General features: G+C 45.7%; 2 protein-coding genes and 2 long non-coding RNA genes across 9 annotated transcripts; 2 read left to right on the forward strand and 2 right to left on the reverse strand.

Annotated features, from left to right (window-relative positions):
* Nucleotides 1–1456: 1456 nt before the first annotated feature.
* On the reverse strand, nucleotides 1457–84727 carry LOC135289180 (YLP motif-containing protein 1-like). 4 transcript variants are annotated; one of them, XR_010351972.1, is made up of 4 exons: nucleotides 84601–84727; nucleotides 78669–78787; nucleotides 9023–9164; nucleotides 1457–5965 (listed from the first exon to the last, which is right to left on the reverse strand). XR_010351972.1 is itself a non-coding variant. In XM_064402617.1 (3 exons), exon 3 carries the CDS (start codon nucleotides 8162–8164, stop codon nucleotides 7142–7144), a length of 1023 nt encoding a protein of 340 aa, XP_064258687.1. In that variant the 5' UTR covers nucleotides 8165–9164; nucleotides 78669–78787; nucleotides 84601–84727; the 3' UTR covers nucleotides 3464–7141. The 4 variants fall into 4 exon arrangements, 3 of the variants coding, with proteins under 3 accessions (XP_064258687.1, XP_064258688.1, XP_064258689.1); XM_064402617.1 differs by having other exon boundaries at nucleotides 3464–9164; XM_064402619.1 differs by lacking the exons at nucleotides 1457–5965; nucleotides 9023–9164 and adding an exon at nucleotides 9211–21163.
* Nucleotides 40799–47715, forward strand: LOC135289182 (uncharacterized). The gene is made up of 3 exons (XM_064402620.1): nucleotides 40799–42782; nucleotides 42938–43241; nucleotides 43352–47715. The coding sequence occupies exons 1-3, from the start codon at nucleotides 40799–40801 to the stop codon at nucleotides 46242–46244; spliced, it is 5181 nt and encodes a 1726-aa protein (XP_064258690.1). The 3' UTR covers nucleotides 46245–47715.
* A 25636-nt stretch (nucleotides 84728–110363) lies between the features above and the next one.
* On the forward strand, nucleotides 110364–117617 carry LOC135289118 (uncharacterized). The gene is made up of 3 exons (XR_010351914.1): nucleotides 110364–110695; nucleotides 112986–113425; nucleotides 117429–117617. It is a non-coding gene; the product is annotated as an uncharacterized LOC135289118 (long non-coding RNA).
* A 6075-nt stretch (nucleotides 117618–123692) lies between these two features.
* On the reverse strand, nucleotides 123693–133351 carry LOC135288999 (uncharacterized). Of its 3 annotated transcripts, none has more exons than XR_010351797.1 (3): nucleotides 127958–133351; nucleotides 127210–127632; nucleotides 123693–126309 (listed from the first exon to the last, which is right to left on the reverse strand). It is a non-coding gene; the product is annotated as an uncharacterized LOC135288999 (long non-coding RNA). The 3 variants fall into 3 exon arrangements; XR_010351795.1 differs by having other exon boundaries at nucleotides 123693–126319; XR_010351796.1 differs by having other exon boundaries at nucleotides 123694–126319; nucleotides 127386–127632; nucleotides 127958–133349.
* Nucleotides 133352–144179: the final 10828 nt, after the last annotated feature.

Consider the following 144179-nt stretch of genomic DNA (forward strand, 5'->3'; position numbering starts at 1 on the left):
GCATGGCCTCCCCCTCCCCCGCCCAGACGCAGCTGGGCAGGGGAGAGGTTCAGACTCCACTCACCCAATGCTGGATTCCAAAGAGGAAGCTCTCTGGGAATCCTCTGCTTTTAACCCCTGTGTGTTCTCAGAGGCGTATCCAAACCTCAGTGGCCAGCACCAGATGCCAATTTCAAATCTGGCCACTGATTGGTCTGACCTAGACTTTTCCAGAAACACACTTCCGGGCCAAACCACGACAATGACAAAACCAAATGAGGTTAGATGTTGGTTCCAAAAAAGGTGATATATTTTATCTAATAGTAAAAGAGGCAAACAGAAAAAAGAAAGAAAGAAAGAAAGAAAGAAAGAAAGAAAGAAAGAAAGAAAGAAAGAAAGAAAGAAAGAAAGAAAGAAAGAAAGAAAGAAAGAAAGAAAGAAAGAAAGAAAGAAAAAGAAAGAAAGAAAGAAAGAAAGAAATAGAAAAAGAGGTGTGCGGGGGGGGGGAGTGAGAGGGGGACACAGAGAGAGTGACTGGTAGAAGAAACATGCCACCCTTCTGAGGATGCATCCCACCTTGTGGCTTCCCTCCATCTGATCTTGGTGGTGAGGGTCCCCCATCGCCCCATCACCTAAAAGTATAGAATCCAATAGATTAATATATGTTTGGGCCAGGTGGGAACACTCAGGTGCCTCCCCTGGGGAGGGCAAGTTTGACACTGTCCCTTGCAACACTGGATCTGTTGTATCATGTTGCAGTGCTCTGGTGCAGGGTCTGGGGACCCCTTTGGGGGGGGCCTTTGATGGGCCATTGAAACAGAGTGGAAATTTTTTAGAGTAGAAATCGAGTTTGATTTAGGTGAAATGTATATCTTCGAGTTAAGCTTTGAGTAGTTTGCAAACATAGTTGTTTAGTTTGATTGTTTGTTTTCGTAAAAATTTATGTTCGGAGAAATTGTTTCAGCTGAAGGACCAGAGATAAGGGGGGGGGCAGACAAAGAGGTTGTTACTGACAGCAGGGCAACATGACTCAGGAATTCTTTCTGATAAAGAACAATTATCATCAAATGTTATTCAAAATTAGTAGAATGAATATGTATGAACCTATTGTGAAATTGTATGCATATGTATTTGAGAGGGAGATAAAAAAGGATCTGGAGTTACCAGAGTTACGCATGTCATTTCAGGGGAACAATTCCCACATTGGTCCAGTGCTGTAATAAACGTACCGGCTTTAGAACTTTCACAAAAGCTGTGGAGTTTGTTTGCTTCCACAAATCATTTTGGTAAGCCAGCCAGGAGACCCTCTCTGTCCTCGCAAGGGCGGAGGGGAAGATGGACCTCCTGAAGTATGCCCTGGAATTTTCCCACACGAGCTCCTCCCATCTCAGCTTGCCTCCTGCGGAGACAGGCAAGGACCTGCTGGTATGCGGATAAACGGTATTTATGGAGGGGCCCTGGAGGGAGAGAGAGATAGGACTGCTGAGTAAGTCTGAGTAAGTCACTCAGGGACATCTGAGTTCCTGAGTTCCTGTGCCTGCAGGCAGACTGGTCGATGGGGCGGCTGGACTAGAAACGGGGGTTCACTGTTCAGTAGGGTGACCGCTAGCAACTCTGAAGGCAGGTCAAGTGAACCTGTGCGTGTTTCTAGTGTCCAGACATTGTATGGTTAATGCATTGTGTGGTTAATGTTAGTGTGTTTGTAATCGTGCGAGTGTGTGGTGTACAAAAGAGAGCGAGCAAGTGAGTATACCTACTGTTAAGAATATAGTTAGTAATTAGTGGAAATAAACGTTGTATAAAAATATATGTGTATGAAATAAACTGTGGAGGGGGGGGAGAATCCCTTTTTCCTTCAGGTTGGGAAATCTAGGCAACCGAAAGCTATGATGGACATCACGGCATTTGCATCCGAAAGGGGACTCCAGCTGCACCCAGGATAAGCGTTCAACAGCACCTACACCCAAAGATGTGCTGATGGCCCAGACAAGATGCCTATCTTGAGGAGACCAGGACCATCAACACCGTGAATTTGAATGCCAGATTCCAGGAACCAGGGAAGTGGATGATCCTATTCCCGGACGGAGGCTTTGTGCAGCCCAAGCCAGAGAAAGAAACCAACTTGAATATGAAGAACTCAGAAGGAAACGAAGACTTCCTGCCGCGGGCCAAATAAACTGTATAAGAACTGCTACCTTGAAGCAGTTGGTGTGGATGGGGAGGTCTAGGTGCCAGTTGGTCCTTTCCTCACGTTCACCCGTATCACCGACTGGGGGTGATACGCTGTCCGTTTTGGTGGTGGCTGTCGAGACTGTTTTTACAGTCGCGAAATAAATTTTATTTTTCATATTTTTATTAAAATTGGCTAATTTGCATTTTTCATTTATAACACCTACAGTGCGGGGGGGTTTCTACCCGCGATTAAAGTGGCCGAATGAGGCCTGAGGCGCCGGCTGGGGCAGGCTGTGGGGGCAGGGAGTGCCCTGCAAAGAAGTGGAATAAGTGGAATAAGTGGAGAAACGTGGGTAAGGACATTTATTGTGTTTAAAGGTGGTGATTTGTGTAGATTGTGCACATTTTAACTGTGACTAGACGAACTCAGGAGGTTCCTCTGCCCTAGTAGTTTGGACTTGATCCCTGGAATTTTACTGTGTGCTGTTATTTTGATTGTGTCCAGAGTGTGTGAGGACCAGAGAAAGCTGATGTGGGTAAATGCTGAAGCATTGTATGCTGTGTTGTGTTGAGAAAAGTGGGCACTTTGACAGATACCCCCTTTCCTGCAGAGTTTGTGTAGTTCCTCCCCTGCATTGTGGTAATTTGATCCTCGGGATTGTATGGTTGTGTTCGTGGAGATTTTAAGATTTTGTTTGCAACAAGTGTAGCATTTTACGCAGAAGAACTACAGTATGGTGATTTATGTTTAACTGTACTAAAACTAATTAAAGGAATTCCACAAATTCCCCTCTGTTATGAATAAAGGGGTAATTTGTGCTGGAAATATAAGATTATTAATGTAATATAAAATAAAGCTTTAAGATCATGCCAGCAAAGGGGAGAGGGTGATTGCCATACAGGACAGCTTGCAGCCAAGGAGGACGTGCATCATTAACATACAAAGAGAACCTAGCCCGCACAGGAGATGGGCACTCCCCGATGGCATGAACAAGAAAATGCCCAGCGATGATGGCCCATGTAGGTGTCCACCTCAGATAGACAGGACCATCAAGGACATACATCTGAATGAAGGATTCCGGGAACTGGGGACTGATACACATCAATTCCCGGACGTGACTTTGTCCAGCACAGGACAGAGAATAGACACTGCATGAATATGAAGGACTCCAGGAGGGGACAAAGGGACTCCACCGAGGGCAAGAAAAAGAGTATAGAAATCGAACTCTGCCAGGCCTCGATGGTGAACAGGGGGATTCGGTGCGATAGAGGCTGGACCATAGTGAAATAAATGGGCAGGAGATCTTTCTCCTTTTTAATGCCTTTATTAAGAAGAAACAGCTCAGGTGGGGAGAAATCGACGGGTTGCGCCCTCGCCGCCGTTGCTCCCAGGCGTGGCACGAAGGAGGAGGATGATGCAGTTTTGTCCGCTGGTCTGCAGACAGAACTGGGGACTCTGTCCTCACGGGAGAGTCGTTGAGTCCTTGGTTTGTTGGTTTAGAAACCCGGGGGGTCTCTTTAATCAGTTTCTTTTCAGGTTAGGGTGAGAAATAAAAAGATTCAAGCAGGTACGGGACAATGCTCCCATCCTTAGACGTCACTTTAAGTCACTTATTGGCTCGTGATTTTAGGGGTTTTTCTTATAAAAACTGTAAAACTGTAAAAACCCAGGGTGCATTGCATTTCTTATTTGCATGTTGTCTCTGGTGTCACTGCCCATTTTCTTTACCCTGGAGGGTTTCCCTTGCTATCTTCTTGGCAAGTGGCCAGCATCAGGGAAACAATCAGTTAATCACCTGCCATCAACGAGTGATTAAGGGCTTTTCTTCGGCAGCGAAACTAAAGGAGTCTGACCCGGTCTGACTTGGTTTTTTTAACTCTGAAACTTAAAAAAAAATACAATTTTCTATTCATAACAGCTCCCCCCTATTTTTCTTTGATCAAGCTTAAGCTTGCATCAACTTATAATTTTTGGCTCATTAACATAGAATTTCCTATATTTTTTGTATTGATAATACATTTCTTCAGCACTCGGGTGATCATATTTACTAAACTTCATTACCCTTTTTGGTTTTTTCAGGTTAATTCCTTTAGAGATCCTTAGGTTATTCTGTACAGCAGATGTCACTATTTTTGTTAAACATGGAAATAAGAACAGACTAACAAGTGTACCCACAGTGAAGGTTATAGTTTTCCAACTTTTTTTGAAAATCCATAGATTATCCCACCAACTGGAATCAAGTGTAGGAGTCCTTTGATTTCCTAAATATGCTAGTTTTTTTTATTTCGTTTAAAGTGTTTCTAATGACTGCCACAATTAATTTGATTTGATAAACTACTGTTTTGGTTTGGTTGAGTTGGTCATTAATATGATTAAGAGCCAATGCGGTCTGATTAGATATTACTTCTAATTCTGATTGTAGTTTCAAAATTTTGTTTAACATATCTTGTTTCTTCAGTTTTGTTTTTCTCAAATCCTCATATATAGGAACTCTTAAACTTGATCCAGATTCTTTGTGTATTATAAAGACAGTTTGTTTTATAATTTTAATGATGCCACCACTAGACCAGTCTCTTGACAATTCAGTGGATGTTGTGGTACTATTGACCCAAAACAGGTGTTTAGGGGTTTCCTGAAAGATATTAATTTTTGTCGTGCCCTCCCAATATTTAGAAATACTTTTTCTTTTTACCAGATTTACCAGGTTTGCTTCAGTAGCATCACCTTCAAAGCACCACCAGGTTTCTCCTACAGGGTGCTCTCCCAGGAGTGGCTGCCTAAAGGTGGCGGTGTTCCGGGTCATCCAATATATTTTCTTATTCTCGTGATAAAAGATCAATTGGGAGAGGTTAACACAATTGTTGTGGACTCTCAGCAAGGAGCTTACTTCTTTCTCATAGAAAGGTTGGTAGTACTCATTGCATAGCTCTCCTGGGCTCCCCAGAGCACCACCAGCAATCAGAGCCAGCACTACTACCCTTCCCAAGAGTCCGGTATGGGTCATCTTGCACAGCCTGCCCACCCGGCCTTGCCTCTTGAGGATTTTACTGAGAAGAAGTCTCCAAGCTCTTTAGAGTCTCTTGCTCCTCTGGTTAAACCTCTCTTGATCTGTCTCTGCTAATTTGGTCCCTCCTAGGGGAGCACTCTGGAGAAGATTAACCTGGGGTCTTTGGTACCAAGTTGGGATGACTTAACCAGAATTACTTATTAACAATTTTTAACTTTTACAAATTTCTTAAAACACTTCAAGACATGTTATGATTCTAAACTTTTTTCTTATGCAGTTCATCAGTCTTTTTGAATGTCAATTTTAAGTCATTTGGTCCTTTTATAATAGTATACTCAGCTGAATTAACTCCTGATGCAGTTGAATCTTGTCCTGAGTTAGAGTGTGAGGGTGGTGTGGAATCTGGTCCAATACCAGAAGGAGACACTGACGAATCTTGTCCAATGCCCGGGGGTGAGAGTGGCATGGAATCTGGTCCAATACTAGACACTGAAGAATCTTGTCCAATGCTCGGGGGTGGGACTGGTCCTTTAATTCTCGTAATGTGAGTCCAACCTTTTTCTCTGGTTTGCACGGCCGAATTAGCGATGAGGAGTACCTGAAAGGGGCCTTCAAATTTAGGCATTAATGGTCTATAATTCCAGGATTTTATTAAAACCCAATCTCCTGGGTTGATGTCATGTGCTTTTGTATCAAGAGGGGAGGTTTGGGGGAGGTATCCTCTTTTTCTAAGTTCTTCTAGAGTTCTTCCAATTACTTCTAAATATTTCCTTGTAGCTTCTTCTCCTTCCAGGTAGTCTCCTGTGCTATAGGGTGTTAACAAGAATGGCAATCCAAACATCATTTCATAAGGTGAAATCCCTATATCAGACCGGGGTCTTGTTTTGATGCGCAAGAGCGCTAGGGGTAAACACTTTAGCCAATTCATTTTTGAGAATTTTGTTCATTTGTTTCACCCTCCCAGAACTCTGGGGGTGCCACAGAGTATGCAATCTCCACTTTATTCCTGAAGTTTCAATTATAATTTGCAATGTTTGGGCCACAAAATGTGGACCTCGGTCTGAGTCTAAGGTATTTACTATTTCATTCTGGTTCACTTTTTGGCAAGTTAAACACTCTTTTATAATTGTTTTTGCTAGGTCATATCCGCTTATGCACAGGTTATTTCTTAGGAAATAATCACATAGTCCTTGGACTCCCCAGTGGGTTAATTTCTGTAGTTCTGTTAGCACCATCCCAGCAAGTGCTTTGTTTAGCAACACCCTTCCGTCAGATATTAACCACTCCCCCATATCCCTTGATGTAACTTTAAATTTCACAAAATATGAGTTCTTTTTTTCTTTTTCCCTACTCGGGTGTGGTTTCTGCTTAAAAAAAACTTTTACCAGATCTTCTGGTCTTAAAGCTGCTTCCTTTGCTATCTTGATCAGCTAGCAAAGATTTTCACAACTTTAGGCTAAACAGTCTGGGGGGGGTCCAGTTGCTCCACAGTAATAGCAGCAGCTTTCACTCAAAGGGACTCGAGGCCTCTCCATGCCTCCTGTCCCTGACAGTACTGGCGTATCCTTGCCTGCTCCTGATGGTGGACCCCCCCACTCTTTTGTGGCCTCGTACTGTAGGAAAGAGTTGTTTGCTCCCACACTTTCTCTGGCTATAGCAAGCATGATCTTAGCTTTGGCCTTTGCTTTTTCTTCTTCTCTCCTTAAATACACTTTCAATGCTTCCCTCAATAATTCATTAATATCTTTTCCTTGCCAATCCTCAATCTTTTCCAATTTTCTTCGTATATCAGGCCAAGATTTAGTAACAAAATGGACTTTTAGTAGCATTTCACCTTCGCTGGTGTCCAGGTCTGTTTTGGAGTACAATTGAAAGTTCCGCCTCAGGCGATTAAGCCAAGTGGCAGGAGTTTCATCTTTCTCTTGTATACTCTCAAATGCCAGTTTTGTATTGGTTCCTTTAGGAATTGATTCTCTTATCCCTCAAATTATCAAGGACCTGTACTCCATCATGGCCTTCCTCCCTTCCTCCTGGTTAGGATTCCAATTGGGATCCACTAGTGGCAATTTTTCTTCTCCTGATGGCACTTGGGGCCCTGGACGGTTATCTTTTTCCCAAACTCTTATGCTTGCGGCCCTAATCATTCGGGACTCTTCTGGGGAAAATAATATATTTAGAATAGAATTCATCTCTCCCCAAGTGTAGAAATTTGGACCTAAAAACTGATCCACTTGGTTAGCAATGCCCACGGGGTCTTCAACTAGATTCCCTAACTCCTTCTTGAATCCTCTCACCTCAGAAGCAGTTAGAGGAGCATTTACAAAACCAACACCTCCTGCTACTCCTCCCATAGGAACTTCTCTAAGGGGAAAAAGTTTCTCTGCCTTGGAGGTCTTGGATCGGGTACTACAGTATGGCCCATCTTCAGACACAAGATTGTTCATTTGAGGGGTATTAGCATTAGCTTGGACTTGCTGTAGGTTAATGGCTATACCTGGTGATAAGGGGTTATTAGATAAGGAGGTATTTATGTCCCAGTTAGGAGGAGGTGGAGGGACTGCAGTAGGAGGGGGAAAAGAGCTTGGGTGCCTGTTAGGTGGAGCTGGAGAAGGGGTGGAGCATGCAGCAGGTGGAGTAGGTATTAGTGGTGGTGCAGAAGCAGCTGAAGGAGTCGAAGGGGGTGGTGAGGGAATGGCCCCCATGGCAGCTGGGCGAAGGGCTGGATCTGCTATTTGAGGTGCCTGAAGGAGAGGGTTATAAGGTGGAGGGGCATCAGGAGGCAAGTAGTCTAGTGGGTCCCACCTTTTACCAATTTCCTTAATTCTAGCATCTCCTCTTTCATTCCCTTCTTTCTTGCTCTGCACTTTACAAATTTGCACTCCTTCATTCTTCATAGCATTCAACCAACAAGCTACATACAATAATTCCTCAGCATCAGTATTTTCTCGAGCCATCAGATAATTACTCAGCTGTTGACACATCCACTTGTCCCACACCATGGCCATCCTCCTTGCACTTCTAATTCTGGCCACACTTCTGAACAGTAATGAATCATCTTAACTTTATCTAATCCTTCTGTGCCTTCTATAAAGTCCCATTTCTCTAATAGTTCACCTAGGGGACTGTGGGGAGGTATATTCTTCAATCTTTGGCCACTTTTCTTACTACCGCACCCTCCCATTATTTTCTGCCTCTAAACAAATCACAAGATGTCTTTTTCTCTAAAGGAAATATATCTTATTTAAGAAGTCTCGACCTCCTGCCAAAACTCCAATTTCACTGACCCTTTTCATCAGGATTTTGTTAAGACCTTGGCTTTCTTGCCAAGACTCAACAAACAACCAAAATACAAAAAAACATCCTCGAGGTCTTGACCTCTGAGGTTCGCCTGACCTCCTTCGTCAGGACTTAGAGAGACCTTGGCCTTCCCTTGCCAAGGCTCAAACAGTCAAACTTCGAAACCCTGGCTTCTGAGGTGCCCGACTTCCTTTGTCAGGGCCAAACTGCCTGATATCCTAACTTCTTTCGTTAGGACCTGTATCAGGGCCTTTGGGGTGCGTGCCACTCACACAGCTATTTCCTCCGCACGCCCGGAGGGGGGTCCTGTATCAGGGCCTTTGGGGTGCGTGCCACTCACAGAGCTATTTCCTCCGCACGCCCGGAGGGGGGTCCTCTTTACCCCTTTGGAGGCGCCTCAATCACCAGTTCCACTCGCTTCCCCCTGTTCCCGGCCGGCCCCCTCGCGGGGGTGCGGAACCGCGGTACTGAGGGGTCCTCACTCGCTTCGAGGGGCCGGGCTGCCGGCTCTCGTCTCACTCACACACACTCGCTCGCCTCCCTCTCCCGCCGCCGGATATTCTCACCTATCCGACGCTGCTCCGTGTCACTGTCCCAAGCCGATCTTCTCTGGTCCTGATAGCCAGCTGTCCTGCAGGTCCAGGGTGGGCGGCCGTCCCAGTCCTGGTGTCCTCTTCAGGCGTGGCTATCCCAGACGAGTCCCCCAAGCTGAAATAAATGGGCAGGAGATCTTTCTCCTTTTTAATGCCTTTATTAAGAAGAATCAGCTCAGGTGGGGAGAAATCGACGGGTTGCGCCCTCGCCGCCGTTGCTCCCAGGCGTGGCACGAAGGAGGAGGATGATGCAGTTTTGTCCGCTGGTCTGCAGACAGAACTGGGGACTCTGTCCTCACGGGAGAGTCGTTGAGTCCTTGGTTTGTTGGTTTAGAAACCCGGGGGGTCTCTTTAATCAGTTTCTTTTCAGGTTAGGGTGAGAAATAAAAAGATTCAAGCAGGTACGGGACAATGCTCCCATCCTTAGACGTCACTTTAAGTCACTTATTGGCTCGTGATTTTAGGGGTTTTTCTTATAAAAACTGTAAAACTGTAAAAACCCAGGGTGCATTGCATTTCTTATTTGCATGTTGTCTCTGGTGTCACTGCCCATTCTCTTTACCCTGGAGGGTTTCCCTTGGTATCTTCTTGGCAATTGGCCAGCATCAGGGAAACAATCAGTTAATCACCTGCCGTTAACGAGTGATTAAGGGCTTTTCTTCGGCAGCGAAACTAAAGGAGTCTGACCCGGTCTGACTTGGTTTTTTTAACTCTGAAACTTAAAAAAAATACAATTTTCTATTCATAACAATAGCTCACCTGCTCCAATCCTGGGGTCGATGCTCCTTTTTGATTGTTGGCAGTTGGGACTGAATATCGGTCACAAATAAATTTTATTTTTATTTTTTATCTAATTGGCTGGATCAATTTTTACCTATAACACCCTTGCACAGCAATTCGAGCCCTGACTCGTGAATTTCAGATGTGGGAGGGGGGTGTGTGCGTCTGTTTGTGGGCATATCAGAGTTTTTGCTGTAACAGGCACAACCTTTTGCAAGGCAGTAAAGTGAGTGTCAGTAGAAACAATGCTTTAATTAGATTGTGCAGGAAGAGAACTGGAAAAGACTGAGATTTTGTAAAACAGAGTTTAGATAGAGGAGATGAATGAGGTCATTTAGAGGTGCTTTATCGGACTCCGGCTGGTAACATAGTAAGTCTAGACTGAAAACAGCCCACCGTAGATGTTAAGTGATAAATGCCAAAGTGATACAAAGTGATAAACAGAATAGCCTGTAGGCAATTCCCGGGAGTTTTTGGTGCATTGAGAAGCTGGCGCCTTATGTGAAATGCAGTTTGTGAGAGGCGCTAGTATTGCTGTTCTATGCCCCAAGTGTAAATGGAAGGTTCCTGATCAAGCCGATTCAGAACCTGAGATCTTAAAGCTTATGCGTGGAGGATCACATCTGATACCTGCCACCTGGAAGTCTGTGTGTGAGAAAAACTGAGAAAAGACACAGTGAGGCTTGAGTGGAAACATGATAATATAAGGAGAAAGAGATAATGAGAACTAACCAAAGAGGCTCCTGAGCTAGCTCTTTTGGGAGGGGCTCACTGGGAGAAAGCCGCCAGTAGGGGAGGCTCAGAAAATAAAAAGATTTAGAATACCTTATTGCAGTTAATGCTGTTTTAAGACAGGAAAGCAAATAAGATGAGGTCTCGTATGCTGATATGTTTTTCACCTTAAAGAATCACCCAAAATGGCAGAGTAACTGTGGGTTCAGAGCTCCCTCTGACCCACTGGTGTTAGCTCTTGAAAAAGAAAACAAAGCAAAAAGATGGCAAATCAAACATGTTGTTCAGCATGCAGTGTAAGACAGCAATGTATGACATCAGACAAAGTTTATCATGCTGTTATAGATATGGGTAGTAATTTGTGGGAATAAAGGGTATATCAAAATATATATACACGTATAAAATGAACTATTGGTGTATAAAGGGGGGGAGATTCCTTCCACAGGATGGTGAAACCACGGCAGATTGACAGAGAGGCACCACCTCATTTGCATTTGAAGGAAACTCTGGCTGCACAGGAGATGGGCATTCACAAAGACCTGCACCCAGAGACACCCAAGCGATGATGGACCAGACAAGATACCTATCTGAGAGGACCAGGACCATCAACACCTTCCATCTGAATGCCAGATTCCGGGAATCGAGGAAATTCCCGGACGGAGGCTTTGTGCAGCCCGAGCCAGAGAAAGAAACCAACTTGAATATGAAGAACTGAAAAAGAGACAAAGACACTCTGTCACGGGCAAAATAAACCGTATAAGAACTGCTGCCTCGGAGAAGCCAGTGTGGACGGGGTAGAATTGGTACTAGCGAGTTCAATCTCACGTTCACCCGCATCACCGTCCGGGGGTGGTACGCTGTCCGATTTGCTTGTTGGCTGTTGAGACTGTATTATGGTTGCGAAATAATTTTTTTTTTTAATTGAAATTGGCTATTTTTCATTTTTCTTCTATAACAATTTGGTGACCAAGTCTGACGTGATCTGATAAGGATTCCAGGGTCCCCTCTCGAGGTCCGGGCAGCACCCCGCTGATTTCAGCGGCCGGACAAGATTGGGTAAACCCATCAGAACCAATCAGATAAAACCAAACTTTTCTGTAGCCAGAAAGTTAGCCACAACCAAACAGTGGAACGGGCCCAGAGCTCTCGAGGACGGAGGTAGCTCTCCGTGGAAGCCGTCTATTCTACTCGTAAATACAATGTGCACGAAGACTCCACGCAGGAAAACGAACCGTAAGTTTTGTGTGGTTGAGTGGGGAGTGATCGATTGTGTGTGTGAGACGTGATAAATATCACGAAGCGAGTGCAGACCCTAAGATCGCAGTTCCATTTTTCCGCGAGGAAAGTGGTCGGTCGCAGGGGAAGCGAGTGGAAAGTTCGCTTGGAACACGCACCACGAGTGGAACACACATCAACCCGAGAAAAGCCCCGGGGAAGTCAAGAAGGGGGTAGGAGAAGGGTTGCTTTGATGATCAGTGACTGGGTCAGGAGGAACTATGGGACCTCTCTGGATCCAGGGAAAAGGTAAGAGAGATCGTTTTTGTTGACTATATATCCGCAGTTCGGTTTGCTACGTGATTGGGGGGGATCAGCAAAATTTTTTTTCTTTTTTCGTGTGTACACTGGTAAAAGGAAAAATAATAAAAAGCAGTTCTGCAGGTAAATAGGCCTAAGGAGGGGAGTAGAATATGGGGTTGAAGAAGAGTAAAATCCAAGAAAAGAATCTTGATAAATCGGGGAGAAAGGTGGGGTCCGATCTCCCCGACATCCCGAGGTATAGTCCTCTGGGTTGGATGCTAGAACATTGGGAAGACTGCCCTATTAGAAGGGAAAAATCTAAGAAAAAGGCAGTCTACTACTGTATGGAGAAGTGGGCCGATGTAGAAATCAGGAAACATATGCTCTGGCCCATGTTTGGATCATTCAATAAAGATATGTAGGGCACTGAGGGAATTTGTGTTCTAGAGAAGATTTACTGAAGAGGAGATGGAATACGCTCTGATCTGGGAATACGCTAGTGTTGATCTGTACCCTGTGAGAGCATACAAACAGCCAAAGGGACTGGCGAAAACTTGGGAACCCTTGGAGAATCTGCCTCCCCCGTACCCGAACCATCAGGTGCGCGAGCCTCTCCCTGAACCCGAAAATCCTGGATACCGCCCGGTAAGACCACAGGCACCACCGCCTGACATCCCCCAGGAGTTGGCACCAGCCGACCCCTACCCACCAGAACGAACCCTGTCCCTCCGACCTCCTCTCACGCAACCCGAAGGGAGCGCGGCGCGGAAGGAATCTCCACCCACTAGCCGCACGAGACACAGGACCCGGAAGACACATGCTGAAGACAGTGAAGAGGAGGAGGGACAGCCGGGACTCTACCCACTCAGAGAGGTCCCAACCGCTCCGGGAGTTATTGGTTATGTGAATGTGCCAATAAATTCGGGGGATGTGCGGGCATTTAAAAAGGAGATGGGGAAAATAATGGACGATCCTTTGGGGGTGACCGAGCGACTGGACAAATTTTTGGGAAACAGCATTTATTCGTATGATGATATTTGTGCTATTCTGAGGTCACTGTTTAATGCTGAGGAGCGAGATATGATAAGGACAGCCACAATAAAGGATTGGGAACACAGGAACCCACAAGGGGGGAGTGGGGAGGTTAAGTGGCCCAACCAAAAGCCATCCTGGAATGCCCAGATAGAAGAAGATAGACAAAGGATGATTGAATTTAAGGAACATGGTCATCCAGGGTATCTGAGGGGCAGTACCTAAGGGGCAGAATTTGGGGAAAGCTTTAGGGGAATGCCAAGGGAGGGATGAGACCCCGACCAAATGGCTAGAGAGACTAAGGAGGAGTCTCCAAATGTATTCGGGCACTGACCCTGACTCCCCGGTAGGAGCCATATTATTAAAAACACAATTCATGGCTAAATCATGGGAGGATATATGGAGAAAGTTGGAGAAATTAGAGGACTGGCAGGAGAAATCATTGCAAGAATTGCTGCGGGAGGCGCAAAGGGTATATATGCGAAGGGAGGACGAAAAGCAGAAGGCACAGGCTAAGGTCCTAGTGGCAGCAGTCCGTGAAGCTCAGAAGCAAGAAAAAGAACTCGCTACAGGAGAAGCGGCACCTACCCGAAAAACCTTCAGGAAAACCTAAACATCCTCCGAAGAAACCTGCACCCCAACTGAAGGAGGGACCCAAGTGCTTCTACTGCAAACAGAGGGGACAATAGAATCGGGTCCTCTAAATACAGGGTGGTCGGCTCAGGCGTGTGAAATGTATGCAGTGCTAAGAGCCCTGCTGAAGCTAAAAGGTAAAGTGGGAACCATTTACACTGATTAAAAATATGCTTTTGGGGTGGTTCATACTTTTGGGAAAATTTGGGAAGAAAGGGGGCTGATCAGTACAAGGGGAAAAGGACTTGTGCATGAGGAGCTGATAAAACAGATATTGGTGGCTATACAAGAACCAAAAGCCATCGCTATAGTACATGTTAAAGGACATCAAAGGGGGACACAGTTTAAAGCAAGAGGTAACAGTCTAGCAGACCAGAAGGCTAAACATGCAGCACTCCTATCGGTAAGTACCCCTGAGGACTGTGAGGGGGAGGTACGATAATTTCCCCCACAGGTCTCCGAAAAAGAAATTGAGGAATGTAAAATATAGGGGGAAAACTAGAAGAAGGTAAGTGGAAATTACCCGATGGGAGGGAGCTAGTGACTAAAGAATATACCTGGAAGATATTGAGAAGGCTACATGCACAAACACATTGGGGAACTCAGGCATTGGCAGATCAATTCCTAAGATTTTTTGGGTGTAAAGGAATATATGAATTAGCTAAACAAGAGGTACAGGGGTGCATGGTGTGTCAGAAAATCAACCGGAACCGGGCAAAGCAAACAGCAATGGGAAGCCAACCAGTGGCATATCGACCCTTTGAAAGGGTCCAGATCGATTTCACTGATCTGCCAAAGGTGGGAAGATATCGATGCCTATTAGTCATAGTGGATAAGCTTACACACTGGGTGGAGGCATATCCCAGTTCCCGGGAAACCGCACAGGTGGTATCAAGAATATTATTAGAAGAAATTGTGCTTAGATATGGGCTGGTGAGATATATCAATTCAGATCAAGGTACCCACTTCACCTCTAGAATAATAAAGCAAATGGCAGAAGCCTTGGGAATCCGCTGGGAGTATCACACCCCTTGGCACCCACAGAGCTCAGGCCAAGTTGAACGGATGAACCAAACTCTTAAGGCACAATTAACAAAATTAATTTTAGAAACCAAAATGTCCTGGATTAAGTGCTTACCACTGGCTCTGCTAAATATCAGGACTCTGCCAAATTCAGAAACTGGAATATCACCTTTTTAAATGCTGTACGGGATGCCTTATGAACATGGGATGCCAATAGGACACCCCAAGATTGAGGATGGGCAAATAAGCCCATACCTGATAACTATTAACTGAAACCTGCAAGAGCTAAGAAAGCAGGGAATTGTAATGCAAGGGAGTCCTGTGGGCTTTTCCATTCATCCAGTCCAACACGGAGATTACGTCCTGATAAAAACCTGGAAGGATGTGCCATTATCTCCTCATTGGGAAGGACCCTTTCCTGTTCTTTTGACTACAGATACAGCAGTACGAACCACCGAATGCAAGCTTCCAGGGTTAAGAAGGTGGAATCCAAAAAGGGCATACCCGAGTGGGAGGTTGTCTCGCCTCCTGGAGACTTGAAGTTAACCCTGCGCAGACCACACTGATGACCGAGATCGACCGGATCGAGTGTCAAGAACCGAACTGTCCTTGCTATCTGTTTGTGTCATTTGGGTGCTATTATTGTAAGATAATGTGGGTGGCGCATTGTGACGGGGGGGTGAGACCTAGGGGTTTGTGCGAGGATTGTTTTAACCACGAAGTACAGGTGACTAACCTACTCTTGACGTTGCTCACAGAACTGGGAGTGATTGAAGCAGACTCTATACAGTGGTTTAGGCTTTTCCAAAATGGATTAAGAGGAAAACTCCGATATAGGCCTCACATCTTATCAATCGAGTGCTGAAGGAAGAACAAAGTACCCTGCAGTGCCCGGCCAGTAAAGCTCTGTCGGTGGGGAGTGTTTAAGCGGAGGTACGCAGCCCGGGCCAGCTATGATCTCTGAGAAATTGATTCCTGCTGCCAAGAAGATGGTACTCCTCGCCACTGGAGGCAACCCAGTGGGCGAGAGCGGGGGCAGAGGAACAATAATCGGGATAACTCTGATGAGCCTGAGTCTAGCCATGTGCCTCAGGACTAGTGCACTCGCTGAAACACAAACTGATTCAAATCAGTGGGACCCCAGCTGAATCTGCAAGGTTTGTACAGGGGACGGTCAGGGTGAAGCGGAGGCTTTTCCCAACCTCGCCCCGTCAGACTGCATTAAAGGCACGGCACATAGGTACTGTTGGTCAGACGGCACTCGATATGGGGGTTGTCTAAAAACAGGGGAGAGAGTCTGCATCTCGCCAGAGGTGACGTCCAGGGTAGGTAAGTCAACCCTTATCAGGAAAAAGCGTGATATTAGAACTGCTAAGATTCCCATATGCGATAAGTGTAACCGTACTGTGTGGACTGGGGGAAGAATGGATTTGATTTTTGTGGGATATTTTCAAATGAACCAGTTGTGTTATAACAGTGAACAGTTGGGAATGTGTACCATGGGAGGAAGAACATATTGGGTGGGGGAGAATCTGAAATACAGGAATAAGATGTCTTTGGGTAAAGAACCGGTCATCATAGGATTACTTGAAGATCATGATGACTGAGCCTGCCTCCAATATGACAAAACTTTCTGCTTTTCCCAAAACAAAGAAAGGGTGAATCCAGAAAGTAAAATTCAGCAGATCACCCAAGAATTAAAAAGACAGGAGTCCAAAATGAGGAAACGGAAAATTGAGCAGGAGAGGTTAAAAACTCTAAGCGAGCATTACAAACAATTAGAAAAACAATATAGTGAATTTGGCCTTGCAGCATCAGATAAAAACTTGTTCATAGACCTCATGCAAGATATTGCTATGGAATTAGGTCTTACAAATTGCTGGATATGTGGGGGTTTAAAATCGGCCGAAAAGTGGCCTTGGAAAGGAGAAGGGTTAACCCCAGAACAGCTGCTTAAGTGGAATCACACCAAAATTTCTAAATTAATTCAACGACCCGAGGGATGGAATTTAGATCAGCGAGTAATTGGAAGAATTTGCATAAGTAGAGAAGGAAGAGAATATATGGAAATTGTAGGTTTTACACCTTGTATTTCCACACTGATCATAAATTCAGATAACAAAAGCCAAAGGTGGCAACCAGAACTTCCCTACGGGTACTGGAGTCAGAAAAAAGATAACCAATGCGAATGGAATGAAAACATGGGACTTTGCTGGAACATGAAAGCTGGGGCTAACCCTTTCCAATCCTTAGTGGGATGAAGAGATTTTTGGGACAAACCCAGGGAGGTAAAGAATTGGAAAGCACCGAATGGAATATATTGGATTTGTGGAAAAAAGGCATACAGTGAGCTGCCTTTGAAATGGAAAGGGTCATGCATCCTGGGAGTGATCAGACCAGCCTTCTTCACCTTGCCCAGGTCAGAAAGCAGCTCACTAGGGGCTCCTCTTTAAGAGACCCTAGATCGACAAAAGAGAGATGTAAGAAAGAAATTTCCAGTCTTTGAAGGAAGTCAGAAATGGGGGGAGGAGGAGTGGCCCGCAGAGCTGATCACTGAATACAATGGGCCCGCTACCTGGGCTCAGGACGGTAGTTGGGGTTACGGGACCCCGATATATCTCCTGAACCGGTTAATCAGGCTCCAGGCAGTGGTGGAAATCGTGTCCAACCACACTGCAGACGCCTTGGAGTTACTGTCAAGGCAGCACTCCCAGACGAGGGCTTTTGTTTACCAAAATAGAATAGCATTGGACTACTTGTTGGCAGAGGAGGGGGGAGTATGTGGTAAGTTCAATGAATCTGAATGCTGCATCGAAATTGACAATTATGGGGAGACGATTAGAGGACTTGCAGCTGAAATAAAGAGGGTTGCCCAGTGCCCATCCAGAAGTGGAACTCGATCCTGAACGCATTCTGGTGGGACAATCTGTTTAATGGGGCATGGTGGAAGAAGTTATTCTTCTTTATTCTCTGTTCCATAGCAGGAGTCATCTTCCTACCCTGTCTGATCCCTTCCTTTATCCGGTTGATACACTCAGTTGTACAAGGGATGCAGATATCGGCCATGCCAATGGACCCAGAGATGGCGACAGGAAAGGCTAACCCAATCTCAAAAATTATGAACTTAGAGGAGGATACCCCACATAATGGGCAGCTAATGCCCTGGCTCAATTTGAGAAACAAATTGAGCACAACAGATCAGAACTCAGGGAATATCAGGGAATACCTCAGGATGATTGAGAAAGAGGTCACTTGTATGTATATAGAAATCAACTAAAAATAAAACACGTGGGTTTAATTTTTAGAATTACCCACGAATTAATGTGTTAATAAAAAGAGGTGAGGGATTTGTTATAGATATGGGTAGTAATTTGTGGGAATAAAGGGTATATCAAAATATATATACACGTATAAAATGAACTATTGGTGTATAAAGGGGGGGAGATTCCTTCCACAGGATGGTGAAACCACAGAGAGGCACCACCTCATTTGCATTCGAAGGAAACTCTGGCTGCACAGGAGATGGGCATTCACAAGGACCTGCACCCAGTGACGCCCAAGCGATGATGGCCCAGACAAGATACCTATCTGAGAAGACCAGGGCCATCAACACCTTCCATCTGAATGCCAGATTCCGGGAATGGAGGAAAGTATTACTCTATTCCCAGACGGAGGCTTTGTGCAGCTCGAGCCAGAGAAAGAAACCAACTTGAATATGAAGAACTGAAAAAGAGACAAAGACACTCTGTCACAGGCAAAATAAACCGTATAAGAACTGCTGCCTCGGAGAAGCCAGTGTGGACGGGGTAGAATTGGTACTAGCAAGTCCAATCTCACGTTCACCCGCATCACCGTCCGGGGGTGGTACGCTGTCCGATTTGGTTGTTGGCTGTCGAGAGTGTATTACAGTAGCGAAATAAATTTCATTTTTTATATTTTTATTAAAATTGGCTATTTTTCATTTTTCATCTATAACAATGATGAAACGCAAAATAAAGTACATATGATTTGTTAAAGGCTCCTCCTAAGGTAAGGGAGGATGAGGAGGACCTCCCCAAAGGGAAGAGGACTCAGGCTACAAAGGTATACCCACTTGCACCCATCCCCCTCCTTGGCAGTCCAATTTCATCCAGAACTAGAAGGTAACAGACCCCTCTGTGAGAGGCAGTGAGACCAGAAGAAAGGAAAAGGGTAGAATTTTAGTTGATACAGGGGCCATATATTCAGTTTTAAATAAAGCTTTAGTACCTGTGAAAAATGATTATGTTGTAGTACAAGGAACAACTAACCAGTCCGAGAAGGCATACTTTTGCAAACCTTTAAAGTAACAATGGGGTATTTACAAGTTTTTGTATCTGCCCAATTCGCTAAACATTGTAAAATGGGGAGGTTACTTTGGAGGTAAATGATCAAAATTATATAAAGGTGTTAGGCTTAACATTAACAGCCATTAAAATGAAGAAGGAAATTAGTAAAAAAATATTAGGAAAAGTATTTTTGGGGGTATGGGCCTCTGGTGTACCAGGGAGGGTGAAGAATGCCCCCCCATAGTAATCAAGCTTAAGGAAGGGACACAACCAATGAGAATTAAGCAGTACTCCTTAAAAAAGAAGATAGGGAAGAAATCAGCCCAATAATTAATAGTACAGGATTGAGGGCTGTCAATAAGATAACAAAGAATTTATATCCTGTGGTAGCAAATCCATATACTTTACTAACTTAACACCTGAGCTAACCTAGTTTACCATTTTAGACCGGAAAGATGCTGTCTTTTGCCTCCCTATCCAGGAAGCCAGACAGAAAATTTTTGCATATGAATGGGAAAGCCCTAAAGGCAGGCATAAAACCCAGCTCATATGGGCCGTGTTGCCTCAACGCTTCAAAAATTTCCCCACTCTGTTTAGAGAGCAACTTGCAAAAGATCTGGAGTCCTGGGAAGCTCCACAGGAAGAAGGAAGGCTATTGCAGTTCATGGATGATCTTCTAGTAGCCACTTGGACAAGGGAAGCATGTGTGGCCTGGATGGTAAGCCTTTTGAATTTCCTAGGGCTCCAAGGATACAGAGTATCAAAGAAAAAGGCACAGGCAGTGAAACAGAAAGTAATCTACTGTTGAGAGCTTTGTAACAAGCTGGCTCCGAGCTAAAGCTCACAGTGAGATTAATTTGACCAAGATAGAGAATGAGGGGAGTTGCCATTCCAATTAAACTGTGTGTCCTTGGCCCACGGAAGAAGAAATACACAGAGACAGGTGGTCGAGCGGGACAGCCTGGGAAAGTAGTAAGTAGTTATACCAAAACAGCACGTAGATAGCTGATAACTAATTAGCCAATGGTGAGCTGGGATTTTGCACTATGCATGAGCTAATTAAAAGGTGTATAATAATTGGCGATTCGGGAATAAAGATGAGACTTGTCGATCATCATATGGTGAGCGAGTCTTCCTTCTCCATCAAATGGCTGACCCCGACGTCGATCCGTAAGACGACTACGGACAGACACGGCTGCCACGGATCGGGAAGTAGGAGCGGGTCCCTCTGAAGCAAGGGGTGGGACGGCAAACGAACCACTGCGAGTTCGCAGCCCTGGGAGCTATATAGATAGTCCCAGCCTACGTGCTGCCGGAGCCTGTAAGCCTTGCAACAGGGCTGATTAGAAATGGAAAGGCAAGCAGCATATGATTTATTTACTTGCTTTTTAAAAAAGCAGCAGATTAAGGACATAGACTTGCAGAAAGAGCTCCCACAGTTGTTAGCTTACGGGTATGCACAAAGAGTTTCTCAAAATCCTTATATAGTACATGAATTAACAGAGTGGCGTAAGTTCGGGACCATGAGGGAAACGCGTATGGTGGCGGCGGCATGCTCCGTGCTGGCGGCGCATACGCGCACCGTGGGTCCAGTGACACGCACGGTGACAAAAACTCGCACGGCAGCTGTCCGTGGGGAAAGCGCACAGATTGCCGGGGCCGGGCCAGCCAAGGCGAGACGCGAGAGCCGAATACGCGGCAGCGACAAGCGCAGTGCCAATGGTAGCGGTGGCGGACGCTCACTAGTAACGCGAAACCCGAAAGCTGGAGCTGGGAGGGCTTTTTCACTTTTGCAAGCGCACAAGAGCACCAGCGGTGTGGGACATGCTCCCGCTGGCTGCGGGTGTTGGCGCAGAGCCAGGGGGAACCAGCCCGAGCGGAGATCCAGGTGGAGCGGAGCCCAAAGGAGATCGGGGCTGCGCGGGTCCGGGCGAGGGCGTTCCTTTCCACACCCCCGAGGTGGCACAGACTGAGGCTGTGACGGAGCAAGTGGAGACGGGGAGCCGGCTGACATTCCTCAAAGCACCGCCCTGTCACAGCTGCCTGGCAACCACAGCAGACAGCCCATCGCAGCAATTCAAACAAGTGTCTGAGAAAAAACAGGTCAGGAATTTTTTTTTCAAGATCAGGATGGAAAACTTCTGAAACTTCACACAGTGCTTTGCAGCAGATGTTATACGGGGCATTTCACCCAACTGTTCCACAGACTTTACAGTTTGTTTACCAGGTTTTTTTGTAAATGTGTTTGCTTTTCTAAAAGTGATTAAGTATTTGGGTTTGATGGCTTTAAGTTTGATGACGTCATTGCCTTTCCCTTACCTGAAGCAGGAACAATCTTTTAAATAAACAGAGTCTAAGTAAACTTCCTAGTTTCTGTTTGGACTACATGTAAGAAGATTTAAACTGTAATATTTCTGTATACTATAGTCTTTATAGTCTTTGCTCTCTTCTATTCATTATGAGATGGCATTAGATAAATGGATATAAATGTGCTAATTGTTTTTGTACTGTTTTTATTTTAAGTGAAACTATTTGTGTTTAAAATTATCTGTCATCTTTCTCAGTTTTGTTTTAAAATATCTATGCAAACTGTCCAGCTTTACCAGCCTGTTATCCTTCAGTTAATGATTGTTGTCAAGCAGTAAGAAATCTCAGTGTAACAAAATGCCAGCTTAATTCATTTAAAAAAAAAAAAAGAAAAAAAAAAAAGAAGGGGAACTACTTCTATTGTAAAAAATTATTTCCAGGGAAACAAAATGTCATGTAAAGATGAAAGTATTAGTAAAGATTCAATTACCCAAGGTGTCTTAGAAGACAAAGCATTTGAGAAAGGTGAATCAGACCCTGTTATGGGGTCATCAGTAGATTCCCCAATGATTCAAAGTTTTAAGAATTATTTATATTAAGTTTATAACCTTTGTTATTTTTAGTTTTTGTAAGTAATGCTGATAGATAGTGATTGTTGTTAATATTACATGAATGCTTAGAAAAGGGGTTGTCTTAACTTCCTTGAACACTTGCTGTTGATAAATTGATTACATTATGTGAATTTTCTGATTTTTATGATAAGAATTATTATTAAGGTATTGTTGTAGTATTTGCAGCTAGCTTTCATGTGTTTTCCTTTTATGTGTTTTCCTTTCATGTGTTTTTCTATTTTTTGTGTGATCACCTGCAAGACACGTGTCTCTTCAAGATCCTGTCTTTTTATTTCCTAACTATTTAGATGTTTCTGAGGGTTTTTAGCCAAATTGCCAGTTTTGTGGTTCTTTTAATTATTATTACAGGAATACTCCAGCAGAGAATTCAAGAAGTTTGCTGTGTTTGGAAAATCTCTGTCTTGACAGAAACTTCAGAAGGATTCAATTATTTGCTGGTTTGATTAGTTTGTAACCCTAAGGTTTCTTATTTATAACAGTTGTTTTTAAAAGCCCTGTTTAAAAAAAAAAAAAAATGTGTTAAGTGATACTCACCAATTAGAGGTCGGGCTCTGGCCAAGCTCTAGCTCTATTTGGATGGAGTGACTGACAATCAACCCAGATGTTTTCTGCATCAAATAGTATTCAAGTCCTTTTGACTTGGCAATTTGACCATCTATGACAGCTGAGCCATTTTCAGAAGTGATTTGGAGAAACATGAATCCGGACATGATTTCTCCAATTCTCTGTCATTTTAAAGTTTATCAGCTGTCGCAGACTCTGGGATAAGAGTTTAGTGTTATAGTGTTTAGTAATTTTTTGATCTTGTATGTGTTGTTGATTATGTGTATTATCTAAATTGATTCCTAATTACTCTTATCTTAACATTTCTTTATGTAACATTGCAAAATGAAACCAGGACCCATTTTTCACCTCCAGGATTTTGAGAGAATTCTTCAGTCCTGCAGGGACATGGGATTTGTTTGTGTTTTAACAGATGCAAAGTCCAGATGGATTTCAATGAAGAATGTGTAACTCTATCAAAAGCAAGAGAAACGTTGACCATTCAACAAGCAAAGAAGACAGACAGATATTGGACATGCTGTCTCAAGATGTACAAAGTGTAAATCATGCAATATTGCAGAATAGAGCAGCAATGTATGCTATAAGGATATTAGGTGTAATAGTATTGCTAATGCTTGTATTACCATGCTTGCTTAATTGCGTACAAAGAATGGTGAGTCAGATGATAGAAAGGGCTTAGAAAACAACACTTCTGGCCCAAAAAGAAAATGGGGGAAAAGTTGAGAGCTTTGTAACAAGCTGGCTCCGAGCTAAAGCTCACAGTGAGATTAATTTGACCGAGATAGAGAATGAGGGGAGTTGCCATTCCAATTAAACTGTGTGTCCTTGGCCCACGGATGAAGAAATACACAGAGACAGGTGGTTGAGCGGGACAGCCTGGGAAAGTAGTAAGTAGTTATACCAAAACTGTGGGAGCTCAGTACATCACTCCGGATGTCCAGAGCTACCGAGACAACCCTTGGGGGGCTCGGAGGCCCTGGAATGTTGCCAAAAGTACCTGGTGGCTTGACTTTGATCCTTTTAAAGAAATGACACCTGAAGGTGAGGAGATGAGAGAATTTCATGTCTAAATGGTGAGGGGATGTTATTCACTTGTTAGAACTTAAGTTAGAATGCACTGTACAGGGGGGTTTTATGTATTGTACAGGGGGGTCTAGAATTCTGTGCATGGATCAGGAGTCCCAAGATGGAGGAATTTGGGCGTGCCCCGTCCTTCTTCTTTCTTCTCCTTGGCATCCATGTTCAGGATGATGTTGGCATGTGTGGATTGGTTCATAGAAAGAGGACACTTGCCAACAAGGGCAGAAAGTATTGGGAAGTAAAGGTAAATATCGAATATGTAATTTTCATTATAAAAGAGACAACCGCCTCGTGGGCGGGAGAGAGTGCCTTTGGCTGTCTTGCTGAACAGACCTCGGCTGGACAGACAGAAAATCTTTGTAGATAAGAAATAATAAACTCGACTGAAGACCGAAAGCAAGAGTCCAGACTCCTTCTTCGAGAGCGCGGCCTACCCAGAACCACTTTTTCCCGTGCTGGGGCAGAGACAATCAACAGCCGACCCCGGCATCTGGCGTCCCTGGGTGGGCTCGAAGGGGGGCCCGAAGGTGGGCACGAGGAGCGACAGCTCGAGCGGAGAGCCGAAGAGTGAGCTGCAAAGAGAACACCCAGGTGGGCAGCACCCGAGCGGGCAGCTCCCAGGCGGGCAGTTCCCGGAGCTGGACTCATTCCCAGGAGAGCACTGATAACTCCTTGGGAAGGCAGCCAGAAGAGTCCGAAGAAGCAGCAGCCAAAGAGAGAACACCGCACTCCACTTCTCCCGAAGAAACCTCGTATCAGAACAGCCCGGAGCAGAATCAGAAGGGCCCCTGAATCCATCTCCTGTGACCTGCTGGACAGGAACCGGGAGCCTCCAGACTGCTCTGACGACACAAATTCGGTGAGAAGGTCAAAATTAAGAAACATGGGGAACACACTCACACAGGAACAAATAGAAACATTGTCAGCCTTACAAGGCGTGACAGAAGCGTACGCAGAGGGGGTTTCTAAAAAGGAGCTCAAAGAGTTATTATTGTGGGTCAGACATAATTATCCGTTTGCAGAAACACATGTGTTGTTTGAGGTGGGCTTTTGGCAAGAAGTTAACAGACATTTATATTTTTTAGCTGCCAGAAAGGAAGAGACGGCTTTCAAGCTGTTATCTCCAGCGAGAATTATGTTAGAGGCTATCTCTGCAAGGTGTCGGAGATCAGCCAGGGAATTAGGTTCCACAACTCCCACAAGGGCGGGGAAAACAGAGCATGGTTCGGTGCAGAGATTGGCTCTGGTTCCAATTGGCGCGGGGGGGACAGCTCCCGAGGGAGAGGAGCAAGGGGAAAAGGCACTGCTTTCAGCCCTGTCATCCCAAAGTCCCAAGAGACCTCCAAAACGCCCTGAAATCCCAGAAACTGAGGGGGGTTCAGGCTCCGATTCAGACGCGAATACAATCCCAACCCCAGAAGAGCTGAGATCTCCACCCAGCGAGATCGAGGGGTCGGGGACGATTGTCCCTGAATTTCGAATCTCGAGGGACGAAGGGGCGGGGGAGGCGGAAGAATCGGGAAGGGGGGTCCGCGGGGGATTGAAGGGGGATGGGGAAACGCTTTCTCGCGGCGGCGCGGCGGCGACGGCGGTCGCGACCGGCGGGGGGGGGCGCGGAAGCGGTGGGGAACACGAGTTTTGGCACGGGTTTTGGGGGACCCACACCGGGGGTGGCGGCCTTGGCGGGCGCCGTGCCAAAGACGCACGCGGGGGGCGAGACACGCGGGACATCCGGGAAGGGCTCCCAAATCACAACGTCCACGTCAGACGCGGGGAACAAGTTCGGAGCAGCCGCGGAACTCCGAGCAGCACCCGTAAGTAGACGTAGGGGACGCACGGCGGTGACGCAGGACCCGGAAACAGAACCGCGGCGGTCAGCTCGCATCGCGGAGCAAATACGGACACGGGCGAAGCAGGGATCGTACACACGGGGACGGGGTGTGGACACAGCATCAGAGAGGGAGGAGTCGGGGACAGACACTGGGGAGGAGACATCAGAAGGGGAGCGGGGCGGAGACAGTGACGTCAGTCCAGGGGAGACGGGAAGCATTCCCGAAAAAGCGCACACGCGAAAAATGCGGGCGGAGCGCAGTCGGGGGCGGGTCCGATCCTCGGTGACGTCTTGGGCGAGGAGGGGCCGATCTCGGGGCTCCGTATCCCGGGGCTCCACCCCTTCTCCGGTTCCAGTTTCCTCGATCCCAACCCCTGTGGTTCAGACCACTCCCATCTCAGGGCGGTGCTCAGGTGTTCAACCTCCATTGCTGGCTCAGCCAAAATCCGCGCAGGCTCGGGTTCCACAAACACAACTGCTGCAGCCAATCGATACGGCTGAGGAGCCGATCGAGCTCGTGACGTCATCGCACCTGTCCAGGCAACCCAGTGGGGGGATGACCCAAATGCAGGGCAGAGCCACAACGTTATCTCGTGGCAGGACTGCAACCATGCAGCAGTTTCTTCCAACAACATATAAAGGGAAGGCAACGTTAAAGAAAACAGTACCACAGTTAGAACTTAAAGATACATTATACGAGGATCAAGGGCAAGAAGAAGACGTGATACGAATCTCAGCATCAGAGGGAATTCCGGCATGGATGTTTTCAGCAGCAGAAGCAAGAAAAGGATATATGCCATCATTTGATGCGATGAAAAGGATGCAGACACAAGAGTTTCAAATTCCTTATTTAAGTCCAGGAGCGAGGCCAAAGACCTCGAGTCAAAGACTGTTTGAAAAACAATCACTGTTGACATCGAAGACTCCACTGTGCATGCAATTGCCAAAAGAATTTCTACAGGAAGAAGAGGAACAACCAATGAAAATGGTGGATTGGAAACAAGTCAAAAAGGAACTGACAGAAGAAGCTTTGCTGCAAGGATCAGGAGATTTGACAATGCCAGTGACATATGATGCGCAGGGGCAGAATCCAAGGTGGGAAAGATTGAATCACGATGTGATCAAAGACTTAGCGAGAGCTGTTCAACGCAATGGACTGGATTCACCATACTTTAAACAGCTCCTGAGGGGGACATTTAACATGTATGACCTGACGCCATTTGATATTCGAAGCCTTGTGTCAATGATTCTCACAGACACGCAGAATCTCATCTGGGAAAGAAGATGGCGAAGATATCTCACAGAGTTGAGGAACAATTATCAAGGCGGGCCAAACGCGAACCTCACTGAAGCACAGTTGGCAGGAGATCCTCCAGATGACAATCCAGCAGAACAAGCGGTACGTTTTCCAAGGCGAGTGTTGAATGACATCAAGGAAGCGGCGCGGAAAGCGATCCTGCAGATCGCTCCAGCAGGAGTTCCAGATGTCCCATTTTCAACCATCAGACAAGGTCCCACAGAACCATATTCATCATTCATAGATCGACTCACGCAAGCGGTGGATCGACAGGTGACCATCGAAGCTGCGAAGCGACCACTCTTGGAAAGTCTCGCATTCGGCAATGCCAACCCGGATTGTCAACGGGTCATCACTGCAATGCCAGGAAGACCATCCTTGGCAGAGATGGTGGAAGCATGCAGCAAGGTGGGAACACCTCAGCATGTTGCGTCGATCGTGAGAGATGAATTGAGAGGAGAGTGGGAAAACCAGCTGAGAGAACACTCGGGAAAACGATCAGAAGAAGAGATGCTGGACAAAATATTTCAACAGCAGAATGAAATTCTTGCAACCATCCAGAAGAAAAACAATCCACCTGGAGGACAGTGCTACAAGTGTGGAGCATTTGGACATTTTAAGAAGAATTGCCCACAGGCGCACGCACAAGCGCAGACGCAAAAACCGCAAAAACCACTTTGCGCACGATGCGGAAGAGGAAGACACTCTGTGAAAGAATGTTATTCTCAAATGGATGTGGAAGGAAACCCTTTACCACAGCCGGGAAACGGGAAAAAGAGCGTGCACACAAATCGCCAGCGCGCAACGACACAAGTGATGGCGATGACACAAGAGCAGGCAGGACAGTCATCGGAGACCATCAAGCAGACACCCTCAGCAAAGTCCTCAGCAGACTCTCCAGCGACCCAGACCTTCTTCCACCAGGAGCGCAGTGCACATTGGCAGCTTCCAAACTAGTGTGTTTCTTGGACGAAAGTCATGCGGAGATACCAACAGGTGTCCACGGACATTCGGACAAAAAACAAGATTTTTTAATAGTAGGGCAGGACAGAAGTAGTATCCTGGGACTCATTGTTTATCCATCAGTTATATCAGCAGACAGAAATACAGAATTAACAGTTCTAGCAAAAGCCCTCCGTCCACCGTTGATCGTGGCGGAAAACACTCAAGTTGCGAGAGCTTTCGCATTGCCACCACATGCCATTGGGCAGGTTTTGTCAATCTTTGATGAGGAAGGGCATCCTCTGAGGGAGAATGTTGAAATTCATGCCACGTGGATCAAACATATAGGTCGGGATCGACCCACACTCACATGTCAATTGACTTGTGGGGACAGAACAATAGTGGTCAGAGGAATGCTTGACACGGGAGCAGATGTCACAGTAATTTCGTACATCTTTTGGCCCCGTGATTGGAATTTGATTGTGCCTCTGGGATCTCTCTCAGGCATTGGGGGAGCTTCTCTATGTCTGCAGAGTGAAAGTTCTATTGTTGTCACAGGACCGGGAAACAAGACAGCGATCATTCGTCCGTTTGTTGTGCAAAAGCCAATCACAGTTTGGGGAAGAGATTTGTTGGCTCAGTGGGGGACGAAGATCGAGATGGATTTTTAATTGGGGTCACTGCGGCACTCGCCACACTGAAACTGACTTGGAAAACAAATGATCCGGTTTGGGTGGATCAGTGGCCCCTTGAACGAGAAAAGTTGAGTGCGCTGAAGAACCTGGTCCAACAACAATTGGAGAAGGGACACATCAAACCAACAAATAGCCCTTAGAATTCTCCAGTGTTCGTCATCAAGAAAAAACTATCAGGTAAATGGAGGCTGTTGCATGATCTCAGAAAGATCAATGAAGTCATTGAGGACATGGGACCTCTTCAGTTGGGACTTCCATCCGTTTCGATGATTCCCAGAGATTGGCAACTCGTGATCATCGATCTCAAGGATTGTTTTTTCAGCATTCCACTTCATCCAGATGATGCACCAAGACTTGCCTTTTCCGTTCCAAGTATCAACAAGGAAGCACCGTTGCAACGATACCATTGGGTGGTACTTCCACAAGGTCTGAAAAACTCGCCGACAATTTGTCAATGGTACGTGGCACGAGCTTTGTCACCAGCACGGAAGAAATTCCCGCAGGTGAAGATTATTCATTACATGGACGATTTGCTCATTGCAGCGTCAACACAACAGGAGCTGCAAAAGGCTCGTGACTGTGTGATCACAGAGGTGCAAAAGGCAGGTTTGGAAATCAGTGTTTCAAAAATTCAGGAGATTGCACCTTGGACATATTTAGGGTGGAAAATCTCAGAGAGAACGATTAAACCCCAAAAAATGGAGGTCAGCACAAAAGTCAACAATTTGCATGATGTGCAACAACTTTTGGGAGAAATCAACTGGATGAGACCAATTCTAGGGATCACGAACAACGACATTCCAGCGTTGCTCAATCTTTTGAGAGGGGACACAGACATTCGATCTCCCAGGACACTCACGCGAGAGGCAAAAAAGGAATTGGAAAAAATCACAGATGCTATTCAAAAGCGTCAAGCACATCGGTTCGTTGAATCATTGCCTTTTGAGTTGGCAGTGCTGGGAGAGAAAACACAGTTCCACGGTTTGATCTTTCAATGGGATTCATCCCAAAGAGATTCTTTGATAATTATAGAATGGATTTTTCTACCATACAGGACTTCAAAAACAATTCTTACAGATCTAGAAATGATGGCGCAAATCATCATCAAGGGGAGAACAAGATTGTTGACAATGGCAGGACGAGAATTTTCAATCATTCATTTACCATTGAAAAAAGATTATTTTAAATGGGCGATGCAGAAATCAAAAGATTTAATAATTGCATTGTTAGCTTTCCCAGGAACTTGCACAATTCATTTTCCACAACACAGAGTGCTGCAGTCACAAATATGTTACAGGGCAAAGCCAAGAATAAGTGAAGAACCTCTGGACGGGATCACAGTATTCACTGATGGCTCAGGGAAGACACACAAGTCAGTGATCACATGGGTGAACTCAGAAACAGAGAAATGGGACTCGGATGTGAGGATGATTCAGGGTTCTCCACAAATTGTGGAATTGGCAGCAGTCACTCGAGCATTTCAGTTGTTTGAACAACCTCTCAATTTGATTACGGATTCCGCATATGTCGCGGGGGTAGTCAGACGCTTGGAAGGTTCACTCTTGAAAGAAGCCGACAATGAAATATTGTATTCATATTTGGTGAGCATGAAAACTTTGTTGGAAAATAGGGAACATGAATATTTTATCACACACATCAGAGCTCACACAACACTTCCAGGGTTTTTAGCAGAGGGGAATGCTCGAGCAGACAGGTTGACAATGCCCATTTCACGGACACTCCCAGACATTTTTGAGCAGGCAAAATTGAGTCATAGTTTTTTTCATCAGAATGCACATGCATTGATGGAATCCTTTCGTCTCACAAAAACTCAGGCGAGAGAGATCATCAATGCTTGTCCAGATTGTCAACTTGTGCAGCCGCCAGCCTCAACAGGAGCGGTCAATCCGCGAGGACTGGAAAGTCTTCAACTATGGCAAACAGATGTCACAAAATATCCCTCATTTGGGAGGCTCAAAAATGTTCATGTTTCAGTTGATACATTTTCGGGAGCAGTCTTTGCTTCAGCACATGCAGGGGAAACAGCAGACCATGCTTGTCGACACTTTCTACAAGCATTTGCGTCATTGGGCGTGCCTCAGGAAATAAAAACAGATAATGGTCCAACTTATACAGGCAGGGTGCTTGACAAATTTTTGAAAAAATGGGGTGTCAGACATACCTTTGGTATTCCACACACACCCACAGGTCAAGCAATCATTGAAAGAACACACCATACCTTAAAATCCCTTCTAGATAGACAGAGGAGGGGGGAGCCAGAGGCGACGCCACACATGAAACTAAATAAAGCATTGTATGTGTTGAATTTCCTAAATAGTTCATCCTCAGAACCCAATCCTCCAATCTTGAGACATTTCTCAAATAGTTCACAGGCAAGATTAAGGGAGAATCCTTTAGTTTTGGTCAGAAACCCAGAATCAGGACAGATAGAAGGTCCTTTCAAACTAATCACTTGGGGCAAGGGTTTCGCTTGTGTTTCCACAGAGCAAGGTCCGAAGTGGGTGTCGGCACGACACGTGAAGCCGTTTCGAACGCAAGAAGAAAAGAACACAGATCCCGGAAACAGAGAGACTGTGGGAGCTCAGTACGTCACTCCGGATGTCCAGAGCTACCGAGACAACCCTTGGGGGGCTCGGAGGCCCTGGAATGTTGCCAAAAGTACCTGGTGGCTTGACTTTGATCCTTGTAAAGAAATGACACCTGAAGGTGAGGAGATGAGAGAATTTCATGTCTAAATGGTGAGGGGATGTTATTCACTTGTTAGAACTTAAGTTAGAATGCACTGTACAGGGGGGTTTTATGTATTGTACAGGGGGGTCTAGAATTCTGTGCATGGATCAGGAGTCCCAAGATGGAGGAATTTGGGGGTGCCCTGTCCTTCTTCTTTCTTCTCCTTGGCATCCATGTTCAGGATGATGTTGGCATGTGTGGATTGGTTCATAGAAAGAGGACACTTGCCAACAAGGGCAGAAAGTATTGGGAAGTAAAGGTAAATATCGAATACGTAATTTTCATTATAAAAGAGACAACCGCCTCGTGGGCGGGAGAGAGTGCCTTTGGCTGTCCTGCTGAACAGACCTCGGCTGGACAGACAGAAAATCTTTGTAGATAAGAAATAATAAACTCGACTGAAGACCGAAAGCAAGAGTCCAGACTCCTTCTTCGAGAGCGCGGCCTACCCAGAACCACTTTTTCCCGTGCTGGGGCAGAGACAATCAACAGCCGACCCCAGCATCTGGCGTCCCTGGGTGGGCTCGAAGGGGGGCCCGAAGGTGGGCACGAGGAGCGACAGCTCGAGCGGAGAGCCGAAGAGTGAGCTGCAAAGAGAACACCCAGGTGGGCAGCACCCGAGCGGGCAGCTCCCAGGCGGGCAGTTCCCGGAGCTGGACTCATTCCCAGGAGAGCACTGATAACTCCTTGGGAAGGCAGCCAGAAGAGTCCGAAGAAGCAGCAGCCAAAGAGAGAACACCGCACTCCACTTCTCCCGAAGAAACCTCGTATCAGAACAGCCCGGAGCGGAATCAGAAGGGCCCCTGAATCCATCTCCTGTGACCTGCTGGACGGGAACCGGGAGCCTCCAGACTACTCTGACGACACAAATTCGGTGAGAAGGTCAAAAATTAAGAAACATGGGGAACACACTCACACAGGAACAAATAGAAACATTGTCAGCCTTACAAGGCGTGACAGAAGCGTACGCAGAGGGGGTTTCTAAAAAGGAGCTCAAAGAGTTATTATTGTGGGTCAGACATAATTATCCGTTTGCAGAAACACATGTGTTGTTTGAGGTGGGCTTTTGGCAAGAAGTTAACAGACATTTATATTTTTTAGCTGCCAGAAAGGAAGAGACGGCTTTCAAGCTGTTATCTCCAGCGAGAATTATGTTAGAGGCTATCTCTGCAAGGTGTCGGAGATCAGCCAGGGAATTAGGTTCCATAACTCCCACAAGGGCGGGGAAAACAGAGCATGGTTCGGTGCAGAGATTGGCTCTGGTTCCAATTGGCGCGGGGGGGACAGCTCCCGAGGGAGAGGAGCAAGGGGAAAAGGCACTGCTTTCAGCCCTGTCATCCCAAAGTCCCAAGAGACCTCCAAAACGCCCTGAAATCCCAGAAACTGAGGGGGGTTCAGGCTCCGATTCAGACGCGAATACAATCCCAACCCCAGAAGAGCTGAGATCTCCACCCAGCGAGATCGAGGGGTCGGGGACGATTGTCCCTGAATTTCGAATCTCGAGGGACGAAGGGGCGGGGGAGGCGGAAGAATCGGGAAGGGGGGTCCGCGGGGGATTGAAGGGGGATGGGGAAACGCTTTCTCGCGGCGGCGCGGCGGCGACGGCGGTCGCGACCGGCGGGGGGGGGGCGCGGAAGCGGTGGGGAACACGAGTTTTGGCACGGGTTTTGGGGGACCCACACCGGGGGTGGCGGCCTTGGCGGGCGCCGTGCCAAAGACGCACGCGGGGGGCGAGACACGCGGGACATCCGGGAAGGGCTCCCAAATCACAACGTCCACGTCAGACGCGGGGAACAAGTTCGGAGCAGCCGCGGAACTCTGAGCAGCACCCGTAAGTAGACGTAGGGGACGCACGGCGGTGACGCAGGACCCGGAAGTCGAACCGCGGCGGTCAGCTCGCATCGCGGAGCAAACACGGGCGCGGGCGAAGCAGGGATCGTACACATGGGGACGGGGTGTGGACACAGCATCAGAGAGGGAGGAGTCGGGGACAGACACTGGGGAGGAGACATCAGAAGGGGAGCGGGGCGGAGACAGTGACGTCAGTCCAGGGGAGACGGGAAGCATTCCCGAAAAAGCGCACACGCGAAAAATGCGGGCGGAGCGCAGTCGGGGGCGGGTCCGATCCTCGGTGACGTCTTGGGCGAGGAGGGGCCGATCTCGGGGCTCCGTATCCCGGGGCTCCACCCCTTCTCCGGTTCCAGTTTCCTCGATCCCAACCCCTGTGGTTCAGACCACTCCCATCTCAGGGCGGTGCTCAGGTGTTCAACCTCCATTGCTGGCTCAGCCAAAATCCGCGCAGGCTCGGGTTCCACAAACACAACTGCTGCAGCCAATCGATACGGCTGAGGAGCCGATCGAGCTCGTGACGTCATCGCACCTGTCCAGGCAACCCAGTGGGGGGATGACCCAAATGCAGGGCAGAGCCACAACGTTATCTCGTGGCAGGACTGCAACCATGCAGCAGTTTCTTCCAACAACATATAAAGGGAAGGCAACGTTAAAGAAAACAGTACCACAGTTAGAACTTAAAGATACATTATACGAGGATCAAGGGCAAGAAGAAGACGTGATACGAATCTCAGCATCAGAGGGAATTCCGGCATGGATGTTTTCAGCAGCAGAAGCAAGAAAAGGATATATGCCATCATTTGATGCGATGAAAAGGATGCAGACACAAGAGTTTCAAATTCCTTATTTAAGTCCAGGAGCGAGGCCAAAGACCTCGAGTCAAAGACTGTTTGAAAAACAATCACTGTTGACATCGAAGACTCCACTGTGCATGCAATTGCCAAAAGAATTTCTACAGGAAGAAGAGGAACAACCAATGAAAATGGTGGATTGGAAACAAGTCAAAAAGGAACTGACAGAAGAAGCTTTGCTGCAAGGATCAGGAGATTTGACAATGCCAGTGACATATGATGCGCAGGGGCAGAATCCAAGGTGGGAAAGATTGAATCACGATGTGATCAAAGACTTAGCGAGAGCTGTTCAACGCAATGGACTGGATTCACCATACTTTAAACAGCTCCTGAGGGGGACATTTAACATGTATGACCTGACGCCATTTGATATTCGAAGCCTTGTGTCAATGATTCTCACAGACACGCAGAATCTCATCTGGGAAAGAAGATGGCGAAGATATCTCACAGAGTTGAGGAACAATTATCAAGGCGGGCCAAACGCGAACCTCACTGAAGCACAGTTGGCAGGAGATCCTCCAGATGACAATCCAGCAGAACAAGCGGTACGTTTTCCAAGGCGAGTGTTGAATGACATCAAGGAAGCGGCGCGGAAAGCGATCCTGCAGATCGCTCCAGCAGGAGTTCCAGATGTCCCATTTTCAACCATCAGACAAGGTCCCACAGAACCATATTCATCATTCATAGATCGACTCACGCAAGCGGTGGATCGACAGGTGACCATCGAAGCTGCGAAGCGACCACTCTTGGAAAGTCTCGCATTCGGCAATGCCAACCCGGATTGTCAACGGGTCATCACTGCAATGCCAGGAAGACCATCCTTGGCAGAGATGGTGGAAGCATGCAGCAAGGTGGGAACACCTCAGCATGTTGCGTCGATCGTGAGAGATGAATTGAGAGGAGAGTGGGAAAACCAGCTGAGAGAACACTCGGGAAAACGATCAGAAGAAGAGATGCTGGACAAAATATTTCAACAGCAGAATGAAATTCTTGCAACCATCCAGAAGAAAAACAATCCACCTGGAGGACAGTGCTACAAGTGTGGAGCATTTGGACATTTTAAGAAGAATTGCCCACAGGCGCACGCACAAGCGCAGACGCAAAAACCGCAAAAACCACTTTGCGCACGATGCGGAAGAGGAAGACACTCTGTGAAAGAATGTTATTCTCAAATGGATGTGGAAGGAAACCCTTTACCACAGCCGGGAAACGGGAAAAAGAGCGTGCACACAAATCGCCAGCGCGCAACGACACAAGTGATGGCGATGACACAAGAGCAGGCAGGACAGTCATCGGAGACCATCAAGCAGACACCCTCAGCAAAGTCCTCAGCAGACTCTCCAGCGACCCAGACCTTCTTCCACCAGGAGCGCAGTGCACATTGGCAGCTTCCAAACTAGTGTGTTTCTTGGACGAAAGTCATGCGGAGATACCAACAGGTGTCCACGGACATTCGGACAAAAAACAAGATTTTTTAATAGTAGGGCAGGACAGAAGTAGTATCCTGGGACTCATTGTTTATCCATCAGTTATATCAGCAGACAGAAATACAGAATTAACAGTTCTAGCAAAAGCCCTCCGTCCACCGTTGATCGTGGCGGAAAACACTCAAGTTGCGAGAGCTTTCGCATTGCCACCACATGCCATTGGGCAGGTTTTGTCAATCTTTGATGAGGAAGGGCATCCTCTGAGGGAGAATGTTGAAATTCATGCCACGTGGATCAAACATATAGGTCGGGATCGACCCACACTCACATGTCAATTGACTTGTGGGGACAGAACAATAGTGGTCAGAGGAATGCTTGACACGGGAGCAGATGTCACAGTAATTTCGTACATCTTTTGGCCCCGTGATTGGAATTTGATTGTGCCTCTGGGATCTCTCTCAGGCATTGGGGGAGCTTCTCTATGTCTGCAGAGTGAAAGTTCTATTGTTGTCACAGGACCGGGAAACAAGACAGCGATCATTCGTCCGTTTGTTGTGCAAAAGCCAATCACAGTTTGGGGAAGAGATTTGTTGGCTCAGTGGGGGACGAAGATCGAGATGGATTTTTAATTGGGGTCACTGCGGCACTCGCCACACTGAAACTGACTTGGAAAACAAATGATCCGGTTTGGGTGGATCAGTGGCCCCTTGAACGAGAAAAGTTGAGTGCGCTGAAGAACCTGGTCCAACAACAATTGGAGAAGGGACACATCAAACCAACAAATAGCCCTTGGAATTCTCCAGTGTTCGTCATCAAGAAAAAACTATCAGGTAAATGGAGGCTGTTGCATGATCTCAGAAAGATCAATGAAGTCATTGAGGACATGGGACCTCTTCAGTTGGGACTTCCATCCGTTTCGATGATTCCCAGAGATTGGCAACTCGTGATCATCGATCTCAAGGATTGTTTTTTCAGCATTCCACTTCATCCAGATGATGCACCAAGACTTGCCTTTTCCGTTCCAAGTATCAACAAGGAAGCACCGTTGCAACGATACCATTGGGTGGTACTTCCACAAGGTCTGAAAAACTCGCCGACAATTTGTCAATGGTACGTGGCACGAGCTTTGTCACCAGCACGGAAGAAATTCCCGCAGGTGAAGATTATTCATTACATGGACGATTTGCTCATTGCAGCGTCAACACAACAGGAGCTGCAAAAGGCTCGTGACTGTGTGATCACAGAGGTGCAAAAGGCAGGTTTGGAAATCAGTGTTTCAAAAATTCAGGAGATTGCACCTTGGACATATTTAGGGTGGAAAATCTCAGAGAGAACGATTAAACCCCAAAAAATGGAGGTCAGCACAAAAGTCAACAATTTGCATGATGTGCAACAACTTTTGGGAGAAATCAACTGGATGAGACCAATTCTAGGGATCACGAACAACGACATTCCAGCGTTGCTCAATCTTTTGAGAGGGGACACAGACATTCGATCTCCCAGGACACTCACGCGAGAGGCAAAAAAGGAATTGGAAAAAATCACAGATGCTATTCAAAAGCGTCAAGCACATCGGTTCGTTGAATCATTGCCTTTTGAGTTGGCAGTGCTGGGAGAGAAAACACAGTTCCACGGTTTGATCTTTCAATGGGATTCATCCCAAAGAGATTCTTTGATAATTATAGAATGGATTTTTCTACCATACAGGACTTCAAAAACAATTCTTACAGATCTAGAAATGATGGCGCAAATCATCATCAAGGGGAGAACAAGATTGTTGACAATGGCAGGACGAGAATTTTCAATCATTCATTTACCATTGAAAAAAGATTATTTTAAATGGGCGATGCAGAAATCAAAAGATTTAATAATTGCATTGTTAGCTTTCCCAGGAACTTGCACAATTCATTTTCCACAACACAGAGTGCTGCAGTCACAAATATGTTACAGGGCAAAGCCAAGAATAAGTGAAGAACCTCTGGACGGGATCACAGTATTCACTGATGGCTCAGGGAAGACACACAAGTCAGTGATCACATGGGTGAACTCAGAAACAGAGAAATGGGACTCGGATGTGAGGATGATTCAGGGTTCTCCACAAATTGTGGAATTGGCAGCAGTCACTCGAGCATTTCAGTTGTTTGAACAACCTCTCAATTTGATTACGGATTCCGCATATGTCGCGGGGGTAGTCAGACGCTTGGAAGGTTCACTCTTGAAAGAAGCCGACAATGAAATATTGTATTCATATTTGGTGAGCATGAAAACTTTGTTGGAAAATAGGGAACATGAATATTTTATCACACACATCAGAGCTCACACAACACTTCCAGGGTTTTTAGCAGAGGGGAATGCTCGAGCAGACAGGTTGACAATGCCCATTTCACGGACACTCCCAGACATTTTTGAGCAGGCAAAATTGAGTCATAGTTTTTTTCATCAGAATGCACATGCATTGATGGAATCCTTTCGTCTCACAAAAACTCAGGCGAGAGAGATCATCAATGCTTGTCCAGATTGTCAACTTGTGCAGCCGCCAGCCTCAACAGGAGCGGTCAATCCGCGAGGACTGGAAAGTCTTCAACTATGGCAAACAGATGTCACAAAATATCCCTCATTTGGGAGGCTCAAAAATGTTCATGTTTCAGTTGATACATTTTCGGGAGCAGTCTTTGCTTCAGCACATGCAGGGGAAACAGCAGACCATGCTTGTCGACACTTTCTACAAGCATTTGCGTCATTGGGCGTGCCTCAGGAAATAAAAACAGATAATGGTCCAACTTATACAGGCAGGGTGCTTGACAAATTTTTGAAAAAATGGGGTGTCAGACATACCTTTGGTATTCCACACACACCCACAGGTCAAGCAATCATTGAAAGAACACACCATACCTTAAAATCCCTTCTAGATAGACAGAGGAGGGGGGAGCCAGAGGCGACGCCACACATGAAACTAAATAAAGCATTGTATGTGTTGAATTTCCTAAATAGTTCATCCTCAGAACCCAATCCTCCAATCTTGAGACATTTCTCAAATAGTTCACAGGCAAGATTAAGGGAGAATCCTTTAGTTTTGGTCAGAAACCCAGAATCAGGACAGATAGAAGGTCCTTTCAAACTAATCACTTGGGGCAAGGGTTTCGCTTGTGTTTCCACAGAGCAAGGTCCGAAGTGGGTGTCGGCACGACACGTGAAGCCGTTTCGAACGCAAGAAGAAAAGAACACAGATCCCGGAAACAGAGAGACTGTGGGAGCTCAGTACGTCACTCCGGATGTCCAGAGCTACCGAGACAACCCTTGGGGGGCTCGGAGGCCCTGGAATGTTGCCAAAAGTACCTGGTGGCTTGACTTTGATCCTTGTAAAGAAATGACACCTGAAGGTGAGGAGATGAGAGAATTTCATGTCTAAATGGTGAGGGGATGTTATTCACTTGTTAGAACTTAAGTTAGAATGCACTGTACAGGGGGGTTTTATGTATTGTACAGGGGGGTCTAGAATTCTGTGCATGGATCAGGAGTCCCAAGATGGAGGAATTTGGGGGTGCCCTGTCCTTCTTCTTTCTTCTCCTTGGCATCCATGTTCAGGATGATGTTGGCATGTGTGGATTGGTTCATAGAAAGAGGACACTTGCCAACAAGGGCAGAAAGTATTGGGAAGTAAAGGTAAATATCGAATACGTAATTTTCATTATAAAAGAGACAACCGCCTCGTGGGCGGGAGAGAGTGCCTTTGGCTGTCCTGCTGAACAGACCTCGGCTGGACAGACAGAAAATCTTTGTAGATAAGAAATAATAAACTCGACTGAAGACCGAAAGCAAGAGTCCAGACTCCTTCTTCGAGAGCGCGGCCTACCCAGAACCACTTTTTCCCGTGCTGGGGCAGAGACAATCAACAGCCGACCCCAGCATCTGGCGTCCCTGGGTGGGCTCGAAGGGGGGCCCGAAGGTGGGCACGAGGAGCGACAGCTCGAGCGGAGAGCCGAAGAGTGAGCTGCAAAGAGAACACCCAGGTGGGCAGCACCCGAGCGGGCAGCTCCCAGGCGGGCAGTTCCCGGAGCTGGACTCATTCCCAGGAGAGCACTGATAACTCCTTGGGAAGGCAGCCAGAAGAGTCCGAAGAAGCAGCAGCCAAAGAGAGAACACCGCACTCCACTTCTCCCGAAGAAACCTCGTATCAGAACAGCCCGGAGCGGAATCAGAAGGGCCCCTGAATCCATCTCCTGTGACCTGCTGGACGGGAACCGGGAGCCTCCAGACTACTCTGACGACACAAATTCGGTGAGAAGGTCAAAAATTAAGAAACATGGGGAACACACTCACACAGGAACAAATAGAAACATTGTCAGCCTTACAAGGCGTGACAGAAGCGTACGCAGAGGGGGTTTCTAAAAAGGAGCTCAAAGAGTTATTATTGTGGGTCAGACATAATTATCCGTTTGCAGAAACACATGTGTTGTTTGAGGTGGGCTTTTGGCAAGAAGTTAACAGACATTTATATTTTTTAGCTGCCAGAAAGGAAGAGACGGCTTTCAAGCTGTTATCTCCAGCGAGAATTATGTTAGAGGCTATCTCTGCAAGGTGTCGGAGATCAGCCAGGGAATTAGGTTCCATAACTCCCACAAGGGCGGGGAAAACAGAGCATGGTTCGGTGCAGAGATTGGCTCTGGTTCCAATTGGCGCGGGGGGGGACAGCTCCCGAGGGAGAGGAGCAAGGGGAAAAGGCACTGCTTTCAGCCCTGTCATCCCAAAGTCCCAAGAGACCTCCAAAACGCCCTGAAATCCCAGAAACTGAGGGGGGTTCAGGCTCCGATTCAGACGCGAATACAATCCCAACCCCAGAAGAGCTGAGATCTCCACCCAGCGAGATCGAGGGGTCGGGGACGATTGTCCCTGAATTTCGAATCTCGAGGGACGAAGGGGCGGGGGAGGCGGAAGAATCGGGAAGGGGGGTCCGCGGGGGATTGAAGGGGGATGGGGAAACGCTTTCTCGCGGCGGCGCGGCGGCGACGGCGGTCGCGACCGGCGGGGGGGGGCGCGGAAGCGGTGGGGAACACGAGTTTTGGCACGGGTTTTGGGGGACCCACACCGGGGGTGGCGGCCTTGGCGGGCGCCGTGCCAAAGACGCACGCGGGGGGCGAGACACGCGGGACATCCGGGAAGGGCTCCCAAATCACAACGTCCACGTCAGACGCGGGGAACAAGTTCGGAGCAGCCGCGGAACTCTGAGCAGCACCCGTAAGTAGACGTAGGGGACGCACGGCGGTGACGCAGGACCCGGAAGTCGAACCGCGGCGGTCAGCTCGCATCGCGGAGCAAACACGGGCGCGGGCGAAGCAGGGATCGTACACATGGGGACGGGGTGTGGACACAGCATCAGAGAGGGAGGAGTCGGGGACAGACACTGGGGAGGAGACATCAGAAGGGGAGCGGGGCGGAGACAGTGACGTCAGTCCAGGGGAGACGGGAAGCATTCCCGAAAAAGCGCACACGCGAAAAATGCGGGCGGAGCGCAGTCGGGGGCGGGTCCGATCCTCGGTGACGTCTTGGGCGAGGAGGGGCCGATCTCGGGGCTCCGTATCCCGGGGCTCCACCCCTTCTCCGGTTCCAGTTTCCTCGATCCCAACCCCTGTGGTTCAGACCACTCCCATCTCAGGGCGGTGCTCAGGTGTTCAACCTCCATTGCTGGCTCAGCCAAAATCCGCGCAGGCTCGGGTTCCACAAACACAACTGCTGCAGCCAATCGATACGGCTGAGGAGCCGATCGAGCTCGTGACGTCATCGCACCTGTCCAGGCAACCCAGTGGGGGGATGACCCAAATGCAGGGCAGAGCCACAACGTTATCTCGTGGCAGGACTGCAACCATGCAGCAGTTTCTTCCAACAACATATAAAGGGAAGGCAACGTTAAAGAAAACAGTACCACAGTTAGAACTTAAAGATACATTATACGAGGATCAAGGGCAAGAAGAAGACGTGATACGAATCTCAGCATCAGAGGGAATTCCGGCATGGATGTTTTCAGCAGCAGAAGCAAGAAAAGGATATATGCCATCATTTGATGCGATGAAAAGGATGCAGACACAAGAGTTTCAAATTCCTTATTTAAGTCCAGGAGCGAGGCCAAAGACCTCGAGTCAAAGACTGTTTGAAAAACAATCACTGTTGACATCGAAGACTCCACTGTGCATGCAATTGCCAAAAGAATTTCTACAGGAAGAAGAGGAACAACCAATGAAAATGGTGGATTGGAAACAAGTCAAAAAGGAACTGACAGAAGAAGCTTTGCTGCAAGGATCAGGAGATTTGACAATGCCAGTGACATATGATGCGCAGGGGCAGAATCCAAGGTGGGAAAGATTGAATCACGATGTGATCAAAGACTTAGCGAGAGCTGTTCAACGCAATGGACTGGATTCACCATACTTTAAACAGCTCCTGAGGGGGACATTTAACATGTATGACCTGACGCCATTTGATATTCGAAGCCTTGTGTCAATGATTCTCACAGACACGCAGAATCTCATCTGGGAAAGAAGATGGCGAAGATATCTCACAGAGTTGAGGAACAATTATCAAGGCGGGCCAAACGCGAACCTCACTGAAGCACAGTTGGCAGGAGATCCTCCAGATGACAATCCAGCAGAACAAGCGGTACGTTTTCCAAGGCGAGTGTTGAATGACATCAAGGAAGCGGCGCGGAAAGCGATCCTGCAGATCGCTCCAGCAGGAGTTCCAGATGTCCCATTTTCAACCATCAGACAAGGTCCCACAGAACCATATTCATCATTCATAGATCGACTCACGCAAGCGGTGGATCGACAGGTGACCATCGAAGCTGCGAAGCGACCACTCTTGGAAAGTCTCGCATTCGGCAATGCCAACCCGGATTGTCAACGGGTCATCACTGCAATGCCAGGAAGACCATCCTTGGCAGAGATGGTGGAAGCATGCAGCAAGGTGGGAACACCTCAGCATGTTGCGTCGATCGTGAGAGATGAATTGAGAGGAGAGTGGGAAAACCAGCTGAGAGAACACTCGGGAAAACGATCAGAAGAAGAGATGCTGGACAAAATATTTCAACAGCAGAATGAAATTCTTGCAACCATCCAGAAGAAAAACAATCCACCTGGAGGACAGTGCTACAAGTGTGGAGCATTTGGACATTTTAAGAAGAATTGCCCACAGGCGCACGCACAAGCGCAGACGCAAAAACCGCAAAAACCACTTTGCGCACGATGCGGAAGAGGAAGACACTCTGTGAAAGAATGTTATTCTCAAATGGATGTGGAAGGAAACCCTTTACCACAGCCGGGAAACGGGAAAAAGAGCGTGCACACAAATCGCCAGCGCGCAACGACACAAGTGATGGCGATGACACAAGAGCAGGCAGGACAGTCATCGGAGACCATCAAGCAGACACCCTCAGCAAAGTCCTCAGCAGACTCTCCAGCGACCCAGACCTTCTTCCACCAGGAGCGCAGTGCACATTGGCAGCTTCCAAACTAGTGTGTTTCTTGGACGAAAGTCATGCGGAGATACCAACAGGTGTCCACGGACATTCGGACAAAAAACAAGATTTTTTAATAGTAGGGCAGGACAGAAGTAGTATCCTGGGACTCATTGTTTATCCATCAGTTATATCAGCAGACAGAAATACAGAATTAACAGTTCTAGCAAAAGCCCTCCGTCCACCGTTGATCGTGGCGGAAAACACTCAAGTTGCGAGAGCTTTCGCATTGCCACCACATGCCATTGGGCAGGTTTTGTCAATCTTTGATGAGGAAGGGCATCCTCTGAGGGAGAATGTTGAAATTCATGCCACGTGGATCAAACATATAGGTCGGGATCGACCCACACTCACATGTCAATTGACTTGTGGGGACAGAACAATAGTGGTCAGAGGAATGCTTGACACGGGAGCAGATGTCACAGTAATTTCGTACATCTTTTGGCCCCGTGATTGGAATTTGATTGTGCCTCTGGGATCTCTCTCAGGCATTGGGGGAGCTTCTCTATGTCTGCAGAGTGAAAGTTCTATTGTTGTCACAGGACCGGGAAACAAGACAGCGATCATTCGTCCGTTTGTTGTGCAAAAGCCAATCACAGTTTGGGGAAGAGATTTGTTGGCTCAGTGGGGGACGAAGATCGAGATGGATTTTTAATTGGGGTCACTGCGGCACTCGCCACACTGAAACTGACTTGGAAAACAAATGATCCGGTTTGGGTGGATCAGTGGCCCCTTGAACGAGAAAAGTTGAGTGCGCTGAAGAACCTGGTCCAACAACAATTGGAGAAGGGACACATCAAACCAACAAATAGCCCTTGGAATTCTCCAGTGTTCGTCATCAAGAAAAAACTATCAGGTAAATGGAGGCTGTTGCATGATCTCAGAAAGATCAATGAAGTCATTGAGGACATGGGACCTCTTCAGTTGGGACTTCCATCCGTTTCGATGATTCCCAGAGATTGGCAACTCGTGATCATCGATCTCAAGGATTGTTTTTTCAGCATTCCACTTCATCCAGATGATGCACCAAGACTTGCCTTTTCCGTTCCAAGTATCAACAAGGAAGCACCGTTGCAACGATACCATTGGGTGGTACTTCCACAAGGTCTGAAAAACTCGCCGACAATTTGTCAATGGTACGTGGCACGAGCTTTGTCACCAGCACGGAAGAAATTCCCGCAGGTGAAGATTATTCATTACATGGACGATTTGCTCATTGCAGCGTCAACACAACAGGAGCTGCAAAAGGCTCGTGACTGTGTGATCACAGAGGTGCAAAAGGCAGGTTTGGAAATCAGTGTTTCAAAAATTCAGGAGATTGCACCTTGGACATATTTAGGGTGGAAAATCTCAGAGAGAACGATTAAACCCCAAAAAATGGAGGTCAGCACAAAAGTCAACAATTTGCATGATGTGCAACAACTTTTGGGAGAAATCAACTGGATGAGACCAATTCTAGGGATCACGAACAACGACATTCCAGCGTTGCTCAATCTTTTGAGAGGGGACACAGACATTCGATCTCCCAGGACACTCACGCGAGAGGCAAAAAAGGAATTGGAAAAAATCACAGATGCTATTCAAAAGCGTCAAGCACATCGGTTCGTTGAATCATTGCCTTTTGAGTTGGCAGTGCTGGGAGAGAAAACACAGTTCCACGGTTTGATCTTTCAATGGGATTCATCCCAAAGAGATTCTTTGATAATTATAGAATGGATTTTTCTACCATACAGGACTTCAAAAACAATTCTTACAGATCTAGAAATGATGGCGCAAATCATCATCAAGGGGAGAACAAGATTGTTGACAATGGCAGGACGAGAATTTTCAATCATTCATTTACCATTGAAAAAAGATTATTTTAAATGGGCGATGCAGAAATCAAAAGATTTAATAATTGCATTGTTAGCTTTCCCAGGAACTTGCACAATTCATTTTCCACAACACAGAGTGCTGCAGTCACAAATATGTTACAGGGCAAAGCCAAGAATAAGTGAAGAACCTCTGGACGGGATCACAGTATTCACTGATGGCTCAGGGAAGACACACAAGTCAGTGATCACATGGGTGAACTCAGAAACAGAGAAATGGGACTCGGATGTGAGGATGATTCAGGGTTCTCCACAAATTGTGGAATTGGCAGCAGTCACTCGAGCATTTCAGTTGTTTGAACAACCTCTCAATTTGATTACGGATTCCGCATATGTCGCGGGGGTAGTCAGACGCTTGGAAGGTTCACTCTTGAAAGAAGCCGACAATGAAATATTGTATTCATATTTGGTGAGCATGAAAACTTTGTTGGAAAATAGGGAACATGAATATTTTATCACACACATCAGAGCTCACACAACACTTCCAGGGTTTTTAGCAGAGGGGAATGCTCGAGCAGACAGGTTGACAATGCCCATTTCACGGACACTCCCAGACATTTTTGAGCAGGCAAAATTGAGTCATAGTTTTTTTCATCAGAATGCACATGCATTGATGGAATCCTTTCGTCTCACAAAAACTCAGGCGAGAGAGATCATCAATGCTTGTCCAGATTGTCAACTTGTGCAGCCGCCAGCCTCAACAGGAGCGGTCAATCCGCGAGGACTGGAAAGTCTTCAACTATGGCAAACAGATGTCACAAAATATCCCTCATTTGGGAGGCTCAAAAATGTTCATGTTTCAGTTGATACATTTTCGGGAGCAGTCTTTGCTTCAGCACATGCAGGGGAAACAGCAGACCATGCTTGTCGACACTTTCTACAAGCATTTGCGTCATTGGGCGTGCCTCAGGAAATAAAAACAGATAATGGTCCAACTTATACAGGCAGGGTGCTTGACAAATTTTTGAAAAAATGGGGTGTCAGACATACCTTTGGTATTCCACACACACCCACAGGTCAAGCAATCATTGAAAGAACACACCATACCTTAAAATCCCTTCTAGATAGACAGAGGAGGGGGGAGCCAGAGGCGACGCCACACATGAAACTAAATAAAGCATTGTATGTGTTGAATTTCCTAAATAGTTCATCCTCAGAACCCAATCCTCCAATCTTGAGACATTTCTCAAATAGTTCACAGGCAAGATTAAGGGAGAATCCTTTAGTTTTGGTCAGAAACCCAGAATCAGGACAGATAGAAGGTCCTTTCAAACTAATCACTTGGGGCAAGGGTTTCGCTTGTGTTTCCACAGAGCAAGGTCCGAAGTGGGTGTCGGCACGACACGTGAAGCCGTTTCGAACGCAAGAAGAAAAGAACACAGATCCCGGAAACAGAGAGACTGTGGGAGCTCAGTACGTCACTCCGGATGTCCAGAGCTACCGAGACAACCCTTGGGGGGCTCGGAGGCCCTGGAATGTTGCCAAAAGTACCTGGTGGCTTGACTTTGATCCTTGTAAAGAAATGACACCTGAAGGTGAGGAGATGAGAGAATTTCATGTCTAAATGGTGAGGGGATGTTATTCACTTGTTAGAACTTAAGTTAGAATGCACTGTACAGGGGGGTTTTATGTATTGTACAGGGGGGTCTAGAATTCTGTGCATGGATCAGGAGTCCCAAGATGGAGGAATTTGGGGGTGCCCTGTCCTTCTTCTTTCTTCTCCTTGGCATCCATGTTCAGGATGATGTTGGCATGTGTGGATTGGTTCATAGAAAGAGGACACTTGCCAACAAGGGCAGAAAGTATTGGGAAGTAAAGGTAAATATCGAATACGTAATTTTCATTATAAAAGAGACAACCGCCTCGTGGGCGGGAGAGAGTGCCTTTGGCTGTCCTGCTGAACAGACCTCGGCTGGACAGACAGAAAATCTTTGTAGATAAGAAATAATAAACTCGACTGAAGACCGAAAGCAAGAGTCCAGACTCCTTCTTCGAGAGCGCGGCCTACCCAGAACCACTTTTTCCCGTGCTGGGGCAGAGACAATCAACAGCCGACCCCAGCATCTGGCGTCCCTGGGTGGGCTCGAAGGGGGGCCCGAAGGTGGGCACGAGGAGCGACAGCTCGAGCGGAGAGCCGAAGAGTGAGCTGCAAAGAGAACACCCAGGTGGGCAGCACCCGAGCGGGCAGCTCCCAGGCGGGCAGTTCCCGGAGCTGGACTCATTCCCAGGAGAGCACTGATAACTCCTTGGGAAGGCAGCCAGAAGAGTCCGAAGAAGCAGCAGCCAAAGAGAGAACACCGCACTCCACTTCTCCCGAAGAAACCTCGTATCAGAACAGCCCGGAGCGGAATCAGAAGGGCCCCTGAATCCATCTCCTGTGACCTGCTGGACGGGAACCGGGAGCCTCCAGACTACTCTGACGACACAAATTCGGTGAGAAGGTCAAAAATTAAGAAACATGGGGAACACACTCACACAGGAACAAATAGAAACATTGTCAGCCTTACAAGGCGTGACAGAAGCGTACGCAGAGGGGGTTTCTAAAAAGGAGCTCAAAGAGTTATTATTGTGGGTCAGACATAATTATCCGTTTGCAGAAACACATGTGTTGTTTGAGGTGGGCTTTTGGCAAGAAGTTAACAGACATTTATATTTTTTAGCTGCCAGAAAGGAAGAGACGGCTTTCAAGCTGTTATCTCCAGCGAGAATTATGTTAGAGGCTATCTCTGCAAGGTGTCGGAGATCAGCCAGGGAATTAGGTTCCACAACTCCCACAAGGGCGGGGAAAACAGAGCATGGTTCGGTGCAGAGATTGGCTCTGGTTCCAATTGGCGCGGGGGGGACAGCTCCCGAGGGAGAGGAGCAAGGGGAAAAGGCACTGCTTTCAGCCCTGTCATCCCAAAGTCCCAAGAGACCTCCAAAACGCCCTGAAATCCCAGAAACTGAGGGGGGTTCAGGCTCCGATTCAGACGCGAATACAATCCCAACCCCAGAAGAGCTGAGATCTCCACCCAGCGAGATCGAGGGGTCGGGGACGATTGTCCCTGAATTTCGAATCTCGAGGGACGAAGGGGCGGGGGAGGCGGAAGAATCGGGAAGGGGGGTCCGCGGGGGATTGAAGGGGGATGGGGAAACGCTTTCTCGCGGCGGTGCGGCGGCGACGGCGGCGGTCGTGACCGGCGGGGGGGGCGCGGAAGCGGTGGGGAACACGAGTTTTGGCACGGGTTTTGGGGGACCCACACCGGGGGTGGCGGCCTTGGCGGGCGCCGTGCCAAAGACGCACGCGGGGGGCGAGACACGCGGGACATCCGGGAAGGGCTCCCAAATCACAGCGTCCACGTCAGACGCGGGGAACAAGCTCAGAGCAGCCGCGGAACTCCGAGCAGCACCCGTAAGTAGACGTAGGGGACGCACGGCGGTGACGCAGGACCCGGAAGTCGAACCGCGGCGGTCAGCTCGCATCGCGGAGCAAACACGGGCGCGGGCGAAGCAGGGATCGTACACATGGGGACGGGGTGTGGACACAGCATCAGAGAGGGAGGAGTCGGGGACAGACACTGGGGAGGAGACGTCAGAAGGGGAGCGGGGTGGAGACAGTGACGTCAGTCCAGGAGAGACGGGAAGCATTCCCGAAAAAGCGCACACGCGAAAAGTGCGGACGGAGCGCGGTCGGGGGCGGGTCCGATCCTCGGTGACGTCTCGGGCGAGGAGGGGCCGATCTCGGGGCTCCGTATCCCGGGGCTCCACCCCTTCTCCGGTTCCAGGTCCCTCGATCCCAGCCCCTGTGGTTCAGACCACTCCCATCTCAGGGCGGTGCTCAGGTGTTCAACCTCCATTGCTGCTCAGTCAAAATACGTGCAGGCTCAGGTTCCACAAACACAACTGCTGCAGCCAATCGATGTGGCTGAGGAGCCGATCGAGCTCGTGACGTCATCGCACCTGTCCAGGCAACCCAGTAGGGGGATGACCCAAATGCAGGGCAGAGCCACAACGTTATCTCGTGGCAGGACTGCAACCATGCAGCAGTTTTTTCCAACAACATATAAAGGGAAGGCAACGTTAAAGAAAACAGTACCACAGTTAGAACTTAAAGATACATTATACGAGGATCAAGGGCAAGAAGAAGACGTGATACGAATCGCAGCATCAGAGGGAATTCCGGCATGGATGTTTTCAGCAGCAGAAGCAAGGAAAGGATATATGCCATCATTCGATGCGATGAAAAGGATGCAGACACAAGAGTTTCAATTTCCTTATTTAAGTCCAGGAGCGAGGCCAAAGACCTCGAGTCAAAGACTGTTTGAAAAACAATCACTGCTGACATCAAAGACTCCACTGTGCATGCAATTGCCAAAAGAATTTCTACAGGAAGAAGAGGAACAACCAATGAAAATGGTGGATTGGAAACAAGTCAAAAAGGAACTGACAGAAGAAGCTTTGCTGCAAGGATCAGGAGATTTGACAATGCCAGTGACATATGATGCGCAGGGGCAGAATCCAAGGTGGGAAAGATTGAATCACGATGTGATCAAAGACTTAGCGAGAGCTGTTCAACGCAATGGACTGGATTCACCGTACTTTAAACAGCTCCTGAGGGGGACATTTAACATGTATGACCTGACGCCATTTGATATCCGAAGCCTTGTGTCAATGATTCTCACAGACACGCAGAATCTCATCTGGGAAAGAAGATGGCGAAGATATCTCACAGAGTTGAGGAACAATTATCAAGGCGGGCCAAACGCAAACCTCACTGAAGCACAGTTGGCAGGAGATCCTCCAGATGACAATCCAGCAGAACAAGCGGTACGTCTTCCAAGGCGAGTGTTGAATGACATCAAGGAAGCGGCGCGGAAAGCGATCCTGCAGATCGCTCCAGCAGGAGTTCCAGATGTCCCATTTTCAACCATCAGGCAAGGTCCCACAGAACCATATTCATCATTCATAGATCGACTCACGCAAGCGGTGGATCGACAGGTGACCATCGAAGCTGCGAAGCGACCACTCTTGGAAAGTCTCGCATTCGGCAATGCCAACCCGGATTGCCAACGAGTCATCACTGCAATGCCAGGAAGACCATCCTTGGCAGAGATGGTGGAAGCATGCAGCAAGGTGGGAACACCTCAGCATGTTGCGTCGATCGTGAGAGATGAATTGAGAGGAGAGTGGGAAAGCCAGCTGAGAGAACACTCGGGAAAACGATCAGAAGGAGAGATGTTGGACAAAATATTTCAACAGCAGAATGAAATTCTTGCAACCATCCAGAAGAAAAACAATCCACCTGGAGGACAGTGCTATAAGTGTGGAGCATTTGGACATTTTAAGAAGAATTGCCCACAAGCGCACGCACAAGCGCAGACGCAAAAACGGCAAAAACCACTTTGCGCACGATGCGGAAGAGGAAGACACTCTGTGAAAGAATGTTATTCTCAGACGGATGTGGAAGGAAACCCTTTACCACAGCCGGGAAACGGGAAAAAGAGCGCGCACACAAATCGCCAGCGCACAACGACACAAGTGATGGCGATGACACAAGAGCAGGCAGGACAGTCATCGGAGAACATCAAGCAGACACCCTCAGCAAAGTCCTCAGCAGACTCTCCAGCGACCCAGACCTTCTTCCACCAGGAGCGCAGTGCACATTGGCAGCTTCCAAACTAGTGTGTTTCTTGGACGAAAGTCATGCGGAGATACCAACAGGTGTCCATGGACATTCGGACAAAAAACAAGATTTTTTAATAATAGGGCAGGACAGAAGTAGTATCCTGGGACTCATTGTTTATCCATCAGTTATATCAGCAGACAGAAATACAGAATTGACAGTTCTAGCTAAAGCCCTCCGTCCACCGTTGATCGTGGCGGAAAACACTCAAGTTGCGAGAGCTTTCGCATTGCCACCACATGCCATTGGGCAGGTTTTGTCAATCTTTGATGAGGAAGGGCATCCTCTGAGGGAGAATGTTGAAATTCATGCCACGTGGATCAAACATATAGGTCGGGATCGACCCACACTCACATGTCAGTTGACTTGTGGGGACAGAACAATAGTGGTCAGAGGAATGCTTGACACGGGAGCAGATGTCACAGTAATTTCGTACATCTTTTGGCCCCGTGATTGGAATTTGATTGTGCCTCTGGGATCTCTCTCAGGCATAGGGGGAGCTTCTCTATGTCTGCAGAGTGAGAATTCTATTGTTGTCACAGGACCGGGAAACAAGACAGCGATCATTCGTCCGTTTGTTGTGCAAAAGCCAATCACAGTTTGGGGAAGAGATTTGTTAGCTCAGTGGGGGACGAAGATCGAGATGGATTTTTAATTGGGGTCACTGCGGCACTCGCCACGCTGAAACTGACTTGGAAAACAAATGATCCGGTTTGGGTGGATCAGTGGCCCCTTGAACGAGAAAAGTTGAGTGCGCTGAAGAACCTGGTCCAACAACAATTGGAGAAGGGACACATCAAACCAACAAATAGCCCTTGGAATTCTCCAGTGTTCGTCATCAAGAAGAAACTATCAGGTAAATGGAGGCTGTTGCATGATCTCAGAAAGATCAATGAAGTCATTGAGGACATGGGACCTCTTCAGTTGGGACTTCCATCCGTTTCGATGATTCCCAGAGATTGGCAACTCGTGATCATCGATCTCAAGGATTGTTTTTTCAGCATTCCACTTCATCCAGATGATGCACCAAGACTTGCCTTTTCCGTTCCAAGTATCAACAAGGAAGCACCGTTGCAACGATACCATTGGGTGGTACTTCCACAAGGTCTGAAAAACTCGCCGACAATTTGTCAATGGTACGTGGCACGAGCTTTGTCACCAGCACGGAAGAAATTCCCGCAGGTGAAGATTATTCATTATATGGACGATTTGCTCATTGCAGCGTCAACACAACAGGAGCTGCAAAAAGCTCGTGACTGTGTGATCACAGAGGTGCAAAAGGCAGGTTTGGAAATCAGTGTTTCAAAAATTCAGGAGATTGCACCTTGGACATATTTAGGGTGGAAAATCTCAGAGAGAACGATAAAACCCCAAAAAATGGAGGTCAGCACAAAAGTCAACAATTTGCATGATGTGCAACAACTTTTGGGAGAAATCAACTGGATGAGACCAATTCTAGGGATCACGAACAACGACATTCCAGCGTTGCTCAATCTTTTGAGAGGGGACACAGACATTCGATCTCCCAGGACACTCACGCGAGAGGCAAAAAAGGAATTGGAAAAAATCACAGATGCTATTCAAAAGCGTCAAGCACATCGATTCGTTGAATCATTGCCTTTTGAGTTGGCAGTGCTGGGAGAGAAAACACAGTTCCACGGTTTGATCTTTCAATGGGATTCATCCCAAAGAGATTCTTTGATAATTATAGAATGGATTTTTCTACCATACAGGCCTTCAAAAACAGATCTAGAAATGATGGCACAAATCATCATCAAGGGGAGAACAAGATTGTTGACAATGGCAGGACGAGAATTTTCAATCATTCATTTACCATTGAAAAAAGATTATTTTAAATGGGCGATGCAGAAATCAAAAGATTTAATAATTGCATTGTTAGCTTTCCCAGGAACTTGCACAATTCATTTTCCACAACACAGAGTGCTGCAGTCACAAATATGTTACAGGGCAAAGCCAAGAATAAGTGAAGAACCTCTAGACGGGATCACAGTATTCACTGATGGCTCAGGGAAGACACACAAGTCAGTGATCACATGGGTGAACTCAGAAACAGGGAAATGGGACTCAGATGTGAGGATGATTCAGGGTTCTCCACAAATTGTGGAATTGGCAGCAGTCACTCGAGCATTTCAGTTGTTTGAACAACCTCTCAATTTGATTACGGATTCCGCATATGTCGCGGGGGTAGTCAGACGCTTGGAAGGTTCACTCTTGAAAGAGGCCAACAATGAAATATTGTATTCATATTTGGTGAGCATGAAAACTTTGTTAGAAAATAGAGAACATGAATATTTTATCACACACATCAGAGCTCACACAACACTTCCAGGGTTTTTAGCAGAGGGGAATGCTCGAGCAGACAGGTTGACAATGCCCATTTCACAGACACTCCCAGACATTTTTGAGCAGGCAAAATTGAGTCATAGTTTTTTTCATCAGAATGCACATGCATTGATGGAATCCTTTCGTCTCACAAAAACTCAGGCGAGAGAGATCATCAATACTTGTCCAGATTGTCAACTTGTACAGCCGCCAGCCTCAACAGGAGCGGTCAATCCGCGAGGACTGGAAAGTCTTCAACTATGGCAAACCGATGTCACAAAATATCCCTCATTTGGGAGGCTCAAAAATGTTCATGTTTCAGTTGATACATTTTCGGGAGCAGTCTTTGCTTCAGCACATGCAGGAGAAACAGCAGACCATGCTTGTCGACACTTTCTACAAGCATTTGCGTCATTGGGCGTGCCTCAGGAAATAAAAACAGATAATGGTCCAACTTATACAGGCAGGGTGCTTGACAAATTTTTGAAAAAATGGGGTGTCAGACATACCTTTGGTATTCCACACACACCCACAGGTCAAGCAATCATTGAAAGAACACACCATACCTTAAAATCCCTTCTAGATAGACAGAGGAGGGGGGAGCCAGAGGCGACGCCACACATGAAACTAAATAAAGCATTGTATGTATTGAATTTCCTAAATAGTTCATCCTCAGAACCCAATCCTCCAATCTTGAGACATTTCTCAAATAGTTCACAGGCAAGATTAAGGGAGAATCCTTTAGTTTTGGTCAGAAACCCAGAATCAGGACAGATAGAAGGTCCTTTCAAACTAATCACTTGGGGCAAGGGTTTCGCTTGTGTTTCCACAGAGCAAGGTCCGAAGTGGGTGTCGGCACGACACGTGAAGCCGTTTCGAACTCAAGAACAAAAGAACACAGATCCCGGAAACAGAGAGACATGTACTCAGACAGAGGAGGAGACTCAAACTACAAGCAATAATCTAGAAGAAACAGAAGAATAAAGACTTTGGGGGGTTTTTTGAAAAACTTTGGGTGGAAAATGGTGATATTTAGTCAGAAAGGTGGGGTGATAAACTTTGCAATGTTCATGTGTTTTGTCTCATTGCCAATGGTTTTGAACAACAAAGCAACTTTACCAGTCAATCAACCAGAGAAAAATGTTTGGGAAGCTTTAGCCCAAGCAGCAGATTTAGATAGCATTTGCCTGACACACTCCAGACCAGGGAGGCCATTTTCAGCATGCATGATTGGATTGCCAGTGAATGAATGGCCAATTCCAGGACACACTGCAATCGAGATCTCACAGGTCGTTAAAGATCCTGTGAATGAATGGTATACTTGGACACATTCTCTTCCTGTGGCTTCTTCTGAACCTCAGGAATTGGAGATTTTCGGGTCCATGACAATGAATGTATGCATGAAATTTGAAATTTCAGGTACAGCAAAGCCAAACAAAACTATTGATGTTACTCCCAGTCATGAATTCTACAGAAATGCGTCAGCCTGGTGCAACAACACCATGGTGACAGACAAAGGGTCACTCCAAGTCCCAGTGCAACTGCCAAGGGGATTCTTTTTGATTTGTGGAGACAGGATTTGGCATGGTATTCCTGCGAATGCCAAGGGAGGTCCATGCAGCATTGGAAGAATTTCAATGCTGACGCCAGATTTAAAGATGCAGAGAGAACAAAAACATAAAGAAAAAAGATCTTTACAATATTTCGATGAGAATTGTGATGACAGGGTTTACACTTGGAGCAAGGCAAGGAGAATTGCGATAGCAATTTTCTCACCTCAGGCAGCATCAGGAATTGCTTTGACTCAATTGGATCGTATGGGTTGTTGGCTGAGCAAGCATGCTCAATCAGTCTCTCTTGCACTGAGTGACATGTTACAAGACATGAACAGTGTAAGACAGGCAACTCTGCAAAACAGAGCAGCAATCGATTATCTTTTGCTTGCTCACGGCCATGGGTGCAAAGAATTTGAAGGAATGTGCTGTATGAATCTCTCCGACCATTCCAGGTCAATTCATGAAAATATCGAAAAAATAGAGGAGAGTGTGAAGAAACTAGGCGAGATCACAGGATCTTGGATTGAGGACATAGCAAAGTTTTTTGATCTTTCACCTTTGGGAAAAGAATTTTTAAAGATAGGGTTTCAAATTTTGGTGATTCTCATAGTTCTCTTGATTGTAATCCCATGCATTCTTTTGTGTGTGCGGGGTGTCATGAGTCGAGTTGTAAAGAGGGTGCTTTTGGTGCAAACAGAAGGGGGAGATGTGGGAGCTCAGTACGTCACTCCGGATGTCCAGAGCTACCGAGACAACCCTTGGGGGGCTCGGAGGCCCTGGAATGTTGCCAAAAGTGCCTTTGGCTGTCCTGCTGAACAGACCTCGGCTGGACAGACAGAAAATCTTTGTAGATAAGAAATAATAAACTCGACTGAAGACCGAAAGCAAGAGTCCAGACTCCTTCTTCGAGAGCGCGGCCTACCCAGAACCACTTTTTCCCGTGCTGGGGCAGAGACAAGCAACAGCTGACCCCGGCACAAAACAGCACGTAGATAGCTGATAACTAATTAGCCAATGGTGAGCTGGGATTTTGCACTATGCATGAGCTAATTAAAAGGTGTATAATAATTGGTGATTCGGGAATAAAGATGAGACTTGTCGATCATCATATGGTGAGCGAGTCTTCCTTCTCCATCAATCTACCTGGGATACAAGGTCAGTGCTGGGCAATGGACTTTAGGGCAGGCTTGCAGGAAGCCATATGCCAAACCTTGAAACCCCAGACAATAAAAGAACTCCAAACCTTCTTAGGCATGGCAGGGTGGTGCCGGCTGTGGGTTTATAAATATGGACTGCTTGTCAGACCCCTCTATGCGCTTATTGCCAATGGAAACAAAGATCTCCAGTGGACAAAAGAAGCCACACGGGCCTTTCACCAGCTAAAGAGTGCCCTCACGTCAGCTCCAGCTTTGGGACTTCCAGATATAAGTAAACCATTCTTTCTATTTTCCCATGAAAGACAGGGAATTGCCCTGGGAATAATGGTTTGGGACTTAGGTCCATACTGGTGGGCAGCTGCTTACTTCTCCAAGCAACTAGATGCAACAGCCAAAGGATGGCCAGGTTGCCTCAGAGCTGTAGCAGCAGTCCTGCTGAATATTCAAGAGGCATGCAAGTTTACTCTGAGACAGAAAATAACTGTGCTAGTGTCCCACACAGTGTCCACAGTACTGGAAGTAAAAGACGGCCACTGGCTTTCACCATAGAGGTTCCTGAAATACCAAGCCATCATGGTAGAGCAAGATGATGTAGAGATAGTGGTAACTAATATTGTCAACCCAGCTTCTTTTCTCAGTAGAAATCCAGGAGAAGCAGTACACCACTATTGCCTAGAGACCATTAAAGCTACTTACTCCAGCTGCCCAGACTTAAAGGACACTCCTTTGGATGATGCAGAGACCTGGTTCACTGACGGGAGTAGCTACGTTGCCAATGGAAAGCGACATGCTGGGTATGCAGTGACTACCTGCAGAGAGGTAATAGAATCTGGACCCTTACCAACAGGCACCTCTGCGCAGAAGGCCAAGATAATTGCACTGACCCGTGCCTTGGAAATGGCAAAAGGAAAGAGAATAAACATCTCTACAGACTCGAGGTATGCATTCGGAGTCGTGCATGTACATGGAGCCATCTGGAAAGAGAGGGGACTGCTGACCTCACAAGGAAAGAACATCAAACATGCACAAGAGATAATCTGGCTGCTGGAAGCAGTTCAGCTGCCTGAAGAAGTAGAAATTATGCATTTAAGGCACACCAGAAAGTAAGCTCAGAATTAGAAGAAGGAAATGAGCTAGCGGATGAAGAGGCAAAGAAAGCAGAAAAAGGTGAAGTAATTATAGACAGATTTCGCTTGAAAGTAAGCCAGAATATAATAATCAAAAGGGACATACAACCAAGAGGGGTGGGCTACCATTGAAGAGGAGCTGGTAATCCCTTCCCATTTGTGTAGTCACTAGTAAGGGAGGAGCACCAGAAACCACCCTGGAGCCTAACTACTTAAAAGCTTTTATAAAGTGTAACTCCTTTCCCAGAATGACCAAAGCTGCCAGTATTACAGAGTGCATTGAAATAAAGTGTTGACTTTTAAGCAGTAGTTTCCACAGGCTTTCTAAAACACATATCTGATTGAAAGAATCATTGCCAGGAATTTATATGCCACTATTACTCAGGTAAACCGACAGTGTGATCCTTGCCTCCAAACTAACCCCAAAAATACCCCAGGCCAAAACTTGGTCAAATTAGGAGAAGCCATGAGCCTGGACAGCAGTGGCAAATTGGCTTTTCAGAACTCCCAAGGAAAGGGGGGTATCGGTATTTATTAGTACTGACAGTTACATTTTCAGGGTGGCCAGAAGCCTGCCCCACCAGAACTGTCAAAGCTCGAGAGGTGACCAGGGTATTATTACAAGAAATAATACCACGCTTCAGAGTTCCAGCCACAATATCCTTGGATAGAGGATCACATTTCATTTCCAAAATAGTTCAACAGATTAGTAGCCACCTGGGCATAGACTGGAAACTTCACACTCCATACCGCCTCCAATAAAGCGTCCAAGTAAAGAAAATGAATAATTTGATTAAGCAGCAGATTATAAGACTAGGGCAGGAAATTAATCTGCCCTGGCCCCAAGTTCTTCCACTGGCACTATTGCGAATTCAAACTAAACCTCGATCTAAAGAAAAGCTAAGTCCCTTTAAAATGCTTTATGGAAGACCATATAAAATACAAAAGGGAACGTCCACCTACATTAGGGAGATAACACTGGCCACCTACATGGTGGCTTTAAGCAAACACCTCAGAAAAACTGAAAAACACATGGCTGGAACTCGGAGCATGGAACTAGATAGACCAGTACATAACATACAGCCTAGAGATTATATATATGTCAAGTCTCTTACAGAAAAGACTTTGGAACCACAGTGGGAAGGACCATTCCAGGTGCTTCTCACCACCTTCACTGCAGTCAAGATGAAGGAGCAGAATGCCTGGATCCACAACTCTCAAGTGGAGAAGGCCCCAGAAGCCCCTTGGAGAGTGACACCAGGAGACAATGAACTGAGACTAAAACTTACTCAGGCAAAATGAGTATATTGCAGCCAGGGGTAGTTTGTACTTTCATTTACAAAATTGTTTTGTATATAATTATAATTAGAGTCTTAGAATTAGAGAGTACCTCTATTCAAAGCGATGCTAAATAGCCTTAATCCCAAGCTTTTAATCAGTATACTAGATCCTTCTGAGATAAAATATTTAAACCTATCCACTGTAGTAATCCACAGAGATCAAGTATATGAGGAGCAGTAGTGGCAGAAACGAAAACTATGGACACTTCAAGAGATCAGAAGAAAAGAAATCAAGGTAAGGTGCCAAGTAGTCAGTTGCATACAAGCACAGTTTTAGATGCAAGCAACAACAGCTTTGGTCATACGGGAAGGGGTTGAAGGTAATTTTCCAACTAAAATTCAGAAGGTTGTCTGAGATAATATGATTGATTTAGAAAGGAAGTTTCAGTCCTGGTAGACTATGGTAAATTTCACCTATGATCTTGCTACTAATGTGGCCACTGCCTTTGTGCTTTCCATACGTAATGCCACTGTTTGCGTTATCCACCCCATCATTATACTTGGATTAAATCATGAAAAAAAGTGCTCTACCCTTCAGAACATAGGGTGTGGGCACAAAAGATAAATACAAAGTGGCAAACAGAAAACTTAGAATCTTGTGTTACTAGGTGTCCTAGGGGGATGTTATGATGCTTGTATCCCCCAGTCGTGTGTTCTGTTTATGCTGGATATTATGTTTTGTGCTTTCAAGACTGGCTCTGAAGAGTGAATGTTTTGTTTTGGTTTTTGTTATCAGCCTGCTCCCCCACGGCTGGCGGGACACAGAGACGGGGCAGTACATAGTGCGGATTTTGTCTTTTGATTTTCTTTTTGCTCTGCTCTTGCTTCTGCTATGCTCCTGCTTTGCTCTTGCTTTTTGCTTCTGCTTGTTAGTTAGTTTAGCTAAGCAGTCCAAATTTTTCCATGGACTGTTTTTCCTTTCCCTTTTCTTGGAACCACTCGAGCCTGCTCCGGACTGGGACCTGGGAAACACCAAGAGTTTGCATCTTGTGACTGCAGCAGCTATCCCCAGCGCCAGAGGGACTGACAACAGAGCGACCACTCCCAGGAAAGACTTCCTGAATTTGTCATCCTTTTCAGATCGGTGAAAGAGTGTTGTCATCCAGTATTGTTCATTTTGTGTGCTGGGAGTGTTTTGCCTGTTAAATAAACAGGTTCTTTCCACTTCTCTCTGAGGAGTCCTTCCAGAACCAGTTGCGGGGAGGGACCGTGTGGGTTTGCTTTCTGGGGGGACTCCCTTTTGGAGGTTTTCTCCCAAATTTGCCCTAATCCAGGACACTAGGGAACAACTCGGATTCATTTGTGAAAGCAATACTATTAATGCTCGAAATGTGTGTCTAAACACTGAACAAAGTATTTGCCACTCGAGATTCATCCAGTCACTGATCAGAAAATTGTGCTCATATGTACTGGTAAAGGTTGTGTGTGCTTGAGAACTGCTTGTGCTATTGTAAAAATTGATAACAACTATGTTATTTTGTCTAGTAGAAATCATTCTAATTTTCGTATTTGTAATTTTATTAAGATTATCATGTGTGATTTTTCGTGCTTAGCCCCAGTGACATCCCACCAGCTGATTAAAACCAACTACCCAATGTATCACAGACTATCACCTACTTCTATTGGAATGGACCTCACATTGGTAAAACAATTAATTAAACACCATGACCTGCTGTAGATCTTGAAGAAAATCCAAGAAAGCAGACAGAAAACCCTAATTACTGTTATGAATATGATGGTCATTCGTGCTGATAGAATATGATTGTTCAAATAATATAATATAAAACTTTAAAATCACACCAGCAAGGGAAAAGGGGTTTGCTTCACAGGGTGGCGAAACTGCAGCTGACAGCCGAGGAGGTGTGTCATTAACATATGAAGAAAACCTAGCCTGCACAGATGGGTGTTCTCACTGGTGTGAAGGAGAAAATGCCCAGAGATGATGGCCCATGAAGATGTTCATCTCAGACAGGACCATCAAGGACATACATCTGAATGCGGGATTCTGGGAACCGAGGAGCAGATACACATCAGTTCCAGGACAAGGTTTTGTCCAGCACAGGATGGAGAATAGACACAACATGAATATGAAGAACTCTAAGGAAGGACAAAGGGACTCTGCCGCAGGCAAGAAAAAGAGTATAAAACTCAAGACTCTGCCAAGTGGCATTTGTGAACAGAGGGGGATTTGGTGCAATAGAGGCCGGATCTGAGTTCACCCAGCTTCAATCCCGGGGTCGGTGCTGTCCTTGATTGTTGGCTGTCAGGACTGTATATTGGTCGCAAATAAATTTTATTTTTATTTTTATTAAAATTGGCCGGATCAATTTTTACTTATAACATTACTGTCCAACATGATACAAAAGAAATAACCAGAATTCTTCAAAGAATAAAACAAAATGCAGATCATCACTGGTGAGATGTGATCTTTAGTCACCAACTGCAAATGAAATCTTTAATAAATTGTGTCATCCCATTGTAGTTTTAATAATATTACTTGAAATAAGTTTAAAGTTATCCTTTATATTGCTAATTTGGAATTAGAGAATACTACAGCAAGTAGCTGTGTTAACCTCCTTATCAAATGGTCATGGCAAAGCATTAAGAGACACTTATTGTAGATATTTGCACTAAGTAAAAGAATTTACTTGTTTTCTAGGAAAGGGGGTGTTATAGGTAAAAAGAAAAATTGACCCAGTCATAATAAAAATAAAAACAAAGACAATTTATTTGTGACCGTATTACAGCCTTGACAGCCACCAAAAAAAATTACAGCACAGACCCCGGGATGCAGGCTGGGTGGACGCAGATTCAGCCTCTATCGCACCAAATCCCCCTCCGTCCACACTTGTTGCTTTGCAGGGATGGCTCTTATACTCTTTTTCTTGCCCATGGCTGAGTCCCTTTGTCTCTTTTCAAAGTTTATCATATTCATGTTGATTCTTTTCTTTACTTAAGCTGCACAAAACCTCGTCCGGGAAGGGATTGATGTTCCTTCTCCGATTCCCGGAATCCTGTATTCATATGGCAGGTGCTGATGGGCCTGGTTATCTGAGATATGTATCTTCATGGGCCATCATTACTGGGTGTCCTCGGGTACATCTCCTGTGCAGATGAGTTTCCTTCGTATGTTAATGCTGCGTTCCTCCCTTGTCAGCCAGCTGTGGTCATCCTAGGATTACACCTTGGTCCCCCCCTTTAATACCATATTTAATACATATATCTATGTTTCATAGGCACAAATTTCTATCATATCCCTAACAGGGGGGAAATGACACAGAGTGGAAATTTTCCAGAGTAGAAATCCATTTTGATTTAGGTGAAAAGTACATCTTGGAGTTAAGCTTTGAGTAGCTTGCAAAACATAGCTGTTTAGTCTGACTGCCTGTTCTCACAAAAACCTATGCTCAGAGAAACTGCTTTAGCTGAAGGACAAGAGATAAGGGGGGAGGGAGGGGGCAGACAGAGAGGCTGCTAGGGAGAGCAGGGAGACATGACCCAGGAATTCTTTCTGATGAAGAAGAATTAGCGGCAAATGTCACGCGAAATTATTAGAATGAATATGTGTGAACCTATTGTAAAATTGCATGCATATGTATTTGAGAGTGAGATAAAAAAGGATCTGGAGTTCCCAGAGGCACCAATGTAATTTTAAGAGAACAATTCCCACATGGGTCCAGCGCTGTAATAAACATACCAGCTTTACAACTTTCACAAAAGTTGTGGAGTTTGTTTGCTTCCCCAAATCACTGTGACACTACCTCTGCTGTCCTTCACGTGGATGTGACTTTTCTGTGGGTGAAGGGGCCCCTGCAGCTGGGCTGGTCTGCACAGCGGAGGATGGGTGTTCACTGCCTCAGAGGAGAGGCTTTTTCACTACACACTCAAAACGTCTCCTCTACCCACCATTTGCTGTGAGGGTCTGTGCAAGTCTGGCAGCTCATAGCCCCGGGGCTGTGGTCTTCACCCTGAAGATGCTAAGCCTGATGCCTCTGAATGTATTCTTCTCCCCCAGCCCAGACCTGAGTTAATTTATCTCCATCAACATGTAGTCCAGGGGCCCCATTCAGGGTTTTCTCTGCAGCTTTTATACAGTTCTGCTATAATAGGAAAAAGTCCTTCATGAAGATGTTTAAGCCATAAATTATAATATTTCAGTCTCCAACAGGGAGAACTACCTTATTTGTGGTACTAAAGCAAAAATATATTTTTCTGAAGCCTCCTTTGCAGTTTTATCTGCTAGCCTGTTTCCAGTACTTACAGATGAAAGCCCAGTCTGGTGCACTTTGCAGTGCATCACTGCCACTTCTTGCAACTTCTGGATGCTTTCCAGGAGTTGTAAAATTTGTTCAGTATGTTTTATGGGAACTCTTTGGGCAGAAAGAGGCCGTCTTTCCTTCCAAATGGCTCTGTGTGCATGTATTACCCCAAAGGGTATCAGTCCATATATTACTCTCTTACCTTCTGCCAGTTCTAAGGCTCTTGTCAATGCTTTAAGTTCTGCTTTCTGGGCTGAGGTATTTGCTGGCAATGATCAGTTACCTGAGAAGAGGTCACTACAACATATCCAGCCATCCATTTTCCTTCTCATACAGCAAGGCTCGCTCACCTTTCAATAGCCCTACATGACTTGTGCATAAGTCTAATGGAGAATGGAGACTGACAGTAGATTATCCCTTCTCTAGCTTTCTTGTAGGCCCTCTAAAGGGTGTACTAGAAGGCTGATATAAGGTATCCCTGGGGCCTTCTCTTCTCCAGGCTGAACAGCCCCAACTCTCTCAGCCTGTCTTCATAGGAGAGGTACTCAGGACTCATTACAATAGGTCCACAACCTTCTTATGTTGAGGGCCCCAGAGGTGGATGCAGTACTCCAGGTGGGGTCTCACCAGACGAGTAGAGGGGGATAACCATCTCCCTCGACCTGCTGGTCACAATTCTTTTGATACAGCCCAGGATGCAGTTGGCTTCCTGGACCTTAAACACACATTGCCAGGTCATGTTGAGCTTCTTGTCCAAAGACACACAAGTCCTTCTCCTTGGGGCTGCTCTCAACCCATTCTCTGCCTAGCTTGTACTTGAGCTTGGGATTGCCCAGACCCAGGTGCAGGACCTTGCACTTGGCCTTATTGAACTTCATGAATTTTGCACAGACCCACCTCTCAAGCCTGTCTAGGTCCCTCTGGATGGCATCCCATCCTCCAGTGTGTCAACTGCACTACATGGTATCATGGGAAAACTTGCTAAAAGCACCCTCAATCCCACTGTCCATGTTGCTGACAAAGATGTCAACACCAGTCCCAATACTGACCCCTGAGGAATGCCACTCGTCACTACTCTCCAGTGGTGGAATATAAGGGTTTGGGGGTTTTTTATTTGCTTCCTTTAGGACTTTCTGGTTCATCTCTTCAAATCCCTTTTCAGTAATTTTCTAGAAGTGTTTTTTAAATTTTGCTACCAATTAATTTTCTTGTGCTGACGGCTGTCTTCCTTATTGTGAAAGGGTTTCTGAAAATGATTACTATCTATCCTAAGTATGTGGGATGAACCAAGTTTTGTCCAATGGTTAAAAGCCATCCTGTGCTGTGGTCTGCCTAACATGAAGTACCTAACAGAAGTTAAATTGTATCTAGAGATTAAAACCTAAGTATCATCTCTCTATGAGAGTTTTATCTTCTCATGAAAGTTTTATTAGTCATTTCACATTGTCTAGCTAATCTTGATCAACCAGGTGGGTTATCTTATCATAGAAGGAAATCAGGTTTGATAAGCAGGACTTTCCCTTCATGAAGCTGTGCTGGCTGTGACTCATGACTGCTTTGTCTTTCAGGTGTTTTTCAATACCTCCCAGAATAATCTTTTCCATGATTTTACCAGCCACTGAAGTGAGATTGAGAGGCCTGTTGTTTTCAGGGTCCTCCTTCTTGAAAATCAGGACAATGTTCACCAGCTTCCAGTCAGCTGGGACCTCTCTAGATTCCCAAGTGTGTGAATCAACACATACAGGTAACCCAGGGCAACAACCAAACCACAGCTGAAATGCAAAGAGTAGATTTCATTACCATGCTAACAACGCTGGGTGGCAGAGACACATGGGGGCACAGGCTCCGTTAATCTCAGTTCATCCTAGCAGATGGGGTCCTACTGGAAGCCCCAACATATCAAAGGACTTCACGCACGCATAGTTTATCACAAGGCTGTGCTTTTATGATCTCTCTCTCTCTCCCAGCAGGAGGCTCAAGCATGTCTGTGAGAGTGTGTTATCTCTTCATAGGAATTCTACTTCTCAAAACAGGCAGATGATGAACAACACTATGACGCTGTTAAGTCAGGGACGGAAAGAAAGACTCCAGTCTTCAGGTGGATCAGAAGGCTAACTATAATGAAAGTAGCGGGTCTTTTATAATGTGACTCGCTAAGGTGATCCTTGATTTGTCTCAAAGTAGAAACATCTCACACTATTGGCAACTATGAATAGCACACTGTGAAGAACCATAACTATGAACAATGGTTACAGAAAGAGAGATAATAATTGTTTGAATTCTTTCGTCTAAGATTCCCAGGCTCAGCCTGGGAGAAATTGTCTCTGTTCTCTCTTGGACTGAACTGAGAATATCCACAACACTAGGCATAATAAATGTAGTTTTCCCATACTGACATTCTTAGCATTCCCAGCTGCAAGGTCACTTTAAACACTATTCTCTTCTCACCAAATCTTCTGGTTTTAACCCTTTCCTCCCAACACCAAGACCACTCAAAAATCATTGAGAGACATTTTGTGATGACATCAGCAGCTCTTTGAGGATTCTGGGATGAATCTCATCAAGCCCCATAGATTTGTAGGGGTCCAGCTGAAGCAGCAGATCCTGCACAGGTTCAGGGTGAACTGGGTGTTTATCTTTCTCGCAGCCATGGTCCTCCAACTCAGGGCACTGGGACTCCCTTGGTCTGTCACCACTGATTTGAATACAACTAAAATAAATTTCTTCAAATAGAGGTTTTAAATAGGATTTTGACTAAAAATCCCATTTTAATAAACCTCTGTTTTGAGGATAGCAAATGGGAGTAATGAGCCTTAAGCATTCTTTCCTCAAAATTCTGAGTAGCTTTAAGCAGCTAATTTTCTATATTAAATAGATGGTTTTGGTAGTTTTGTTTTTGGGTTTTTTTAGCTGTTTTAGTTAAAATAGTATCTTTTTTAGATTTGTGACTTAAAAATTTTTGGTTTTTAATAAACTTTTAAATTTTTTTTTGGAAGACAAATTTAACCAAACAGCTTATATATGCACACGTAAATAAACTAGCACAAAATTTAAACAAATGGATATTAAATGCCATTTCAGTATCTTGCTAGGAATATTATTTGTACTTTTAAGAAAAGTCTAGAATACCATTTTTCTTTGTAGAAATGACACATATCCAAATTCTGCAATGAGATGTTTAGAGAGCAAACCCTGTAAACTAGCTTTTCTCTGCTGTCTTCAGTAGTTTATTCAGCTTATGTAATTTACATTTCCATTCCCCTTCCAAGATACTCAGACACTGCACAAGGTAGCGAAAATTCAAAAACAAAGTATAACTGATGTATTTTAGGAAGAAATGAACTGATTTTTTTTACTTTAGTAGTATTTTATATTTTGATGAATTTTATATTTTGATGACAGCTTAAAAACTGGTGGATATGACTGTGATGTTAATTTGGGAGATTTGGCTGGAATGGATGCCTCTCTCAAAGCTTTTCATTTGATCCAGCCTTGTGTATGATAGGCATTAAATTTATTTTTTTTTTCTTTTAACCTAAGACAGTGCCTGTTTTAGGCTCCAAATAGAATGCACAAACCCCTTGTAGGATAGTTTGTTTGAAAGACTTTTATATGCCATTATAGTTTTTGTGGTAAATGGAATAAGACCCCAAGAACTTGTCTGCTTATGTCTTCTCAGGTTTTTTCCAGGGATTTGCACATATTTTCCTTTTGGAAAGCTGCAGGTAAATTTGCAGATGCATTTGTTAATAGCACATCAGCCAATCTATTATAAAACTGTCAGAGACAGAATACATTTTCCATATTTACTTTGCTTATATAAAATTAATGAGGAAGAGAAGAAAGTTAAAACAGTTGACCCCTTTGTGGAGACCCTCTATAGTTCCTGCCAGTATTTTGCAGGAGGGAATATAGTTTTCATTAAATCTTCTGTTTCTGGAAGTATTGGTCCTTTGCATTGCACTGCCAATCAACAATCTACATTGTGTACATTTAAAAAGTATAGGTTTATTAAGGAAAAAAATCCCTATATGTTTATGATCTGGATGAGGGGATTGAGTGCCCCCTCAGAAAGTTTGCAGACACCACCGAGTGTTGATGTGCTGGAGGACAGGAAGGCTCTGCAGAGGGATCTGGACAGGCTGGAGCAATGGGACAAGGCCAATTGTAGAAGGTTCAACAAGGTCAAGTACCAGGTCCCGCATTTGAGTCACACAACCCCCTGCAACACTACAGGGCTTGGGAAATAGTAGCTGGAAAGCTACCCAGCAGAACCTCAGGAACTTCTAGAAGTTTACAATAGAAAGAAAATCTATATTATTTGTACATAAACAAGAATTAAAGCAGATGTTACTATTTAGTGGTTTTATATGTGTATCACTAGCTAAAATATATAATCATCTGACAAGAACAGCTTTAGGAAAAAAAGTATCTAGCCTTGTTATTTGGCAATATATTTTACAAGCAATAAATAAATCAACTTTATAATCAATTTGAGCAGTAAATTTTATAATTTTTTCTAGGCTCTCATAATATAAAAAAACCTGACCTGAATTTAAATTGTCTCTATAAATAGAATCCTTGTTACTGGTTGCAATAGATATATAATACTAAGCTCCTTTTTTTTTATTCTTTCTCTAAAGCTGCAGTTATTGAGGCACATTAAATATAGAAAACATTTTATTGAAGGTAGTTTATCTACTTGGAAACCTTACATCACCTTGAAAGGGGTAAAATGTATCAGCAAAGGATGGAAGAATTCGGCTAACTTCCCCAACCACTGTTGTAACAAAATGTGGTCCCCTATGTAATGGCATTCCCAAAGGAACCCCAAACCTTGGAATTATATGTTTGAGCAAAACTTTCACTACCCCCTTTGCTGTGTTAGTGTGACAGGGGTAAGCTTCAGGCCATCAACTGAAAGTGTCAACAAATACCAATACATACCTGTATCCTTCTCTGCATGGTAACTCAGAAAAATCTATTTGCCAATAATCTCTGTGGAGATCTCCTGCCTTTGTTATTCCTAACACAAATCTTTTGCTCCTTTCAGGATTGTTTCTACAACAAATTTCACACTTGCTTGTTATAGATTGTACATCAGTCATTCCTCTCCCTAGCACTACCTTCCACAGATGTTTCAAAAGATTATCTGTTCCCAATGGGTGCTTTCATGCTCTTGCTGTGCTATTTCTCAAAGGAGCAGGGGTGGAACTACAACTTGGAACACTAGGGTGACAGCTCATCTGCTTTCTTTAATTTCAGCCTTAAGAAACTTAATTAGCTTGTGGTCTCCCTGATCTTATTTTGGGGCAAACTCTGACAGATCTATTTCTTTTTGTGGTACCACTGCAAGAATGCCTGTTCCTGCAACCCCTTTTGCTGTTTCATCACCAAAGCAATTTCCCAGTGTCTTGGGGATGGTTTATTATCCCATACAATTTTGCAGGATTTTGATCAGTTTTGTTTTTATTTGTGCCTGGCGTGGCTGCTGTCCCTGCCCCACCTCCTAACCTCCCTGGCTCCAGGACAATCGCAGTGTTTGGGAGCCAAATTGGGGTTTCCGGAGGGAGTTGGGGGCGGGACGAGAGATTGCCCTTCCTCTTCTGGCAGGCAGCTCGACTGGACACGTGGCCTGTATCTCTGACCAGGGATCCTGCTGTTCCTGTGGGTTTTGCCTGCTTCTTTTTGTTTTTTTGGGGGGTTTTTTTGTTGTTGTTTGTTTGTTTGTTCGTTTTGCTTCGTCACTGTGACTGAGCTTGGCGGCTTGGCTTCTTTTGCTGCTTTGCTGTGGGGAAGGCCAGAGCCAGTGCATGCCCCGCCAAGACCCGGGAACACCCTTGTTTTTCACGCCGGGGGGCTGCCCCCCCAGTCTCAACACAGCCCGGACCTAGGGACCAACCAGCGCTGGTAAGAAATCCCAACGAGCCTTTTCCCTGCTGTGTTCAGGAGACGGGCTGCTGGTGCCCAACCCCCACCGTACCTCTGCCATTGCTGCGGGTTTGTGCTACACTGTAGCTTTTCACCCTCTGCCTACTGGGAGGTCCTGCTGTTCCAGCTTGCTTCTCCTGAGGTTCCTGCTACAGCTCCTTTTGCTGTCCAGAGGGGCACCGGGATCGGCTGATCTGGGGGGTTCGTAAAGGAAGCCCCTATTCCATCCCATTCCGCTGGATTTAATGTTCTCTGACCTGAAGTGCCTTTCACAATAGTATTGTCTCCTCTCACAAAATTATTTCATATGCTTCCTTCTGTTGTAAATCTTAGAAATCTAGGCACTACTTCTTTTAAGGGCTATGAGAATTGTTGTCGAAGGTTAAGAAGGAAGTGAGTTTTTTGGGAGGTTGTGGTCAAACCAATCAGTGCTTGGATTTGAATATTGGCACCTGGTTTGGCCACTGAAGATATGGACCGCCTCTGAGAACACAGGGGGTTAAAAGCAAGAACTCCCAGGAGAACTCTCTCTTGGTCCCAGTCCATGAAGGTCAGAGCTCCCCTGCCCAGCTAGGGTGAGGTAGGCCGGAGCCTTGGGCAGAGGAGGGGGGTGAAGGCCTTGCAAGATGGAAGGGTGGAGGAGCCCTGAGAAGCATCGGGCCCCCCTCCTACCTCCCCCGGGAGATAGAGACAGTGCCTGTGCTGCCTTGAAATTCGATATCATGGACTGGCAGCACAGCCGGCCAGAAGGAGAAGTGGGGGATGCAGCGCGAACAAAGTGCCCGGCCACTGTGGGAGTTCTGGGCAGACAGAGGTGAAGATTTTAACCCCTTTCTAGAATAATGGGAACCTTACAAATACTGATCCTCCTGAATCTGAATGAGGAGAGAGAGATGAAGCAGTGGGCAAGTGTGATGAAAGTGAGTACAAGTGAGAGATGTTAGAAGAGGTGACAAGAATCCTAGGTGGGAGGAGATGATGGAGCGGCCTTGAGCTGGACTCTTTCTTGTATGGCCATGGACAGACCTATGTTTTTTCCTGTGACACAGACTGCATTTAGGGGGAGGCAATGCCTTGAAGCCAAAGAGAGTGCAGTGAAGCAGCGGCGAGAACAGAGATGGCTGAGGAGGGTGTGAGATGCCCTCTGTCTTCAGAGAAGAGGAAGATCTCTGTTCACGAGGCCCCTCGGCCCCAGGGGGTGAAATTTGGGGGGGACTGGTGTCCCGAAGTTGAGAGACTGCTGCTTTTGTTGGAACTGGGCGGGGCATCCTTAAAAGGGGAACCCTAAAGGCAGTTCTGGTCCATGTGAAGTGGTGAGAGCACTGGACATGGAGGGAAGAAGTCACAAGGGCAAATGTTCTCCGGGCGGTGCCACGAGTGACATGGAAACACAAGAGGTTTCAATTGTGTTTCCAGGGAGAAGCCTATGGTGCAAGGGGGGACTCCTCTCTCCCTGATGGACTTGAGAGTTGATTATTTGACGGGTGATGGACTCAAAAGTTGATTAACTGAGAGATGGTGACGGTGTGGAAATCTGTGGTGTCATTTCATGCTGTGGAGGAAAAGGGGGGTAGGAGGAGGAATGTATTTGGAGGGTTTTCATTCTTAGTTTTGTGTCTGTTCCTTTTTAGGTGTTGTAGTTAATAAAGTTTGTCTCATTTATTCCTAAGTTGGAGCCTGTTTTGCTCTGTTCCTGATCACATCTCACAGAAGCCACTAGGGAAAGTGTATTTTCATGGGGGGCACTGGCATTGTGCCAGCCTCAAACCATGACTAAGATTCCTTTTGCAAAAATTCTTAGCACTTGGACAAACTTCCTTTGAGGGGTTGTGGAGATTGTGCCTTCTTCTTCAGGCTTAGAAATTTGAACACATCTTTCTCTGAGGGAATTGTGGTAAACTGATTTGGGGGTTTAGTTCCCTTGTCTGTGGGGTTTTGTGCGGAGCCAAAAGCTCCTTTTTGGTGGGGACCCATACCCCTGTGCTTTTTGTGTTTTGTTGTGAAAAGCCAGAATTGGCAGGTTCCAGTAGTGAAGCCAATTCTGTAGCTCCTATCTTGTGGGGAACTCCCCCTCCACCAGTCTGTAGTTTGTTGTGGAGAACTAGAATTAGCAGGTTCTAATCCTGAGGCCAATTCTGCAACTACTGCCTTGTGAGGATGGCGTTGTCCCCATGCACGCTTAGGTATTTGTCATGCACCTTCCTCTGTGGGGGCTGTAGGAAAGGTTTAGGGGAAAATATTTTGTTGTCCTTCTTTGTTTAATTTTTTTAGTCACCCCTCTACCCCCAGGGTGGACTTGGTGCAAGAAAATTGGGATAGGGAGCAATTGGTTAATAAAAAGATGATTGGTTAATTTAATTCAATCATATGCAAAAGGAAAATCACTGTGTGAGAAACGACTGCTCACTTAAAAAAATTTAAAATGTTTATTAAACCTTAACAAAAATACAACAAAAGGACTAAATAAGGAAAAACAGGCCTGGGAGCCTCCCTCATGGCTGCCTACTATGTGGCTCATCTTCAAGATGGATGCGTTGCCTTTTATACGCTGGGGGGGGCTGCTTGTGTTATTCCAAACCTCAGATTATATCCAAGTAGGAGTGCTTGGTTCCTCCCCCTGGGTGGAGCATCTCACAATAGGATGATGTAATTTTGAGTCATGAAGTGAGACTCGATGGCCCATGAACAGAAGATAGCCTCTGGAGGGAGTTATCAGAGATGAGTCATGGAAGAGATAAAGAACACTGCCCTGTAGCAGGCACAAGGCCTGCACGGCCCCCTTGGCGATCAGAGGCCTGAGCTAGGAAATGCCAAAGTCAGCATGACTAAGGTTTTAGAAGCCCCTCTCTTCCGTCTTTCGGACCCTGCTATCTCCCTGCAAGCCCATAGGTCACTTTCCCCTGACCCTTACTATTGGACAGTTTTCAAAACCCCTGTAGGGTATAAAAACCCCTAACTCTGCCCGGTTCGGCAGAGGAGAGCTGTCACTGGACCCTTCGCGGAGACCCGAATAAAAGAACCCTGCGGAACCCATACAGCGCTCCTCCCTCTCTCTCTGCGTCTGCTGCTGCGGCGGTACCTAGGGCACCTGGCAAGCTGAAAGAGCTGAAATCACTAAAGAGCTGAAAGAGCTGCAAATCACTATAGCTTGCCTGGGTTGCCTGAGCCCCCCCGCTGAGCTATCCTGGCCAGCCGGCATTCCCCGCTGGGCTTCTGCCCTGAGGGTAATAGCCCGCCATAGCTGGCGCACTGAACATAGCGGATGCCCGAACAGCTGGGGCCTCTGGACCGACATCTGTACCGCCGCAATATCCTGGCCGCGGAACTGAATGCCGGACCTGGCATCTCAGAGGAGCAGCATTTCTTCGTGAAATTGTCACTGCCTCCGCGCCAGAAATCCTGGAAGAAGAAGCTCTTCGTTTTAGAAGGACTCTTGTGGACAGGAGGTCAGCCGACCCGCAACAACGACACCTGGGCACATGAGTGTCTGCGGAGGCTGACGAGCAGACGACCCCCAGCAGAACTTTGACCCACAACAGGCTGAAAAGTGTAAGTTTAACACAGCCTTTCTTGCGCGCAAAATATTTTTTTCCTTGGGTCCTTTTTTTTTGTTTTTTTTCTTTTTTTTCTCTTTTTTCTGCTGGCGGGAACCGAAACATGGGATCAAAGCTTAGTACATTTAAGCGATCCCAGAACGAGAGAGATTTATATTCACTAATCCTAGAAATCCTATCTTCTAACATCTTTTCTTTTTCTAAAGGTAACCTTTCAAAAACTAACCTGAAAAAATTTATAAAGTGGATTCTCTGCCACTTCCCAGACACTAATACACAGACTATTACCTTAGACTCCTTTTGGGATACAATTGGGACCACGATATATAAGTTTCAAACTAACCAAGACTTTTCTGTAACCCGGTTTTTACCTATATTTCACGCTATCACTAAAGCTGTAGAAAAAACTAACAAAAAGATAGTAACTTCAGGGCTAACTTCTGTTGGACACGGGAAGTTCTTATCTGACTTAACAGAAGCGCCTCTTTCAAATGCTAATCGAGGAGATAACACCCCCTCCACCCTGGAAATCAGTAGTCCGCTGGGTCCTAGCGTCCTGCGGTCTGTGCCGCACCCCCCCGACCCCAGGGCGCCCACGGCCCCTGCCCAACCCCTCCTCCCCCCCGCCTTCCCCTTGGGAGCCACACCCTGCGCGCCTCCTTGCTCTGTGTTATCTCCGAGAGCATCTGCGCCAGTTCCCGCCGGGACCGACCCAAACCCCACCCCTCCCCCTGCTCCCCCCGACCCTGCTGGGGCCCCCCCCACCCCCTTTGCCGTCCCTCCTGTCCCTGCCGTGCCCGCCCCCACTCCCTCCCCCACCCTCGCCCCCCCCGCTACCATCGCGTCTTTCCCTGCCGCCGGAATCATGCCCGCTCGCGTATCCGCCCCAGACCCAAGCCTCCCTGTATCCCCGGCACCCTCCTCCAGTCCCGCCGCCTCCTCCATCCAGCACACCCCCTGCCCCCATACCCACACTCCGCAGCCCCCGGTCGGGACCCCCCAGACTTCCTTCAGTTCTGCTCCCCCTCCCCACACCCCCCAGTCCTGTGCATGCTGTATCACGCATTGTATGGCCACCCCAGCCCTGCTGCCTCCCTGTAGCCACGTTCTGCCATGTGCTGCCTTATACCCTGTCCAGCCACATGCCCCTCTGCCAAATGCTGCTCCAGCCTGCCATAAGAAACATAAGGCAAGGCCTGATAGCTCTCACTTCTCGTCATCTGATGACAGCAGTGACAGCGATTCTGATTTGGACATAGAGTATGTTGATCCATGGGCTATAATAAAAATGGAAGCCACACAGGCAGGGGACTGGCAATTAGCTCAGAGAATTACTGCCTTTCCAGTAGATTATAAGAAGGGAAAAAGAGGAGGTGCTACTACTAGAAAGACATGGGAACCTATTACAAATAAAGAACTTGTGCAGTTAAGAAATACAGCCAAAGAACATGGTAGAAGTTCACATATTTTTAGAAATTTCCTAGAAGCTACGTTCTCAGCACATGTTTTGGTACCCCACGATATTAAAAATATTGCCCAGTGCCTCCTTTCTCCCGCTGAGTACATGCTTTGGGAAAGGCATTGGAAAAAGCAATTAAAAACATTATCAGATAACTATGCTGCAGACGCTGATAAGTCAAACTTTACACTCGAACAGCTGGCTGGTGAAGGGGATTTGCAGAAACCCTCTGACCAAGCTGATAATTTACCTAAGGCAACATTACAAGACGTGGCTATAGCAGCAAAAACCTCCTTACTCCTTACCCCTGATGACTCTACTCCTACCCAATACTTTTCTACTATTAAACAAGGAATAGATGAAAGCTTTATCAAATTTGTGGATAGAATTAAGGATGCTCTGGAAAAACAGATAGAGAGCACAGAGGCAAGAAAAGAACTGTTGTGTAAGCTTGCCATGAGTAATTCAAATGAAAAATGTAAAGCAATTCTGAGAGCCTTACCCTTAGACACAGAACCTACCATAGAGCAAATGCTGGAAAGCTGCACACGCCACTTGTCCACTGAAGATACAGTGGCACAAGCAGTTACTAAGGGTATTGCAGAAGGAGTTTCTAGTGCATATGCAGTAATAGCTTCTAAAGATCAGGTCCGCTGCTACCACTGCGGAGATTTTGGACATTTTATAAAGGACTGTCCAGAGAGGTCACCTCCCAGGTACCCTCGCAATTTCCACCAAAGGCCCCAGAATCAGCAGTACTATCAGCAGCGTCCGGGAAACTTCCAGCAGAGCGTGGTGGGGCCCCACGCAAGGACACCAAATCAAAGGCCATCCAGACCCAGTCATGCACCATCCCAGGAGATTCCAGACCACATGAGGAGGACCCAACACACAGAGCAATACCAAAGGGAACGCGCCGCCAGCTGGTAACTGCACTGTCCATTGATTTTAAAAATGACAATGTTTATCGTGTTCCCACAGGCAAATGTGGGCCAAAAGGTGGTCCTTCTAACATCCTAATTATAGGTGATTCTCTCCATAGCCCAAAGGAAATATTTGTTGTTCCAGAAGTACAAACAGTGCACCCGGGACAAGAAATCTTTGTCCAGGTGTACTGCACAGACTTACCATATTTTCTTCCAAAGGGTACCCCATTCGCACAGGCCTTTCTACTCCCTAAGAATCACAGGGAACAGCTTCCTCTCAACCCCACAGCAATGTGGATACAAGTTGTGGGACCGAGTAAGCCTGTCATCGAGTGCGGTCTTACCTGCAGAGAGAAGGTCCACCTACCAGGGATGCTGGACACCGGTGCAGACGTGATCATTTCTCCAGTTGAAAGACTTTGCAAGGCTCTCTATGTCATCAACTTCCTGAACTGTACAACCTCAGAGGCTGATCCACCAATACTTCGCCACTTTGCAAATACCACCCAAGCAAAGCTCACGGAGAAACCACCTGTGCTGGTGAAGGACCCAGAAACACATAAAGTCTCTGGACCTTTCGAACTGATTACCTGGGGAAGAGGGTATGCGTGTGTTCTGCTACCATCTGGTCCAAGATGGTACCCAGGAAAAAACATAAAACCATACCTAGGCACTGCAAATACCACTTCCACAAGCAGTGACAAGAATCCTCCTGAGTCAAACACAAGACCTCCTCAAAACCAGACCAGCTCGGCCTGGAGACGAAGACGTCGCCAAACGTCCACAAGTGGAGGAGACGACTGTCCCATCACACAGCAGCAGACAAAACAGGAAGCTGAACAACATTCTTCGGCATCAAGCCCTAGGCCAGGCACAGCCTGAAAACAAAACTGTTCTCTGAATTAGATGTTATTACCCTTTTTACCCTAAAAAACCCTATTATCCCTTTTATCTACCCTTACCAAAAGCCTCTAACCTTTTACCCACTCCCCCGCCCTTAGCATATAGAAAAAACAAAAAAAAAAGTAAAAAACTAAAAATAAAAGGGGGGGTGGAAGGAACAGAGGAAAGGGACAAGAAAGGAACCCTAACCCTCCCCTCCTACCATAAAAATAACAAGTTTTGCTTATATTCCCTATCAGAAGCCCCATTCCTGCCCAAAGATGAAAAATATCTCCGTTGGTGGTGTCCTCACTGCTGCCTGGATGTTCCTCACCGTGCCGTGTGCCATCGGTTGGATCGGCCCACAGCCGAGCCATAATGTCTGGGTAACCTTAGCAAGAACATTAAAACAGGATAACATGTGCTTATCCATGGGAAGCGTTGATAACCCACTTTCCACATGTCTAGTAGGAATTCCTTTCATAGCCGATGACTGGCCCGCCTATAATTCAGAGCTTCTCCGCACCACAGGTAAGCGACCCCACCAGGTAGAAACTTGGGACGAGTGGACAAAAATACTGCCCAATGCTCTTGAGGAACCTCAAGAATTGGATCTGTTGGGGTCCTCTAAGGCCACATTCTGTGTCAAATTTTACTTTAGACGTCCAAAGAATAATTTGCCTGAAATTGACCTGAACAAAAACACATACCGAAAAGACATGTCGCCAATTAACAAAGCCTACAACCCTCACAATTGGTGTAATTACACTGCTCATATGATCTCTGTGTCCTCTCTCCATCCCAAAGTTCTACCCAAGGGAATGTTTCTCATCTGTGGTGACAGAGTATGGGCTGGGATCCCCTCACGACTCCAGGAAGGTCCCTGTACCCTAGGAAAACTTTCCACCCTTACTCCAAATATCACCTTGCTGCACAATTGGAAAAAAGAGAGCGAGTTAAAAAGCCACAAAAGGTCCTACACAGCATTTGATGAAAATTGCGATCCCAAATTATACGATTGGAACAAACCTAAAAAGATAGCGGTCTCTATATTCCTACCATGGGTAGCTGCAGCTAAGGCCCTGGGTGAAATAAATCACCTTGGGTGCTGGCTCAGTAAGCAAGCTAACGCTACTTCTGCTGCCCTGAGCGATCTCTTAAAGGAAGAAGAAACCACAAGACATGCCTCACTCCAAAATCGAGCAGCAATTGACTTCCTGCTGCTTGCCCACGGACATGGCTGCGAGGACTTCGAAGGGATGTGCTGCTTCAATCTCTCTTCACGCTCGGAATCCATCCACGCCAACATCCAGAAACTGAAGGGACTTGTGAAGGACTTAAAAGTAGAAAAGACCCCAGACTGGGTCAATGACCTCTTCGGTCAATGGGGATTAACGGGATGGGTTGCATCTTTGGTTAAGGGAATCTTGTGGATTTTTCTTGTAATTGTCATCGTGCTAGTCATGTTCTCATGCCTTGTCCATTGTTTCAAAAGAACCATAGGGAACACCTTTTTTCTAAATACAGAAAGTGGAGTTGTAGCAGGCACAAGGCCTGCACGGCCCCCTTGGCGATCAGAGGCCTGAGCTAGGAAATGCCAAAGTCAGCATGACTAAGGTTTTAGAAGCCCCTCTCTTCCGTCTTTCAGACCCTGCTATCTCCCTGCAAGCCCATAGGTCACTTTCCCCTGACCCTTACTATTGGACAGTTTTCAAAACCCCTGTAGGGTATAAAAACCCCTAACTCTGCCCGGTTCGGCAGAGGAGAGCTGTCACTGGACCCTTCGCGGAGACCCGAATAAAAGAACCCTGCGGAACCCATACAGCGCTTCTCCCTCTCTCTCTGCGTCTGCTGCGGCGGCGGTACCTAGGGCACCTGGCAAGCTGAAAGAGCTGAAATCACTAAAGAGCTGAAAGAGCTGCAAATCACTATAGCTTGCCTGGGTTGCCTGAGCCCCCCCGCTGAGCTATCCTGGCCGGCCGGCATTCCCTGCTGGGCTTCTGCCCTGAGGGTAATAGCCCGCCATACTGCCCCACCTGTTTTTAACAGCTTATGAAAATGGTGATAGAATACATACTTTCGGTTACATCTGATATTGTAACCTAAGACAGCAAGCAAGGTACCTGTGAAAAATTCCCCCTCAGAGTTGAGTGAAATACTCACTTCGGATACTTTTGCATCTCCCGACGGGCAAAGGATCAGGCCTCAAGGAGTGGAGATATCGGCCGAGGATATGTTGTGTTTCAGCGATCCTTCAAGTATAGCAAACTTGAGAGTTTGCTAGCTCTGAGAGGCGGCTTACTCAGAGAGACGTTGCTGGTTGCAGGCCCTCCGAGGTCCAGGAGAGCTCAAAGGGTCCCATTTTGGACTGTTATTTATAGGGTTGCAAGAGAGTGGGCTTTAGTGACAACAATGTTTCATCCTGGCCACAGTTTGGGTTGTCACTTTCTTTGAAAGTGTGAGAGTAGGCATGTTATGCCATTCAAGCAAGAGGAATATTTTCCAAGGCTGGTCATAAGGAAAGGCTAACCACATCCTCAGCTGCATCAAAAGAGGTGTGGCCAGCAGGTAGATAGAGGTGATTTTCCCCCTCTACTCTGCCCTTGGAAGACTAGCTGGAGTACTGGGTCCAGCTCCAGAGTCCTCAGCACAAGACATGGACCTGCTAGAATGGGTCCAGAAGAGGGCCATGAAGGTCATCAGAAGGATGGACAAACTAAGAGAGTTTGGTTTTTTTGGCCTGGAGAAGAGAAGGCTCTGGGAACAGCTCATTGTGGCCTTGCAGTATTTAAAAGGAGTGACTTTTTACATGGGCAGATAGTGAGAGGATAAGTGGGAATGGTTTTAAAGAAGAGAGGCATTGGAACAGGTTGCCCAGAGAAGTTCTGAATGTCCCATCCCTGGAAGTGTTCAAGGACAAGTTAGATGGGGCTTGGTACAACTTGGTGTAGAGGAAGGTGTCCCTGCCAATGGCAGGGGGTTGAACAAGATGATCTTTGAGGTCCCAAACCATTCTATGATTATATTAATTTAATGTTCATACTCTTTAAAATGTATATTAGGGAATATTGACTGACATCCTGTGTTAGTTTTGCATGGCCTGCTTTTTGGTAGTGGGGGTGATGCCTAAAGATCTAGAAGCAACACACTTTTGAGACAATATTAGTATAGGAGGTAATATAAAAGCTGGTCTTGATTTGGAGGGCTCCAGGGGCAAATATGGAAAAAAGCCCACCCTAGAGAGGGCAAATACAGTTTTACCAGTTTAGCAAATTAGCATAACTGACAAGAATTCCCAATTAGAAGCACAGGTGATGATGTAATTGCCCCTCTTGGTTCAACCTCTTCTGGAGTTCCTCCCCTTGGTTCTAGCTGTACTTTGTTTGTGAGAACATCTCTGGGGAGGGTAGCTCATCCTTGGTTCCCAGGAAAAAGCAAGATAGGGTTGGGGCCTTTGGAATGCGTTTTGTCTTTGTCTATCAGGGTAGGAAAAGTACTGGAGTTAGCTAGGAACTATATAACGATACAGCAATAGTCTACAGAGCTACGAATATATATGAAAGAAATATAAAAGCAAAAATCATTTCAGCATCAGGGGGCCACAGAGGTGGCTTCTGTGAGAAGCTGCAAGAAGCTTACACCACATCCAGCAGAGCCAATCCCTGATGGCTCTGAGGATGTATTGGAGTGTACCAATATTACCGATGGGACCGCCCTGGTCTGTCTGGCCTAGGCTGCTGACCAAATAGCGGCACCTGTGGTCCTTCCTCCCCAGAGACACTATTCAGTTACCTGAGGTCGCAGCTGAGGCACGTGGAGACAAGTCCGGGCATGCCCCGAGCTCCAGTGCTTGCGGGCTGGAGCTTGCTGTTGAGGGGGTCACTCCTCAGGCCTTCCTGAGCTGGAGAAACCTTTAAGGTGAGGTGAAGAAATGGAGAGTTTTTAATCCAGAGTTTTTATTTTGGTGGCACAGCCTCTGAATCTTGCAACAACTCCAATGAACTCTCCAACAGAACTCCGACTGCATGGTCTGCTTGTCCTTTTACCTGGGGAGAGGGGCAGGGGAGGGGAGCCAGGGAGCACCAACCAGGTATGAGGAGAGGGGGTCTCAGGTGAGAAGGACACCTGAGTGGGCCAATGGCCCCCCAGGGGGTGGAGAGCATCCTTTGAACCTGCCAATCACTCGATGCTCCCCTTGGAATTTCTGGGTTGATAGACAATGCCCAGCAGGGGTCAAGGGTGGAGAAAGGAAAGGTGATTGACACCCCACCTGGGAAAGGAAATTTCAGGGAGAAACCAAGGGAACTGAGGCAAGCCATGACATCACACCACAGCAAGGATGGATATACCACTGGCCAAGGCTGGGCCAGTTAGAGAGTTAGTAATGCCTCTGTGATGACATATTTAAGAAGAAATCAAAACAAAGTTTGTGGCACAGTTTTAATTGTGACTAGAGAAAAATGGGGTGAAACTATGTGAGGAGAAACAACTATGCAGACACCAAAGTCACTGGAGAAGGAGAGGGGAGAGGTGCTCCAGGCACTGAAGTCAGGATTCCTCTGCAGGCCATGGTAAAGGCCATGATGATGCAGGCTGTCCCCCTGCAGCCCATGGAGGTACATGGGGATGAAGAGATCGGCCTGCAGCACATGGAGGGGCTACATGCTGGAGCAGCTGGATGCTTAGAGGAGGCTGTGATCTTGTGCAAGACCCACTGGAGAGAGGGGCCCTGCTCCCATTCTGGAGCAGCCTCTCCTTAAAGGACTGCACCTAGTGGAAGAGCGACCCACCCTGCAGCAGTTTGAGGGATACTATTACCTGCGGAATAGACTCACACTGCAGCAGTTCACAGAAAGGTGTTGCTTGTGAGATGAACTGACCATAACCCCCATTCCTTGTCTCCTTGCACCACTGGGGTAAGAGAGCTGGGAAGGAGGGACAGGTGGGGGGAAGGTGTTTTTAAGGGCTTATTTTACTTCTCACTATTCTTTGATTTTGTCAGTGTAGTAAATTCACTGTGTGTGGCAGGAGCTCTCTGGTCACAGAGAGCAACAGATAACTTTCCCAGGCATTGTGGTGGAAAAGTCTGTGAGAAGATCAGAGAAAAGAATGAGAAACAATTCTTATCTTAACTTGCTGCACCTGGTATTGTGAACATGTGTAATGTGTTACAGAGATTTGTTTACCAAAGGGTGGTGTCTTAATTAGCTAATGGTGATGGTGTTTGGACTGGAGGACCAATTAGGTCCACCTGTATCGTAACTGTCTAAAAAAAAAAAAAAAAAAGCAATGGGTTTCTTAATAAAGATTATTATTGATCAACCTTCTATAATACATGGAGTCTATGCTAATTATTACCAGTTTGGGGATGCCTTGCTACGATATCCGGTGAACCCCAAAGTGTTTACAGCCAAGACTGACGAACCAGGGATCGGGTGGACCCCAATGCTCGGTGCAGCCTGGGCTGAAGAAACAGGACTCTTATTGATACCAGACGTGTTTGTAGCCGAGGCTGAAGATGAGGGGGTCTGCTGACCCCTCACGGAAATCGGATCCGGCAACCCTTTGTGGAGTCACAGGACGGGCGGAGACGCCTCGGGACACCGCCGGGAACCCATTGAACCCCCGCTAGGACCCCGCGGCGCCCCGCGCAGCCCACTCGTGACCGGACACCTTCTGTTCCCCTGGAGAGGTAACAGTGACCTTTCCCCACAGCTTCCTGGAGATTTGTCCCTTCCAGACCGCGTTTTTGCCCTCATAGCCTAGAAGCTGGGGCAGGGAACAGATTTCCCGACTTAGCGCTGCCTGCACCTGGGGTAGGCTTGCAATAGTTGGGAAATATTGCCTTCAAAATAGGCAACCGAATTTCTATGCTAGAACACGTAACCCTTACAGTGTGGGGACATATGATCTGTCATAAAGGGCTTCCTGTGTCAGAAGACGCTTGCCTCGCCTTTCCTACCACCCCCTTGCCTTGTCTTAACAATTCCTCTGCATCCTTCCTGAAAGGAGCTATACAATCATTCTAACCAAAGAATTTTGTAGTTTTGCTTAAACTTGTAACTTTGCAGCTATTGTCTAACATTCCTGCTTAATTATTGTTTAACCATTAGTCTGCAGCAGGGAATTGCTTGAGGACAGACAGAACAAGGGACTGGGGAAATAAATGAAACAATTTAGCAGCTGTGGTCTGGTTAAAATGGCTTATACTCCCCAGAACACTAAGTCACTGAAGGACTGTTTAGATAGAGGATGTTTAACTTAAGATGAATGTCAGGGACTCACAACAATAAGAGAAGAGGCCATTAGGTCAGCACATGTGAACTGTGTAGGCATTAAACACTGCCAAGGTGGAGGGTTCAAACAAAGGACAGAGTGATGAAGAGTGTGATAAGACCCCCAAAGAAGTAAATAAACACCAGAAGGTGCTGTGGTTCTGAACAATGGACAGTAGATTGCACTCTCGCTCCATGAGAAACATAGAGGACAAAAATCCGAGAAAAACCTGATGACGTGTGGGAGTGCGAGTTTGGGGGAAGTTTGTAAGGGGCTTAAGATGTTACAGTGTATATAGATACTTGCAAAAATTGCCAGGATGGACCATCTTTTGCATTTCCTTGCTGTGCATGCTCCAACCTTGCATTGCCTTACTGACCCGTGTCTTACCCTTGCCCTTCCTACTACTCCATTGCCTTGTTTTACCTTGGTCACCTATTCCCCACCTTGACATTTCTACCCCTTTTTTCCTGGCCTGCCCTTGCCTTGTAAGCCTCTACTTTGAGTTGCATTCCCTTGCCTCATCCAGCACCTTAACCCTCCTAACCCTTTCTTCCCTGTCCTTGCTTTACCTTTGCTGTCCCACCTTTGATGTGCCTTGCCTTGCCCTTTGTCTCGGTCTACTGTATGCAGGGTGTGAAAAGTGCATATTATATGGCTCTATGCAGATATTTATTGTATGTATTATGTTGTATTGATTAGCAGTGCTATATTAACATTTTAATAGTATGGTAAATGTAGTTTTGTAGTTAAAATGTAGCTTTTGTAATTAAAATAGAAACTATGTATGTGGTATATTTTTTTAAAGAAAGGAATGAGGTACTCGCACCAAAATCTTAGGACACCTAAATCTTTCAGAGAAAGAGAATTTATTGCTCCATTATCAGAAGAAACTAACTTCTTCCCACCTCGCTCAGACATGAAGACGCCATTAGGATTAAGAGGAAGAAGTTGACGATGACCAGACAGAATCCTTTGTTTGAATGGAATTTATGCACCATGTATGAGATGCATGAATATGCAACAGGCTATTGCTTTTAAGGGTTAATCCTCTGTTAACATGTGTCCTTTTTTGGGCTTATTTTGCCCAGAAAGAGGTACCTGGACTGTCCATAACTCCTTGTTTTTATTGTCTCGTATTGTCCTAATCCAACGTGTCCAAATTTTATTACTCTAATTATATTACTATTTTAAAAACCATTTTATTACTATTAAACTGTTAAAATGTTAAAAAAAAGTGATTGGCGTTTTTCACAATTATGGTAGCAGAGGACAGTTCCTAACACCTCACTGCCGGTGCTTTAGGAGAGTCAGGGTGAGGAAGGCGCAACCTGCCCTATTAGACAGCCTTACTCTGTTTCCCCTAGTGTGACCTTATGATTGATGGACAAAAGGAGCCAATAAAACAAATAAAAGGGAAAAGATTCCCTAAAAGTGTGGTAATTGGCCCCTAAGACTAAAGTGTAGGAAGAACAAAGATCCAAGGACAAAGGAGAGGTATTTGTTTGGATGGGGCAGATAAAGGGGGGAATAAATGTGTGTGAATGAGAGGCAGCTGGTTATCCCAGACCTGCCAAGTGAGCAATGAGTCTCCCATGCTGCATTTCCATCTTTTCCCCGTGGCCAGTAAAGAGTGATAAAAAAAAGAGTGAGAGATTTCCCCCCAGTAAAGAGTGATAAAAAAAAGAGTGAGAGATTTTCCCCCCCAGGGAAACTGGGACTGGGTCTCAGGGAAGGGGTGGGACCACTTGGAGAGAGGAAGCTGAGGGTTTTTCTGGCATAATCCATTGGGGAAAAAAAATTTAAAAAAGAAAAAAGTGTGGAAGGAGCCCCTAAAAATTCTGCTGGATTGAGGGATAAGAGTGCCCGAGAGCATCCAGAATTAAAACCTGATGGGTTGAGGGATTAACATTCCAAGAGAATCCAGGGTTGAGAAAAATTCTGCCGGATTGAAGATATGCCCAAGAGCGTCCAGGGTTTGACAACACAGCTGGATTGAGGGATAAAAATGCCCAAGAGCATCTGGGGTTGGACAACACAGATGGATTGAGGGGATATCCAAGAGCACTGGGACTGGCCAGTAACACCTAAAATGGTAATAGGTGATTTGAAAGTAAAAGGAACCTTATTGTTGTCTTGTTGTGTGAGAGTGAGTCAAACACAAAACCAGCCTCAAATCCCAGGTGGGTGGGAAAGGGGGGCTGTGGAAAAAGGTGTATGTGACCTGCAAACAGGACATTATTCTCCCGGGCATGTGGGGGGGGCTGTAACTAAAGAGTGAGTGACATGCACACCAGCTTCACAGGTGAACTGGCTCCAGAGGCGACCAGAGTCAGGGCCCTTCCAGGAGGCCTGGTGATACTGAAACCTGGAGGCCAACCCCAAGGCAAGGGGGGCCACAGGGGCCCGCGATTCTCTGGCGACAGGGATCCACTTTGTGTCCTGAGGGTGTGAAAGAATGTGTGGAAGTGAATGAGAAACAAAAATGAGTGAAAGTAGATGAATGAAAGTATATGTAGGTTGTTTATTTTAAGCTTCACTTTATCTCCTTGGAGGGAAGTGTATTGTATTAAAAAGTAGTGTGAGAAAAAGGTTTTTATTTTTGTGTGTGTGTAGTCAAAAGAAAGTGGTATTTAGGTTGTTAGAGAAAAGTGAAAAACAGAGGCAGGGGGCGAATACATAAGACCTTGAAAAATGGGCCAGAAATCCAGTAAGGTGAATACAGGAAAGAAAAAAAAGAGAAAAAAAATTATCCACAAAAATACCCCAACTCTGGGAGTTATGTTAGCCAACTGGGAAAAAAACCCTTGTACAAGAAAAAAGGACAAGGTAAAGATGATACAATCCTGTATGCTCGAATGGCCCACAAAGGAAATAAGATCTGACCACGTTTATTGGCGTAGATACGGGTCTTTTTAAAAATGGATTTGTCAGGCTCTAAATGTATTTGTAAATTCAAAGGAACCGTTTAATCTAGAAGAAAGAGAATCTGCCATATGTTGGACAGGAGATTTTAGGAAAGTAAAAATCTTTAAAGTATCAGAAACCCCCGAGAAAAAACAAGAAAAGATAAAGGGGAAAGAAAAGGGAGGGGAGCAAGACGAAAAAAACAGAAAAAGACTGAGATCCTGAGATCCTTTGCAGGTCTTGCCCCCTCCGTTCGCGGCCGAGCTGCCTGTCCCGGCTCCCGGCTCGCTGCCCGAGGCAGCTCCGCCGGTCCCCGCCCACACCTCAGCCCCGGCCCCGCCGGTGTGTTTGTCTGCCCCGGTCCCGGCCGCCTGATCCACGGCCACCCGGTCCACGGCCGCAGTAACCGCCGTGCCGGGGATCCCTCCTGCCGCATGGTCTGTGACCACCGCCCCGACCACGCCAGGCGTCCCGTCGGTCCCAGCCGTCCCATCCCCGACCGCTTCCCCCACTGCCCAATCCCCGGCTGCCCTGCCCGTACCGCCTGCGCTGGGAGCCGCCGCTGCTGCTTTCCCTCTGCTGGGAGCCGCTGACTCAGCCGCCATTAGCCATGTGCAGACTGTCGGCGCTCCCGTCTGGTATCCCCCGGAAATACTCCCTCCTCTGGCGGTTGCTGCAGCAGACCCTGCCCACGCTCCGCCCTTGGAGAACCGAGCCTCGGCGGGATATCCTCCCCTCACTCCCCGTCCTGCCCTGAGTTATGTGCCCTTGGTAGCCACAGCTCCGGCTGTTCAGGGAAACTCTCTAGAGGAAGCACCTTATCGAAACACTAGGAGCTCAGTTAAAAGGCAGTCGTCTCCTTTTTTTTTTTTTTTTTCCCTCAAAACACGGGAGAAAGGCTATAGAATATAAAAAAAGGAAAATAGTTAAATGAAGGGATTGGTCTGTTTCCGCTACGAGAGGTTCCAATGGGAGGGGATGGAACGCGGTTTGAAAATGCCCCTTTGACTTCTTCTGAGGTCAGAAATTTTAAAAAAGAAATCAAAGGGATTTTGGAGGATCCCATAGGCACAGCTGAACAATTAGATCAATTTTTAGGTCCAAACATTTATACTTGGGAAGAGATGCAGTCTATAATGAAAATAACATTTTCTCAGGAAGAAAGGCAATTAATCAGAGCAGCTGGAATAAAAGCTTGGAAAAAAGGATAATCCGCAGTCCGTCCCCCCCCCCCCCCCCCCCCCCGAGAAGACAAAATGCCAACTGCACCTCCTGAGTAGGGTCAAAATAATGAGGACGGGGGGGAAACACATGAATGAATATTGTAATTTAATAATGAAGGGAATAAGAGAGGCAGCACCCCTAGGGCAAAATGCTAAAAAGGCTTTCAAGGGACAGCAGGGGGAAGAAGAAACTCCAACTGAATGGTTAGACAGACTTAGGAGAAATATGAAACAATATTCCAGGATAGACCCTGAAACTGATGTGGGAAAAGCTTTGTTAAGGATTAACTTTGTTTCTAATGCTTGGCCAGATATTAGGAAAAAATTAGAAAAAATTGAGGATTGGCATAATAGATCATTAGATGATTTATTAAAGGAAGCTCAGAAAGTTTATGTCCGGAGAGATGAAGAAAAAGCTAAACTGAAAGCAAAACTTATGGCAGCCACCATGAGAGAAAACAATTTGCAGAAAAATCAAAACCACACAGGCACTACTCGTAGATATGAAGGTCCTAGAGACAGGGGAAAGGAAAAGAATAGAACCCCAATACAAACCAAGTCTCAGGAGCATTCCAGGAATGTCTGTTTTTACTGTGGGGGTGAAGGACATTATAGGAGAAATTGTCCTAAGCAGGTAAAAGATCTGAAAATCTTCAAAGAGATGGGCACAGAGGAGGAATAGGGAAGTCATAGGCTCTATTTTTTAGGGGACAAATACTATCTGGAGCCTGTGATAACTTTAAAACAGAGGGGCAGAAAGAACCTGCCTGTTAAATATTCCAAAAGGTTATAGTGTGAGCAAAGATACTGTAAAAGTAACAGGGGTAAAAGGAGAAACTTTTACAGTTCCAGTCATTAAGGATGTGGTAATTGAGGGGGAAACTAAAATTTGGATGGGGGATGTCTTATTGGTCCCAGGGGCAGGTAGCAACTTATTGGGAAGAGACTTACAGGTGAAACTAGGAATAGGAGTTATAGCAGAAGAGGGTAAAATGACAGCTAGAGTTTTAAAATTAGGCCAAGAGGATGAAGAAAAAAATAACAAGGAAGTTTGGGCTGGGGAAGGAAGTAGGGGAGGATTAAATATTGGCCCTATAAGGGTTACAATTGAGAGAGAAGATTGTCCCATACGTGTACATCAGTACCCCATGTCTTTAGAAGGACAGGAAGGTTTGAAGCCAGTAATAGAAGGACTAATAAAGGATGGAACATTAGAACCTTGTATGTCTCCTCATAATACCCCTATTCTCCCACTAAAGAAGCCTGATGGGAGTTATAGACTAGTACAAGATTTACGGGAGGTTAACAAAAGAACTCGGACTTGCTACCCAGTGGTACCAAATCCTTACACTCTTCTAAGTAAAGTTCCACCCTAGCATCAGTGGTTTAGTGTAGTGGATCTTAAAGATGCTTTTTGGGCTTGCCCACTAGCCAAGGAGAACCGAGATATCTTTGCCTTCGAATGGGAGGATCCAAAAACTGGGAGAAAGCAGCAGTTAAGATGGACTAAATTACTACAGGGGTTCACGGAGTCTCCAAACCTATTAGGGCAAGCTTTTGAAACAATACTACAAGCTTTCCCCACTCCTCCTGGAATACAAATTATCCAATATGTGGATGATCTTTTACTATCTGGGGAAGCTGAAGTTGGAGAGGCTACTATAAAACTTTGGAATTTTCTCGAGGAAAAAGGATTAAGGGTATCAAAAGGGAAGCTGCAATTTGTAGAACCAGAGATAAAATATCTTGGACACTTGATTAGTAAGGGTAGTCAGAAGCTCAACCCAGAGAGAATTGCAGGAATTTTATCCCTTCCCTCTCCCTCTTCAAAGAGGGAAATCAGAAAACTACTTGTAATATTGGGATATTGTAGATTATAGATTGAGGGGTAGACACAGGCAGTAAAATTTTTGTATGAAAAATTGACGGAGGAAGATGATATAAAATGGACCAAGGCAGATGATGATAAATTAGGAGAACTGAAGTTAAAACTGGCCTCAATACCAGCTTTAAGATTACCCTCACTAGAAAAACCCTTTCATCTGTACATGAATGTAGAAAAGGGGGTAGCTCATGGAGTCTGGTTCAGGAGTGGGGAGGAGCAAAGACACCAGTAGCTTATTTATCAAAGATGTTGGACCCAGTGAGCCACGGCTGGCCAGTATGTATTCAAGCTATAGCAACTACTGCAATCCTGGTAGAAGAAAGTTGTAAGTTTACTTTTGGAAGTGAACTAATTGTGTGTACACCTCATGCAGTTTGAAATGTGTTAAACAAGAAGGCTGAAAAATGGTTGACTGTCCTGGCTTGTAAAGTAGGCATGTATTCTATTTTGCCATCTGTTGGGGGTTGGGCAGTTTTTCTTATCTCTTTCAAGAACAATGACACTGCCAGGAAGATAATCTCCTGCTAATGGGCTATTGAATTACTCACTGTGGCTGGTAAGATTAGTTACATCATCCCATTGAGAGATGCTCCACCCAGAGGGAGGAGCCAAGCATCCCTGCCACCATAAAACAAGCATTTCTGAGACCACAGACAGCCTTCTTCGCTGGATTTCCGAGAGGAATCAGGAACCAAGGCCCAGCTGCTCCTTCGCCGCATTTTCGGAAGGGATCTACACCCTTCTGCAGATCGCCGCTCCAGGAGGAGCAGCCACCTTTTGGCTGGACTGCTATCAGCACCCTGACTTCTCAGGGTGTCAGGTTTTTTCTCACTTTGCCAGTGGTTGTTTTGCTTGTACTAAATTACATTGTTATTTAGTTTTTTTTCTTCCTAGTAAAGAACTGTTATTCCCGTTCCCATATCTTTGCCTGAGAGCCCTTTTTAATTCTGAAGTTGTGATAATTCGGAGGGAGGGGGTTTACCTTCTCCATTTCACAGGAGGCTTTTGCCTTCCTTCACAGGCTCCTGTCTTTTCAAACCAAGACATTGACAGACTCTAGAATGTTAAAATATGAAGCAATCTTGATAGACAGTGATGACCTGACACTAGAAGTAAACAGAAGTCTAAATCCAGCTCAATTCCTATATGGAGAACCAGCAGATAACCTAATACATAATTGTGTAGAAATTATACAATACCAAACAAAAGTTCAGGAAGATCTTGAAGAGCAAGCCCTTTCAGAAGGGGAAACAATCTATGTGGATGGTTCCTCCAGATGTCTACAAGGAAAAAGACTGTCAGGATATGCAGTAGTTGATGGAAAAAACATGCAAACTTTTGAAAAAGGAAAATTACCTTCAAACTGATCAGCTCAAACCTGTGAATTATATGCTTTAAAAAGAGCACTGGAATATTTAGCACACAAGAAAGGAACTATATATACTGATTCAAGGTATGCCTTTGGAGTAGTACATACCTGTGAGTGTCTGTCCAAAATTTCCCTCATTTTTGCCTCTCGATCGTCATGAAATCCAAGACCACCGGGGAAAGGAAAAGATCCTGTTCTGAAAATCCAGGTCTGTCTGGTCCACCAAGCCAGATTATTACCTACGGGTGTGTTTGCTCAACTCATGGAACACTGCACCCAAAAAGGGGCAGTGTGCTCTCCTTCGCCTGCATCACTTAGCAACGCTAGTGCTGGAATTTCTCCACCCTTCTGACCTGGCTGGACTTTCTCTCTGGAATGACCTTCCCGGAGGTCACCACAAAAAGACCCTCCATTCACCATACATCCACCACCGTGACAGATGGACTGAGATGGGAGAGGGTTCTCCCCAAAAGGACTGAGACATGCGACCCCTACATGGAAAAGCTCCCCACTTCTTCCCAAAAGGACTGAGACTGAAATCCCTACCGTAGGGTGAGGGAAGGCATGCGTGGGGACCAAAGCAAGTTTTGCAAGCGACCACTGGACCGAGAAGACAATGGTTCTTGCCTACGACGTCCGCTGCTGACGATGCCTGCTGCGGATGGACTATTGATGGACTCTTTGTACCCTTTCTCAATAGACTATTTTGAAATATGTCCCCTTCCCCCGTTTCAAAAGGACTATAAAAAAGGTTAGAGCTGACTGATACCCTTGAGATCTCCCCTGACGTGAGGACGACAGGCTCTTCGTCGACCGGACTTCGAGGGACCTTGTCATCCGCACGTCTGGTAGCTATACACCTCTTTACCCTTCCTCTCTTCTCTTCTTTTCCTTATTCTTTCCCTTTTCTCCATTCCCCTTCTCTCTAACACATCTTTGCTGTGGCTATTCAATAAAAGTATATCTGTTTTGATTTCACTGCAAAATCCCCTTGTCGTGTCAGTGTTTGCACCTTGAGATCAGTGAAAAAGAACCTTCACGAATCACGTCCTTAGGACAGATCGTGTCATAAATTGGCGTCATGGATCTTGGGTTCTGGGGACAGAGGAGTCTGCAGGTTACGTGTAGTTTGTAACAGGGGAAGGATGTTTCACGGCAGCCGCACCTAAACCGTCAATTTTCCCGAAAGGGGTTGAACGGATTTAGAAAGCAAGGGCTGTGATTCGAATTTCCCGCATACTGCACGAACCTAGGTGGAAAAAGCATTCTCCAAACTCTTTTTGAGGGTTCTGTCTCCAGAATATCACAAAAGATCTCTTGGTGCAAAAGGGTGAAAAACTGTTTCTGTTGTAAGAGTGTTTAACTGTCTGGGAATGAAGAGACACCTTGAAGAAACTAAGCAGGGCCTCCCAGACTGATTCTGTCTCTTCAATTGTGTGTGTGTGTTTCACTGTTCAGGAAGGAAGGAACACTTGAAGAAACTAAGCAAAAAAACTCCTGGACAGATTAGTTCCTTCAAACTGTCTGGGAAGGAAGAGACACCTTGAAGAAACTAAGCAGGGCCTCCCAGGCAGATTCTGTCTCTTCAGCCACCCAGGGAAAAAAGTTGAGTGAAGGGAAAACACAGTGTGTGATTGCGTAACCGAAACACCTCCCTGTTGTGGTCCCTAGTCCCTTCACAAGATGAATGAAGATTTTAGTGCCAAGGCAAAAACTGATTTTTACACACTACTTGCTAAACACAATGCAAAGCCTTCACCAGGCGTAGAGGCCTGGGCAAAGAGCAATTGGTTCAATTTAGAAAAAGTTATTGATAGAATATGTTCTCTGCAACATGAAACAAAATTTAAACTTGGTAAAGATAAAACCATCCTCTGCTCAGTTTTGGGAGCCTACCTCACAGCGGCCATAGAAACTCGCTTTAAGCGAAGAAGTGAGGAAAATGCTATAATAGACTCCCTTCAAAACTTAGTTGAAGTTTTGCAAAAACAATTAGATGAAGAAAGAAATGAAAATAATTTATTACGGGCTGCCTTGAAAGAGGTACATGTTAAAAATTCACAGAACTTTGATTCCTCAAAAGAAACAGAGGAGAAGGAAACTTCTCACCTTAATCAAAATTACCCCCAAAAAGAATTAGTTCTGATGAAAAATTTTGGGGAACACTGTTGTTGCAATAGCATGAAACCTCAAATTAAAACAGAATGCAACTATATTAATGATGAGGACTTTGACCCACACATAATCACTAAAGAAATCCCGTATACTGTTACTGAATTAACAAAACTTGCAAAGCAGTACGAGCTTCTCCCCCACAAAACCAAAACAAAACACATATGTCAAGTATCTCTCACTGGGAGAGATCAAACACATTTTTCTGAACAAGAAGCTGGTGGGTACATGGGACATGGGGTGTTCTTAACAACGGGAGACAGACGTATCCCATGGTCCCTAACTCAGCGTACAGCTTATTGGGAAGAGGGGCTTAACCCCTTGGAAAGGGGAGACCTTTTAACCATAGCTGGTACCCCTGACCAACTCCTGGAAAACATTCTCAAAGCTGTCTGCTCGCAAATAATGCATGAAAGAAAACCAACTACAAGCTATGAGTCACCAATGCAATCACCTGTAAAGTCTAAAATTATAACCTCTTTAATTCAAAGGTTTCCAGAAACACTTAAACTTATAGCAATTTTCTCTCAAAAAAACATAGCAGCTATGCCTCCTATAGAAACACCAGATAAACTTCTTAGTAACCAGAATGACCCATTTGTTCCCTCTTATGACTTGCTGAGAAAAGGGATAAAATGGGATTGGAGTCTTTCTCAGGAGAAAGCATTGCAATTGCTGATTTTTGAAGCACCAGCTCACCAAGCACTGGACCCTATCCATCCTACAGATCCCTTTCAGGTAGAGTGGGGATTTGCCTCCTCAGGGCTATCAGTACACATTGGGCAGCGGGGTCCCGAGGGTCTGACAAGGCCTGTTGGTTTTTATTCCTATGGTTTCAAAGATGCTGAGAGAAGACACTCTACCTGGGAAGGGAGTTTGTCTGTGGTTGGCTTAACTCTCACAGGAGTAGATAAAAACTTAGCAATACAAGAAACTGAGAGCTTGGGTAGCAGCCAAAACAAGCTTGCCTCTGTGATTAAAGCAACCCCTCCTTTCTTCCCCGCTTCTGCTAACAGAGAGGGAGTAGGCAGTGCTCAGGTAGAGGAACTGTTAACCATTTGTAGTATTTTCCAGTGTAAGGGACAGAATTATTTTCTTGTCTGTATTAACATCAAGTCCTATGCCGCACTTGTATTTGTGTTGTTTCAGGCCGATGCTTTTAAAAGAGCTACAGGAAATAATACTGTTAAAGCAATACAGGGATGGTTTGGAATTTTCCTAACCCCACAGGAAATTCAATCTGATAATGTTTCTCACTTTACTGTCAAAAGTGCGCAGGATTGGGCAAAAGGCGAAGGGATTGAATGGACTTCTCACACCCCTTACGATAGATGGGGGGCAAATGGGTGTCCTAAAATCACTGCTTTTTGCCTGACAGCTCCAAGCATAATTCCTTCAGTACACGGACCAGATGATTTCAAGAACCCAGCACATTACCCTGGACAACCTGTTTTTGGTGGACCACCCCCTATTGTAGGGGAAGTACCACTGGTGTTAAAAACCTCTCTGACAATCCCATTGTTCTAACTCTTTCTGCCTCTTTGTGGCAGATTCTGTTGTGCTTATTTTTACAGAAGAACTCCGTGGGACATGAAGACCTGAGAAACCATGATAACACTAGCATTGTACAAGAAATATAATGTTTCCCCTTCCCTTTATGGTAACACAAAGTGATAATATTACACTTAACATGTAAATTAAGTAAATTTGAACAAATTGGCCGCTATGAGTGAAAATCTGACCAAATTACAGCAACCACTGCAATCATCCTTAACACATCAGTGGCTGCTATCAAACATACTACCAAATTGGGAAAAAGTAACCTCAATTATAAGAGAAGGTGAAGAAGGCACTTTTCCCACTGAAATTTGAAAAATAATCTGGGACAGTGCCACTGACTTCAAAAGAGAATTCCAATTCTGGTGGAACTTGGTGAATTTCACTTATGACCCCATTTCAAACACAGCCACAGCTTTTGTGTTAACCATATGCAGTGCTTCAGTACATTTTGTTTTCCCTGTCATTGCATTAGGGATAAATCATGATGGAGCTGTTCTCTATCCTTCGGAACATAGGGAATGGGCCCGTCAGATTAACAACAAATGGCAAACTGTCAATTTGGAATCTTGTATTGTCTGTGAACAACAAGGGTTCATCTGTGAAAGCAATGCAATCATAGCTCAGGACATTTGTCTGGACACAGAGCAGAATATCTGTCACTTTGAAATACATCCTAACGAGACTTCTGAAACAGTCCTTATATATATAGGCAATGGATGTGCATGCTTTAGAACTACTTGTGATCTTGTATTCGTAGAAAATGTAGTAGTGGATACTACGAATCATACAAATTTCTCTGCTTGTAATTTTACTAGAATTGTAGGATGTGATTTTTCTTATGAAGCTCCAGTTACCTCTCACCAGCTTTTACAATCCAATTACACCCTGATTCACAAATTGATGCCTACTCCAATTGGGATGAACCTCACTTTGGTAAGGCAGTTGCTGCTTCACCAGGACTTGGCTGAGATTCTGGGAAAGATCAAGAAAAATGGACAGAAGACCCTGGTAATTGTTCATCACAATGTAAAACAAATACACCGTGTCATGGAAAAGAGTGAAGAGAGATGCCGAGCACAAGTGGTGGGATATTCTTTTTGGGTGGTCACCAACTGCCACAAGTGTCCTGGACAACATGTGTCATCCTATTGTTGTCCTTTTGATCCTGCTTTTGATTGGTTTTGTTTTGTCAGCAATCTTGTTTGTTATGAATTGGAGAATGATGAAACGGTTAACAAGACTGATATCCATAATTAATGCACACAATTAGGCTGATGTCCTTTTTACTATGGACGTCCCCAAGACAATTGACACAAGGCGATTATGAATCAGTAGATGTGTTTTGAAATAACCTTTTATCTTCCATTTTGTGATTTTGTTAAATTTATATTCATTTTATAACTTGATTATTGCTTTTTACTTTTGACCATTTGTGATTTTATTTTGATTATTTGATTTGATTATTACCATTTGTGATTTTTCAATTATTTAGGCTATGATGTCATTTTAATAATTTGTGATTTCATTCCAATTATTCAAGCTATAATATTATTTTGATAATTTTCAATTATTATTTAATTATTTGCTAATATTAATTGCTTCCCTTTTTCGCCCTTCTTTTATTTCTTCTTATCTTTCCTTCTCTTTTCCTCTCTCTCTGTCATACTGTCCCTGTTTTCTGAGGTATGCTACCAGCGTGAAGAAGACTTGAAACCTACTGATGAAGATCCTTTCAAGACAATCGTGAGGCACGGGGTCGTGTGAGTGTCTGTCCGAAACCTCCCTCATTTTTGCCTCTCGATCGTCATGAAATCCAAGACCACCGGGGAAAGGAAAAGATCCTGTTCTGAAAATCCAGGTCTGTCTGGTCCACCAAGCCAGATTATTACCTACGGGTGTGTTTGCTCAACTCATGGAACACTGCACCCAAAAAGGGGCAGTGTGCTCTCCTTCGCCTGCATCACTTAGCAACGCTAGTGCTGGAATTTCTCCACCCTTCTGACCTGGCTGGACTTTCTCTCTGGAATGACCTTCCCGGAGGTCACCACAAAAAGACCCTCCATTCACCATACATCCACCACCGTGACAGATGGACTGAGATGGGAGAGGGTTCTCCCCAAAAGGACTGAGACATGCGACCCCTACATGGAAAAGCTCCCCACTTCTTCCCAAAAGGACTGAGACTGAAATCCCTACCGTAGGGTGAGGGAAGGCATGCGTGGGGACCAAAGCAAGTTTTGCAAGCGACCACTGGACCGAGAAGACAATGGTTCTTGCCTACGACGTCTGCTGCTGACAATGCCTGCTGCGGATGGACTATTGATGGACTCTTTGTACCCTTTCTCAATAGACTATTTTGAAATATGTCCCCTTCCCCCATTTCAAAAGGACTATAAAATGGTTAGAGCTGACTGATACCCTTGAGATCTCCCCTGACGTGAGGACGACAGGCTCTTCGTCGACCGGACTTCGAGGGACCTTGTCATCCGCACGTCTGGTAGCTATACACCTCTTTACCCTTCCTCTCTTCTCTTCTTTTCCTTATTCTTTCCCTTTTCTCCATTCCCCTTCTCTCTAACGCATCTTTGCTGTGGCTATTCAATAAAAGTATATCTGTTTTGATTTTACTGCAAATCCCCTTGTCGTGTCAGTGTTTGCACCTTGAGATCAGTGAAAAAGAACCTTCACGAATCACGTCCTTAGGACGGATCGTGTCAATACCTTTGGAAAAATTTGGGAAGAAAGAGGATTACTTAATTCAAGAGGAAAAGGACTAGTACATGAGGGGCTCATTTGAGAGGTTTTAGAGGCATTGAAATTACCTGAAGAGATAGCTATAGTACACATTAAGGGACACCAAAAGGGAGTTACCCCAGAAAAAAGAGGAAATAATTTGGCAGATCAGGGATCTAAGGATGCAGCAGAAAATGGAGCTGAAAGAGTTATGTTAATATTAACTCCAAATGAGGAAAAATTGGAAATTCCAAAGTTTAGTGAAGCAGAGAAAAAAGAATTATACAAGATAGGTGGTGAACAAGATGAATCAGGGAAATGGAAACTTCCTGATGGAAGACAATTACTTAAGAAAATGCTTACTAGGAAAATATTAGAAGACATGCATCAAAGCACCCACTGGGGTAGCCAGGCTTTGTGTGATCATTTTTTAAGGAGCTATGGGTGTATTGGGATTTTTGGAGTAGCAAAGCAAGTAACTGAAATATGTATAACTTGCCAAAGGATAAATAAAAAGTAATGAGAAAAACAACATTAGGAGGTTGTGAGTTAGCTCTTCGAACATTTCAAAGTAAGCAAGTAGATTTTACTGAACTTCCTCAAGTACAAAGATGGAAGTATTTATTAGTAATGAAAGACCATCTAACTCATTGGGTGGAAGCAGTTCCCACTGCCAAGGCCGCAGCCAACGTGGTAAGTAAAACCCTTTTGGAACAGATTATTCCCAGATATGGAATGATTAGTAGGATAGACTCGGACAGGGGAACGCATTTTACATCAAAAGTGTTACAACAAATAATTCAAGCCTAGGGGATAAAATGAGAGTTACACACCCCATGGCATCCACAGAGTTCTGGTCATGTAGAGAGGATGAACCAGACTTTAAAGAGAACTTTGACTAAATTAATAGTTGAAACCCTAATGTCATTGGTACAATGCCTACCTTTAGTCTTATTGAGGATCCGAACACAATCCAAGTCAGGCCTTGTTGTGGTGCACCAGTTTAGTTGTTCTCTTGCACTGGGTGATTGGGAATTTGCACAGAATAGTTTTGTATTGCACTGTATAGCTTATGTTCTATCATGTGGTTTGTTACACCTTTTCCCCTATCACACAGTCTTTCCCTCCCCTATCCTGGTACCACCTGGTGGTCTCTTCTCTGGGTTACCCCTCCCCTTGCCACTCCTCACTGGTATCCCATTGGCTGTGGACCTCTCCCTCTGTCCCCATCCCGGGGGGTATAAAAGCTCCCTGCTGCCAGGGAACTCCCTTTTTTCTCCCATGGGTTTGTCCACCTGATGTGTGCCTTGGAATAAAGGACAACGTTTCCCACGTGGAGGAGAGCGCTTCTCAATCTTTTACCTATGTCTATGAAGTATCGTGTGGGCAAGGCTCTGTAGCTAGCCGGAGTGGACCCCAACAGCCCGGGAAACACGATTCTTCAGGTGGCGCCCCATGTGTCTGCCTCCCACGTCTGAGACAGCACGGAGAAGCTGGTAATTCACTCGCGTGGATTATATTAGCTTTTGGGACTCTCATCTACCTCTGCGCCCTTTGTCGCATTCCAGTCAGCAAGGAAGCAGTAGGGTAGGATCGACAACCAGCCTTGCCCTTGGCGGATCGGTCCTGGACAAGGACTTCTTTACAAAGTTGCAGCCAACCAAAGTCCCTTGGACGGGGTGAGTATTCCCTACCAGTGCTAGTGGTACCCCAGGGTGGCCCCCAGAGGGTTTGGGTGTGCTTCCAGTGCTAGAAAGGTTCGGTCCTGATTGTGCGGATTTGTCTGTTCTGTGTTTTTTTTGCGGGTGCGTACGGCTCCTGTTCACTTGGTCCGAGTGTGGCGGAGCGGCCCCGGGTGCGTGCAGCAGCGGCGCGCAGAGGTCGCGGCTCGGCACGGAGTGGCGCGCAGGGGTTTCGCCCTGGTGCGGCAGTTTGCGGCATCGCGGGCGAGTTTCGGAGCGGCGGGACCGCAGGCGGCGGCAGGAGCCGCGGCTCGGGGGTGTTTTTATTTGCCGCGAGAGGACGCACTCAGGCGGTCCCAACCCCGCGCAGCGCCCATGTGGCTCAGAGCAGCTTGGCAGCAGCTGCCTGCCATTTTAAAAACCACGCGGGTAGCACGCAAATAGTTTCGCCTTCCCCTCAGAGGGAGGGGAGGCTGCCTGGATTCTTTATCGAATTGGCTGTGAACACAGAGCTTTCAGTTTTTGTTTGTGCTGCGGGTAAGGAAGGTAGATTGAAGTTGTTGTAAAAAAAAAATAACATCAGAATGGGGGCAAAGTTTTCTACAACACAGAGAAGCATTTCTATCATAGTTTTAGATACCCTAAGTAGTGGAAATGTTAAAAGATTCCAAATCAGTGTTGAAACAGTTTGTTCGATGGATATCCTTTCATTTCCCTCACTTTACCCAGCAGAATGTTAACTCTCTTTGCCTGGGACAAAATTGGAGCATTGTTAACAGCAAAAGCAGAGCAGGGAGATGGGACAGTGTTAGAAATATGGTTAGTAATTTGTGGAAATAAAAGATGTATAAAATATGTATTTGTAAAACAAACTGCTGGTTCACAGGGAAAGAAAAAGGGGGGGGAGAAATTTTTCCCCAGGATGGCGAAACCGCGGCAGATGGGCAGAGAGGCACCACCTCATTTACATGCGAAGGAAACCTTGGCTGCACAGGAGATGGGCATTCATGAAAGCATGTGCCCAGTGCCGCCCAAGAGATGATGGCCCGGACAAGATACCTATCTGAGATGACCAGAGCCATCAACACCTTCCATCTGAATGCCAGATTCCGGGAATCAGGGAAGTGTATTATTCAATTCCCGGACGAAGGCTTTGTGCAGCCCGAACCAAAGAAAGAAACCAACTTGAATATTAAGAACTCAGAAAGAAACAAAGGGACTCTGCCGCGGGCAAAATAAATAGTATAAGAACTGCTGCCTCGGAGCAGCCGGTGTGGACGAGGAAGATTTGGTGCTAGTGAGGCCAAACCCACGTCCACCCAGCTCACCTCCCGAGGGTGGTACACTGTCCGATTGATTGGTGGCTGTCGGGACTGTATTACGGTTGCGAAATAAATTTAATTTTAATTTTTTTATTAAAATTGGCTATTTTTCATTTATAACAGACAGTGTCTCCATTTTTCCCCTTGTTCCTTGTGATTTGGAAAGAAATACTTAAGAGGGATTTGAAAGGACAGCCAGTGCAAATGTCGCCTCCTGCGGCTCCCCCTACCCCTCCTCCCAAACCCTCTGCCCCCGAACTGAGAGAGATGAGCGAGGCTCCCCTGCATTTGCAGGGTACCTGGCACTGCTACTGTTTCTCTGGCGTCCCACCTCCCTCTCAGCACCTGAGTTCTGGCAGCTGTGCGCAGGCTGACAGAAGGCCTTTCCTGCACCCCTCTGACCCAGTTGCTGTTTCCCCATATTCGCGTGCTAACCCCCCTTATCCCCAAATTGGCTGCGATCACATGCTTAGCATTCAACATACTGCTGACATCGTGGTCAAACCCAAAATGGCGGCGGCCACATGGCTGAGTCCGCAACTTATTCTTCTTCCCACAATCCCTTTCTCCCACCTGTCCCCTCCCTCAACCCCTTCCAGTCTCACAACCCCTTCCTTCCCTTAGACACTCCTCCCCCTCCCTTCAGGTACTCGCCGCCCCATGATGTCATCCTGCAACCCTGCCCCCAGTTCCCATAGTTGCCCCGCCCCCTGAAAAACCCCACCCCCCTGCCTTTTCTTGTTTCCCTCGCCCAGGTCTCAAGAGGGTGGGGCTGACGGTGGCGGGGGGTTGGCCCCTGCCTGGTTCCCACGGGGGTGAGGCGGGGGGAGGGGGTGTTCCCCCTCTCAGTTACCAAAGTGAAGGTGCAGGGGGAAGGGGTGTCCTGCCCACTCCCCAAGGAGGTGGGGGGGGGGGATGTGAAGCCCCTCCCATTCCCCAACGGGGTGGGGTAGGGGGTCCACTTCCCAGTTCCCAAGTGGGTGGGGCTGGGGGAGGGGGGGGTTCCCTTCCCAGTTCCCGTAAAGGTGGGGGTGGGCAAGCAAGTGGTGCTCCTGCTGGCTCCCAAGGGGGGAGTGACCCCTCTGCCAGGTCCCACGGGGGTGGGGCTGAAAGGGAGAACCCTGGGGTTCAAAACCAGGGGGAAGAACTTATTCCCTTGGTAGCCCCTGTCCAATACACTGGTGGTAGATGTGGCCTTAGAAACTACCAAACCTTTTCCTATCAGACAAAGTGCGAGTTATGTAAAAGTCAGTTAGAATTCGGAAGAAGTAGCAAAATTTTCAGAAGTATGATGAGAGCTACCTTAACATCGCTTGAATTTGTTCCTACTGACCTCATAGATCTTTTCCGGTGCTTGCTTACTCAGTCAGAGTTTGATTTATGGGAGAGCAACTGGAAGAAATCTCTGAGGGAACTCTTAGAGGATCTTAAGCAAAGTCCACAGGGGGCCAAGGATTTAGAAAATAATATTACTTATGAACATCTATGCAGCGAGGGGGAGTGGTCTATGCCAGAAGACCAGGCTCGAGTCTTATCAAAATTCATTCTAGATAAGATCTCGAAAGCTGCAAATAAAGCTTTTATTCAGCTACCAACCGTTGAAGCTACAGGTAGTTTCCTTAACATTAAACAGTTTCCTTCAGAGTTTCTTGCATTTTGTTGACCGGCTCCGTGCACAGGTTGAGAGACAAGTACTGGACCCCAAGTCACAAGTGAGGATAGTCAAAGAGATGGCACAGAGAAATGCCAATGACGTCTGCAGCAAGGTGCTCCCGGGACTGCCTCTCAACCCTCCACCTACCCTGGCAGAGATGATCGAAGCATGTGCTAGGAAGGCAGAACTGTTTGCTGCACGGGAAGTGTGGGCAGTACCGGCAGACTCAGAGACTGTGGCAGCTGTATCTCCAGGAGTGAGGAAGCAACAGATGTCACAAGAGCAGCTTCAAAATATCATCTGCTTCATATGCAAAAAGCCAGGACACTTTGCCCAAGACTGCCCCCAAAGCCAGCAACCAAAGAAGACCCCCTTCACACTAAAAAACTGGGACACGAGCGCGCAGCCGCCCTGCACTACAACATAAATGCAGCGGGCTTCCCTAAAGGGAAAACCTCCCTTGAAACAGAAAAGGGGGAGGAAGGGAAGCAGGGTGCGGGAAAACAAAATAAGGGTGTACAAAATAAAATCTGGCGGCCTCACAGGCGTTTCAAGCTTGTGACCACCAAAGCTTTCGTTTTCAGGACTACCCAGTGGATGGACATTGGAGTGGACCTGCCAGAAGATTCACAGGACTTGACAAAAGATCGCACAAGATCCAACAGTGAGTACTTTGTTATTGGGGACACTGCACACACACCCATAGAGATTGAGGTGGCTCCCATGACTATCAAGGGGGACATACCTAAACTTATTCTCCTGGCACGCTGTCCACAGCCACCCTTCTGTTTGGCCAAGGGGCAAATAATTGCCCAAGCCATCCCAGTTCCAGCAGAAATCTCAGTAGATAACAAGGCACCAGGTGTGTACTGGGCAGAAGTGGTTGGCGAGGACAAACTCATTATGGGATGCAACCTAAAGCGTGGAGCAGACCATCTCCATGTGGAAGGGTTGCTTGACACGGGGACAGATGTGACAATCATACCGGAAAGGTTGTGGCTGTCACATTGGGAACTGCAACCCGTGGCTGGTAAAATCCAAGGTGTAGGAGGAGTCACACTGGCAAAGATATCAAAAGGCATTGTGCAAATTGAGGGGCTGGACGGAAAATTAGCCAGTGTCCGTCCGTTTTTCACTGATTACAAAGCTCCCTTGTGGGAGAGAGACACCATGTCCCAGTGGGGTGTCAAATTAGTCATCCCTAAAACACCCCAGGATTTTTAGAAGTGGCCACTGTGGAGTGCCCTGCCCACAAGTTAACATGGCTGGATAATAATCTGGTCTGGGTAAATCAGTGGCCACTCAGTAAGGAAAAGTTGAAGGCGCTTGAAGAGCTTGTTGAGGAACAATTGGCTAAAGGACATATTGAAGAGACAACTAGCCCTTGGAATTCCCCTGTCTTTGTGATAAAAAAGCCAGGGAAGGATAAGTGGCGGCTCCTCCATGATTTAAGAGAAATAAATAAGGCAATTGAGGACATGGGGTCTCTCCAACCAGGGATGCCCTCCCCAACCATGCTTCCCCAGAATTGGCAATTGGCTGTCCTGGACATCAAGGATTGTTTCTTTCATATTCCCCTACACCCAGAGGATGCCCCACGGTTTGCCTTCTCGGTTCCTACCATCAATCGAGAAGCTCCTATGAAGCGTTACCACTGGAGAGTATTACCTCAGGGGATGAAATGCTCTCCATCTATCTGCCAGTGGTATGTGGCTTCATTGCTGTCCCCAGTGTGTGCCCAGAAAAGGGAGGCAATCATCCTACACTACATGGATGATGTGCTTGTGTGTGCCCCCGAGGACATAATACTCCAAGACACACTTGACCTAGTGGTTAAAGTTTTAACCTCTGCTGGATTCCAACTGCAGAAAGACAAGGTTCAAAGGATGCCACCTTGGAAGTACCTGGGCTTGGAGATCACTGCGTGGACTGTTGTTCCACAGAAATTGGAAATCAAGAGTGATCCCAAAACCCTAGCAGATCTCCATTCCCTGTGTGGGTCTTTAAAATGTCCTGGCTTGTAAAATAAGCATGTATTCTATTTTTGCCATCTGTTGGGGGTTAGGCAGTTTTTCTTATCTCTTTCAAGAACAATGACACTGCCAGGAAGATAATCTCCTGCTAATGGGCTATATAATGTCCTGGCTTGTAAAATAAGCATGTATTCTATTTTTGCCATCTGTTGGGGGTTAGGCAGTTTTTCTTATCTCTTTCAAGAACAATGACACTGCCAGGAAGACAATGTCCTGCTAATGGGCTATTGAATTACTCACTGTGTCTGGTAAGATTAGTTACATCATCCCATTGGGAGATGCTCCACCCAGAGGGAGGAGCCAAGCATCCCTGCCACCATAAAACAAGCATTTCTGAGACCACAGACAGCCTTCTTCGCTGGATTTCCCAGAGGAATCAGGAACCAAGGCCCAGCTGCTCCTTCGCCACATTTTCAGAAGGGATCTACACCCTTCTGCAGATCGCTGCTCCAGGAGGAGCAGCCACCATCTGGCTGGACTACTATCAACACCCTGACTTCTCAGGGTGTCTGGTTTTTCTCACTCTGCCAGTGGTTTTTTGCTTGTGCTAAATTACATTGTTATTTAGTATTTTTTTTTCTTCCTAGTAAAAAACTGTTATTCCCATTCCCATATCTTTGCCTGAGAGCCCTTTTAATTCTGAAATTGTGATAATTCGGAAGGAGGGGGTTTACCTTTTCCATTTCACAGAAGGCTTTTTGCCTTCCTTCACAGACTCCTGTCTTTTCAAACCAAGACAGATTTTGGCGCCCAACGTGCGGCTCGAACCCACGACCCTGAGATTAAGAGTCTCAACCAAGACAAACTGGGTCAGGCCTTGTCTAGGCCTCACCAATGAGGACCTAGCTCCCCTCCTCAATTTATTGAAAGGGGAGACAGAGCTGGCTTCTCCCAGACAACTGACCCCAGAGGCAAAAACCGCCCTCCAAAAAGTGCAGAAGGCTTTGTCTGAGAGGCAGGCTTATCGTTATAAGCCTGAGCTGCCTTTCCAATTCGTTGCTTTAGGAAAGTTACCACACATACATGGGTTGATATTCCAGTGGTTTGAAGAGCAGAAAGATTCACTTTTAATCATAGGATGGGTTTTTCTCTCCCATCAGCGATCCAAAACCATCATGCAGCCACAGGAGCTGATATCTCAGCTGATCCGGAAGGCCAGGGTAAGACTGCGTGAGCTGGCTGGTTGTGACTTTCAGTGTATTCACCTCCAGGTTAAACTCTCTAAGGAGGGAAGGAACTCTCCCGAGAGGTTGACCAAGGAGATGCTCGAGCACCTGCTCCAGAGCAATGCCAGTCTCCAGCTATCTCTGGACATCTACAGTGGACAGGTGTCAGTCCACGCCCCGTCACACAAACTGTTTAATGAGGAATTCCACCTCATTGCTCCTGAGATCAGGAGTCGTAGGCCACTCAAGGTGCTTACAGTGTTCACTGATGCATCTGGGGCATCCCACAGGTTGGTGATGACTTGGAGAAATCCCCAGACTCAGCACTGGGAAGCTGATGTTGAGTTTGTGGAGGGGTCGCCCCAGGTCGCTGAACTGGCTGCAGTTGTGAGGGCCTTTGAAAAGTTCTCGGAGCCAATTAACTTGGTTACTGATTCAGCTTACGTGGCAGGAGTAGTGTCCAGGGCAGAGCAGGCAGTTCTCAAAGACATCGAGGACGAGCATCTCTTCAGGTTGCTTTCAAAACTAATTTACTTAGTTTCACAGCGGGAGCATCCATTCTATGTGATGCATGTGAAGTCACACACTGATTTGCCAGGTGAGATCTCAGAAGGTAATAGCAAAGCAGATTCCCTTGCCACTCCAGAAGAAATGGCACGCCTTCCGGACATCTTCCAGCAGGCAAAGCTGAGTCACCAACAATACCATAAAAATGTACCAGGTCTAATTAGTCAGTTCCAGTTAGCACGGAGTCAGGCTCGGGTCGTTGTGGCCACCTGTCCCAACTGCCAGCTCCAGGCCGTGCCATCACTGGGTGTTGGGGTTAACCCCCGTGGCCTTGGGAGTTGCGAAGTATGGCAGACAGACATCACACACATTCCCAGTTTTGGTCGCCTAAAATATGTACGTGTCAGCATAGACACATATTCAGGTACGGTTTATGCCTCTGCCCATGCAGGGGAAAGGGCTGTGCATAGCAAACAGCACCTGGTGCAAGCCTTTTCAGTGTTGGGGATCCCTAGGGAGATTAAGACAGACAATGGCCCAGAGTATGCCTCCAAGGAGTTCCTAGAGTTCATCCAGCAGTGGGGAGTGGAGCATAAGACAGGCATTCCCCACTCCCTCACAGGTCAAGCTGTGATCGAGCATGCCCACCAGACGCTCAAACAAGTCCTGGCTAGGCAAGGCAGTTCTGCAGTGTGGATGACACCACAACAAAAGCTCTGCAAAACCCTGTTTACGATCAATTTTTTGAATTGTTCATTTGAAAACATGAATCCTCCAGTAGTGCGGCATTTCCAGAATAACAATTGGTTTAAGTTATCACAAGGTCCACCAGTTCTCATTAAGGACCCAGAAACTTGAGAAACCAAGGGTCCTTATGAGCTTGTCACCTGGGGGCGTGGCTACGCATGTGTGTCCACCCCCACAGGCCCTCAATGGATACCCCAAAAGTGGGTAAAGCCTTTCATCCCCAAGAATCCAGCTTCAGCAGATGGAGAGAAGAAACAAGCAACTGTCTCCTCAAAGAGAAGACACCGTCGGAAAGAGGAAGAAGAATCTTTCTAAAAGCATTAGCTGCATTCCGGCAGACCCCTGAAATTGAAACAGAGATAGTCCAATGCTCTTCCTTTAATTTTTTTAACAGAAAAGGGGGAGGTGTTGTGGTGCACCAGTTTAGTTGTTATCTTGCACTGGGTGATTGGAAATTTGCACAGAATAGTTTTGTATTGCACTGTATAGCTTATATCATGTGGTTTGTTACCCCTTTTCCCCTATCACACGGTCTTTCCCTCACCTATCCCGGTACCACCTGGTGGTCTCTTCTCTGGGTTACCCCTCCCCTTGCCACTCCTCACTGGTATCCCATTGGCTATGGACCTCTCCCTCTGTCCCCATCCCGGGGGGTATAAAAGCTCCCTGCTGCCAGGGAACTCTCTCCTTTTCTCCCATGGGTTTGTCCACCTGATGTGTGCCTTGGAATAAAGGACAACATTTCCCACATGGAGGAGAGCACTTCTCAATCTTTTACCTTTGTCTATGAAGTATCGTGTGGGCAAGGGTCTATAGCTAGCCGGAGTGGACCCCAACAGCCCTGGAAACACGATTCTTCAAGACCTGGGAGTGTCACCTTATGAGATGATGTTTGGATTACCTTTTCTAACCACTCAATATGAAAATGCTACCTATGAGGTAGGGGAAATGAGTGTTAAAGGATATGTTAACACCATTACAAAAACTCTTGAAAACTTACGTTAAAAGGGATAATCCCTCAAACCACACCTTTAGACTTTAAAATCCATAATATTCATCCAGGGGAATGGGTGCTAGTAAAAACCTGGAAAGAACAATCTTTAACTCCACAATGGGAAGGTCCTTTTCAGGTATTGCTGATGACCAAGGCTGCGATCCAGACCAGAGAACGAGGGTGGATCCATGCCAGCAGAATCAAAGGACCCGTGGAAAAACCTAAGGAGTGGATGATAACATCTGAACCGGGTGATACAAAACTGACTCTTAAACAGGGAATGGGTGCTAATGAACTGGGAAGATACAAATGATCCAAGAAACATACACAGGATCACACCTAACTGGGAAATAAGGCTGAGCTTTTACCAGTGGTTTCAAGAACCACCTGGACAAGCTTTGAGATGCCTCCGATACCTTCCCTGGGGAGGAATACTTCCACTCCAAACAGGAGGATCAGGACTGTTTCAGACAGAGAACTCTTGCATTCAGGCCTTAGCCTGTGATTTATACAAAGAGGAGGAGTTGCAACTTCCATCAGTGCCATATCAAATACTCTGTTTGATTCACCCAAACACCGGACATGCTAGCTAGGTTAAATGTAAATGTTTAAATTGTGGGAAGAATTGTTATTGTAGCTCACACAATCAACGCTCTTGTTGCAGGAAGTGTCAAGTGCCAAACTGATCTCCTATCCAAGTAGAACTCAAAGCAACTGAAATAATAACTTTGTTTTGTCAATGGGAATTATTAGTGCCTGTTGAATGGGAGATACCTGGGGAATGGTGGGAAACCACAGTTAAGGAGTGTCAACAACGATTTGCCTGGAAATTAGCTAAGAGAAAGTGACAAGGAAATAGAGGGCAAGACCGGATTGGCCTCTGTATTCCCCACCAAGAAGATCAAATACACCTGCTGTGGGTTGCAACCCCATAGGCATGGGAGGTGGGAGTATAAGCCATACTGGACCTCTGTTATTCCTTTTTCTGTCACTCATTTTTTGTTTTTTCCCTTTTGGGATATCGACAAGGCCATGCCACAGGTGTTATCAAAAGCTGTATATGGAAAGACACCAAAGTTCCTTTTATGTCTCACACTCATGTCAACAGTCACTGTTATAACCTGTTATAAATGAGCACAACAGGCTATCTGAGCCAATTCAAAGCCAATTTATTATTACAGAAAAGAAAAAGCAAACTGCAGCGCTGGGCGACAGAGGAGTCCCCGCTCCACCAACTGCCGCGCTGAGGGTTGTTCCTTTCCCCTTTTATGCCCCCATCCTTCCTCCTTCCGGTGTCTCTCTCCGCGCATGTCTGCTTTGTTGCCAGGGGGTCTTCTTCTGCTTTCTGGTGGTCGCTGATGAAGGTCCTTGATGGTCTTCCTCCGTGCTCTCTCCCTGAACCTAAGACTTGGAACAACTTGTGGTTGATTAGCTCGGCAGTGTTTGTCTTTTGCGGTTTCTCAATTTCGCAAGCTAGTTATCACATTCCAACTGACAGTTACTTATTTACATTATGTTCCCTCCTGTTTCTAGTGAACAAGAAGGTCATGTTCCCCACAAGCTAGTTATCACATTCCAACTGACAGTTACTTATTTACATTATGTCCCCTCCTGTTTCTAGTGAACAAAAAGGTCATGTTCCCATCACATAACCCATCCTGTCTCTGTCTCTCTGGGTGCCTCTCAGGAGCCCTGGCCAGCCCCGGTTCGGCAGACAATGGGGGGGGGGGGGCAGCCCTGAAGCGGCCGACAGTGGGGGGACACTCTCTGGTGCCCCAAGGGTACTGATGGCAGCTAGGCTAGTCACCTTTGCATCAGAAGAGACACTGGAGACATTGGTAGAAGATAAAAGGCCGACTGTCAGTAGGGGGCCAGTCCAAAGTTTATTCGGAGCTCCTCAGGAGCCCCACACCTCAGTGGTGCCCCTTGCCCAGAGTAAAACAAAAGGAATCTCAAGGTTACATTTAAAGGGGGGGAGGAAACTGAAGGTAGATACATTTGCTGACCAATAAAGACCCTCCAGGGATGCAACCTTAGGGATGGACATTTGGGATAGCGTATAAAATAATACTTAGGGGGCTGACCCCTGGCCTCAAACTAATCACTCGACAACTTGGACCCAAAGTTCTAGATAGAGGGTATGGGATGCTGAGTGACTGACAGAGAGCAAGGGCGAGGATTTGGGGATGATCTCAACCCAGGAGAATGATTGCACAGGTAGAGGGAGGGGGTACAAAAAGGGGTACACCATTTGGGGAAAATGAGGGGATACAAAATCAAAACTATTACAAAGTATTACAAAGTATAAAAGCACACTACAACACCATCCAAATTAGGCAATTGCATACACAATGGGAAAAAGTACTGGATTGCAGAGAACTTAGGAACAAGTGGTAGCAGAATGGGAAGTCAGTGCCCAAAATGGGAGAGAGGGATTTGTTTCACCTATGTTATTGGGAACAAAGCACAAGATTTGGTAAAAGAGCAATTGATTTAAAAAAAGGCTAAGCCAGTACAACCACCTAAACCTGTACCAATCTCACTTGACGATTTGTGTATGAAACTTGAACAGCAATTAGAAAAAGAAATAGATATCTCAAGAATGGGTAAAAATCAGTTTGTGGAATTGGGGGAAAGAATAAGTAAGGAACTTAACCAGTTGTTGGGTCTGTGGAGGGGCTTTGATATCAGAAGAATTGCCATGGAAAGGCAACAGCTTAGGCCTAATTGAGCTCTTTAAGTGGAACCAAACAAGTGTAAGTGGAGAAAACTGACCGGAGGGGTGGATTTTGAGTCCAATAGTCATAGAGGAAGAATGTCTCTGGCGCACTAGGAAAAAGTTCCTTCGTGAAGTAGGAAAAACTCCCTATAAAAGATATAAGGTTAGTAATGGAACTTCTGTATGGTGGGTCCCAGAAGAACCAACCGTGTACTGGACCCAGGAAAAAGTAAAAAAAGGAAATTGTAAGTATGATAATAAAATCAGACTTTTCAATGTAATGATAAAGACAAAAATCCTTACTTTGGCATCCTAGAAATTTCCAAATTTTAGAAGAATATAGATCAGCAAAAATTTGACTATTGGAAAGCTCCAGATGGCTTATTTTGGATATGTGGGAAAAGAGCATACCCAAAACTCCCCTCTCAGTGGAAAGAGAGCTGTACTCTGGGAATCATACAGCCAGGATTTTTTCTTTTACCAGGACCTGATGGGGATCAATTAAGGATAGCAGTTTATAAGGATCTAAAGAAAAACAAAAGAGATTTGATTGAAGGATTCCAAAAATGGGGAGATGAGGAATGGCCCCCTGAACGCATATTGGAAACGTATGGTCCAGCCACCTGGGCACAAGACGGGAGTTGGGGATATCGAACTCCAATTTATATGCTAAATCGTATTATCAGACTCCAAGCCACTGTAGAGATAATAACAAACAAAACTGGTTGGACAGTGGAATTAATATCAAGGCAACAAACCCAAACAAGAGTGGCCATATATCAGAATAGGTTTGCTTTAGACTATTAGCTGAAGAAGGGGGTGTTTGTGGAAAATTCAATACATCAGATTGTTGTTTAAAAACAGATGACAATGGGGATGCTGTCCTGGATATAGTCAATGATATCAGAAAAATTGCCCATGTACTAGTTCAAAAGTGGGAATCAATGCTAAATACTAGCTGGTGGGATAACGTGTTGGGAATAGAATGGTGGAAAAAGTTAGGCTTCTTCCTTTTATGCCCTACAGCTGGTCTAATATTTCTTCCTTGTTTGATCCCGATTACATTCGGCTCATCACCAGTGTAGTCCAAGGCATGCAATTAGTGACCATGGATCAAAAATTGGCTAGGACAAAAACTATGCAAAGGACTATGGTGTTAAAGAAACTAATATAGAAGACCCCTTCAAAGAAGCTAGATTGATTTGTGAAGAAAATGAGCAAATAATGAAGGCTAGAAAACAATATTGCTCGAGCCAGATTAATTACAAAAAGAAAGAGGGAGGATTGCGAAAAGTGCATATTCTATAGCTCTACGCAGATATTTACTCTATGTATTATGTTGTATTGATTAGAAGTGCTGTATTAACATTTTAATAGTATGGTAAATGTAGTTTTGTAGTTAAAATAGAAACTATGTATGTGGTATATTTTTTTAAAGAAAGGAATGAGGTACTCGCACCAAAATAGCAGCCACAGGACACCTAAATCTTTCAGAGAAAGAGAATTTATTGCTCCATTATCAGAAGAAACTACTTCTTCCCACCTCGCTCAGACATGAAGACGCCATTAGGATTAAGAGGAAGAAGTTGACACTGACCAGACAGAATTCTTTGTTTGAATGGAATTTATGCATCATTTATGAGATGTATGAATATGCAACGGGCTATTGCTTTTAAGTGTTAATCCTCTGTTAATGTGTGTCCTTTTTTGGGCTTATTTTGCCCAGAAAGAGGTACCTGGACTGTCCATAACTCTTTGTTTTTATTGTCTCGTATTGTCCTAATCCAAATTCTCCAATTTTTTATTACTCTAATTACATTACTATTTTTATAACTATTTTATTACTATTAAACTTTTAAAATGTTAAAACCAAGTGATTGGCATTTTTTACATTAAGAACTATATAATGGAGAAATATGGCCTAAATTCGGGAGTTTAGACTGCAAATTAATATCAAGTTTAATATCCCGCATATGCAGGGACAGATATTTTGAATAGTTGGAGTATGCCTGGCTTTTTATGGTGTTAGCATGTGAGCAAAGCCTGGATGAGAAGAAAAAAGATATATTGGTCTTAAAAGGTAAAAAGAAAGAGCTGACCTTCAGCAGCAAATATAAAAACCCAGAAGAGGCAGAGATAGACCTGATTGCACCCGTCATGAAGGCGGGGTGGGTCCCGGCCACGCCTGTGGCGGGCGCGGGCTCGAGCCGGGGCGCGGCCTCTCCCCCGCCACAGCTGCTGTCACCGCTGCGAAGGGGGCGGGGGGAGGGCAGGGTCCCAGTCAGTGAAGGAGGAGAAAGGCGGGTCTTAACAGCAATGGCAGCCGCCCCCGCCCCCGCCTCCTTCACCCCACCCCCCCACCCCCCCCCCCGACAGGAGGGGCAGGGGGCAGGGCCTTTTACAAAGAGGGCGGAGAGGGAACCTCCCATAGTGGGAGTAGTGCCTCCTCTGTTCTCAGGCCTGTGAGTTACCATAGCGACCCAGAAGATCAGAGAGCTGCCTCAGGAGATGACATCATCAAAGATCGAGACACACAGCCCGGCAGCTGCATCGGAGTAGGTCCTGTGTGAGGCTTTTTAGGAGTGGGACTAGCCGAGCTAGACTACTGGCTACAACAGTCAGACAGCTCTTGCTCAAACGGCTCTGAGGAGGAAGGAAAGGATGATGAAATGTGTTATAAATAAAAAAATGCGAATTAGCCAATTTTAATAAAAATATGAAAAATAAAATTTATTCCGTGACCAAAAAAACAGTCTCGACAGCCACCACCAAAACGGACAGCGTACCACCCCCGGGAAGTGATACGGGTGAATGTGAAGAATGGACCAACTGGTACCAGGACTTCCCCGTCCACACTTACTGCTTGCAAGGTAGCAGTTTTTATACAGTTTATTTGGCCTGCGGCAGAAAGTCTTTGTTTCCTTCTGAGTTCTTCATATTCAAGGTGGTTTCTTTCCCTGGACAAAGCCTCGTCTGGGTGTGGAATGGTCCATTTCTCTGGTTCCCGGAATCTGGTATTCAGATTAAAAGTGTTGATGGTTCTGATCTCCACAGATAGGCATCTTGTCTGGGCCATCAGCACCTTGGTGTCTTTGGGCGTAGGTGCTGATGAATGTTCCTCCCTGGTGCAGCTGGGGTTCTTTTCGGATGCAAATACTGAGATGTCCATCTGCTGTGGCTTTGTGATCTCGTCATCCTGTTGGATTTTTTTTAACCTAAAAGGGAACGAAGGGATTTCCCCCCCCCCTTTTTTTCTCTCCCCAGTTCACATATATATTTTTATATACTATTTATCTCCACGAATTACTCATATTCCTAACAAAATGGATGAGATCATTGCTGCCCGAAACAGGTGAAGGAGGGGGGAAATAGCGAGAAAAGCTATCGAAGAACATAGCCCAATTGCCTACTGTGCTAGATCAAAAAGGAAAAAAGAAAGAGAACCAATTTTGCAAGCCCCATTACGACAAGCAGTTGGCAGTCAGGGGCTGATATATGTGAAGGTTCCATACTCCCTTATAGAGTTAGAGCAGTGGAAAACTACTGTGGGGAAATATAAAGAGGACACAGATAAGGTGGCAAAATTAGTAGAACAGGCTATTAACTCACAAAATCCAGACTGGGCTGATCTGAACTCTATGTTAGACACATTAATTGATCCCACTGAGAGATGAATGGTCAATAAGATGATTACAATGTCAGTTGAGGGGAGCATAGCCAGTGGACTGCTTCAAGGCACTGTCACTCAGATATTCCCCCTCGAGAATCCTGTGTGGGATCCAAATATCCCAGAACATATGGGAAGGTTAAAATGATATCAAAGCCTCATAGTATATGGATTGAAACATGGTGTCCCTAAAACTGTAAATTGGTCAAAGCTTTACGAAGTGAGGCAAAATTTTCATGAATCACCCACTGATTTTTAAAACAGGTTAAGAGAAACTGCCATCAAATATACTAACCTAGATCCTGAATCAGCTGATGGTAAAGCACATCTGGTTTTGTTTTTATGGGTCAGGCTTCAAACGATATAAGAAGAAAGCTGCAAAAGATAGATAGAGGGAGTTTGAGACATAGATAAATTGCTAGAGGTTGCCTGGAAAGTGTTTTGAGATAGGGGTCCAACTGAAAGAGTTAAATTCCAACCTAGTAAGAAGGCAACTCAGGAAAAGTCACCCAAGAAAGCTTCCCCTATGGAGAAGGACCAGTGTGCATACTGTAAGAAATGGGGGCACTGGAAAAAGGACTGTCCAGTGTTGAAAGAAAAATCATCAGTCCCTCAACTCCCAGTAGTACAAATCTCAAGCAGCTCAGGCTTTGAGTGATGGGGACCAAGAACTACCCCCCCCCCCCCCCCCGCCCCAGCAAACCCCTTGGTTATAGCTAAGCTGGGGAAAGATGACATCAAATTTTTGGTAGACAATGGAGCGGCATATTTTGTGTTAAATACTTTAGAAGGGAAACTGAGTCACGAGACTGTATGTGTTATTTGGGCAACCAGGGTAAGCAAAACACGTCCTTTCTTTCAACCTTTAAAATATAAACTGGGGAAGCATTGGGTAACCCATCAATTCCTCTGTATGCCTAACTCCCCAAAACCATTGCTGGGGAGGGACTTGCTAGACAAATTGGAAGCCAAAATTAAATTCAAAAAGGGGAAGGGTATATGAGTTGTAATTCTTGAATCTAAATTTGTCCAAGTTGCTGCACTTTTTATACTGGAAAAATGCAGTGAAATCCCTGCTGAAGTTGAAAGCATGGTAAATCCAATAGTGTGGGCCGGTGATATCCCAGGAAGATCCAAACAAGCAGAACCACTGTGTATTACACTCAAACCAGGAGCTACACTGGTAAGGCAAAAACAATACCCTTTGAAAATAGAGAACCATAAGGGAATAGTAATAGTATATGTAATTGAAAAATTCTTACAACATGGTTTATTAGTACAATGTGAGTCCAAGTTTAACACCCCCATATTAGCTGCTAAAAAGGCAAATGGTAAGAATTATCGATTAATACAAGATTTAAGAGCAATTTACAAAATTACAGAAGATGTACACCCATTGGTAGCCAATCCCTACACCCTTTTGACTGCACTGACAGATGAATTAGGGTGGTTTACTGTTGCAGACCTGAAGGATGCCTTTTTCTGCATTCCAGTGCCCAAAGACAGCCAAGAGCTGTTTGCTTTTGAGTGGGAAAATCCTGAGACAGGAAGAAAAAGTCAACTTATTTGGAGAGTTTTCCACCAAGGTTTCAAGAACAGTCCCAAAATATTTGGGAATCAGCTAGCAAAGGAATTAGAGGACTGGAAAAGACAGGAACCAGAAGGAGTTGTTCTTCAGTACATGGATGGCATCCTGATTGCAGCCAGAACCAGAGATGACTGTGTATGACTTACTGTAAGTTTATTAAACTTCTTGGGACTGGGTGGGTACAGAGTTTCTAAAAACAAAGCATAGGTTGCTAAATAAGCAGTAGTTTACTTGGGGCTTGAGATCTTCCATGGACACTGACAGCTCAGCAAAGAACGGAAAGAAGCCCTCTGCTGACTCCCAGAGCCCCATACCGTGAGAGAGATGCAAGCTTTCCTGGGAACGGTAAGTTGGTGTTGTTTGTGGACAGCAAATTATGAACTGCTGGTAAAACCCCTATATGGAGCATTAAAAGGAGCTGAAAAAGGAATTATCATATGGACTGAAAACACCAGAGCAGCTTTCAAACAGCTGAAACACTCTCTGATGTCAGCTCCAGCACTGGGACTGCCAGACTTAACTAAACCTTTTGAACTTTTCACACGAGAGACTGAATGTGTCTTTGGGGGTACTAGCACAGCGCCTCGGAAGCCAACAAAGTGCTGTGGCATGTTTTTGTAAACAGCTAGACAGTGTTGCCCAAGGCTGGCCAGGGTGCCTCAAGGCTGTGGTGGCCACTGTCATCTTGATCCAGGAGGCCCAAAAACTGCTCCTTGGGCAACACACTGTAATGTATGTACCCCATGCAGTAGCAGTTGTACTCGAACAAAAGGGGGGATATTGGTTATCTGGTAACTGGATGCTTAAATATCAAGCACTGTTATTAGAGTAGGATGATGTTACCTCGAAAACCACTTCTGTTTAACCCTGCCATGTTTCTGTTCTCCACCTTAATTGATGGTGAGCCTGAACATGACTGTTTACAGACTATCAAAGAAGCCTATTCCAGCTGACCAGACCTGAAAGACATGCCCCGGAGAATCCAGATTGGGAACTTTTTACAGATGGGAGCTATTGTGGTGGCGAACCCTGAAACGGGGAATAATGTGCACTGACTCCATGACTGCAGAAGGCTGATCAATTGCTTTATTAAGCTATACTATACTACACTATACGAAAAATTATACTACTAAGAAAAACTCATCCCCCTTGCCAGGCAGTCCGATACACACGTGGATCCAATTGGTCAATGAATCAAAACACCATCACCAGAGTTCAATTAGGAAACTACCTTTTGGTGAACAATCTCCATAACACATTTCACATGTGCACAACAACAGGTGCAGAGATTAAGATAAGAATTGTTTTCTCTGAACTTTCTCACAGCTTCTCAGGAAAATCCTGGGAGAGAGTTAAGTCTCTCTCTGTTCAGAGAATATGTGAATACCACAGGGAGCAGCTTCATGAAAAATGGCAAAAGGATGACAAGCTATGCTGTGACCACACAGGACAAGGTGATTGAGGCAAAGGCCCTGCCAGCAGATCTATCATCACAGAAAGGTGAACTGATTGTACTGATGAGAGCCCTAGACCTAAGCGAGGGAAAGAAGGTGCATTTAGTGTTGTCCATGCCCATGGAGCCATTTGGAAGGAGAGAGGACTTCTGAACGCTCAAGGTAATCAAATCAAGCACACTGAACAAATACTCACCCTCTTAGAGGGCATTGAGAAACCTACAGAAGTAGCTATCATGCATTGTAGAGGTTACCAAAAAGGGAAAACCACTCCAGAACTGGGAAATTGCTTTGTTGATAAAACAGCAAAAGGGATTGCAGAAAAAGGTATACTTGCAGTAATTCCACAAAAAGAGGTTGATTTGTCAGGGTTCACCCCAAAATATGACCAAGCAGACCACAAACTAATTATGTTTCTTAAGACTGAGATCACAGAAAGTGGATGGGCTGTCACACCAGCAAATCAGGTTGTAGTCTCACCCCTGATCCTTTGGGAGCTAGCCCAGAGAGAACATGAAAACACACATTTTGGGGTTGAAAATCTTCTAAAACACCTAAAAAGGTAGTGATAGGAAAGGGAATGACTGACATTGCACAATCAGTAGTGAGCAAATGTGAAATCTGTTGTAAGAACAACCCTGACACAAGGTAAAGAGTTTTGTTAGGAGTAATAAAAGCAGGGGATCATCCTGGAGATTACTGGCAGATAGATTTTGTAGAGTTACCCCACAGGGAGGGATACCAGTACATATTGGTATTAGTTTTTACCTTCAGTGGATGGCCGGAAGCTTTCCCCTGTTGCACTAACACAGCCAAGGAAGTGGTGAAAGTTTTGCTCAACCATATAATTCTAAGGTTTGGGTTTCCCTTGGGGATGCAATCAGATAGGGGACCACACTTTGTTGCAACAGTAGTTAAAGAAATCAACTGAATCTTGGGAATTACTTGGGATCTGCATATATCATATAGATCCTAAGCAAGTGGCAAAGTTGAACATATGAATGGGACTCTTAAAAAACAAATTAGCAAAATTTGTCAGGAAACATCCATGACATGGGTTCAAGCCTTCCCTATAGCTTTACTAAGAATTTGCATTCAACCAAGGCAATGGGATAATATTAATCCCTATGAAATACTGTATGATAGACCATATCAGATTCCACATATTCCAGGTGAAGTTCACATGACAGGGAAACTTGATTTACAAAGATATCTAATGGCTTTAAGTTCTACTTTGCAGAAGCTCCAGACTTACATCGTGTTATCTAGACCTATAGGACTGGACACACCTGCACATCCTTTCCAACCTGGGGACTGGGTCTATGTTAAGTGGTGGGACAGCAATCCTTTACAAACCAAGTGGAAAGGACCATTTCAAGTCCTCCTGACTACCTTCACTGCAGTCAAAGTTGCTGGCAAAGTGAAGCATGGACAGAATGACTCTCCAACTAATTAAAGTTGAAACAAAGTGTATTTATTACAGTGCCGGGCACAAGCGTAATTATTTCCAAAGGCAAGCATGAGGAGTTGCAGACTCCTGCTCTCTATACAGAAAAGGTTTTACATATCCAAACAGTTTCTAAAGATGCATAATACATAATCATTACTTGCCCACTTTGTATTATAATTAGCTGGATATCCATTACAGCTGCGCAATTGTACTCCCTTAAGTGGGTCGGTGGGATTTTGAAATAAGTGAGTGGGTGTATGGGAGGAAGAAAGCCGTCTTCCTCATGGTGAACCCATGGCCAGTTGGCAGGACTTTTTGACCTGCTGTTCACAGTCCATGCCTCTCCTGTTTGATTATTCTTAAGGCAAGGTATTTCTATGGTCTCTGCTCCTTCACAATTGCTACATCTATCGCTGTCACTCCTAGCTTTACTTTTCCTAATATTTTTGTTGCTCTTTAACTAAGGTACGTGATTCCTGCTAGCTATATTACTAACTTAACTTCTTAACTAATTTTAAAATTGTAACTAAAATATGCAATCTTCTACTATCCTAATTATATTCCCAGCTAGCCCCTCGACTCATCTGCAGTTTTCAACTATCCTAATTACATTTCCAGCTGACCCCTTGACTCAAAAGGATCCTGGATTCTCTACTCCAGAATTAAGAAAGCTTCTGCTCCTGAAACAATTGCAACAACGGAGACTGATGCAAATGATAATATATTTTAAGTGGTTCCTCTTCTGTCTAATTACTGTTCTTCTTTACACAACACTTGACTGTGCAAGACATTACTCTTGTTAGATATTTATCGTTATTAGGTTTATATTTGTCATTAAGTATGTGTCACCATGATATTTTTATGAAAAATCCTTTTGATAGGATTTTCTCCTGAGAAGCTGAGGAGCCTCAGGAAAGAAATGTAAACAATAACTATCTGCTGCTGTGGAATGCAACAGGTGCAGCTTTGATTGGTCCATGTGGATTGTTTTGACTTGATGACCAATCACAGCCACCTGTGTTGAGGCTGTGAGCAGTTACAAGATTTTGTTATTCATTCCTTGATTTTTCTTTCTAGCCTTCTGATGGATCTTTTCTCTATATTTTTAGTATAATTTTAGTATATAATTTTAATATAATATCATAATATAATAAATCAGCCTTCTGAAACATGGAGTCAAGATTCTCATCTCTTCACTTGTCCTGGGACCCTTGAACACAACCATAAAGTATGCATTTACTATTAGATATTTATCTAGTGTTAGATATTTATTCTTGTTAGATACTTATCTGTCATTGCCAGTTAGAATAGAGATTTGACAAGGTAGAGGCCTTGTCAAGCCTCTAAAGAGGGGAAACTGATACCTTAGGTTTTAAGTTTTTCTGTTCTGTTTTGGTGTGCAGCTTTTAGCTTTATATTAAGTGTTACTAGGATCTTTTCACAGGGTGGTGATGACAAAACAATCCTATTGTAGCTGGAGACTCAAGGACAATCTCTTCAAACTTCAGGCCCAATGCATAAACAACGTGAAAAGAGGAGGGCGGGCAAGCAAGCAAGGAGGATGAAACTTCATGATTTGAAGCTATTAATTGGACAGTTAACTCCTTTATGCAAATGGACTAAAACTTATAAAAATGTGAGATCTTGTGACCAAGCCCTCTTTTGCTTCCATCTTGGAGCCATCTGGGCAGAGCCATGATTGTGGCTCCAATACTGCCAGAGTGTGGCCTTTGAAGGCAGTTCAATAAACATCCACTTTATTCCTCTTAACTCCATCTAGCCTCTGTTCCAGCTCCTTAAGGCATCACAGGTGGCAGGGGAGAAGTGGTGGAATGCTTTTTCAGCATGCAGTTTGTGTGTGCAGAAGCTTCACTTCCTCCCCCAGGATTCCTTTCTCTCAGCATGCTGTCTGCAGCACAGATAGAGGGAAGACAGCTTTCCTTTGCTTTTTTTAAACTAGTTTCTCATCTGTGAGCTGAGTCAAGAAAGTTTTCCTGAGATGGTGGCTTTTTTCTAGAACTGTTCAGCTTTTCTTTGGTCTGGAACACCAGGACAATCACCCAGGGTGAATCATGATTTTGAAGGGTTAAGATTTTAGCTGAGGGTTAGAACCAATTCATATTTAAGTTGGGTATACCAATGATAGGTTAATGATTATTACATGCTTAAGCTAAAGCTAATTGTTATATTATGAGCTCATTTGTAGAAAGAAGTGAAGCAAGTGAACCATTATTAGGAACATATTGAAACCAGTAGAACAATGCCCAGCACCTGGACTCTATGTCAAGCCATCACGAAGCAGGGGACCTTGGATCGTGCCAGAGGGTCACAGAGACCTGATGAAGACCTTCCTGACTTGATCCCTGGGACCACTGACCCAATTCGGGACCACTGACCCAATTCAAGACCACCGACCCAATTCAAGAGGAGAATTGCGCACATGTGAAGGACTAATAACCTCATTTGAATACAGAGCGGGGATGGGAGATGCTGGGGTTATGCATAGGTATTATTTTGAGAAATAAATAGAAGGCAAAGAACCTTGTGAAGTGCGGTCACACATTTTGGGAACGACCCCCCGGTGCTGCCCACTGGTGTAATAAACATATCACTTTCTAACTTTAACTAGTTGGAGAGTCTTTGTCCATGATCTTCAGTTTTAACGGTTCAATTGACAAGCCAGACAGGAGGAGACTCTGCTCGGCTGTCAGATCAGCCCGGGTTGTGGAGCCCCTTGGGGCGCCCCCAGGAAATTCCTGGAAGAGTGGGCTCCACTGCCCGAACTGTTCATCCAGTAGCAGACAAGGACCTCTGACTACTAAATCTCTGGACAAAACGGTATGTTTAAAAATTGAAACAGTTTTAAGTAGTGACCTGTAAGGTGCACACGTGGTCAAGAAAGGCTGTTGGTAAGTTGTGGGAGACGTCCCATGCGCAACTTGCGCCTCTGTAGTGCACTTGCAAGCTGAAGTTGCAGTTGAAATCTGGTTAATCTGGTTGCCAGCAGAAAGAGTTGTTGAACTGTTATTGGTTTTTACCAATATTACTGAATGGGACGTACCTTGGCTTGTCTAGTCCCTGCTGCTGAACCAAATAGCAACAACTGTGGTGTTTTCACCCCAGAGACGCTCTGGCTAGCTATGAGTTATAGCTGAGCACGTGGGGACAAGTCCGGGCATGTCCTGAGCTCCAGTGGTTACGGGCTGGGGCTTGTTGGTAGAAGAGGGCCACTCCTCAGGCCTCCCTGTGCTGGAGAAACCTTTTAAGGCAATGGTGAAGAAGGAGTCAGTCCTCATAGAGGGTTTAATCCAGAGTTTTTATTCTGGGCTGCATGGCCTCTGAATGCAATAACAGCTCCACAAGGACTCCCCCCACTAGCGCATGGCCTGCTCCTCCTTTTACCCCGGGGAGAGGGGAAGGCGGGGAACCAAGGACCACCAATCCAGATAGGGGAAGAGGGGGGTCTCAGGTGAGAGGGACACCTGGATGGGCCAATGGCTCCCCAGGGGATGGAGAGCATCCTTTGAACCTGCCAATCACTCAATGCTCCCCTGGAATTTCTGGGTTGATAGACAGTGCCCAGCCAGAGTCAGGCTGGGGGAAAGGAGAGGTGATTGACACCTGGGGAAGGAATCTTCAGGGGAGGGACTGGGGAAGCTGAGGCACACCATGACAACACACCACAACAAACTGTTGTACTGAGCTCAGGCTTTTGTTGCTAGCAGAAAGGAATTTTGCCATTTGTTTCACCATAGAGGGCTCAGTTTGCTAGCAATTTGGGGCTAGCAGTCATAAGGGCAAATCCTGGTCTAAGGTTGTTATAACTGAGTTTATGTGCGTGAACTTTCTAGTTGCAGGGAACAGTATTCCCTGTGACACCTAGTATTTGAGTATAACCAGTCTTTTGTAACTCTTTGTGTTGGAGTATAAACCAAACCTTTGCCTGTGGGACCTGGGAAGCAAGGGTCGAAGTCTGTAATACAGTACCTTTGTGGTCCCGCTCCTTGTGGAGTTTGCAAAGTTGCAACTTTGGATTGATCTAGTGTAGTGTGAGATTTTGCTGGTTATTGTGTAAAAATTATAATTGTAACAAACTGGTAATTTTTGTTTTATGTTAACTGTGTTGGTAAGCTGTACACTAAGCTTGAGCCTGAGTTGAAAGGGTTAAGCAACCCTTTTAGAAGGGTTTTAACTTGAACCCGTGTTTGTGGGCTGTTAGAGCTGCAATAGAGACAGCTTGTTATAAGTTGATTTCCGAGATTTGAGGTATGGGGGAGTTGTGTGGTTCTTCCCCCACATTGTGCTAATTTGATTCTCGGGACTGTATAGTTGTGTTTGTGGAGATTTTAAGATTTTGTTTGCAACAAGTGCAGCATTTTATGTGGAAAAGACTACAGTGTGATGATTTATGTATATTTAAAACAAATTAAAAGAATTCCAGAAATTTCCCCCCGCCCCATTTGTGTTTGTGGGCATATCAGAGTTTTTGCTGTAACAGGAACAGCCTTTTTATTTGTTTTAATCATGGCTAGACAGATCAAAGGGGTCCCTTTACCTCAGTAGTTTGGACTTGATCTTTGGGAATTTGTGCAAGATTATATTATTGTTATTCTGCAAGGCAGCAAAGTAAGTGTACCCTATATCAGTAGAAACAACACTTTGAGTTGATTTTGAACCAGAGATTTTAATGTTGGTGTGTTCAAAGTCACACTTAGTACTTGAAGACTGGATTGTGCAAGAAGAAACTAGGAAAGGACTGTAAAATTTTGTAAAACAAAGTTTAGGTAGAGTGAGTAAAAATAAGTAACTGAAGCATCCTATAAATAAAATTAAAAATCAGAGGAGACCAAATTTGGTAGAGGTTGCTTGTTCGAAGGGCTGCCCTTGTGAATCCTGAGTTTGTTTTTGCTGTATTCAGTGTGAAAAAGTTGTGGTATAGACAGACATTTAGGTAGAGAAGGCCAAGACAAGCACTTGGTAATTTTAAAGAAATAAAGGCTACTCAGAGAGCTATAAGGATTTTAGTAGCAACTGGTCATGAGGAGCAAGAAAATAACAAGTTGTTTGAGAAAAAAGGATACTAAGAAAATAGAATTTTTAGTAGACATGGGGGCAACCTACTTGGTGTTAAATAAAACTTTAATGTCTATAACAGATGATTATGTTATGGTAAGGGAAGCAACTGACCAATGTGAAAAAGCATATTTTTACAAACTATCAAAATATAAACTTGGAAAACAAGTGGGCATTTATAGATGTGTGTAGCAGTTAAAAGCAAAAGATGGGGACATTATTTTGGAGGTAAAGGAAAATAATGGATCAGGTATTTCCTGAAGTGTGGGCTTCTAACATACCAGGGAGAGCAAAGAATGCACCCCCAGTGCAAGTTAAGCTTAAAGAAAGGAAACAACCAGTTAGAGTTAAACAATATCCCTTAAAGAAGGAAGACAGAGAAGAGAATAGCCCAGTAATTAAAATTTTTTTGCAGACAGGGCTATTAAAAGAGTGTCAGTTTGAGTTCAATACTCCTATTTTACCTTTTAAAAAGCCTGATGGATCATACTGAATAGTACAAGATTTAAAAGCTGTTAATAAGATAACTGAGGATTTATACCCAGTGGTTGCCAACCCCTACACCTTGTTAACCTATTTAACACCTGAATTAACCTAGTTTACTGTTTTAGATTTAAAGGGTACCTTCTTTTTCCTCCCTCTCCATGAAGCCAGACAGAAAATTTTTGCCTTTGAATGGGAGAACCCCAAGAGTGGGCATAAGACTCAGCTCACATGGACAGTATTAATAACAGCCCCAGGATATTCGGAGAGCAACCTACAAGAGATCTAGAGTCCTGGGAAGCTCCATCAGAGGAAGGACAGCTGCTCCAGTATGTAGACGGCCTCCGGATAACTACCCAAACCCAAGAGGCATGTGTGGACTAGATGGTAAGCCTCCTGAAGTTTTTGGGTTTACAAAAGTATAGACTATCTCAGAAAAGGGCTCAAGTAGTAAAACAGTCATCTACCTGGGTTATAAGGTCAGTGCTGGACAAAGACTCTAAGGCAAAACTCCAAGGAAGCAATATTCCAAACCCCAAAACTCCAGACAACAAAGGAGTGTAAGTTTATAATTATGAACTGTTAGTTAAACCCCTCTATGCTATGATCACAGAAGGAAACAGAGATCTACAGTGGATGAAAGAAGCAACACGAGCCTTTGGCCAACTGAAGAAGGCCCTCATGTCAGCTCTAGCCCTAGGACTTCCAGATGTGAGTAAACCATTCTTGTTTTCTCACGAAAAGCAGGGAATTGCTTTGGAAATACTAGCCCAAGATCTGGGCCCGTACTGCAGAGCAGTCACCTACCTCTCTAAGCAGCAGGATGCAGTGGCTAAGGGATGGCCAGGATGCCTCAGAGCTGTTGCAGCAGTGGCAGTGAACATCCAAGAAACATGCAAGTTCACCCTGGGCCAGAAGATGACTGTGCTAGTGTCCCACACAGTGTCTGCAGTGCTGGAAGTAAAGGGAGGGACATTGGCTCTCCCCAAAGAGATTCTTGAAATACCAAGCCATAATGGTGGAACAAGATGATGTAGAAATTGTGGTAACTAACACCGTGAACCCAACTTCTTTCCTCAGTGGTAGTATGGGAGAACCGGTGATCCATGATTGCCTGGAGACCATTGAAGCTACCTACTCCAGTCACCCGGATCTGAAGGACACCCCTCTCGAGGACACTGAGACCTGGTTTACTGATGGAAGCAGCTACGTCATCAGCGGAAAAAGGCATGCTGGGTATGCGGTTACCACAAGCTGAGAGGTAATAGAGTCTGGATCATTACCAACCAATACCTCAGCACAGAAGGCTGAAATAATTGCCTTAACCCGGGCTTTAGAGCTGGGAAAAGGAAAGAAAATCAATATTTACACAGACTCGAGGTATGCATTTGGGGTAGTCCATGCACATGGAGCCATCTAGAAGGAAAGAGGATTGCTGAACTCACAAGGAAAAAAGCACTAAACATGCACAAGAGATAATAAAACTGTTGGAGGCAGTCCAGCTATCTGAAAAGGTAGCCATCATTCACATCAAGGCACACCAAAAAGTGAGCTCTGAATTGGAGGAAGGAAATGAGCTGGTGGACAGAAAGGAAAAAGAAGCAGCTAAAGGTGAGGTAATTGTTGAAACAGTTGAGGCAGCCTTAATTCCAGATGGGCAAATTTCTATTGAAGGTAAGCCAAGGTACAGTAAAAAGGAAAAGAGGCTTATTGAGAAAGAAAATGGAAGTTATAACCAAGAGGGGTAGGCTATTACAGATGAAGGGAAAGGAAGGCTTGTGATCCCGTCTTATATGCTAGAGTCATTAGTGAAAGATGAACATGAGCAAACACATTGGGGAAGAGATGCTTTGTATAATTATCTGAAAGACAGAATCGTATCCAGAAACTTGCAAAGTACAGTGATTCAGGTGACTCACCAATGTAGCCTTTGCCTCCAAATTAATCCCAAAAATATTCTTGAACCAAAGCTTGGGCAAACTGGGAGAGGAGGTGGATCTGGGCAGCAATGGCAAATTGATTTTTCAGAACTACCCAGAAGAGGGGGGTATCAATACCTGTTGGTGTTAACAGATACTTTTTCAGGGTGGTCAGAAGCTTTCCCTACTAGAACTGCCAAAGCATGGGAGGTAAGCAAAGCATTGTTGCAAGAAATAATACCGCGTTTTGGAGTCCCAGCCACAATGTCTTGAACCATAGTATGTGCCTCTACTATTAACTTGTGGTCTTGGTCCCTGGCCTTTTCCCATTTTGGTAGCACTTTTGAAATCTGCCACTGGCTAGTTCCTAATGCTAATAAAGATGACTACAGGGGCTGGTTTAGTTTTGTTAGATCACTTGTTGCAGTGGCAAGCTTGTTCATTAATATTTCTGAGTCAATTCCATTTAAAACTCCCAATCCTGTCCCTAACATCCCAGTTAAATCCCTTCTTATTCTGCTCCTGAGGTGTATTTGTCTTTATAACCACGTTGTCCAGCCCTCGAAGGATGTCCTCAGGAAAGAGGAGCAGGCTGGTTGGATTTCTGATATGCTGATTTGCATCAGCAATTTGACACGTTTGAGAGACCACTCTGGATTAAACAACAGTTGTATGGCCTATTTCATAGACCTTAGGTTCAAGTTTGTTTTGGGTTTGAGCTGCTTGAGTACTGGCGTGAGTTGTATGAGGTCCTGCTGTTGTAAGAGATATAGCATCTATTTTAAATTTGAATGAGAGTCCAATAGCACCATGAGCCCAAAGACAGGTCACCTCTACAGGCTGTATCAATGTGAAATTATACCAACAGCCTGGTTTACTTGGGCTACCACAAACCTCCTGGTGCCTGTATGTAGAAGCTGAAACAGTAATTTGATTTGGTCTCTTATGGGTGGTCCCATTGACCATCTGGCATCCTACCCTGATTTCTTCTCCTCTGATCCCTTGAAGTGTCCACAGTTCCCGTTTTTGCCACTCCTGCTCCCCATATACCTGATTCCCATGCATTACTACAGTTGATAGATTTAAATCCTTTACATCAGAATGTTTTCCCATGAATCCAGTGTACCGAATTGTCATGGTTTGACACTGGCACAATGCCAGTGCCCCCATGAAAGGTATATTTCCAAAATGGTTACTGTGAGATGTGACCCGGAAACAGAACAAAGCAGGCTCCAACTTGGAAATGGAGGGGAAAAAAACCCAACACTTTATTAATCTACAGCATAAGAGACAAAAGGGAAAGAAAAAAAAAGGGAAAAAACCCACACACAACAATCCACAACGGAATACCTCCAAAACACTCCTCCTCCCTCCACCCCTCTAACACTCAATCCCCTCTAACACTCAATTCTCAATCCAATACCATCCTCCACACAACCTCCCCCAGTTCATCAGGAGAGAGGAGTCTCCCTCTTGCACCATGGGCCTCCCCAGGAAACACAATTGGAACCTCCTGTGCTTCCATGTCACACGTGGCAGCTGCCCAGAGAGAATCTGCCGTGGTGACTATCTTCCTTCCATGTCCAGTGCTCTCACCACTGTCCATGGATCCAAACTGCTTCTTAGGTCCTTTTAAGAATGCCTTGCCCAGTTCCAAGAAGTGGCAGCCTCTCACCATTTGGGACACCTGTCCCCCCCATATTTACTCCCCTGGGGCCTGGGGGTCTCAGGAACAGAGATCCTTTGCTGAAGGCAGAGGGCTCCACCACACCCTCCCCATCAGTCTCTGTTCCCTCTACTTATCATAATGGCCTTGTCACTCCTGGCTTCTGGCCAACCGCCTCCCCCAAGGTGCAGTCTCTACATTACAGGAAGATTTGGTTCCGTCCTGTGGCCATGTAAGAGAAAAGTCCAGCCAACGCCACTCCAAATCATCTCCTCTATCTAGGGTGCTTCTCATTTGCTGGTATTTCTGCACTCACTCAAGCCTTCATCTCATCTGCCCATCCTCCGTCCCCTCTCAGGTCTCAGCTAGGGAGGATCAGTGTTTCTTACAGCTTCCATTGTTTCAGCACCAATGGGGTTAAAACCTCAGCCACGGTCTGCCGGCGGCTGGGCACCTTGCCCTCCCTCCTCCCTTCTTCTCCTGGCCATGGTGCCGGCACAAGATATCAATTTTCAAGCCAGCACAGTCTCTATCACTCTCTCCGGGGGGGCTGCCCAAAACATCCCAGTTGTCCTCCACCCCTGCACCTTGCAGGGCTCCGGCCTCCCTTCTCACAGGCCGCATGGCCTCCCCCACCCAGACGAAGCTGGGCAGGGGAGGAGGTCAGATTCGACTCACCGACTCACCGCTGGACTCCAAAAAGAGAAAGTCTCTCTGGGAATCCTCTGCTTTTAACCCCTGTGTGTTCTCAGAGGCGTATCCAGATCCCCAGTGGCCACAACAGGTGCCAATTTTCAAATCTGGCCACTGATTGGTTTGACCATAACTTTCCCAGAAACTCACTTCCTGGTCAAACCACGACACGAATAAAAGCTTGGGACCAAGGCCACTCAGCATCATTTTGAATAGAGGTACCCTCTAATTCTAAGACTTCAATTGCTATTACACACCAAACAATTCTGCAAATGAAATTACTAACTACTCCCGGCTGTAATATACTCATTTTGCCTGATTAAGTTTTCGTTTCAGTTCATTGTCTCCCAGTGTCACTCTCCAAGGGGCTTCTGGGGCCTTCTTCACTCAAGAGTGGTGGATCCAGGCATTCTGCTCCTTGGTCTTAATTGCAGTGAAAGTGGTGAGAAGCATTTGGAATGGTCCTTCCCACTGTGGTTACAAAGTCTTTTCTGTAAGAGACTTAACATATACATAATCCCCAGGCTGTATGTTACGTACTGGTCCATTGAGCCCCATGCCCCAAGTTCCAGCCACAAGTTTTTCAATTTCTCTGAGCTATTTACTTCAAGCTACCATATATGTGACCAATGTCACCCCTCCATTGTGAGTGGATATCCCCTTTTGTATTCCATATGGTCTTCCATAAAGCATTTCAAAGGGACTCAACCTTTCTTTGGCTCTAGGTTTAGTTAGAATTCGCAATAATGCCAATGGAAGAGCTTGAGGCCAGGGTAAATTAACTTCCTGCCCCAGTCTTACAATTTGCTGCTTAATCAAATGGTTAATTTTCTCCACCTGGCCACTCGATTGGGGTGGTATGGAGAATGACATTCCCAATCTATGCCAAGATGGCTGCTAATTTGTTGCATTATCCTGGAAATGAAATGTGATCCTCTATCTGAGGACATCATGGCTGGAACTTCGAAGCGTGGTATTATTTCTTGTAATAATACCCTGGTCGCCTCCTGAGCCTTGACAGTCCTGGTGGGGAATGCTTCTGGCCACCCTGAAAATGTATCTGTCAATAACAGTAAATACCGATACCCCCCTTTTCTTGGGAGTTCTGAAAAGTGAATTTGCCACTGCTGCCCAGGTCCATGGCCCCTCTCAATTTGGCCAAGTTTTGGTTTGGGGATATTCTTAGGGCATCAATTCCCCAGTGGGTTTTCTGGCATTCCTCCCTCATCAATGACCACAACAAATGAGAAGGAATAACTAGCTTCTTGTTAATAGTAGCCCACCCCTCTTTGTCATATATCCCTTCCTGATCTGGGATTAACTTTCTGTCTTTATTCTTGTTCACCTTCAAGGGCCATCTGGAATTAGGGCTCCCTCAGTGGGAATCTCACCTTTTGCTGCTTCTTTTGCCTCTCTGTCGGCCATATCATTTCCTTCCTCCAATTCTGAGCTCACTTTCTAGTATGCCTTGATATGCATTCTCAGGTAGCTGGACAGCTTCTAACAGTTTCATTCTTTCTTGTGCATCTAAATTGCTCTGTGTGCATGCACAACCTCAAATGCATACCTTGAGTTTGCCAATTCTCAGTCTTTTGTGCAGAGGTGTTTCTTGGTAGTAGTCGAGATTCTATTACCTCTCTGCAAGTGATGACAGTACACCCAGCATGTCTCTTTCTGCTGATGACATAACTGTTTCCACCAGTGAACCAGGTCTCTGCATTATCAAGGGGGGTATCCTTCAAATCTGGATGACTGGAGTAGGTGGCCTTGATAGCTTCCAGGCAACTATGGATCACTGGTTCTCCTGTATCCCACTGAGAAAAGAAGTTGGGTTCACAAGGTTAGTGACTACAATCTCTACATCATCTTGTCCTACCATTATGGCTTGATACTTCAGGAACTTTCGTAGGGAAAGCCAGTGTCCGCCTTTTACTTTCAGCACTGCAGACACTGTATGGGACCCTAGCAGTCATCTTCTGGCCCAGGGTGGATTTGCATGCTTCTTTTCGGTCTTGCCTTAGAGTCCATTGCCCAGCACTGACCTCATAACCCAGGTAGATGACTGTTGGTTTCACTATCTGAGACTTTTTTTGAGGTACTCTATACCCTTGTAAACCCAAAAAAGTTCAGGAAGCTTACCATCTAATCCACACATGCCTCTTTGGTTCGGTTAGCTATCAGGAGGTTGTCTACATATTGGAGCAGCTGTCCTTCCTCTGATGGAACATCCCAGGACTCTAGATCCCTTGCAGGTTGTTGTTCTCCAAATATCCTGGGGCTGTTGTTAAACCTTGGGGCAATACCATCCATGTGAGCCGAGTCTTACGCCCACTCTTGGGATTCTCCCATTCGAAGGCAAAAATCTTTTGTCTGGCTTCATGGAGAGGGAGGCAAAAGAAGGCATCCTTCAAATCTAAAATGGTAAACCAGGTTAGTTCAGGTGTCAAACATGTTAGCAAGGTGTATGGGTTTGCCACCACCGGGTGCAAATCAGGCTTTTTACTGCCTGACCCTAACTGATTGTTTTCCTTAACTTGCACAGGAGGTGCATTCTTTGCCCTCCCTGGTATGTTAGAGGCCCATACCCCAGGAAACACCTGATCCATTATTTTCTTATCAATTTCATCCTCATTTTCAATTTTGATCTCATTAATTGTTAACATTAAGCTTAGTATGTCTATGTATTGCTGATCCTTTACCTCCAAAATAATCTCCCCATCTTTAAATGTGGTCTTTGCTTCTAGCTGCTCCAACAAATCCCTAACCAACAGTGCCTTTGGAGAGCTGGGCATATACAAAAACCTGTGAATCCTCACTTGTTTTCCAAGTTTATATTTTGATGGTTTGCAAAATATGCTTTTTCAGATTGGCCAGTTGCCCCCTTACCATAACATAATCATCTGTTATAGGCATCAAGGCTTTATTTAACACTATGTTGCCCCCGTGTCTACTAAAAATTCCATTTTCATAGTATCCATTTTTCTACTTCATCCCAAACTTAATTTAAAAGTCTTGGGGTATAAAAATAGGCTGAGCACACTCAGCTTTAATTATTTCTGCTGGGTTTCTTAAATTACTTGAAACTCTCTTTTCTAATAATTCAAACATCCTATTACTTCCTTGATTCTCGCGACCGGTTGCTACTCAAATCCTTATAGCTCTCTGAGTAGCCTTTGTTTCCTTAGGATAACACAAATGACAAAGTGCCTGTCTTGGTTTCTTCCACCTAAACTTTGCTTTCCAAAATCTAAGTATTTTCCAGTTCTTTTCCCACACAATCCAAACTTCAATTAAAGTATTGTTTCCACTGACACAGGGCACACTCACTTTGCTGCCTTGCAAAAGGCTGTCCCTGTGATATAAAATTTTGATAGCCAAACTAAATTTCATTTTTATATCTTTTATTTTAAAGCAAGCAAGCAAGCAAGCAGCGCTGAGTGGCCGGGGAGTCACTGCTCCACTAACGGCGCATGCCACTTACAAGTTTGGCAAAGTATATACAGTTTTTAAGCCTACAAATCATTTCCCAGTGTGCTTGTGTTAGTCCGAATCAGCAGATATCAATAAGCTGGGATCAGCAATTTCATAATCTTTCCAGGTAGTCGTTGGCTTCCTGTCCTTCTTGTGGTCATCTGGAGAGAGGCATTTCACCAGTGTCTGCTACATAATTTTAGTCTGGTACCAGTGCATCAAGCTTTTAATTATACATAAGCATTTAGTCACTTTGTTGCTATATCCCTTAGCTTTTCCACAACTTCCTCTATTTTATTCTAAGCGTCAGTAATTTTTGCTACCTCATCTCTTTACTATAAATCTTCTGTTTTTCTGTTCAATGCTTTATTTGGCTATTTGGTCAGAAAGTTTCAAAACCGTGCTTTGTAGTTATCCCAGGGAACGCATCCGCTTTCAACACAGCAGATTCAAGCATTTGCTGATTCCATTGCCAATTGACATGAATCACAAAAACATTTTTTCACACCCTGTTACAGCAAAAACTGTTATATGCCCACAAATACACACTCCCCCCCCCCCCCCAAGAGTCAAGGCTTAAGTTGCTTCGGAAGGGGAATTCCTGGAATTCCTTTAATTCGCTTTACAACAGTTAAACATAAATCACCATACTGTAGTTTTTCTGCATAAAATGCTGCACTTGTTGCAAACAAAATCCTAAAATCTCCACAAACACAACCATACAGTCCTGAGAATCAAATTACCACAATGTGGGGGAAGAATCACATAAACCCCCCGTACCTCAAATTCACGAGAGTAAACTATAACAAGCTGTCTCTATTACAGCTCTAACAGAGCAACTTTGCAAACTCCACAAGAAGGATCACAAGGGCACCATGCTACAGTGTCTGTCCCTTGCCTCTCAGGTTCCACAGGCAAAGGATCGGTTAATACCCAAACACAAAGTGTTGACAAGAGACTGGTTATAATCAAACACCAGGTGTCACAGGGAATACCGTTCCCTGAAACTAGAAAGTTCACACACAAACTCACCAGGAAAGGGGGTATCTCTTAAAGTGCTGACTTTTTTCAATACAACACAGCATACAACACTTCAGCATCCACCCACATCAGCTTCCTCTGGCATTCACACACTCTGGACACAATCAAAATAGCAGCACACAGTAAAATTATTAACTGGATCCAGTGATTTACTGAATTCAGAAACTCCCAGGGGTCAAGCCCAAACCACTGAGGCAGTGGAATCCCCTCAGTTCATCTAGCCACGGTTAAAACATGCACGATCTACACAAACACATTAAAACACTCTAGGTGTCCTCACCCACAATTCTCCGCTTGCTCTGCTTTTCCCTAACTGCCTCCCCAAGAGACGCTATCTTGCCCCCACAGCTGCCCCAGCCAGCGCCTACCAGCTGCCTCTCCCCAGCCACCTCCCTGGGGCCTGCTCGGCCACCTCAGATGCAGGTAGAACTCTCCCCCCCCGCCATGGGTACACTCACTCACTCGCTCCCCCTTTCATATAACCAAGACCTGATTTGCGGAAGCAAACAAACTCCAGAACTGTCAGAACCCAGGACATTCCCCTGGGTGACATGTGCCCCTGGCAGGAAGCCAAAGACACTTGGGATTTCGATCTTAACCCATGGAGCAAATTACCAACCTTGTATGAAGAATCACAAGCCACAGAAGTTTAAGTAGAGTAATAATGAATTAATCACCAGGTGAAAAATGGAGTTTTGGGGATTTTGTTATAGGGGGTCTAGGAGACAAGATGGAAGGACATGGGCGTTGTCCTATGCTTCTTCCTTCTTCTTCCTACCCTCCATCTTCTTGGTGATGGTGGCACATTTAGATTGGCCTAAAGTACAAGTAGACAGTCTAACGTAGATGATAGGTATTGGAAAATAATGATAAATAAAGTATACGTAACTCGTAGTATAAAATGTAGACACCAGCCCAGGGGTGGGCAGTGTGCCCTTGACAGACCTGCAGATCAGACCTCTGCGGGTCTGAGGGAAAATATTTTAGATAATAGATAATAAACAACCTTGTGAACACGAGCCGAAGAATCCCGACTCTTTCTTCGGCCAGTGGGCTGGGAAAAAGGGACTCTCGGGTCATCCCGAAAACAGAAAATCCGAGATTTTGGAGGCACCGCTGGGATCTGGTCAGAGAAGGACCCAGAGACCCATACCACTGAACAGCCCGGGAATAGGCACACCACCGAGAAGAGATTCCAGAGCAGACCATCTGACCTCTTCCAAGCCAACTTGCTCCAAAACTGACCTGGAAGGAGGATAACCAAAGGGCCCTGGACATTCTCCACCTGTGAGCTGCTGGCCAGTGACCAGGAAACCCCTGGACCGGCTTTGAAGGCAACTCAGCTTTGGTAAGAACGGTCAAAATTAAGAACACTGAGGACATGGGAGCTGCATGTTCCCAGGAGCAGCTTAGAATTTTGCCAGCCCTACAGGGCGTGGCAGCCACACATCCCATGAAAATTTCTGAGAAAGAACTCAGAGAGTTTTTGCTATGGGTGAGGTGCAGCTATCCACACTCAGAGTCTCATCTGTTGTTTGAGCCAGGGTTTTGGCAAGAGACCAACAGACAGCTTTATCATTTAGCCATAAAGAAAGATAAGGCGGCGGTGAAGCTTTTGCCTTCAGCAAGGGTGATGCTCAAGGCCGTTTCACGAAAAGCCAGGAAGGCTGCCAGCCAGCAGCAGGCAGCAGAAACTCTCCCAGAGTTAGAGGGAGGGGGAGGTGAATTGCCCAACACTCAGCAGATGGCAGTTGCCTCTGCCGATTTGGGAGAGACAGAGATGCCTCCCACAGAACAGGCGCAGGAGGACTTGCCATCACTCACGGATTCCCCAGGGTCCCTTGGGTCCCCTGAAGCTTCAGACTCCTCAGACGCAGAAACACCCCTACCAGTCCCAGGAAAACAAAATTTAGCCATTTTCCCAAGTGAGGAGGGGGAGGGCGATCTCCCAGAGCTAAGCCTCACTGCGGAAGCGGCAGCGGGGCTGGTGGGGGAGGGTGCAGTCGGGATCGCGAACCCGGGGAGGGGGAGGAGGAGCTGTGTCTTGGCGTCTTGCAGAGTCGCGCCGCAGCCACGTCGAGCTGCAGGCGGCGGTTCAGGGCGGCACCAAGAGCGGCCGGAGGGGCCACGGGGACAGCGAGAACCGCAGGGGCGGCGGCGGCGGTTGTGCGTTCAGTGGGTCCGGTGACGCGCGCGATAACAAAAGCTCGCGCGGCTACGGAGGCAGCCAGACAGCAATCGTCCGGGGAAGGCGCACAGTTCGCGAAGGCCATGCCCGCCAGGGCCAGGCCAGCCAAGGCGAGGCACGGAGTCGCGGGCGCTGAATATGCAGCAGCGACGAGCGCCGCGATGGCGACGGCGGCGGAGCGCGGCAGACGGGCACCAATGACGCAAAACCCAGAAGCCGGAGCGGGGAGGGCTTTTTCCCGTTTTGCGAGCGCGACACGGGGACCAGCGGAGCGGGGGTCGCGTGCGCCGGACGTGGGTGTTGGCACAGAGTCAGGAGAGGAGGATCCTAGTGATGATCAAAGCAGAGCAGGGACCCCAGACCCAGAATGGGAATGGGGTGGCGAAGAATGGGGTTGGGGCAGTGAGGATGTCAGTTCCGGGGAGGAGGGGGGCGTTCCCAAGGGCGCGGCTGCGTCGGAGCCAGTGAAGGCGGGACGCGGCCAGAGCGAGGGCGTTCCTTTCCACACCCCCGAGATGACGAAAGCTGAGGCTGCGCCGCAGCAATCAGGGAGGAGGCGTGGCCGGGGTCGAGGAGTCCGCGTTCCCACGGTGACACAAGCAGAGAGGGGGCGTGGTCAGGGTGCAGATGTGTCCCAAGGCACCACCCCTTCACAGTTCCCTTGGCAACCGGCGTGCAGCCAGCCCCAACAGCCAACACACAGCCAAGCTCAGCAGCCAGCAGCAGCTCAGCTTCACTCAGAATCTCAAATTGGAGATCTTTTGCAAATTCAACAGAGGCTAAGACTTTCAAAAGCCTGTCAGAATTAAAAGCGAAAAATGTTAGCAAGGATGTTCAGCCATCACCGAGGGCCACCATGCCGACCTCAGCCGGTTGGGTCGCAGCGCTACCTAGTGGTGAGACTGTAACATTGCAACATTTTTTCCCAATTTCTTATAAAAGAAAAGCTAGGTCTAAGAAGAGGGTTCCTGCACAGCGAGCGGAACCTCCGATGATTCCTGAATGTGATGAGGCTCAGGACACTCCTGCTGAGGCGCGGCAACAGGAGGATACAGTACATATTACCGCTTCAGAGGGTGTTCCAGCCTGGATGTTTTCAACATCAGGGACTGCTGGCTCGACCAGACAGAAGCAATCAGTCTCAATGCCAGAGGGTGCTGCCAAATTCCTTTTACAGTATGTAGATGCAGCTCTAGGATCTTGTCCAGAGTTGTTGACTCATCTTCCTCAGCTTTTTCAGGCAATGCAAGGCGATCTTGTTCCTCATCCAGGATCAAGGAAAACACAGATGCCAATGATGCCAGTGAGTCTCCAGATAGGAGAGACCACGGCATGGCAGCAATCACAGCAGATGACTCCACTTTACAAGCAAGTACCCATGGAAACTCAGGTAGCTGTGAAAGTGGATTGGACAGACATCCAGAAAAAGGTAATGACAGAAAGAAGTTTAATACAGGGAACAGGAGACATTGCAATGCCAGTGACTTTGGATGCACAGGGCCAAAACCCAAGATGGGAACGGATAGATCATGAAGTAGTTAAGGATCTAATGAGGGCCAACAGAGATAATGGACTGAGTTCTTCATATTTTAAGCAGCTTTTAAAAGGCACTTTCAATATTTATGACTTAACACCATATGATCTCAAATGTCTTGTGGCAATGATTCTTACAGACACTCAAGCTCTTGTGTGGACCGCAAGATGGAGAAGAATGCTCGAGGAGCTGAGAATCAGATATCAGGGCCGATCAAATGCGAACCTCACCATGGCAATGTTGGCAGATGATCCTCCAGAGGATAACCCAGCGCAGCAAGTGGCGAGACTTCCACGTGAGGTGTTGAGAGACATCAAAGAAGCGGCGCGGAAAGCAATTCTACAAATTGCGCCAGCAGGGGTTCATGACACCATTTATACAGACATTAAGCAAGGTCCTTCTGAGCCTTTCTCTTTGTTCACAGATTGTCTCACACAAGTGATGGATCAACAGGTGACTGATGAGACGGCGAGACCACATCTGCTCAGAAGCCTCGCATTTGCCAATGCCAACCAGGAGCGCAGACGAATCATCAGAGCAATGCCAAACCAAGAACCCTATCTGGCGGAGATGGTGGAAGCGTGCAGCAAGGTGGGGACGCCTCAACATGTTGCGTCCATCGTGGAGGAGCGGATGGAACAGTGGATGGAGCAATGGATGGAAACAATGTTCAAGGAAGTTCTCGCAAACCTTCAAAAGGGCAACAATTCAGGAGGACAATGTTACAAATGCGGAGCCCATGGACACTTCAAGAGAAACTGTCCACAACTTGGGAAGACAGAAAATCTATTGGACGTTTGCCCCAGATGCAGGAGAGGAAAACACCTCGCCAGTGAGTGCTGTTCTCAGACAGATGTAGACGGAAGACCTCTGCCTCTTCCAGGAAACCCAAAAAAGAGCGCAGGTTGTCAGCGCGTGACAACACAAGTGATGGCGATGACACAAGACCAAACAGGACAATCAATGGGGAATGTCAAGCAGACTCCCTCAGCAGGACAATCAGCGGAATCCCCAGTGACCCAGACTTACTACCACCAGGAGTCCAATGCATCCTGGCAGCTTCCAAAGTAACCTGTTTCTTGGACGAGGGTCTTGCAGTGATACCCACAGGTGTCACTGGAACTTCATGGAAAAGGCAGGACTTTTTGATAATAGGGAAAGATAGAAGCAGTGCTCTCGGACTTGTCAGTTACCCTTTGATCATCTCGGCAAATCGCGGTGAAGAGTTGACAGTTCTAGCCAAGGCTCTTTGACCACCACTGCCTGTTCCAGAAAATATCCCAATAGCCAAAGCTATTGCCTTGCCACCTCATGCAGCGGAACAAGTCATGCCAGTGTTTGATCAACCAGACTGTTTTTCTGCTGACCATGTGGAAGTACATGTTTCCTGGGTGAAACACATAGGTCGAGATCGACCCACAGTCACTTGTCGATTGACCTGTGGTGAAAAATCGATCATCCTCAGAGGAATGCTCGGCACAGGGGCCAATGTCACAGTCATATCATACATCTTTTGGCCCTGGGAATGGAAATTAGTTGCACCCTTGGGTTCTCTCTCAGGCATAGGAGGGAGCTCCCTTTGTATGCAGAGTGAGGAGGCAATCATTGCCTTAGGACCAGGGGAGAAAACAGCAGTCATTCATCCTTTCATTGTGCAGAAGCCCATCATGGTATGGGGAAGGGACCTTTTGGTACAATGGGGCGTGAAACTGGAGGTGGATTTTTAGCGGGGGTCACTGCAGCACTCACCACTCTGAAAATGACTTGGAAAACAGACAGTCCTGTCTGGGTGGATCAGTGGCCCCTTGACTGAAAGAAATTGAGTGCTCTGAAGAATTTGGTTGAAGAACAATTACATAAGGGACACATCAAGCCAACAAACAGCCCCTAGAATTCTTCGGTGTTTGTCATCCACAAGAAAACTTCAGGTTCATGGAGATTGCTTTGTGACCTCAGGAAAATCAATGAAGTCATTGAAGACATGGGACCACTTCAGTTGCAACTTCCTTCTCTCTCAATGATTCCGAGAGATTGGCCACTTGTGATCATCGATCTCAAGGATTGTTTTTTCAGCATTCCACTTCATCTAGATGATGCCCCTCGATTTGCATTCTCTGTCCCAAGCATCAACAGGGAGGAGCCTCTGCAAAGGTACCATTGGACTGTTTTGCTACAAGGCCTGAAAAACTTGCTGACTATCTGCCAATGGTACGTGGTTCGAGCTTTGTCTCCGGCATGGAAGAAGTATCCGGAAGCAAAAATCATCCACTATATGGATGATTTGCTCATCACAGCACCAACACAACAGAAGGTGCAAGAAGCTAATGACTGTGTGATTGCAGAGGTGCAGAAAGCAGGACTGGAAATCAGCACTTCAAAAATTCAAGAAGTTGCACCATAGAGATATTTGGGATGGAAGATCACAGAACAAACAATAAGACCGCATAAACTAGAAATCATCTCAGAAGTCAACAATTTGCAGGACCTGCAACAGCTTTTGGGAGAAATCAACTGGATGAGACCAATCTTGGGGATCACAAACAATGACATTTTATCACTGTTCAACCTTTTGAGAGGGGACAATGACATCAAATCTCCCAGAACTCTCACACCTGAAGCATGGAAAACTCTTGAGAGAATTGCAAAGATCATCCAATAGAAACAGGCACATCGTTTTGCAGAATCACTGCCTTTCTTTTTGGCAGTGCTGGGGGAAAAATACAATTGTATGGTTTGATTTTCTAGTGGGATTCGTCTCAAAGAGACCCTTTTTTAATCATAGAGTGGATTTTTTTTTATCTTACAGGTCTCCGAGAACAATTCTCACAGACCTGGAGATGGCATCACAAATTATAATGAAAGCAAGGACAAGGTTGCTGACAATGTCAGGCAAAGAATTTTCAACAATTTACCTACCACTGAAAAAACAATACTTTGATTGGGCAATGCAAAAATCAAAATATTTACTAATCGTGTTATTAGCGTACCCAGGTGTTTACACAATTCATTTTCCAAGTCAGAGGTTGCTAAAAGCAAAAGTAAGTTTCAGGAAAAAACCAAAATTAAGTGAGGAACCCTTGAACGGGTTGACAGTATTTACTGACGGTTCAGGGAAGACTCACAAATCAGTAATCACCTGGAAAGATGCGGTAACAGGGGAATGAAGCTCAAACATAAAAATTGTACAAGGGTCACCACAAATTGTGGAATTGTCAGCAGTGGTCAGAGTTTTTCAATTCTTTCAACAACCCCTCAATTTTATCACAGATTGCCCTAGATTAGGGCAAATTTGGGAGAAAACCTCCAAAAGGGGGTCCCCCAGAAAGCAAACCCACATGGCCCCTCCCCCCTACCGATTCGGGAAGGATTCTTTGGAGAGAAGTAGAAAGAACCTGTTTATTTAACAGGCAAAACACCCCCAGCACACAAAATGAACAATACTGGATGACAACACTCTTTCACCAATCTGAAAGGATGACAAATTCAGAAAGTCTCTCCTGGGAGTGGTTGCTCTGTTGTTGGTTGCCGCTTCTCTTTCCCCGGCTAGCTGATGACAAGGCGGGGGGGGGGGGGGGGGGGCAGCAGGTTCCCCCTGGAGCTCCGTTGAATCCCAGCTGTCAGTTGTTTCGGTGCATTATAAAACACAGGCAGCGCACACGGGTCCCAGGGAAACTTTATTTGATGGTAAACTTCCCCTTTTCCTCTCCTGGGACCCCGATCAAGGGGCAAACAAAGACTTATATATGGGGGAAGGTCAGGGGAAGGCGCAACTTTCAACAAATCAGGAGAGCTGGGAGTAAAAAACCTAGGCGGGGATAACAGTAGTGAACCAATAAAATTCCAAGGGAGGAAAAATGGTTTCAGTAAATGGCTAAAGTTTGGAGAAATAGAAACTAGAAACTAGCTGATGAAATAACTGGGAAAAGGCGGAGACAAAAGGAAAACAGCACTAAGGAAAACCACCAAACCACAAATCAAACTATAAACCTACTAATAAAACAAAAAACACGATACAACAGTTGGTCCCTCTGGTGCTGGGGATAGCTGCTGCAGGACACAAGATGCAAACTCTCAGTGTTTCCCAGGTCACAGTCCAGAGCAGGCTCGAGTGGTTACAAAAAAAGGGAAAGGAAAAACAGTCCAGGGAAAGATTTGGACTGCTTAGCTAAACTAACAAGGAGAAGCAAAAAGCAAAAGCAAAGCAGGAGTACAGCAGAAGCAAGAGCAAAGCAAAAAGCAAAAGCCACACTATGTACTGCCCCATCTCTGTGTCCCACCAGCCGTGAGGGAGCAGACACATAACAAACCAAGACAAAACATTAGCTCTTCAGAGCCAGTCTTGAAGGCACAGAACATAATATCCAGCATAAACAGAACACACAATTGGGGATACAAGCATCATAATGTCACCCTAGGACACAGATTCAGCATACATTGCGAATGTGGTCAAACGATCGGAAGGTTTACTTTTAAAAGAGTCAGATAATGAAATTCTATATTCATACTTATTATGTATGAAAAATTTGCTGTAAAACAGGGAACAGAAATATTTTGTTGCCCACATCAGGGCACATTTCTCTCTTCCAGGGTTTTTAGTGGAAGGGAATGCCCAGGCAGACAAATTGACAATGTCCATTTCATAAACTTTACCAGACATTTTTGAACAGACAAGACTGAGTCATGCATTTTTTCATCAAAATGCACAGGCATTGATGGAATCCTTTCGCATTTCAAAAAGTCAAGCAAAGGAAATCATCAATGCTTGTCCAGATTGTCAGCTTGTGCAGCCACCTGCATCCACAGGAGCAGTCAATCCAAGAGGATTGCAGAGTCCTCAATTATGGCAAGCTGATGTCACAAAATATCCATCTTTTGGACAACTCAAAAATATTCATGTCTCAGTCAACACCTTTTCAGGAGCGATCTTTGCATCTTTACACATGGGAGAAACCGCAAAACATACCACATGACATTTTCTGCAAGCATTTGCATCATTAGGGGTGCCACAAGAAATAAAAACAGATAATGGACCAACTTATATAGGAAAGGTGCTTGACCGGTTTCTGAAAAAGTGGGGAGTCAGACATACCTTTGGTATTCCACACTCTCCCACAGGTCAAGCAATCATTGAAAGAACACATCACACACTGAAATCCCTCTTGGACAAACAAAAAAGGGAGGAGGCAGAAGCAACACCTCACATGCGGTTGAACAAAGCTCTATATGTGTTGAATTTTCTAAACGGCTCTTTTTCAGAACCGACTCCACCAATTGTCAGACACTTCACAAACAGCACATGGGCAAAACTAAGGGAGAATCCTTTAGTTTTGATCTGGAACCCAGAGACAGGACGAGTTGTAGGTCCTTTCAAACTAATCACGTGGGGCAAGGGTTTTGCTTGTGTCTCCACAGGGCAAGGACTGAAGTGGGTGTCAGCAAGACATGTGAAGCCCTACTGGACTCAGATGCAGACAGACACAGATCCAGGAAACAAGGAGGCAAGAGCACGTACAGAAGCAAATGACAAGGCCATGGACATCTCCTCGATCAACATATAAGGAGTTCATGGACTTGGGGTTTCTTTCAGGACTTGGGTATCACTGCATTGCAAAGTTTCTCACAGGGAGTGGAGCCATGAGCTTGGGGTTCAGTCAGGTGTTGTTCATGTGCCTCATTCTCTCACCTATTGCCTTAGGCAATGAGGCAGATTTGCCCATGGTCCAACCAAAAGAAAACGTTTGGGAAACTTTGGCCAATGCAGAGGGTTTGGACAGCATCTGTGTGACACATTCAAGGCCGAAAAAAACATTTTGAACATGCTTGGTAGGCTTGCTGGTGAATGAACGGCCGATTTCAAAGAACATCCCTTCAAAGGTTTCAAAGGTCATCTTGGATCTTGTGGACGGATGGCAGATTTGGACACAGTTTCTTCCTGTGGCTCCTTTTGAACCTCAGGAACTGGAAATTCTTGGTTTGATGGAAATGAATTTTTGTATATAATTCGGTCTTTTGGGAGTGGCACAATCAAAGAACAAAACAGTAGATGTCACCCCAAATCATCTCATTTATAGAAATGCATCTGCTTGGTGTAATTACACCAAGGTGTCAGACAAACCATCTCTCCAAGTTCCAGCACAATTGCCATGAGGCATCTTTTTTATCTGTGGGGACAGAATTTGGCCTGGTATCCCTGCAAATGTCAAAGGTGGTCCATGCAGCATCGGAAAGCTTTCATTTCTAATGCCTAATCTGAAAATTTTAAAAGAACAAAAACATAGAGGGAAAAGATAGTTTAAACAATATAATCCAAATTGTGATGACAATGTTCACATGTGGAAAAAGGCTCAGAGAATTTCAGCTGCAATCTTTTCACCACAAGTAGCATCAGGAATAGCCTTGACCCAATTGGATCGAATGGGTTGTTGGCTGAGCAAGCATGCTCGTGCCGTCTCTCTTGCACTGAGTGACATGTTAACAGACATCAATAGTGTAAGGCGAGCAACTGTCCAAAACAGAGCAGCAATTGATTATCTATTGCTGGCACATGGGGACGGGTGGGAAGAGTTTGAGGGAATGTACTGCATGAACCTGTCGGATCATTCAAAATCCTTTCATGAAAACATAAAAGAATTACAAGGAGGTATAACCATACTTAGAGAAGTTACTGGATCTTGGCTGGATGGTGTGTTTGATTTCTTCTATCTATCCTCATGGTGGAGGGAAATTTTAAAAGTAGGGTTTTATATTTTAGTAGGACTTGTGATTATTCTGGTCTTTGTGCCATGCATTTTTCAGTGCATGTGGCAGGCCTTGAATAAGGCTGCCAAAGAGGTGTTTTTGGTGCAAAGAGAAGGGGGAGATGTCAGAACCCAGGACACCCCCCTGGGTGCCTTGGGTGACATGTGCCCCTGGCAAGAAACCAAAGACACTTGGGATTTCGATCTTAACCCATGGAGCAAATTACCAACCTTGTATGAAGAATCACAAGCCACAGAAGTTTAAGTAGAGTAATAATGAATTAATCACCAGGTGAAAAATGGAGTTTTGGGGATTTTATTATAGGGGGTCTAGGAGACAAGATGGAGGGACATGGGCGTTGTCCTATGCTTCTTCCTTCTTCTTCCTAGCCTCCATCTTCTTGGTGATGGTGGCACATTTAGATTGGCCTAAAGTACAAGTAGACAGTCTAACATAGATGATAGGTATTGGAAAATAATGATAAATAAAGTATACGTAACTTGTAGTATAAAATGTAGACACCAGCCCAGGGGTGGGCAGTGTGCCCTTGACAGACCTGCAGATCAGACCTCTGCGGGTCTGAGGGAAAATATTTTAGATAATAGATAATAAACAACCTTGTGAACACGAGCCGAAGAATCCCGACTCTTTCTTCGGCCAGTGGGCTGGGAGAAAGGGACTCTCGGGTCATCCTGAAAGCAGAAAATCCGAGACACGTCTTTTGTGAGAGTTGTAAAGCTGGTATTTTTATTACAGCACTGGATGTATGTGGGAATTGTTCCCCTTAAATGACATGCATACCTCTGGGAACTCCAGATCCTTTTTTATCTCCCTCTCTAAACCATATGCATGCAATTTCACAATAGGTTCATACATATTCATTCTACTGATTTCGTGTCACATTTGCCGCTAAATTTTCTTTATCAGAAAGAATTCCTGGGTCATCCTGCCCTGTTTCCCCACAGCAGCCTCTCCATCTGTTTTAGAGTTCAAGGCCCCCCCCCCCCCCCCTTATCTCTGTCCTTCGGCTGAAGCAGTTTCTTTGAGCATAGGCTTTTTATGAGAACAGCCAGTCAGACCAAACAGCTATGTTTGTGAGCTACAGACTTAATTCAAAGATGTACATTTCACCTAAATCAAAATGGATTTCTACTCTGGAAAATTTCCACTCTGCCTCAGACCATCAAGCCACTCACTTACACAATCACAAACACACTAACAATGTCCGGACACTGCAAGCACACAATAGTAGCAATAAGGTCCAGATGCACTTGGCCCACCCCCAGAGCTGCTAGCGGTCGTACAATCAAACAGTGAACCCCTCCCCGGTCACCCTATCAACCTGGGGACCCCTCCACTGCCGGCTGCACTCAGCCGATGGCTGCTGGCAAAACCTCAAATTTTTACTCACACAGGGATGAGGCCATGCACTTAGACGTCTTTGAGCGGCTTATCAACAGCTCTATTCCTTTCCCAGCCAGTGCCCTTCTAATGATACATACTGTTTGATCCGCACACCAGCAGGTTGTTGTCTGTCTCTGCAGGGTGCAAGCTGAGACACGGAGCTCATCCAGGGAAGATCTCAGGGTGCGCCTAGGAGGTCCACCCCAAACCCGCTCCTGCGGGGACAGAGACCCTCCTGGCTGGCTCTCACTACAAATGGTTTGTGGAAAAAGAAACTCCACAACTTGTAAAAGTTGTAAAACTGGTATGATTTATTTCAGTGCTGGATGCATGCTCCCCAAGGACGTGCGCACCCCTGAAAATTCCAAAGTCTATTTTATCCCCTGTAATATATAGGTAATTTGTGCTTATGTAGAATATGAAATGGATATATGTTATAATGTTTAAAAGAAATATTCAAGAGTGTTTTCAAATCCACATGCGGGAATCGAGGGATTGCCTCATACTATGAGGCTGCCGCATACCATCGCAAAACTGCAGACCACAGCAAGGAGAGGCCTAATTTGTAGTCGAAAGAACCTAGATCGGGTGGAGACTCAGAGGACACCTGGACGATAAATGCTCGGCAAGTACTAAGATCAAGATTGCAGAAGCTATCAGGGGACTTGCATCCAAATACCAGATTCCCAAAACTCTACCATCAGCGTTTATCATCTGCCAGGAACTGCATTGTCCGGTCCAACTGGGAGGAAGAGGACAACATGAATATGTTTGGCTGGCATTCATCGCTGGCCAGGAACTACATTCTCCAGTCCAACTCAAAGAAAGGAAGCAACATGAATATGTTTGACTATGAAAAGAACAAGAGAGACCCTGCCTTGGGCCACAAAAAGGGTATAAAGCCTGACTCCACCAGACTGACTCTGTGAACAGAGGGGTTCTGATGTGATAGAGGTCTGATCACAGTTCACCCAGTGTCAATTCCCAGGGTTGACGCTGTCCCTTTTTATTGTGGCTGTCGAGACTGTATATTTTTTTGATTATTAATTTGGCTTTATCAATTTTTATCTATAACACCCCTAACCTGTTGTATATGCATAAAAGACATATGCATATATATTAGACTGTCTTATCAGTTTTTATGAGCCTGTGCAGTTCTTCAGTCATGTAGTTGTAATGTGGTGTTTGTAACCTAGATTCAGTTTTCCGTCTGCTTCAGCCCCAAGGATGGCGGGGGTGGGGGGGGGGGGGGGGTGGGGGGGGGGAGGCGTCTTCTTATCTCTCTTCAGCTTGGATGCTTGCATTCCTTTCTAAGTAGTCTTGAATCTCCTTTGTTCTCTCTGCAGGCCTTTTTGAAAGCACATAAGTTAACAGACTAAACAAGTAGACTCCAGCTGAATCCAAAATTGGTTTTTACCCCAAGTTAAATTTCCAACCCCCTGTTTCAATATGGTGGCCCTAAACAAAACTCAGAGAAGTTGAGAAACATGTGGCTGGGTCTTGAAGCAGAGAATTAGATGGACCAGTATTGAATTTGCGAACTAAAGTGTTTGAGTGCACTCCAGAGGATGGGGCAGGGGAAGAGCAAGCCCTCTGTACCCGTGAAACTTCCCCCAGTGCCAAGGGATAGTCCACTGGGATTTATGCTAAATAGTTGGAAACATTACCCTAGCACAGGGGGTAAAGATAAAGCAAAAATGATTCATTATTGTATAGAAATATGGGGAGGAAAGCAAGTCTCACGGAATGTTTTCTGGCCCATATTTGGTTCTGCAGAAAACTGGGTAAGACAAGACTTGAATCTGTGGGTAAATACCAAAACTCCCTTTAGCCAGGAGGAAAGTGATTACGCAAAAATTTGGGTGGAGAGACCTGGTAATGAAGTACATCTTTATCCCCTGAAAGGAAAACCCGAGGGTTCAGGGCCTAAGAGAAGGGGCAAGAGAGAAGAAGAAGTTCCCTTAGTCCCACCCCCTTATGTACCT

The sequence above is a fragment of the Passer domesticus genome, chromosome W (assembly GCF_036417665.1).
Source record: "Passer domesticus isolate bPasDom1 chromosome W, bPasDom1.hap1, whole genome shotgun sequence".
In the NCBI taxonomy this organism is placed as follows: Eukaryota; Metazoa; Chordata; class Aves; order Passeriformes; family Passeridae; genus Passer; species Passer domesticus.

Coding starts and splice junctions, on each gene's coding strand:
- LOC135289180 (XM_064402617.1), bottom strand. CDS start 8,164: ATGGCCATGGTGTGGGACAAGTGGATGTGTCAACAGCTGAGTAATTAT.
- LOC135289182 (XM_064402620.1), top strand. CDS start 40,799: ATGCGGGCGGAGCGCAGTCGGGGGCGGGTCCGATCCTCGGTGACGTCT. Junction 42,783..42,937: donor CTTCTTCCACCAGGAGCGCA/GTGCACATTGGC, acceptor TTTATCCATCAG/TTATATCAGCAGACAGAAAT. Junction 43,242..43,351: donor GCAGATGTCACAGTAATTTC/GTACATCTTTTG, acceptor TTGTTGTCACAG/GACCGGGAAACAAGACAGCG.